The sequence below is a fragment of the Pimephales promelas genome, chromosome 16 (genome assembly GCF_988280905.1).
Source record: "Pimephales promelas chromosome 16, fPimPro1.hap1.1, whole genome shotgun sequence".
NCBI lineage: Eukaryota > Metazoa > Chordata > Actinopteri > Cypriniformes > Leuciscidae > Pimephales > Pimephales promelas.
The window spans coordinates 2,473,717-2,602,900 of NC_142784.1; the positions used below are offsets into that span (position 1 = coordinate 2,473,717).

The 129,184-nt window shown below is 39.5% G+C and overlaps 4 protein-coding genes and 2 pseudogenes across 10 annotated transcripts; 1 reads left to right on the top strand and 5 right to left on the bottom strand.

The window, feature by feature from the left end:
- Positions 1 to 13,570: 13,570 nt before the first annotated feature.
- LOC148971928 (uncharacterized) lies at positions 13,571 to 14,830 on the bottom strand (annotated as a pseudogene).
- A 5,099-nt stretch (positions 14,831 to 19,929) lies between these two features.
- Positions 19,930 to 26,736, bottom strand: LOC120464601 (toll-like receptor 2). Of its 2 annotated transcripts, none has more exons than XM_089120866.1 (2): positions 26,592 to 26,736; positions 19,930 to 23,144 (listed from the first exon to the last, which is right to left on the bottom strand). In XM_089120866.1, exon 2 carries the CDS (start codon positions 23,060 to 23,062, stop codon positions 20,258 to 20,260), a length of 2,805 nt encoding a protein of 934 aa, XP_088976992.1. In that variant the 5' UTR covers positions 23,063 to 23,144; positions 26,592 to 26,736; the 3' UTR covers positions 19,930 to 20,257. The 2 variants fall into 2 exon arrangements, with proteins under 2 accessions (XP_088976992.1, XP_039510090.2); XM_039654156.2 differs by lacking the exon at positions 26,592 to 26,736 and adding an exon at positions 23,897 to 24,015.
- An 11,615-nt stretch (positions 26,737 to 38,351) lies between these two features.
- On the bottom strand, positions 38,352 to 99,359 carry stx1a (syntaxin 1A (brain)). Of its 6 annotated transcripts, none has more exons than XM_039654118.2 (10): positions 99,210 to 99,357; positions 85,127 to 85,201; positions 82,935 to 83,034; positions 77,298 to 77,372; positions 75,048 to 75,124; positions 74,855 to 74,963; positions 59,653 to 59,723; positions 56,894 to 57,031; positions 43,818 to 43,928; positions 38,352 to 39,006 (listed from the first exon to the last, which is right to left on the bottom strand). In XM_039654118.2, exons 1-10 carry the CDS (start codon positions 99,237 to 99,239, stop codon positions 38,929 to 38,931), a joined length of 864 nt encoding a protein of 287 aa, XP_039510052.2. In that variant the 5' UTR covers positions 99,240 to 99,357; the 3' UTR covers positions 38,352 to 38,928. The 6 variants fall into 6 exon arrangements, with proteins under 6 accessions (XP_039510052.2, XP_088977004.1, XP_088977002.1 ...); XM_089120878.1 differs by having other exon boundaries at positions 38,352 to 40,398; XM_089120876.1 differs by lacking the exon at positions 43,818 to 43,928 and adding an exon at positions 44,008 to 44,118 and having other exon boundaries at positions 38,352 to 40,772; positions 99,210 to 99,356.
- Positions 99,360 to 103,368: 4,009 nt separating this feature from the next.
- LOC148971929 (uncharacterized) lies at positions 103,369 to 106,809 on the bottom strand (annotated as a pseudogene).
- Positions 106,810 to 109,282: 2,473 nt separating this feature from the next.
- Positions 109,283 to 120,656, bottom strand: bud23 (BUD23 rRNA methyltransferase and ribosome maturation factor). Its single transcript, XM_039654011.2, has 12 exons — positions 120,497 to 120,656; positions 118,438 to 118,475; positions 118,213 to 118,308; positions 115,693 to 115,775; positions 113,962 to 114,058; positions 113,782 to 113,878; positions 113,663 to 113,713; positions 111,787 to 111,872; positions 111,640 to 111,685; positions 111,500 to 111,561; positions 110,822 to 110,911; positions 109,283 to 109,524 (listed from the first exon to the last, which is right to left on the bottom strand). Exons 1-12 carry the CDS (start codon positions 120,536 to 120,538, stop codon positions 109,470 to 109,472), a joined length of 843 nt encoding a protein of 280 aa, XP_039509945.2. The 5' UTR covers positions 120,539 to 120,656; the 3' UTR covers positions 109,283 to 109,469.
- A 1,325-nt stretch (positions 120,657 to 121,981) lies between these two features.
- On the top strand, positions 121,982 to 122,957 carry dnajc30b (DnaJ heat shock protein family (Hsp40) member C30b). Its single transcript, XM_089120871.1, has one exon. The coding sequence runs from the start codon at positions 122,068 to 122,070 to the stop codon at positions 122,728 to 122,730; it is 663 nt and encodes a 220-aa protein (XP_088976997.1). The 5' UTR covers positions 121,982 to 122,067; the 3' UTR covers positions 122,731 to 122,957.
- The last annotated feature ends 6,227 nt before the right edge of the window (positions 122,958 to 129,184 follow it).

Consider the following 129,184-nt stretch of genomic DNA (forward strand, 5'->3'; position numbering starts at 1 on the left):
CGCCAACTGTTGTTTTACCTGTTGTGGTGCTATCAGGAGCATTATGTTGGCTTTGTGTTATAGCAGCAATTCTGGAGGTTTTGAGAGGTGTCTTCAATTTGAGCTTGCATGGAAGTGAAGAACCTAGTGTTGGATTAGTTCGACATTTTAATGATAGTTCTTGGCTCATGTTACTATCTGTACTCTCCCCATGTCACGATTCTTGTCTTGTGTTTTCCTTGTCTTGTGTGGACTTTATGGTGCGTTCTATCATGCCCAACGAACCGACTCGGACCTCGGATATGACGTCACGTCCACACTTCAAGCGTTCTATTTGTTTTGCACGTCCGAGTCGAACAAACAAAAGAACAAAATGGACGCCACCCGGAAAGCAGTTGTGATTGTAGCACTGGCCGAGTACCAGGCGCTCCAAAATAAGTATGTGCTTCACCTACAGAACACCGAGGAGGAACTCCAGGAAGAGGCCATAAGACGGAGAAGGTATGCTTATATTTCAGTATGTTTGGTAAAGTTTGAGCAACATTATAGTAGATCATTTAAGCTAGCACGCCAGCTAGCAGGCAATTATGAGAGGCCGTATGAAACGAAACTCTGCGATACACATTTTATAAAAATATTTATAGCTTATCGTTCTTTTATCATACTTCTACGTTCAAAACGCTGAAGCAAATAGAAGCAGGACATTCTAACGCTTACTGTGAAAAAAAACATTAACGTGACTAAATGAGACATTATTAAAAATTAAAAGATTGAATTCTGTACACACCTTATTAATAAAGTACATAAAAGCAGATGAGTCCAGAATATGAACGCACCGCATGAATTACACGTTATGTGTTTTCCTAAAATTAAGTCTTTGATTCAGGGAACAGGGAAATATTTTACCACTCCAAACAACATCTTCATTAAAAATATTATTTTGTTATTAAATGCAAAGTTTTTTTAATTTCAAAAGCATTTCCAAATTCAGTTCATATTTCCAACAAACGAAACTCAGAGCCATTCCCCTGTCTATAAGTGGTGATAGGCTAAATTATTAAGTTAATGGTAATTGATAAATTACAGATAAATGCCCAATGCCGGTTTTAGTTTTGCTTTAAATAAATGAATTAGTTTAGGCTTTAAAATAAATATTGTTTGTTGACTAAATAATGCCAGAATAATATTTATTTATTTTAATTTTAATAATGTTTATTTTAAAGGCTATTTAGCCTACATTTTTAAGTTTTGTTTTGCACTGAATGCAAATTTCAATGTGTATTGCAAGTGATTCACATGTCTGTGGAAGTCTGATTTGAACGTGCAAGTGTTTCAAGGGGTTTCGTCTCAAATGGTCTCCAGTGCCGACGTCGCTAAAGGTGATATTGAACTCCTTGCAGTGTTGCTCTTTTACATAACGCTCTATGTTGACAAAAATAGATCCACTTAAAAGCTAAATGTAATGTTTTATGCATGTTTTTTGACAACTTGTGCAAGATGCAAACTTTGCTGTCGAACGCAGCGAAAAGTAGCAACTTAGACGCACTGTTAAACGAGTTAAAATACATATATTAATGGCATTTGTTTTATTCTATTTTTTAAAGGGGTGCTGAACTAAGAAATCAAATTTTCCATGAGCTTTTGACATCTAAGAGGTCATCATATTATAAGAATATCCTGTAAGTTTCAGAACTGAAAACATCCTTGTTAGTCCAATAAAAGCTTTTATTGACACAGCCTCTGAAAACGTCTCGTTTTTAAAAGTGGGGAACTATGACGTCGAAGGGGTTAAAACACCACCCCCCCAGAAGAAGATCAACACCTACTTCAACATGGCCGGTTTAGCCCCGCCCACCGATTCGCGCATTACACGCATAGCTAAGTAGCCTAACATACATGCCTACCTCGTGATGACAAACCGGATCGAGCTACCGAGCAATACAGAATATTGTGCAGTGCCTGGTTGTGGAAGACAGTCACTGCATAAGCTTCCTCTGGATTCCAATAGGACTGCATGGATAAACTTTATTTTTAATGACGTTCCAGCTGATGAGGGTAAAACATCGTCGTCTGTTCGCTTCATTTCACTGAGGATTGTTTGTAAACAAGACTGGATTTGCAGACCGATTAAGAGTAAAGAACGGTGCTGTGCCGTCTATATTGGATCTAACAGGAATTGTGCAACACACGGACTCTGGGTTGAACATGTATGGGCGAATCCAGTTGCCATTTGACAACATTGGACGTTTTCCCCCACGTACACCGACGGGTGAGTGAAACTCATAATATGCAAAACTGTTATCCACTCACAGCAGTGGGCATTTGTTTCCAAGTCAGTGCGACACGCCCATAAAAACCGACCGTTTTTCAGGAAGGCTCACAACTTGGGTACAAAATAGCCTATTACTTATTCATTTTGATGTTTTTGAATGCAAAAACCAAGCGAACGTCATAAATTGACCTCAGACAACAATATAATAACATTTAAAAAGCCAGTTCATGACCCCTTTAACTTTTTTGCCTTTTCTCATTCACGTAGGGCTGTGGTATCAGCTGTACTGATGTCCAGACAGCAGATCATTCTGAAGTCTGGAACCGAGTGGGAGATCATGCTGGAAATGGATGACAATATATTTTCCCGTCATTTCCGGATCAGAAGGTCCAGGTTTGAGCAGCTCCTTGGACTGTTTCAGGAGGGGGGCATGCACAGCGAATACGGCCATGGACTTCCCCCCTTGCCTGTGCCCAAAAAGGTCCTGATGTTTCTCTGGTATATGGCCAACCAGAACAGCTTCAGAGAGATTTCTGATAAATTTAATGCTTCACAATCAGTGACGCACAGAGCCATCCTTCAGGTACTGACCATCATGTCAGAGATCGGCACAAATTTTGTGTCTTGGCCAAGGGGCTGTGAGAAGAGGATATCTTCTGCTGTCTTCCAGCGCATCTCTGGCCTCGCTGGCATCATTGGATGGTTGCCACATCAGGGTCCAGAGGCCACCCATCAGAGGAGGGGATTACATAAATAGAAAGTCCTACTACTCTGTCCTCCTCCAGGGAATTGTCAATGATGAAGGCCGCTTCATTGACATCTTTGCTGGACCACCAGGCAGGGTGCATGATGCCAGGATGCTGCGGGGCTCCACTTTTTACACCGAATGGCAGGGGAAGATGGGGGACTATCGTCTGCTCAGGGACAGTGCCTATATTGAACAGGCCTTTCCCTTCATTGTTACACCCAAGCGTGACAACGGGGCCCTCACCGATGCTGACCACCAGCAAAATTACAAAATCAGTCGGGGGAGGGTCATTGTTGAGCAGGCCTTCGGGAGGATGAAGTGCAAGTGGCGCCGCTTAAGAGATCTGCAGAACACCAGGATGGACATTGTAGTAATGATCATCATGGCTGCATGCTTCTTGCACAACTTTTCCCTTGGATCTGTGAATGGCTGTGATGAACACCCAGAGGGATGTCCAAGAGAGGAGGATGACAACGAGTAGTTGTATCTAATACATTTCCATCGTCTTTTTACACCTTTTAAGGTTTCAGAGTCAATTTTCTCCTCCTCCAGGTGCTCTTCCGTCATTTCTGACTGGAAAAAATTCAGTTTTGAATTCATAAAAATCACAGCTTCATCTGAATGATATGAAACTTGGTGACTTTTATGATATTAGGTATGTGAACACAAAAAAAATGAAGGGTCATGATTCAAGCAGGCTAAGTAGTCGTACAAAAATTAGTCATAATGTAATAAAATGCTTTCTCTGTATACAGGTTTGACTGTAGTAATAATGCAAATGTAAACGTCACATAATTTTTTTTATTTTATTGTTTAAACCTTGGTAAAAAGTATTATTTGAGAATTTCTAAAAATCATTCAAATCCACATTTTAAAACTAAGAGAACTCACAAGCCTCTCCATAGAGACCTATACAGGCATCTAGTGGTAAACCCATGCAATAACATGTTATATTTAATTTTCTATCTGACTGATAGAAATGATCTGACTAAGAAAATGGATTTAAAAGGCATAGCTTTTATATTAATCTGAAATATTGCAATAATTGCTTAACTTAATGCTTCATTGTGCTTCACTGGCCAGTTATTTTGTAGCTGAAAAGACTGGTAACATTCAAACATGACAAGGCTTGGTTATTATTAAAACAATATTTGACAAAAATGTAAACACAGGATAACACTTATATAATAATAATAAAATAATATTGATATTCAATAAAATTAAACTGGATAAAAATAACATAAAAATAATCATTTAAATAAATTAATAAAATTAATTCAATTAAAAATAAACTGTATAACGGCATGTAAACAATTCAACATACATTAACATGTGAATAAAAAACATTTCACATCTTCTTCACCATCTGGGCAAGCAACCTCTGGAATCCCTCCTGGGATTCCTTCATTTGTGCCAGGGTCTCAGCGAGGTGTTTTTGGGAGGCTGCTTCAGCAACATGACATCATGACTTTTGCGTAAACATACACGCCACTTTGGAGTCAAGTGGCGTGTTATTTCTACGCATTTTGAGCTATCCGCGTGTATCCGCGTGTTTGCGTGTGTGTCTACGCCATTAACGTCCGCGTCATTCCGCGTGTCTGTACACGCCGTCAAATCTCCAGTCATAAATGCCATTAACCCCAGTGACGGTTAAGTTTAGGGACGGGGTTGAGGTAAGTCATATCTTTTTCTTTCCTAGGATGGTAAGGGAACAGTCATAAATGCCATTAACCCCAGTGACGGTTAGGTTTAGGGACGGGGTTGAGGTAAGTCATATATTTATATATACAGTAATAACGTTAAGTCAACGGCGTTCATAAACACGCTGAAAAGCGATTATGCGTCTTGATAGCACGCCAAAAATGGAAATACGAATTGGCGTGTCATACACACGCTACTTAATGAGATCAGTCTGGCCTCAGACTCCCTGAGAAATGCCAACAGCTCATTCTCCCTCTGGCGCTTGCGTGGCCTCCTTGGGGTGTCAGGGGGGATGCTGGTAACAGTGGGATGAGGAACAGAGGAGGATGGAGGAGGTGACGGAGGTGGGCTGGATGGAGCTGGACAGAAGGAATTGCTCAGACGCACAGATGAGGGAGCACTAGTGGACTGTGCCGGTGAGATCTGCAGGTGCATCTGTCTGCGCACATCCAGGCCCATTGTTGTTCCCACAACAGGGAAGACAATATGATAGTGACCTCCTAAGAGGGCATCCATCTCATTAAAAAATTGAAATTTACTTGGGGCCCCCTCCCTGTGGATGAATTGTTGTCCTTTATTTTTTTGTAGGCCTCCACCAATGTGTTCCATTTGTGAGCCACCTTTTCTGGCACAAAGGTCTGCTTGAAATGGTGGCTCAGCTTGCCAGCAATATCCTCCCACAGCAGTTTCTTGGACTTCTTGGCCTGCTTCAGGGGCTGGTTCAGGTCTAACCCTCTGCTTCTATTTGCAGCCGCATGAGGTCAATTCTTGAGCTGACCAATAATGGTAGTGTGTGTTGATTGGTGTAGTAGTTAAGCTTGACAACCTTATGTATGCATATATAACTCTTTTTTTTCATATTAATATTTGTTGTCTTTCAGACAGCTGCTATAAGAAAAATTGAAATTAGGAAGAAAAAACGCAATTCTAATGCAGATGTCTGGCCACTTAAGTTAAATTCAACCAGAGGTTTGCGACTTCTTCTGTCCGTTATCTTGTAATACTGGAATGCTGTGACATCGAATTAAAACAATGTTCTATCCTAATATTTTTCATAATGAGTTACTAGAAAGTGTACTTTCTTTTTCAAGTGTGTACAGTTTTATTGTGAAAATTGTTATCAGCATAATGTTAGTATAGTAAACGTGTAATATTTTCACATAGTACAATTCTGTGTAAGTATTGGCAATGTACTATTGAAAATGTGAATATACTGTATTTATTGACCAATAAAGTACTTTTTTCACCTGGAAAGTGTGTTGAGTAGTTGTGAGTAGTAATTCAGCCTTCAGTATACTGGTAGCCTACATGCTAACCAAAAAGTAGCCTAGCAGAGTAATAACAGATATTGATAAGTAGCTAAAAAGTGTACTTTCTTACTAATTTGAATAAACCCAAAATAGAACTGAGCATACTATCATCACAATACTAATATTTTAAAAGTATAATGCTTGTATATTTGTATGACATTCAAAGTGCATTTTAAATATACTTTGAAATGCTAGGGCAATCACTTCAAACCTGTTGACAAAGAAGTTGTTAAAAATTATTTTTTTTGTGCAGTTGAACCATTTAATCTGATGTGACTCACAGAATGACCATCCTCATATCACTCAAATATTTTTCTAAAAACATTTTTTTTGTGCCACCATTTAAAGACCTCTGCAATAATCTGAATCATCCAGGATTGACATTAATGCTTGTCCACTTGTCTGGAACAAGTAAAACAAATACCAAAAAGAAACTAAAACAATTAGAATGGTGTGTGATCCAGAAAGTAACGTCTCCGTTCCCTACTCAGGGAACGAGGGTTACATCCGTAACCGAGACGTTACTTTCTGGATCACACACCATTTTAATTGTTTTAGTTTCTTTTCTGTATTTGTTACGTCAGAAGTGATGGAGATTGGGGGTTTCGCATAGAAAGCCAATCCTCTTCGAGTATTTAATCACGAGCCAATGGCATACAATGCCTTGGGGCTGCGGAAATTTGCATAGCGTACTCCGCCCTACTCCGTGAGCATAAAAGGAGGAAGTGAACGCAACCACAGTATGTCTTCGCTGAGGAGCCAAGACTGAACTCAGCCGTCTACCCAGCGGTACAGCAGAAGTGGCAGGGAGACGTAACGTCTCCGTTCCCTACTCAGGGAACGAGGGTTACATCCGTAACCGAGACGTTCCCTTTCGTAGTCACTTCGAGTTACGTCAGAAGTGACGGAGATTGGGGGTCAATGCCATCACGCCATCTTACAGCTGTCTTCCAGTGCCCTGCGAAAGTCTAGACCCCTGAAGACATATAACCAGAGATCCTACTTTGACACAGGATTACCAAGGTACACTGGGAACATATCCCGGGAGGGATATGCTACCAAATGCCTACCGAAGGGAGGACTTACGAATACACATATGGCCGCATAGGGACGCATATGGAATCACTGGAGTACCAACCGCAGGTGGCTCCTAGAATTTAACTCCAGGAATGGCAGATGGCTTGCCAAGGGAAGACACATGCTCAAAGAGGCTTGCAGTGGATAATACACATGAGACAGTTACCATGGGGAACCGTGCACATGGAGGCACCTAGCCGGCATCCAGAGCAATAGCAGTGGTGCCCGCATCGTCGGTGCTGGAGGACTCAAGGCTTCAACGGAAGACACTGAGGAATATCGCACTTATCCAATCCGAGGAGTGGAATGGCGAGCAAGCGAAGACACCTAAGCGGGTCCAGTACTGGCGGAAGCAAGTACGTGAGTGGACACCGGCTCAATTCTCAGATTATAGAATCTGGCAAAGGTGTTTGGTGTCACCCAGCCTGCAGCTCTGCAGATGTCTGTTAGCAAGGCGCCGTGCGCTAGAGCCTAAGAGGAGGCCACACTCCGAATGGAAGTGGAGGAGATACCGAGAGCCGATGGCCGTCAAAGAAAATAAATGCATGGTCAGAGGAGAATGAATGGAGAGTTGGTGTAGTGTCCTGGTGAGTTGCTACCATTTAGAAACGCAGCAATGACCACTGGAGCTAGTAGTCAATGAACAGCAGTGCATACAATAACATTTTATTTTTTTACTGTCAGTGAACAGCATCGAGTGAAAATCAACGTTTTCGTTTTCTAGTGACAGTGATTATGTCGTTGGCTCAGAAAAGTAACGTTACCCTGAATTTAGTCAGAAGATCTATAAATAGAGGCATATAATGCAAGCTTGACAGTCCCACCTGTGAACCTCTAGTGTTTATTTCTAAACTTTTAGTATTGTTCCTCATGATTGATTGTCATTGACACAGTCAGGCTTACCGGGAGAGGGAGTGAGTAGTAAGCATCTGTGTCGCTGTGTTTGGCAGGTGTCTATGTGGGCGGTGTCGTCCCATGAAAACTGTGGTGGAGAGCTTGTGTTGTAGGGAGGTGAGCGCGTTTTGGTTGCTGGTTGAGGATCTCACCCCAGGGCCAGCAAATGTAACGTGCCTAACGCAGCATCCTGGATTTGAGGCATGCTACCTGAATCCGTTTGTGCTACACATAGCATACTCACACTTCAGGCAGGATCATGGTCCCCTTCAAGCCAGCACGCACAAGTATGTTCATGGTTTGTTTACTTTACCAATCTTTTTACAGGGAGTCCTTTGAACAACAGCTATAGGTGACAAGTGATGTGTTGCATGCACAAACATGCATAAGAGACAGACTTCAAATGACGTTTCCAACCTACTTACAGAGTTTTACACAATACAAATCTTTCCTCCTTATCCCTAGGCAATACCGGTACACTGCGTACAGGCAGGTTATACCCTGGGCTTATGGAGTTTTAGGGAGGAGTATAAGGAAGCCTCTACCCTCTTGTGTGGTTTCAACCATAAGGCAAAATTTCCAAAGTGATGACCAGACCTTTAAGGGCTTTCAATAGCCTCGTTTGAATCATAGCTGTCAACCCTCCCGTTTTTTCCGGGTTTCTCACGTATTTTTGCTCTTTTCCCGCTGTCTTCCCGTTTTAGTATCTTCCCGTAAAATATCCCGGTTTTTTACTATGATTGTGTGAGACGTTCGAGCTCGAGCTGATTCGGCTTTAAGTCGTTTATCCTCGGATGCGGCGCCGCGCGCGCTGGCCGGAGACACACTGGCTGTGTGGCGTGTCCGTTTTTATTTCGGCCCCCATGTTAACAGATTAGAGCTTGCACACTGCCTGCGTGACACGCGCGTCTCCAGAAAACGTGTGCATGCTAGATATAAATAAGAAACGATGTTTATATGTCATTTTGTACTCGAATAGCCTACATTTTACATTTTGATGTTTGAAAGTCAAGGTTTTTACATAAATTCAGATATCAATGTAATTTAAACAAATAATAATTATAATAATCGATTTATATTGCCATTAGTTTTGCCTATAAGGTCATATAACATATGAATAAAATATATTTTCTTTTTTTTTCCATTTGTTTCTTAACACTGTGATTACACGAAGAAGAAGAAAAAACTTTTGGAAAAAAACGTTCTGGGCCTCAGGAGGATATAAAGATACGATAGGCTACAATAACAACAGTGTGTCTTCTGAGTGATGGTCCACCACCAGGCTAAATATAGGCTCTTTAAAACTACACAAAATGTGTAAATGTAATTGAAATAAACAGACCGCCCACTTCCCTATTTTGTGGGTTTTGGAAGATGTGATAACAGTTGAAATTGTTGTCGCAAAGGCAAAAGCAACACACCGCTAATCCAAATGTAGATTTTTTTTCTTTAAATGACACTAGTTTCTAGGCTAGTTATTAACTCTTTAGACTTTTAAGGATTAGTGCTTTATTTTTAAAGTTTGTGGGTAAGAATCGTGTAAAAAAAAAAATCCCTTATTTTGGGGATGGATTCGGGGAAAACTCCCTTATTTTCAGTGTTCAATGTTGACAGCTATGGTTTGAATGAGAATGAATAAAAATAATTCTGTAAATAAATAAATATTCTGTTGTGATCGCCCAATTGCCCTTAAAATGTTATAAAGTACACAGAACACATGAATTTTAATAAGTAAAAACAGATTATTGGCATTGCTTGTAAGGGTTACTAATCATTTACTGAACAAGGACAAAGATTACTGAACAAAGACACAGGTTGCAAGTAAAGAAAACTATATAAAAAAGCCCACTGATGAAGGGCTAGACCCGATACCTTTCATAAATAATAATAATAACAATAAACATTTATTTGTATAGCACTTTTCATACATGGAATGCTTTAATTTCAATAGTACTCTGGCAGAAGCATTATGAATCAATTGTAGCTTCGCTAAAGAACTCTTCGGTAGGCCAGTGTACATAGCATTGCAGTAATCTGTTGAGAGAAAATAAAAGTTGAGAAGTTGAAAGAAAATAAAAATATGTATAAGTTGCTTAGCATCATCCAAAGATAAAAATGGTTGAATCTTGGCTATATTTCTCAGATGCCTGCAAAAGTGTGGTCTTACCTGAGGGTCAACTGATGGTTCTCGTACTCACTCACACTCACACACACACACACACACACACACACACACTCTTTCATGAATGCATATGCAGTGATACATGCAAAAGCACATCAAGCTGACGCACAGTGAGCCCAGACAACACAGCACACAGACGTTGACAAGGCACATGAAAAATGATTGGTAAATTATTTTGAATTACATACAACAAATTTCATGCAAATAACAGACAGAGGAGCAGACATGCAGCATGCAGGACCCCGTGAATGGGGTACAACGACAATTACCGGTATTGCCACTTACAAGGATGAAAAAAATTTAATGATTTAGTGCAAAGTAAAACCAAAGCAACAGTGCACAAAGAAAAAAACAAAACATGCAGAATACAGGAAACCACCACCAAATGAGATGACAGGGACAGTAGGAAAGAAGATAACTAACAACCAGTGTTGGGAGTAATGCATTACAAAAGTAATACATTACAGTAACATATTAGTTTTTGCTGTAACGCAGTAGTGTAAGGCATTACTAATCAATTTTCAGTAATATTTTACTCGTTACATGTTCAGTGAGGCTTGTATTACAGTTGTATTACAGTGTATTGTCTGCTTTTACTTCTTAAAGGTATCAGACTATGTGAACGTTTTAAAGCAGTCTTTTAGTGCCAGTTCAGAGCGGTCACGTCTGTAACATTGTTTTTTCCTCATAAATGCGAACACGAAAACTAAAATAAAATGAATATTTTAAGTTCTATGGAGACTGCAGAGCCAACCCTTCCTCATCCGATTTGCGCAGTGTAATTAACAGAATTACAAAAAATATATTTTGCCTCCTATTTTTTGTCACGCATGAATGTGTGTCTTTTCCCTAATATTAAAAATAAAACATAGACTGATATTTGTCTAATGTCTGGAGTCCTTTAAGGAAGTAGCCTATATATATGTTTCAATACATGTATTTTCTGAGAATTTTTATTTCAAGTTTTGACTGCAAATGTCATGTCCATAATGCTGGACTTCCCCAATTTTAAATAATTTATCCTCAACTAGTTTTGTGGTGTAGGTCTACGTATTTTATAATGTTAACTTCAAATAATACTAATAGCCTAATTAAAAGATAAGGCAGCATTGGATATGGACGGTAAGGAGAATAACGCTGGAGTTGGAAGAGGTGTGTCGCGATTCTGTAGGTTCGTGAATCTGAGTCGTGTGGCGAATCGCGATTTCGGTTTCATATTGCATATCGTTACAGCCCAAAAGTTAAGTTCTACTTCTGTAGTTATTTTGGTGAAAGTAACTCAAAAGTAATACATGAGTAATGTAACGCATTACAATTCTGAGACAGTAATATTGTAAGGTAATGAATTACTTTTAAATAACAGTAACAAGTAATACCTAATGTATTACAGTCAGTGTTGGGAGTAACGCATTACAAAAGTAATACATTACAGTAACATATTACTTTTTGCTGTAACGCAGTAGTGTAAGGCATTACTAATCAATTTTCAGTAATATTTTACTCGTTACATGTTCAGTGAGGCTTGTATTACAGTTGTATTACAGTGTATTGTCTGCTTTTACTTCTTAAAGGCAACAGACTATGTGAAAGTTTTAAAGCAGTCTTTTAGTGCCAGTTCAGAGCGGTCACGTCTGTAACATTGTTTTTTCCTCATAAATGCGAACACGAAAACTAAAATAAAATGAATATTTTAAGTTCTATGGAGACTGCAGAGCCAACCCTTCCTCATCCGATTTGCGCAGTGTAATTAACAGAATTACAAAAAATATATTTTGCCTCCTATTTTTTTGTCACGCATGAATGTGTGTCTTTTCCCTAATATTAAAAATAAAACATAGACTGATATTTGTCTAATGTCTGGAGTCTTTTAAGAAAGTAGCCTATATATATGTTTCAATACATGTATTTTCTGAGAATTTTTATTTCAAGTTTTGACTGCAAATGTCATGTCCATAATGCTGGACTTCCCCAATTTTAAATAATTTATCCTCAACTAGTTTTGTGGTGTAGGTCTACGTATTTTATAATGTTAACTTCAAATAATACTAATAGCCTAATTAAAAGATAAGGTAGCATTGGATCTGGATGGTAAAGAGAATAACGCTGGATTTGGAAGAGGTGTGTCGCGATTCTGTAGGTTCGTGGATCTGAGTCGTGTGGCGAATCGCGATTTCGGTTTCATATTGCATATCGTTACAGCCCAAAAGTTAAGTTCTACTTCTGTAGTTATTTTGGTGAAAGTAACTCAAAAGTAATACATGAGTAATGTAACGCATTACAATTCTGAGACAGTAATATTGTAAGGTAATGAATTACTTTTAAATAACAGTAACAAGTAATACCTAATGTATTACAGTCAGTGTTGGGAGTAACGCATTACAAAAGTAATACATTACAGTAACATATTACTTTTTGCTGTAACGCAGTAGTGTAAGGCATTACTAATCAATTTTCAGTAATATTTTACTCGTTACATGTTCAGTGAGGCTTGTATTACAGTTGTATTACAGTGTATTGTCTGCTTTTACTTCTTAAAGGCAACAGACTATGTGAAAGTTTTAAAGCAGTCTTTTAGTGCCAGTTCAGAGCGGTCACGTCTGTAACATTGTTTTTTCCTCATAAATGCGAACACGAAAACTAAAATAAAATGAATATTTTAAGTTCTATGGAGACTGCAGAGCCAACCCTTCCTCATCCGATTTGCGCAGTGTAATTAACAGAATTACAAAAAATATATTTTGCCTCCTATTTTTTTGTCACGCATGAATGTGTGTCTTTTCCCTAATATTAAAAATAAAACATAGACTGATATTTGTCTAATGTCTGGAGTCTTTTAAGAAAGTAGCCTATATATATGTTTCAATACATGTATTTTCTGAGAATTTTTATTTCAAGTTTTGACTGCAAATGTCATGTCCATAATGCTGGACTTCCCCAATTTTAAATAATTTATCCTCAACTAGTTTTGTGGTGTAGGTCTACGTATTTTATAATGTTAACTTCAAATAATACTAATAGCCTAATTAAAAGATAAGGTAGCATTGGATCTGGATGGTAAAGAGAATAACGCTGGATTTGGAAGAGGTGTGTCGCGATTCTGTAGGTTCGTGGATCTGAGTCGTGTGGCGAATCGCGATTTCGGTTTCATATTGCATATCGTTACAGCCCAAAAGTTAAGTTCTACTTCTGTAGTTATTTTGGTGAAAGTAACTCAAAAGTAATACATGAGTAATGTAACGCATTACAATTCTGAGACAGTAATATTGTACGGTAATGAATTACTTTTAAATAACAGTAACAAGTAATACCTAATGTATTACAGTTTGGAAGTAACTTGCACAACACTGCTAACAACTAAAATAAATACTTGAAAAAATCATTGGAATTGTCTGTGGGAAAAAAAAATAATAATATTGTTAATTTAGGTTCTCTTGTAGCGTGACTGCCGGGCTAGGAAGAGGCTGACGGCCTCCTCCTTAGGAACCTGTTCGAAGGATTTGGCGATGGGGGCGGGTGCATCACAGGACAAATTAGCGCTAACCTCTCGAAGAGCTGCAGGTGAATGGGTGTAGCTTTCCTAAAGGGCCTTCATCAATGATGTTACATAACCTGCAGGCATAATATCATTGCCAGTGATCATAGATGTCTTGTGAGCAATCTCAAAATATGCTAGAACTGCATGACACTGCTTACCATATGAAGCTGCCTCTTTGATGGGACGCACCACATGGGCACCTTTTCTGAAGCGCGGATACCGCACGCAGTACTTCTCCGTCCCTTCACTTCTCCGTGCTGTCTCCCGGTTGGCATTGTGATTATAATGCAGCGCCGCTAAGAGAAGCCTACAAAATAACACATTTGAGAAATTTTTTGAAACTTGGTTTATGTATGACAAAATACTACAATAGGCATGATAATAGGTACTATTATTACTATAAAAGGCATAATAATTGGCTGTATTATTCCATTGGATAGCACTGACCTGCTATACATCCCAAGGTATGAAAACCCTGTGTGCTTGGGCGCGAAGTGCAAGATGAGGGAGTGATAAGCCTCAAGGGAGAAGGTCTGGTGCTGTGGAGACAGCTGTCGAACATCTTTCAGTAAGGCAGTCCTCGTGATTATGTTCTCCAACTTTACTGCTGCCATTGAGCCTGCAAAGACCAAGACAGGGAGGCAGACAGACAGACACACACACACAGATGAAAAACGTATAAATAGATGAATAGAAGAAGATAGATTCAGACAAAAAAACTATTTTTTAATGGAAACACATGAAATGGTCCTGCATATGAATTATAGCAAACAAACAGTACACAGAATGTTATGAGATTGCCAGGGAATGAAAAAATAATTTAATCATCATAGGTCACATGTCAAAGCATTCAGACAGCAAATACAACAAAACTGTAGAGCGTACATAATACCACATGCTGTGTGTGCTGTACCTGAGTCCAGCCACTCTTTGTTGCGCTGATCCCTGTCTAGAGGGCCATGGGCACAACTGGAGAAGGCAGGGGTGTCATGGATCTGATTGACTAAACTTTTCCATTTAGCCTCCATGACTGCTGGGTTGCTGTCTGGGGTTGAGGCTGCAGTCCAATAGATGTGATTCACTATAGCTGGCCTCCACAGCTGTAGTTGGTCACACTCTTTTGAAGCTGCATCCAAGGCCTTCCCCAGAGCTGTTTTAGAACAAATGGTATTAATTGATTAGCCTGGTAATACCAGACTCTACTTCACTTTGCTTCGTAGACAGAGTCTGGAATGGCATAATAGAGAAGTGTTTTCTCTCTCGCAAGGGGGCGCTTCTCTGAAGTTTAATCAGATAAGTTTATTTATGACGTATGTAATGTGCCGACACGGCCGCATCGAGACATTATGCATCGAACTTAAATCTATGATCGAACTTCCACTGTAGACAGGGAGCGGCGCTTTTGTAAGGGCTGCAAAATGTGTGCCAACCGGGAAAGAACAATTCACAAACTAGGTTATTTATATGAATTACTGAGTTGCGGCCGCCCCGCAGCATCGGCTTGCCCTGCTCTCACGAGCCATGACTGATTTAGCTTCCGCCGCCCCGCATCGCCGCGAGGGCGAGACCGAGCCCCTGCTCTCGCGAGTCATGAATAGGAAGTTCATTTTACTGATTTTCTGAGTCATTCGAATCATTTTGTTTATTTAAGTGGCTTAATGTTATAATTTTAACAGCCAAATTAATTTGTCACGTGACATACATAATAAATAAATAAATAAATAATAAATAAAAAGAACAGAAAAAACAAGAAGACAGATTACAGGGTGAATAAATGAGTCTTTAGTTGAGATTTAAAAGTACAGATAGATAGAGCTTGCCTAATTGCAGGAGGAAGGCTATTCCAAGTATGTATTGCCAATACATAATAATAATAATTCATTACATTTATATAGCGCTTTTTTGTATTTATTTGAGTATTGTGATAAAACACAGTCCCTCCAGGATTTCACGATTTTTTTTGTGATTTTTGCGATCAAAATGACATATTTTCTGGTGGTAATTGCCAAAAATTTGTGAAAAAATTTGCGATTTATATTTAACATTTACCATAATAGTATTCAGTCCTTCCAGAAAAACGCAGAGTTTTTTTTGTGATTGTTGCGGGCAAAAATTGATTGATTATGCGGCCAGTTTTCTTTAAAAATGCGATGGAATATGCGGGATATTTATGCAATTTTATGCGATGAAATTGCTGGAATTTACAAAAATTGAGGGAACTTGCAAAAATTGCGGTTTGATGAAAAAGAGAAAAAAAAGTGATTCCCCCAACATCCTGTTAATATAAGAGTCATTTCTTATTACTTCCTTTGATAAACAAGCATACTACATCATAGAAAGTGCTGGGAATATTTAATTTCTCATCTTGTTTTATTTCAGACTGTAACGAGTGTAAATAAGGTGTGGCCCCTTTAAAAGAGCTGCGCGCTCCCTGTTGAACTGTCGAACACCCCATGTGTGCGGGTAATTTCTGTTTGATGCTACTACTTTTATCTTATGTTGTTATGTTTATTAAGTAACGATGTGACCGTAGAACGTGTGACAGACAGTTATACGAGTTCGATTTGTGAGATGTCAATCGCCTCCGTGAGTCTGTCTGGCGTCGCGTAATTGCGTCACTTCATAACGTTCCCATGGAAACAGGGGGAAATGGCTGCTCTTATGTGAAGCAAACGCAACATTTTTCAACTTTCTGCTAAGATACATGTGACTTTTTTTTGCAACGAAAATGCGAGGATTATGAAATTATGCAAACCCCGCATATTTTGCACGGAAATCGGCAATTTATGTGGCGAAAGTGAGGCGTATTTGAAAAAATGCGGCCCCCGCATAAATATGCGGACTTTGGCTGATTTTGCATTGAATTCAGCGATCGCATAATCGCGTTTTTCTGGAGGGACTGTAAAACATGCTTTTTTGCATCTAAGACTTTTACCATATATACACTTTTAACAATTCATTAGTCATGATATTACTTAAGGTGACCCATATTGTGTACAGTGTCACAAAAAATATAATCAATCGTGGTCTAGGAAGGAAGGGAAAAAAGCAGTTAAAGGTACAATATGCAAGATTTCATCTTGGCTTGGATTTGGCTTCATCACTGTCTCCTCTCCACCAGTAAGCTGGTGTGTGGTGGGCGTTCTGGCGCAATATGGCTGCCGCCGCATCATCCAGGTGGAGGCTGCACATTGGTGGTGGTTGAGGAGATTCTATGTAAAGCGCTTTGAGTGTCCAGAAAAGCGATATATAAATGTAATTAATTAATTATTATTACAATAACAAAGGCGTATATTGGTGGCATATATTCTGCATTAAGCGAAATTATGGATCTTGTCGTCAAGCTGATGGATCTTTTATGGATGAGTGAATACAGTGATGTTTTTAACATGACTGTGGTATGAAGCAGGGCGCGATTGCTAGACGTATACCAGCGCCACACACAACGCGAGTCCCGCGGATATAAAGCAATAAGGACATTTCATTCTACCAAACTACACACAAGTGCCGATGCTTAATTACTCACACAGGTCAGTTGTTTTTTACGTTAAAAGAATGAAACTTGAGGTAACGCAGCGCTGCTTCTCTTACTCTAACAGTTAAACTATCACACTGAATGGGATTTTAGTGTGTTGTATGTTGTTAGTTAAGTTAGGTTGTTTGTTGGCTGTATGAGACTAAGCTAGATTAACATTAGAGAATAACATACAGATCATATTCTAACTTTTCATCATGTTGAACTAAATAACATTGATTAGTTTGCTCACTACGCTTAACATTTGCTCACCTGTTTAATAAAGTAACATGCAACACTCGCGTCTCCGTCAAGTCTAAGTTAGTTGTGGACGTTCTGCATTTCGAAATCTTCTTCTTCTTTCGAAGTTCTCTTCTTGTCTCAAAGTCTGCTTGCCATGGTCCATAATGTTCGAACAAAACAACAACAGCGTGAGCGTCCTTCTAGGCATAACCGGCATAACTGACCCAATTGTCAACGTCTGTCACCATGGTTACTATTGCAGTGCGAGGTCAAACCTGGCAGAAACCAGGGGTAACGCGGAAATGACGCCATTGATTGGCGACTCCTCACCCCTGCCCACACGCCCCGTTTCTCCTTGGTTAAAATCGCAATTTTCTCAATAGTAGGAAACATTTTGGATTTTGAAAGTAATCAACTAAACAAAATATTTAACATTGCCCTTGTGGTTTTTGGATATTTTACTGCAAACATCCTGCATATTGCAGATAGGGTGACCACCCGTAGCGCGTGCGCGCACAGCGTTTGAAGCCCAATTCATGAGTCCCACAAATTGAGACCGTGTCACGCATAATCAATGCTTGCTCAAAAAAAAAAAGAAAAGTCGGTCAGTCTATATCCTCGAGACCCAGGCAGCCAAACATTGTGCCTGAACAGGTTCACGTTCATGAACTCGTTCATATTTTGGGTGAACTGAACGTATTGTTTTACTTAGGGATGCACCGAATATTCGGCCGCCGAAAATTTTCGGCCGAAAATGGCCCAAAAGTGCATTTTCGGTTTTCGGCCGAAAGACTTTTATCACCGAAACAATACGGCCGAAATGTTGTGATGACGCAAACAGAAACCGCGACCTGCACGTGCTTGCCTGAAGCAACATGTCTGTGGTGCGGACGCATTTCAGTGTATCTGAGCCCGCGAGGAGACGGAAGCCTTGTTTATCCACCTATATCTGCTCTAAACAACGCGCGCCGCCATGACGACGATTCCGGTTGCGAGCGGGTCAAGGGCGGTGCGCGCGCTGTCTGTGGAGACTCGCGCTGCGGAGACAGGCGAAAGTAAACAAGGCAGCGCGAGTCTCCACAGACAGCGCTTGCACCGCTCCAAACGGCCGAGGCGTTTATACTTGACGCGCTCTCCGTTTTACTATTCCTTGAAACGACAGGGGACGACTCAAGTAACTGTCCTCTAACCATCAGGAATCGGTGAGAAGAAGAAAGATAAACACATGACAGTGCTTATTTTTTAGTAGGCTATTCCACCACCAATACAAAAATAATCATGTAAAACCCAGTAAACCCTGAGATTATTACTTGTGACATTACAAAAAATATGTATATGGGATTGGGAACTATGTTTAGAACTAAATTAATGCTCTCTTAAATATTTAAATACATTCACTGAACATGTTTCATTAAGTTTCATGTACATTTGTATTAAACATGGACTATTGTTCATTTAAAAAGGCTTTTTATGCTATTGTATGCCAAATTTTTAAAATGTTACTAATTTAGACATGCAAACTGGGTCCTGCTTTGATGAGAAGTTTGCGCTCGGCTTTGTTTTTGAGAGAACGTTTCATTTTAAAACCTTTCTGCAGGCCATTAGATTATTATTTAGTGTACACATGAGTGGGGTCAAGTTAAACATTTTAGTTTGAATTTTATACTGTGCATTGTGCTAAATAAATATTTGCATAATTTGTAATTGATTTATTCTTTGAAAATGTGATATTAATATGCAATTGCAATGCCTTGATTTTAGTAAAGTTTGTACACAGTCATAGCCATAAATGCAATAATACTAATAATTCTTTCGGTGTTTCGGTTTTCGGTTTTCGGCCTTGGTTTCCTCTTTTTCGGTTTTCGGTTTCGGCCAAGAATTTTCATTTCGGTGCATCCCTAGTTTTACTGCCTGTCCTGATGGGGTGCCAGATTTCTATAGAGCCTTCCAGGCGAAAACCCGGCTAAAACTCGCCGTAAACAGGGCTTAATATGTGGCGAAAAAAACACCCAATCTGGCAACACAAGCCACCAGTGTCGCACCGCGGCCGCCGTCGACAAAGGCGTCGTATGATAATTTAAACGGATTTTATAACGAGGTCGGTGAAGATGGGGAAAATCTTACATTTCTGTGCAAACTTTGAACTGAACTAGTTCATTTTAAAATGTGTGAACTGAACTTTGAACTAGTTCAGAAAGTGAGAACTTCCCTGGTTGCCACTCCCACGTGACCTGCTGACTAGGTTGTTGTCAACTTTTTCATTGTTGTCATGACAGCACACCTTGTCGTTCCGTGAACCTCTGGAGTTGTGAGTTTAGACTTTTTTTTCGACTTTTTTTAAAACTGTTCCTGTGGTGTTGAGCAACTATAATTCCTGTTAATCCTTTTATTTAAAGTGAATTAATTGTTAATGAAAAATAAATAAAATTAAATAGCTAAAGTAAATCGTAAGTGGAAATGCATCTGTCAATTCATTGAATGTTCAAAATATTCATTTTATTTAGAAAAAAATACACATTGGTTGGCCTATTCATGAGCATATATCAGCAATTACACATGTTTAGGGAATAGGGCATTATTAATGTATGTGCTAAGGTATGTGCTTTTTTTTTTTTGAACAATTATTCATTTACAAACAGTAAGGCAATAGTAACAATTCTAGATATGGGTAAACCACTATCAGAGTCTGCCCGTGGGATGGGGGCACCGCCGCGCCAAGCAGTGTCCCACATTGTCACTCAGAAACATACCCCTTGTAGCAGGTGGTCACCCTAATTGCAGAATATTTTCATTTAGATAGAGTTAGTTGACCCCTAAATCCCAACCAATAGGATGCTCCATTTCTGAAGTGCCTTTGGTTTCCAGAGCTACTCTCAGTTTCTGCCAGAAGACCCTGGTGTCCTCTCCTGGTTTAGGCCAGCTGATGTATGTCTTCTTCTGGATTAGTCTCTTCATTCTGTAATACGGAGACAGTTGGTGACATGGAATATTCTCCAGGAATACCAGGATAAGAACATCTTTTTTCTCATCAAAGAGACGGAAACTAGCAACTTGGATCTCTCTGGAACACCACTCACTTTCCAGGTAGTGACGGCTAATCACACAGATAGTTTTACGACTGTTATAAATGCTATCAACAATATTATCCATGATAGGTTTGCCTGGTTCAAAGTCCCTGTGATGCAGACACAGCTTCCAGCCTTGCTCGCCTTCCAACTGAGGTAACAGCTCCCTCATTACCCACAATTCATCATGCACATTGTAGGAAATAAAAGCATCATATTGCAAACCATTGCGCTTTCTCTGCTGTTTGTTATCTTGAAGAAAAGCAAGTAGAAGGTAGTACGCATAAATAACCTGCCATTTGAGGAAGTGAAAGAGAAAAGAGCCGAGTAGGGTCAGTGACACTAGCGTGGTTGTGGAAATGAAACAGAAAAACCCAACATCTACATTACATGAACCTACATCAAGATCCAGGAGTTTATGTCCTTTGAGTTTGTCTGGGTAATTGCATGTGAGTTCATAAACACCCTCAACTTCTGTATCATTGCTACTTATGGCCCAGTTTACAAACCAGGCATTAGTACAGTCACATGAGAGATAATTTGCTTGTAGATCAAGGTAAATCAGTGTTGGAAGAGACTGGATCAAAGTTTCATTAATGACTGATAATGCATTCTTGCTTACATGCAACAGATGCAGTTTACTGAAATTTGCGTTAATGAGAAAGTCCAAAGATTGCAAGCCAACTTTGGACAGGTGGAGTGTCTTGAGGACCGTAAGTGGCAGAAATACTTTTGTTGTGAGTGAAATAAAATCATTTCTGCTGAGATCGAGTACCCACAGATAAGGAGTGTAAGTAAATGTGTCTGGATGTAAATCATTTATATTAAGATTCTCTGCTTGAAGTTCTTCCAAAGACCACAGACCCTTGAAAAGGTTTGAGGGCAAATAGCGCATTCCTTTATGACCTTGGCTAAAAATATTCAGAGTCTTTAGCTTTTTCAGATGTTGAAAGGGTGGTTGTGCTAGAGCCTCTTGACTGTCATATGAAAAATAGTTATTGTTCAACAGAAGTGTTTTCAGGTTTGGGAGACTGGAGAACACTGAATCTTTTAATGAACTCTGAGAGAGCTTGTTTGATTGCAAATTCAGGAAAATTAAATTTGTCAATCCATTGAAGGACCCTGGTTCAATAAACAATATTTGATTGTCTGATAGAGACAAATTCCTCAGGGATTTTAAGGACTCAAAATCTCCACTATGGACAGAGTCCAACTTGTTATTTGCCATATCCAAACTCTCAAGTTTATGAAGATCTTTTTTAAAATATCCATTGAGCAAGAGTCTGTTAGATCCAATTGTTAGTGTCACTAAGTTTTTCAGATCTTTAAAAGCAAAATTTTCAATAAGAGATATATCATTTCTGATAATCTGAAGGGTCCGTAATTGAGTTAAATTGGAAAAATCAACACAACTTATGTTCTTTATCTGGTTGAAGCTGAGGTCCAAAAGATGAAGACCTGGTAGGCTGCTGACGATAGAAGGAACGCTGTTTAGTCTGTTGTTGGAGAGATCTAGCTCAGTTAACTGTGTGCAGAACTGCATCTCGTCTTTTGATATGGATATAATGTTGTTCCACTGCAGGCCTAGAAATTTCAAAGATGAAATCAGACAGACGTTCCTAATCAAAGCTCTCACTTTTACATCCCCCAGAGAATGTAGCCGAAGGCTGACCAAAGAAGAGTTGAAAGTTTGTAAGAGATCTGTGATCTTCTCCAGGGGCAATTGTAGTCCACTAAGATTTAGATGTTGCACACTTTGTAGATACCTTTTGTCCTGCACATCCCATGTCATGTTTTCAGTAATAAAAGCCAAGACCAAATTATCAAGGTGAGGGAAAATATCTGCAGTGATACTGAACACTTTCAAAGGATTTTTAAATAAATCCAGGACTTTCAGTCTCAAAGAAATGTTGGACACCTCCGAGGTCTGAAAAGAGGTGAAGCCGTTAATCCCAATGTGCAATTCCTGTAATTGTGGTAATAAAAAGAGCGGCTGAACTTTGCTTATTTTATTCAGATGATTTCTGGACAGATTTACTTTTCTCAAACTGACCAGGGGTGAAAATGCAGAGAAGTTTATATTTGTGATAAAGTTCCCATTTAGATCTAACACAGTGAGATTTCCCAGATTCAGAAACATTCCTCCCAAGATTTCTGCCAAGTTGTTGCAGGCCAAATTTAACTCCAGCAGATTCACCAAACTGCTGAACGCACCTTCCTCCACTTCCCGGATCTTGTTATGTTGTGCAATAAGACTTTTCAGATTAGACAGCTGAGAGAAATACTCCTTTTTAATCTTCTGTATGACATTGTCAGAAACGTCCAAATGTGTGGCTTTGTCTGGTATATTCCCTGGCACAAAATGCAGGGACCTCTTGTTACAAAACACATTTATATTTACTGCATATTTCAAAGACCCTCTGATGGTACAGTTCTTCACGGAGTATCCATTTACAAGATTTATGAAAACACAACAGTAAAGTAGCCATGAAGTCCAACTACAGTATTTAATAAAGCACAAACCACGTTCCCTCTTTGACATTTTGAGATTCACTCTGTTGTAATCACTTAAATGGAGTAAATCATCCAGTTGAAATTCTTGACTTTTCTTGGGTTCAGTTCTCCTAAGAAAGATAACACCAGTGTAAGTGCAGTGATAATGGTGTTACGCAGCAGCAGCAACGGTAATACTGAGGCATTGGTTAATAAAACATTGAGTCATTGGGCAAAGAACACGGAATTAAAGGAAGCTAAAATCCCTGTGCATTGAGCAAACACATACTGTATGCACATTGCACAGCACGAAACATTTTTTAAATATATAATTAGGTGAATCTATTCATACCAAAGTGAGGAAAATTGTTGCGAAGTAAATACTTTTTACCCCAAATTAAAAATAAATTGTTGGGCATATATTACATATCTGGGATACACACAGACTTTAAATACAAGTTATCTGAAAAAGAGAAATCTCTTATGCTTAGGTTTTAACTAGTAAACAATACTTATTTACTAAGTATACAACTAAAGAAGCTTATTTACTTAATTTTCCAATGGCAACTGGTTGTCTACTCTAGTAAATTAATATCAGCACCTTAGTTGCACAAACTTAAACTAGAGCCTTTTTTTCTTCCGAAATATCTCTGTCTTGATTGTTAACTTTCTAAAATAGAGCATTCTTATTGTCAGATAATCTCACATCACCAAATTAAAAAAAAAATATTTGCGATGTCTGACGAGTCAGTTGTACATACATACATTAATAACCTCAATCAAAATGGGTAATGTCAAAAAGCAGAATGAATTAAGTCAAATTATTGTTTTTTTTTATAATTATAAAAAAATGTAAATTTTGTTTGATTGTTTGAAAACTTACCTTTGAACAATTACAAGTAAATGCAGACCAAATAATCACAAAGCAGGTCATCTCGATTCACCTTAATGACTACTATAGTGATGTTTCAACACAGTAATGCTGACACTGTTTACTTTACTTTTCATTTTAAAGTTCCTAAGTTTTCAGGAACTGAATCCCATTTGCCAATGTGTCGTTTCACTTCTTATTGCCATAAATAATACTGTGAAAGAAAGTCACAAGTGGTCCAGAAAGAGGAAGGATGTGAAACGAAGGTCAACAGAAGTGTTCTTAAAAAAATATTTAGGAGACGCAAACCCAAACGTTTTGTAATTCATGATTTAGTATGCTTTATGCAGCAATAAATGTTAAGATGTCCTGAATATTCTAGGAAGGGTCATAAAAGTTGATAGACTAACAGATTTGGTACATAAAGTGTACATTAGGACACATACACTGAAGCAAGGTTGGTCTTAAACGGACATGCCACACATGTATTTTTGCACACCATGTAATCATGCAGTCTAGATTTTAGAAAGATTAATCCTGTGAAAGATTGTCACGTGCGGTGAATGTAACCAATCAGAACATTCCTTACTGTTGCATCATTTGCTAAATAAACAGTGTAAAACTTAGTTCAGAGAGTCTCTCTTTGTAAATGACACCAGAGAGTAATAATAAACTAGAAATATAGGAGTATTGTCTGGCATGTGCTGCAGCACATAATAGAAGAGAAGTACTAAAGTTAGAGATAAATAGTGAGTCTATTCGCCATATACCTCTGCATTGCAAAATAAACAGTAGTAGAACCCAGAACCATGCTAGAGACAAATATTTGAACAGGCTCAAAGGAATTGTCCTTGAGATCACGACTCTTTCTTTCTTATTTTGTATGAAAGTTGTTTTTTTTAAAGAAAAAAATATATTTTGGAACCTGTTATGTAAAGCTAGCTGAAAAAAAATGTGTGATCACTAAATGATTAATTTGGCTATTAATGACTAAGATTACTGTTAAATTCAAACAAAGTACTATTCTGAACTAAGAAGAGCTATAGGAAGTGTTTTGATTTGACTCGAGTCCTGAATAAACTTTACAGTTTTTATGAATTGCTAAAACACATTTCTCGAAACCTTAAACACAAAACCAAATCTTCAAAATACATTCAGAGAACCTCTGACTCTTCTGGCAATTCAAACCAATTTCCTTAAATCATTTCACCCGTACTCAAAATCAAACAATGCTTTCAGATCACACACACACCCAGTCAATCTTATAAATAATACAGATTATTCATTAGACACTACATAGAAAAGTGGAGAACAGAATCCAGAGCATGTAGTTACAGCCTTCACTAATGGCAAGTTAATCAAAAAACACTTTTAAAGGGGTGATGAACTGAGAAATCAAATTTTCCTTGAGCTTTTGACATCTAAGAGGTCATCATATTATAAGAATATCCTGTAAGTTTCAGAACTGAAAACGTCCTTGTTAGTCCAATAAAAGCTTTTATTGGCACAGCCTCTAAAAACGACTCGTTTTTAAAAGTGGGGAACTATGACGACAAAGAGGATAAAACACCACCCCCGCAGAAGATGATCAACGCCTGATTCACCACGGCAGGTTTAGCCCCGCCCACCGATTCGCGCATTACACACATAAGTATCATACATGTACATGCTTACCTCGTGATGACAAACTGGATCACTACGGAGCAATACAGAATATTGTCCAGTGCCTGGTTGTGGAAGAAGACAGTCGCTGCATAAGCTTCCTGTGGATTCCAATAGGACTTCATGGATAAACTTGATTTTTAATGACGTTCCAGCTGATGAGGGTAAAACATCGTCGTCTGTTCGCTTCATTTCACTGAGGATTGTTTTGTCAACAAGACTGGATTTGCAGACCGATTAAGAGTAAAGAGAGTAAAGAACGGTGCTGTGCCGTCTATATTAGATCTGACAGGAATATTGTGCAACACACGGACTCTGGGTTGAACATGTATGGGCGAATCCGGTTGCCATTTGACAACAATTTGACGTTTTCCCCCACGTACACCAACGGGTGAGTGAAACTCATTATAATATGCAAAACTGTTCTCCACTCGCAGCAGTGGGTGTTTACTTCCAAGTCTTCAGTGCGACACGCCCATAAAAACCGACTGTTTTTTAGGTAGGCTCACAACCAGGGTACAAAATAGCCTATTACTTATTCATTTTGATGTTTTTGAATGCAAAAACCAAGCGAACGTCATAAATTGACCTCAGACAACAATATAATAACATTTAAAAAGCCAGTTCATGACCCCTTTAACGAAAAGTGTTCGCATGACAGAACACTTCTACTTGTAGCCTAATGATGATTGTAAAGAGAACCCAAACGCAAAGGCATATATAGTCTCTTTAATAACTCAGGAGCCGCTTGGCAAAAACACTCAACTCAATAGCCGACAGGCAAACTCAGTTTAACACAGATCACAGGTAGATACGGGAAACAGAAAACAGTCTGCACATCTTTAAGAGATGGGTCGAGCTGCTCACAGCGAGGAGAACGGGCAACAGGGCAACTCGGCTCTTTAGATCTCTTCAACCTCATGGAAAATAGTTACAACAGGATGCCAAAATTAACACTATGGTATGTATTACTTTGTGATAATATGCAAACCGACAATAAAATATACTGCTGGTAACCATTAGGGAGCATGCAGAGTGGAGTTACCTTTGAAATCAACAGGGAGTATCATCCTTGCAATTCTGTGGACATCAGTTTCCCCATTGGTGAGATAGAAATAGGACCACTTTTTCAGGAAACATGGGGCTGGGGCTCCTTGCGCTAAACTGACTCTCCAGTTAATCTCTCCAGCAGTCCTATTATTCCAAATGTGAGGAAGATTTTAAAAAGCACTCATTTTTACATTTCACAAGTGAAACATCACAAACCTGAAGAAACCATCGTCAAGGTCACTGTTGGAATACTGTGGACTCTTTGCTCTCTGACCCAGGAAGAGGTGTTTTTCAATGCCATTGATCATTTCTTTGAATAATATATGGAGAAAAAACTGTGAATTACACATATTAATTTTAGTTATATTTTCATTTTATTTTATACTAGACTTGCCTGTAAGAAACTCTTTCCGTAAAGCCGAGTCGAGTCCAGGTTCGCCAATGAAGGTTACCTTTGTTCCTCTCTTTCGTCTTTGCCATTGCTCGGGCCCCCTCTCTAGAAGATTGTCCCGTGAAACACAAATGCGAAACTGGTTTTCTGAATTTACTCGGCTAGTCAGCCGCTTCAGAAGATCATCTAAACTGTGTCAGGAGATACTGAGATGGTAACCAACATCAGTGAAACTTTTTTGAGTCTGTCCTAAATGAAAAGTTTACTATAATACTTGTTGAGAGCCTGTATTTTTCTGTGTTGTTTTTAGTGTAATAATGTGTTCCGTAGTACATAAACAGTGCGATCCACGCTGTTGTTTACATCTGAGTGCCTCCATAATGGCTGCTCATCCGGGTTACCGCCCAGAATGTGACGTCGGTGAAACCCTCTATTGTGGTACGCTTTTGCGGTCATGTTTCCATGGTGACACGTCATTGCTTGTCACGTGACACAGCGCAACCACACAGCACTCTCTCTATGTGCTCAGCTCCCACTCGCTCCCACGTAATTTGAACCGACATACCGCGGGCCTTGAGTTTGACACATATGCACTAAACGATGAGGCAACGATATGCGGTTTATCACGTTTACAATGTGACCTGTACATTTTTGCCTGGAGATTTTCATCGACCTTCTCAAATATAAAATTATTAATGTAACCCTCCAATGCATAGTTAAGGCCCTTTAGGTGACTTTGAGATGATGTGTAATCTTTCTGTCTCCAAAAATCACCAATTGCCTCCGGTGAAATGTCTCCTACGGTGACCGCTGCCAATAGCGCCTGTCCCCGAATGTTGACTGTGTGTCTGAGTGAGTGGAGGGGGCGTGGCTTAGCCATAGGTCAATTGTCGGATAGAACCGTCCGTAGCTTTTCGCAAGAGTTAAATTTTTTGATCATATCCGGATGACCAATGGACACGATTTTCTTCGCACCGCACTCAGTCGGACCCGTTTCAGACCCATTTGCATGCGGTCTGCGAATCTCCATAGGAAATGAGTGACTTCTGGTCGTTTCGGTGCCGTATCGGAGCTCAACTGCCAGTGTGAAGGCGGCGTCAGCCTATTCCTCTTTTTCTCATATAACTAGCTGACCTCACTGAATACCCTCTCTGGAAACAGAGTAGGGCTTTGGACTGAGAAACTTTCTGGTGAGTGGTGCCAGAAGGTGCAAGCGGGATTCATTTTGCTTCCACAATGCAAGTGGTTGGCCCGTCTGTCTGTCGATCAATGGCTCACGCAGGTATTGATCCAGCTACTGAGTAAAAAGTTGCTCCTCCTCATCATCAGTCTCCTCAGAGGTTGGTCCATGTGCCCCCAGAAGGTTTGCATCTGTTCAAGCATGTCAGACGGACTAGCGTCTTCTGTTTTGGATCTGGGCCTTAATCTTCAGAGGAAGCCCTTTTCCGTGTCTTAGCCTCAGACAGAGTGGCATGCTCATCCAGTCTTTTGCATTGCTCAGTGTGCCTGGTGCCAAGGCATGACCCCTGTAACGAGGATCTAGCAGTATTGAGAGGACCAAGCATTTGGTCTTGTCTGCTTTTTCAAACTTGCCTTTAAACTGTCCAGCATATTGTCACGGAGTGTGTTGATGCCTCTTGCTTTTGCACCCTCAACTTCAAGTAGCATTTTTAGTACGGTGATGCTGGGAAGTATGCACGATATTGATGAGTCTGATGATCTGCTCATTTGCAGTGTTACTTTTTCAAGTGGGCTCAGTGTGTCAATCAAATTGCCCACAAGAGTCCACCTTCTCTCGGAAGGACGTGCGTGCAGCTGTAGAGCGATAGCCGTAACCTATACCCATCAAAGCGCTGTGCATCAGCTGTGCTGCAATGTGTCACCAAAGAAGCATGTTTTTGGTTGCCAAGGAAAGACGGTACTGCACAGATTCCCAAAGAATCAAGCATGAAGGGACCAGTGGATGGAGAACATCAACACAGTTGTGCAAGTGGTCTTGTTTGTTCCATGCATTTCGAGGATGATTTTTTTATAAACAAGGCCCAGTTCGAAGCCTGATTTGATAATCGTTTAGTTCTCAAGGATGGAGCAGTCCCAACACTAAAGGTTAACAGTCTTGCAGGTGGTGAGTAGAACTGCTTCAAATGTCTGTGTCTATTGGCGTGTAACTTAAGCACAGCAAGTAGGCTGAACAACATGATAACGTATAGTTAATGTATCTATGGAGCTTGCGATGTATGGTGTGTGTTTGTTTAATTACATTTGTTTAGGTGGCTACTGTAGGTGTCTGTTCGTTTCTTGCAAAACCAAATCATGTCTTCATAAACCACGAGTAGACACACACAATTGTTCTAAAACTCACGCATGACATGGTGTTCTAAAAACACAACACTCAAATTCAAATCATTTATAATTTTAAAAAACACTCGAGACCTTGTGTTTTCCTCTCATTTCACTGCTCATCTCACGTTTTTTGAGCAAAAACACGTTCTGTATGAACGCGCCTTTAGTATTGTTTAGATCCTTATTCTGCAGGGATTAACGTTACTATTTGATTGTAGTCTAGCAAGCTGATTATTATGAAATTCTTGTTTAGCCTCAGGATCTGATTCTGGATCAAAAATGGATCAAAAAATGGATCAAAAACTCAACTCTGGATCCGAAGACAACAAATGCCTATTTTTTTTAAAAAAAAAAAAGATTTTATCATATGAGACTTAGTTGAATGTGTCGTAATACAAGTGAAATAATATTTTCTTGCTTTTTTAGTCTTTTTTTCAACAATTCCAACCGCGTCTTTAGAGATGTATTAAATGCTTCATCGACCATTTTAAAGGGTAACCCCTAAGGGTAAACAAAGGTAACTTAATTACAACTTTGTTTACAAAAGAAACTGATCGTAACACTCACTTACTTGCTACTAGTTTTCATCCGACATTTTTAAAAAAGGGTTTGCCAAAGAGCCAGTTTCAGATGCCGATTTTATTGAAATTGCGACCAACTCCCGACCATAGTTGGCTAACGATGCTTTCGGGAAACGCACTCCTGCTCATTTGCAGTGTTACCTTTTCAAGTGGGCTCAGTGTGTCAATCAAATTGCCCACAAGAGTCCACTGATCTGCTGATCTCAGTTTTATAGACTGAGAAGACTTTGTCATTCAGATGCCGATTTTATTGAAAAGTCTAATATTATGAAAACTAAATTCTTGAATAGGGTTTACCCTTTAAAATGGGTTGATGAAGCATTTAATACATCTCTAAAAAAAAAAGACGCGGTCGGAATTGTTGATAAAAAAGACTAAAAAAGCAAGAAAATATTGTTAAAAAAATATTTTAAAACATTGGCATTTGTTGTCTTCGGATCCAGGGTTGAGTGGCATTTATCGTTATCCTCCATTGATTGTGCATAAACACGCTAGAAATTTAAAGGACTGTTTGGTACATGCTCGCTTTCAAAGTGTCAGCCCTCGTTTACTTAGTCCTATAAAAAATGGGAATTATCGTTGTGGGAATTGTGCTCAACGTAACAATACTTTTAAAACACATGTTTTCTGTATGTCTGATATGCAATGTGTGAAAAACACAAGCTTTCAGCTTCACTTCAGGTTACACTAACTTATGAAATATTAACACTTTTACTTACTGCAATATGGGCAGAATCAATTATACGCCCAGCATTTCTGCTTTTAAGGACAGATTCCCCATATCCAGTGACACCACTTTTTCTTGAATTTTTATTTTTTTTGGTGGACAGGCTTGCAAAACAAACATTACAAGTTTTCCTGTTTGCCTGATTGGGAGTTTGGCAAGAAGGGCAGGGCCTGAATTTGGGCCTTGTCATGACTAGACAACAAATATACACAAAAACAAACAACACAGAAAAAGAGAGAGACAAAGAGACAGACAGACGTGGCTCTTAAAAGTGCCTTTATTGTGTGTGTTTCTGTCTCATGTGGGATTATAATAAAGAGCAGGCAAAATTGAAGGACCTGATGAGAGAGAAAAAAGCAAATCAGAATTGAACACCTTATATTTTACAACAGTATTCTTCTATTTGCCAGATTGAATAGTTTTCCAGCCAATTGGTTGGTTTTAGGTCGCACTAAGTGTGATAAAAAGGGCACAAAAATTCATTTGTATTATTTATTATACATTTGTTTGGGTGTTAATTATATAATTTTTTGCGTGGATTTTAAACAAATAGGCTGTAAAACAAACCAATCTGGCAACACCGTTCTTTATCTGAACATTTATAATGTTGAATAACAGTTGTGTGCTAATGTAATACTGAAAACCTTAAAATCTCCACTAGTATTGCCTTACATGATTATTTCATAGGATTATATGCAACAAAATTTGACAAAAACTTGAATTCAATTAACTAACTTTGCTGGCCTGCATATTTGGTGCAGCATCAAGCTATATTTTTATATTGTCTCTTTCCATCATTTACTGTCAAAATAAATTGCCACCTTACACATCTAAAGGTTCTAAACACAACTTCTTGTCCTAATTCAAGAGTTTTTGATGTGTACATTTAAGAATAGTATCCATCTCTATAAATTAACTCTTCTAGTTACCGAGTGGAAAATCGCAATGGACCTCGGGATCGCCCCATACAGTGACGTCAGCGTTATTAATTTAGATGATTTAAAAAAAATACAAATTGAAATTAAAAAACATTATAAATTTTATATAAACATTATATATATATATATATTTATTAACATAAACAAAACTCAGATAAAAATACGCTATCCTGCATGCTCTAAAGCACGAGCACGTGTACATCATGGATGCCAGTAACGTTAACCTTCGACAAGACAACGCTTAAACTGCTTACTTGCACACGCCGTGGAGCGTTGTTAAACTCACCGTTGAATGCCGTTCTACATGCAGTTTAGCGTTGATTTGGTTAAACTCCCCTCTGAATGCCGCTTTACCTGCAGTTGAGTGTTGTTAAACTCACCGATGAATGCGGTTGCCTATGAACCCGCTAAACCTTTGCGGAGAGGGCACTTTGAAATCAGATTGTGAGGGTTTTTAAACATGTAGAAACAGTTGGATCACCACCACTATACTAGCCCTGGCTTTATTGTAGCCTATTCATTTTTATTGCAGTCTCGACTCGCGACCCATTCGCAGCAGACCATTGCGGTGAGCTTACCCAAGACGTCAAATTTCAAAAGTCTATCGGACTACCCTGCACGTTGAAAAATGACGACAAAGGTATACCAAGTGCGTCAATAAATGATGCCAAGGGGTCCTGACCAAGCGTCCATATGTGACGAGTTGGGGTGTGAGAATGTGTTGGCTTTGTTTATATCATTATATTCTGTTTTGGTCATATTTTTCAACCTGTTCAGATTTTTCTGTTCTCTATGACGTTTTTTGAACAATTACGTCACCGTATTTGCAGCGGAACTGGCAAATAAAGACATTGACTACCGGCCCAACACTTCGAGCAATCCGCCATTATTATTTCTCGCTCCGATTTTGTAGTCCGAGATCAATGATGCAGAAGTTACGAGAGGGCAAGTCAAAATGTTCGGTTGTTGGATGTACGTTAGTGACCTGAAGCACTTCAAGGATTCCCACTTCAACAACCTCCGCGAGTATAAAGAAGGGTTTGCCGATTGACTTCGTCTGAATGAGAGGTCAATTCCTTCTATCTTTGGAGACGACGAACAGAGCATTTCGATAAGCTGTAAATATCGTTAATAAAAATAAAGTACTTTACTTTCTTAAAACACATGGTGGTCGTGGTTTAGCAGTACCTTTGTCTTTCTTTGTTTTTGTTTTGAAGTAACGTTACACATCTGCTGTATTGTTCTTGAGTTTCATCAATGCTCATTTAGCTGCTTTTCTGATGCTTTTCTAAACGTATCATATTATCAATACAGATTGTTTGTGGAAATATTAGACCGTAGTCATTTATCTTGTCAGTGTGCTTGTTTTAACAAGAGAAATAAGTTAGTCGACTTTCACTAATAACACAAAACAGTTAACTTACATATCAATACATCCATATGATGAAGAGGTTGTTCTGCAGGTTCGTCGTCGTCTTCATCAACTCGCTCGCTCTGGCTCGAATATGTAAGGGTTGATGGACAAGTCTTCTGTTGTTGACATTTTATTAACGTGTGAATAAAAATGTTCTTTGAAGGTATCGTATATAATCGTATCTCTAATAAATAAAAAAATTGCATTTTAAACAACCTAAATCATTTAGAATGGATAAAAATTGTGTTTTGTTTAAATAGATTGTATTGAAGGCCACTATGGTGAAATTTTCTCAATTTATGTTTTTATTAACAAACAAAACATTTTATTATCATAACAAATGCCATCTGACACCCTCTTCAGCAAACTGGAAGCATTCAGGTTGAGTGGGACACTTAGCTAGGGAAAGTGGGACACTATTTAATGCTTAAAATGAACATGAGAATTACAACCCCAATTCCAATGAAGTTGGGATAAAACGTAAACAAAACCAGAATATATGCATTGAAAATGTGTGGCGCATTATGAAGCGCAAAATACAACAATGAACGTCGCCAACTAATCAATACTTTTAATTAGATTTTTTAAAAATGCATTTCTGGAACTAATGCAAAAATTGTAACATTGTAAACTTGACTCTACATTCAATGAATGGAACTTTCATTTAGCCTACATCTTTTTACCACCTTTTAACAACTTCAGTGAACACATCCAAGACAGATGAAGTCATCATCATCCATAAGTCCGTTGAGCTCTCCGCAGGACTCACGATACCACCGTTGGCCAAGTCGCCACCTGCTCATATTCCTCATTAGCCCCTGCCATTTGGTTTAGCTTTCTTCCTTTCCTATTTTGCGGTCTTTTCCTTTTCTATATATTTCACTTTCTGTATGGGTACCATCTTGTGTATGAAGTTACCAACCTAAAATTGTTCAGACACATTATTATTACTTATAACTTTAAAATGCCAGACACAGACAAGACACAGACAGTATAAATGAATGTAAAAGCAATAAAAAAGTTTTATTGTTACATCATACTGTAAGTGACAGAATTATCAACCTTATTGTTCTAAAATAGATTTACACTTGCCGACTGGCATACTGTGAGGTCCCAGGAGTCAAGAAATGCGAAAAATAACAACTGGACCACATCTGTGATGTTTTCATTTCATTTTAGTAGAGGATAACCCCTTGAGATGGAACATCTCGTTTTCGAAGGGGTCCACACCAATGTTAAAGGATGTCGCAACCATCAATCACAACCTTTATATCATATCTAATAGACATTCAGCTATAACACAGTAACAATTGCTGTGATTGGCTTACAAAATGAACCCTTTACAGTACCCAAAAGCTTAAGCTGATGTCCCACTCTAGCTGAATTCACCCTACAATATTGGCAGCACTAAACTGCTGAAAACTCGTTTCGAAGAATTACTTTAAACAAGACTACAAGTTTAAAGTTTTAAAATGAATAATATTTCTATAATTGTTTAACCATTATTCATCATGTACTTGTATTGTACATTAAAGGACACACAGAACCGGGAAGCTTCTTTCTGTGAGGCGACAGTGCCGACTCTTTCGCCTCGTATCCAGGGGCGAAAATTTCATCAAAATGTTGGGGGGGACAATAAACATAACAATTCTCAAGAGCAAATTTTGAAGGGGACACCAATAATACAGGCAAAAAAATACAGAAGAAAGCCTTACTACTATTATTAGTGTAGCATGGAGATCATTTCATTATACTTCTTAAAATTTCTTTCTGGTTTAAGCCAGCGGCGAATCTGTTTACATACTCTCCTCACGCAGCGGCAGCGCAGCGATTTCATTTCATTCATTGACTCATTCTTTAACTATATTAAATGATATAAACCAACTAAATCACAGTGAAAGCGTTACAATCTAAATGCACAGCGCACCCGGACTTTCTCACCAGTGTATGGCCAGCAATATTGTAATGTTTATGACATGAAGATAATACAATCGTTCCGGAGTCTGCAGTCTGAAAACTTTACCTCAGATCATCCGTTTACTGAATGAATTGAGAATCTCACCTGAAAAATCCAATAACACCAGCAAGTCATTCAAGCAGCTGATTTCTGTAAATAAATGCAAAACTAAATGCATATTGCAGCATAGGGCGAAGTCAGGATCCGTCAGCACCGATTTGAGACAAAAATAATTTAAATTGTATATAAAACTATGTAAATGGCGCTCTGTGGCGCAGCAGGATTTGGAACACGGTCCTGAGCCGTTGCGCTGGGCGCCGTGGATGTGTGTACACTCATAGAGAATAATGTGTTCGAATTTTAAAGACGTGGCGCTGCGCGACGCTTCTCGTCCGGTGTGCGACCCCTTTACTCAGGGGTTCTGCAGGTATCTTCAAATGAAATTTAATGCCTTTTTAATGCCATTTAAAAAAAAAATAATGCCATACACGACCCATGACTAACCACGGATATACACTCACCGGCCACTTTATTAGGTACCCCATGCTAGTAACGGGTTGGACCCCCTTTTGCCTTCAGAACTGCCTCAATTCTTCGTGGCATAGATTCAACAAGGTGCTGGAAGCATTCCTCAGGGAGTTTGGTCCATATTGACATGATGGCATCACACAGTTGCCGCAGATTTGTCGGCTGCACATCCATGATGCGAATCTCCCGTTCCACCACATCCCAAAGATGCTCTATTGGATTGAGATCTGGTGACTGTGGAGGCCATTTGAGTACAGCGAACTCATTGTCATGTTCAAGAAACCAGTCTGAGATGATTCCAGCTTTATGACATGGCGCATTATCCTGCTGAAAGTAGCCATCAGAAGTTGGGTACATTGTGGTCATAAAGGGATGGACATGGTCAGCAACAATACTCAGGTAGGCTGTGGCGTTGCAACGATGCTCAATTGGTACCAAGGGGCCCAAAGAGTGCCAAGAAAATATTCCCCACACCATGACACCACCACCACCAGCCTGAACCGTTGATACAAGGCAGGATGGATCCATGCTTTCATGTTGTAGACGCCAAATTCTGACCCTACCATCCGAATGTCGCAGCCGAAATCGAGACTCATCAGACCAGGCAACGTTTTTCCAATCTTCTATTGTCCAATTTCGATGAGCTTGTGCAAATTGTAGCCTCAGTTTCCTGTTCTTAGCTGAAAGGAGTGGCACCCGGTGTGGTCTTCTGCTGCTGTAGCCCATCTGCCTCAAAGTTCGACGTACTGTGCGTTCAGAGATGCTCTTCTGCCCACCTTGGTTGTAACGGGTGGTTATTTGAGTCACTGTTGCCCTTCTATCAGCTCGAACCAGTCTGGCCATTCTCCTCTGACCTCTGGCATCAACAAGGCATTTCCGCCCACAGAACTGCCGCTCACTGGATGTTTTTTCTTTTTTGGACCATTCTATATATATATATTAGGGGTGTAACGGTACACAAAAATCACGGTTCGGTACGTACCTCGGTTTTAAAGTCACGGTTCGGTACATTTTCGATACAGCAAAAAGAAAGAAATGCCAGAGAAATTTCCTATTTGTTTAAAGAAAAAATATTTTTAAATAAGTGTGAGTTTTCCTAGATCTTGAAACTTTCAGGTTTATAAATGGGGGTCATCTTTGAAGGATGAACAAATAATGTTTTAGTCATCACGTTAAAAATAACATTTAAATATATATTTATTTATATAATATTTGAATTTTGAAGTGCTGGAAAAAGATGTGTGAAGTACTTGAAAGCATTTCACCATTCCAGCCAAACTGGTTACAGTTAGTGTTACTATATTAAATCCATGGTGAATGTTGCTGGTCTGTGGACGAAAGTATAACTAGTTCATTCACGGCACAATGTTTCTCCTGGTTTCCATGACAGCGCTGTTTGATCTAATAGAGATCTACGGTTAATAACGGAGAAATGTGAATGCATCTCACTAGATCTCGCAGCGATGTTATTACCTCAGTGGCGAATTCAAATGTTTTCTTTACCGGATCTCTTAGCGCGGTGTGTTAACAGTGTTGCTTGGTCGAGATCGGCTCGCGCTGCACAGATGTTGCTGGTCCGAACTGATAAACGATCCATGAAGCACATAACGAGTAGCGCAGTTTCGTTCTGCTTTCATTACGCTTGCCATTTGATGTTGCGCAACGTTGTGTTGGCTGCGTCAGCACGAATTTTGCCGGCAGGAAAAATGGTCCAAGCAATCGTTCGGTTTGTATGCGTACCGAACCGGAAGCATCGAACCGAAACGGTTCAATACGAATACATGTACCGTTACACCCCTAATATATATATATATATATATATATATATATACACACACACACACACAATTGTTTTTTAGTTTTTTGTTTTTTGGCCGTCACACTGCATGTGTGATTTTACGGCGCCGACGCCCATTGTCCCCAACTTAAATCCTTTTTTTGCAAACGCGGCAAAATCCTTCATAATGTTTACCAGCAACGGGCTGCAACCATGTCTTGAAATCTTCATTTTCCAGCCACTTCTGCTGAAATTTGCACTTTCCCATTTTTCAGTAGTTTCAGACCTGTCCAGTGCTGTGCAAAATGCCCACCTCTGAATCACGGCAATTTTGCTCCGGCCGGAAGCAATTACCAAAATGGTTCCGCGTGTTTATCATACTAACCTATTTTTTACATTTGATACTAACGTACATATTTTGCGAGCGCAAATACAAATTATTAATTATGAAGGCTATATTCAAATAAATTTGTATAAAATTCTCTTCAAAACTATAAAAAAAAATTAATGCCTGTAAGAATCAAATTTAATGCTTTTTAATGCCTTTTAAGGCCTTAATTTTCGCAAAATCCATTTAATGACTTTTAATGCTTTTTAATGCCCCGCGGAAACCCTGTTACTGGAGTTCCACAACTACTCAAAAACTGTTTTTCAGTTTTTCAGACTGTTTTTCTCTCCCGCCACCGGAATGTGTGTGTCTGAGGTAAAAGGGACGGATGCAGTGGACCAACGCACTGTGAGGCAAGGGAGGGGGGTCTCAAAATGTTTAGAACGCTTTTTTCGATATTGCCCCGTTTGCATTTGTGTTATTTTATTTCTTAATTATTTTAAAAACATATCATTACATTATTTACAATACACATATTTTAATGTTTTTTTTGGGGGGGACAACCCTCAGATAGGGGGGGTCCTGAAAAGCCCCAACCCTCCCCTCCCCCCCCCCCCCGCGCGATTTCCGCCTATGCTCGTATCTGCCTTTCTGAAGTAGCAGAGGTCTTTGAGACTCCCAAATACATCGACACAATGACGAAGACAGGGAAATGGAATTATACTTTTTTTGAATTAAAATGCAACAATCACACACAAAAAAACACAAATCTTTATTTGCAATTTAAACAAGACTAGTGCTTTATTAATTATAACATCTGTCATCTTATGGACAGACATCTTAAGTGACAGTGACAGACATTGTGTACATTGTGTTTTGTTCAGGGGCGCCTGTGCGTTACAAGTCTTATAAAAATAAGATAAAATCAATTATTTTTTTTATATGACCAACAATATCCAGAGTAAATGGCTGGAAAACATTTTGCCTAGATTCGACAAGTCAGCCTGCCGATTTTGGGCAGTCAGAGTTCACAGATTTCACAAAACATCCGGTAATGGTAATGTATGATGGGCATTTTGAACAGATTTAAGAACACGTATAGTTTTCATCTGTCATTTGTCTCCTAGCAAAGAGGTGTGTGTTTCTGCAAGAGATTGTGTCTGGAATGACTGTCTGCCAGTGTATGATGCCCAGTTTTCCCTCACATTAATCTTCTGTAAGTATATGATGCCAAGTGTTTTCAGATCCGTTCAGATTATAAAAGTCCTGTAGTGTGTTCCAGCCTTAACACATAGCAGAACCAGTCTCTTTATTATCCGGTCCAAACACATCATGCTCTGTGTGTCATTCAGGCCAACACACCACCAATGATGACAGCAACTACGACTCCAAGCAGCACACAACAGATAATAATCACGCTTTTCTTCTATATTTGGAAGAGTTCAAGAAAAAAAAAAATACAAACATGGGGAAAACAGTCCAGGCAGCATGAAGAGTAGAAAAGAAGAGTTACGGTAATGACCAGGCAGAAAGTTCAGTGCATATTTAAAGATTTGAGGAGAGCAGTGGGGGTTTTCCAATCATTTATGACATGTTGTAGATGAATTTACAGATAATGGGACATGCCACAACATTTATACTGATGTAATCTGTTGAAAAACAGCGCAGTTATAACACGCAATGACTAATGTTAGAGATTAAGGTCTAAGAGAAAGCAGCGATTAGCTCAACGCTGCTATCCTCAATGGCTTCATTTTTAATGTAAGGAGTGTAGAGTGTGTAACACTGTTGATCCATCATCCCAACTCTCTCCACATGGATAACAAACATGCCACAACACAGACATGTAACACACATCAATGCAAAAAAACAACACAAACAGAAGTTGGGACATAAATAGTGCCTATTAAAAGTATTCACCCCCAGTAGTGTGTATGAAGGACCAAAAATCATTGGGACAAGCAAGCGGTTGATTTCTTACCAGTCACATAAACAGCTTGGAGATAATGGAAATAATTTGTGTGTAATAAACTGATCACTGTGTACTATATTGTGATATATATCGTTATCGGGATATGAGATTTTGGTCTTATTGCCCAGCCCTATTTCATTAATTCCAACAAAGTCACCAACCATACAGATGCTGCATATATTGCACTTACCATATTTTCTCATTGGCACTTTATGGAAGACTGTGACCACTGCTAAACATGTCGGATACAGCGAGACCAAGACTGAGCTTTGTGACCATCAAACTAATTGCCATGTTTGATGTCCTGTACGCATATAAACCTGGTGGAGTCATTATCTTGCTGGACTACAAATGTGTCCAAGCATAAAGACAAAGCTAAACAGGAATAGTTGATACAGCAATGGCAATGTTCTGGAGAGCCCAAGTCAGAGTCCAGATCTCAAATTCATTGTGCTTGAGCTCGACAAACAATGAGCTACAGTATCCACACGGAAACACTGCAAATGATTGATATGGGTAGAATTACTGAAACAAATAATGACAAACTTCTGTAATAGAACATTTTTCTTGATCTGAGTCAAAAAAGTTGTAAAAAAAAATAAATTACACACTCAATCTGTATATAATTTCCCAGCATGTCTGTGTCTTTGTTCTACTGAATTTATTGGCTATATCACAAATAAGAGAAGATATGAAAACCGATGGTCCTGAGCTCCAGGTCTACTCCCTTTGTAAAGTCCGAGCACCACTACAGGTGAAGACTCTTGGTTAGCTCAATCCAATGGCTAGAGAGATGATGAGGATGAGAAGACAGACGGACACACAGCTCCCTATCAGGATCAACTTCTGTGGAGGACATTGACAGAAAGCAGAGATCTTCACTTCAATTCATGATATCTTAGTTCTGACAGGACTACAAACCTTATCAACCATTTGCCATTGAGGTTTAGTTCACCCAGAAATGAAAGTGATCATGAATTACTCCCCATTATGTCTCCTTTAGATTATAAGTACTGGGACTGGTAAACCACTGGAACTAGTTTCAGTAGGGTGTCGCTCTTTCCTTAAGTGTGAAGATCTTCTTCCTAGCAGGAAACCTCATGCCAGATTCAATACTCGCATGTCTTCGAGGATATCCCAGATTGTTTCTCGCTGACAGTTAAGGATGTTGGATTACCCAGCGCAAGGCTGCACCAGTCCTGAATAAGTTCTTGCTGGAACTGGAATGTAAATCCACAATAGAGGCTTAGTAACTAGTTGCACCATTAGTTCTCAATGCGGAAGGTAGCTAGTAGGTCATAGCTAGTAGCTCTCTGTAAAGTAATGTGCAGTCGCATATGACGTTTTCAAAGATCCAAATATGTGAGCGGTAGTGGTGCAACGGATCATCACTGATCCGTGATCCGTTTGGATCAATGTCTTCGGTTCGGCACACACGTGATCCGCGGATTGATTATGAAAAAAAAATAAATAAAATAAAACGTGCGCATGTTGTTCAGTCAACGCACAGCTTCGTCATAGCGAGCGGAGGAACGGAGAAGCTTGAACGCCCCGCGTCATTTCAGGGCTCCAAACCAGACTGCGACCAAAATTTGAGAGTGTGCGACTGAATTTTACATCCAATCCGTGACAAGAATAGCGCGCGTAAACATCTGTGGGAGGGAGACGGAGACAAATATCACAACCTGATGTGCGTCTGAGTAATCAGCGATCTATCGACTCGTTAGTCGTTACCTAGCAGCGAATGCAAACAAAATGAAAGTGGAACGAAAATACGCCACTCATGTATGATTAGGACCGTGGAGCTGCAGCAGCGACTTGAACCATTGACATAAAATAAAGCCCCGAACTTGCCAGTCGCAGGCCGATCTCGCTCACGCAACACTGTTACTAGGAGATCCAGTGAAGAAATCCATTGAATTCGCCTCAGAATTAATAACATCAACACCACGAGATCCAGTGAGAAACACTCCGATTCGGCGCAGAGTTCTGTTATAAACCATATCAGATCAAACAGCGCTGACGTGGAAACCAGAAGAAACACTTATAGAAGGCTTTTAGTCCACAAATCAGCCTATATATGATAATGTGTAAGAAATAGTCAAATGCTTACAAGTAGCCTACTACACATCTTTTCCCAGCACTTCAATAATATCATAAATAAATGTTTTATTTTTTTGAATTTTTTATGTGATTACCAACACATTTTTTGTTTATCCTTTAAAGATTGTCCTAAAATGAAAAAAAAAGTACGATGATATTTTCACTACTTTTATTAATTGATATTAAGACATTATAAATGATAATAACTAAGTTAATTTCATCTACACCCTAAATTAAGCTTAGTGATTTATTGTTAGCCCCAGTGCTACCAGAATTTTTTTTTTTTTTTTTTTTGTAGAACTCGCTGTGAGTTCTCATTTGAGGTGATGCTGCCCTGAACTTTCAGTCTGGAACCCTGTGAAGTTAAAATAAAACAGAATATCATAATGTTAAGTCTATTTATTATTAAAAAAATTGTCAGTAGGCTATTACAGTTATTTTGGGGGAAATTTGAATAATTGCGTTGCAAGCTGATTTAAGGTGTGCCCCTAAATTTTCTGCTTGCGCTCCTAAAATTTTCAGTCAGGGGCAACAGCGCTCCTAGTAAAGTTAGTCTGGAGCCCTGCATTTAAATCACCTGTATGGGACCATTTTGGATTTTCCATCAAATATAACATGAAGGAAAGAGTTGCATAATCAGACCGGGCTAAAGCCATCACAAATGCTATCGGTGTGTTTATAGCTGCAGACATGAGGCCACATTCGGTTGTGCAAAACGAGGGCTTTAAACACATACTGAAAGTACTTGAGCCACGTTACGACATGAACTGTGTTGGATGAACTATCCCGAGCATCTGTTGCGCTCACGACAGGTGGACTTCTAGGGGAACGGAGCTATGTGACGATAACCGTTATCGTCACATAGCTCTCACCGCTCACAATTTAAAAGTGTTAATAATCAAAAAGACAAAACTTATGTTTATTTGTCTTGTCTTTTTTTTTTTTTTTGCTGATCCGAGAAACGATCCGATCCGTGAGTTTTTTGATCCGTCGCACCCCTAGTGAGCGGAAGTTGAGCCGAACGATGTGAATTTATTAGTGAGCTAGACTGTAACTGGTTAACGCTCACAAATTACAGCTAGCCATCAAATTATTATATTAACTTTTTGCAAATATACAAAGGGAAAACAAATGCCATTCATGCATGATAAACACACTATTTGTGAAACACCTCATCACTCGTCTTGCCGCAGCAGTTTCCATTCTCGAATCACTATCTCGTGTGATGCTGCAGCAGGTTGGGCCACGGGTGATCTGACAATTGATATGATGTCAGGTGCAGGGGGCGTGGCCTCTGCCAGTGTTGAGCCCACCCACAAGGAGGGACCTACTTTAAATGTTGTTTACAGTCAGTAACTGAAAATCCTATATAGTGCACCTTTAAACTCTTTCAGCATGTTCAGACATGATAGATCTGCTTGTTCATTTTTGAACATAATCTGTCCATCTTGCTGTATGTCTTGCAAGCTTGCAAGAATTAACATTGAAGTCATCTGTCATTGTCCAACTGGACCGGTCCTCTACTTCTGACATGGTGAATTGTCAGTTCCTCTTGTCCAACAACCTCACTGATCTGGTCAGCATGGGAATAGCCCTTTGCTACCTTGACTTGCTCCAGCTCTTGATGTGTTCAAGCCTGATGATCCTCAGCTCATTGCTCATGTCTTTGGATGAAGTTCAGCTCAACCTTGCAGATTCATTTTCCCCTGCATGTCATGGGAAACTGTGGCTGGTTGATTTTCATTGTCTTTTTGTGTATGAGAGGTGGCCAGAGAAGTTCAAGTTCAATACCTTTATTTGTCCCCTCAGTGGGGCAATTGATTTCACAGCATAGGAGCACAGACATAAATACACATAGTATAATAAATAAAAAACACATAGTATAATAAAATAACATAATGCACATTCTAATCAATTCTAATCAAAGATGTGTAAGCTACCTTACCCTCCTTGCATTTAGAACGTTTATTATAGTGGATTTAGAAAGATTTTACGAATGAGAAAACAAATCGACCCATCTGCATTAGAATAATGTTGACAGCACACAGACAAAGCTTCACATAACAGTATAAGGAATGGGAATGAAAAAAGGCGGGAAGCGAGACGGATGTGCAAATGCTCATGCAGGACGGATGGCAAGCACAGACGTATCTTTCACTCACCCTTCGTGTATTACTCTGGTACTTTACAGCCTTTGTGGTCTCTTGCACTGCGTCCCTAATGAAATCCACTGAAAGCTCCACGTTATACTCTATACAGTCTATCATCTCTCCCTGACCAGAACGGCAGCAGAGAGGAAGGAAAGAAAAAGAGAAAGGTGATTTCACAGGAGTATAGTTTGCTATATCTCACCTTCCTGCTAGTCTTCCGGACTTTGACAGCTGCTTTGGTTTGCTCTTTGGCCTTTTCCACATATTCCTGAGCACTGCAGACATTCTTCTCTATATTGTTTATTAACTCACCCTAAAAGAAGACAGGAAAATACAGCTCACTAAACCATTAATCTGGCAAACATTAAACACTAAATAAAACTTTTGATTTTAATAATGTATTAGTAAATGTTAAAATTAACTAAGATTATAAATTCTGCAGAAATATTGTTCATTCTTAGTTCTTGTTATCTAAAGTAGTTAACTAATGAAACCTTATTGTAAAGTGTTACCAAGCCGCTTATACCAGCCTCCTACACTTCTGCTGCTGCCTCAGAAGACACAGTGTCATGATGGAAATAAGACAACATCTCTATTGCAAACCCCTCTATGTTGCAGTTGTTGTTGTTGTTTTTGCCATATACCTACTTCATTGCCATATAAACCAATGCAACCACAAACCAGATATTCTGGAAATACGGATCTGAACGGTTGCGAACAGACAATAATTTAGATCAGATTCCAATCGGATACACAAATAATCGGATTGAGACCGTGTGAATGTAATCTTAGTAACTTTAAAGCAGTGTTGCAGTTAATGAGATAATTAAGTGATTAATTAAAGGGGTCATGAAACTGAGAAATCAAAATTTCCGTGAGCTTTTGACATATAAGTGGTCATATACTATAAGAATATCCTGTAAGTTTAAAAACTGAAAACTTCTTGTTGGTACATATACAGCTTTTATTTTAACCAAGCCCAGTGAACGACTCATTGTGGAATGTGTCTATATCCACATAGAAATGTTTTTCTGGGCCAGATCCGGTCTACACAGCCCTTTTTCCATGGCACAGATGCCATAAAGAATGACAGTCCTGGAGTGTCATAGACCTGGATTAAAGATAAGGGCCACACATAGGCCATAACTGGACAGAGTCTCAGCCAATTATTGACCCATAACTGGACCTGCACTGGGCCTGAATAGGTTTTAGTGTTGGTACTGATTATCATAATAAAGTTATAAATCAAAAAAATATATAGAAATATGAAATAATAAAGTTTGATACTCAAGTTACCATTGTGGTGATCAGTGTTTGCTTTAGTTAGGCCCTTGACATTTTAACATGAGTTTTTCTCTGGTTGCTTTAACTGTGTGTTTCTAATGCATGTTGCAAAAAAAATGCAAAAACTCTTAGCAGATATTTTTGGTCATCATTTAGTGGCTTGATTTATTACTACCAGAGTCTCTGATTAAATTGTTTAATAATAATTGTTAATTTCATAAGCGAATACTACTGCAGAAATTCCTGAAGTGTGGTGATACTCTGAAAATGTTTTATTATGAATACATTTTTACAGGACCATTTAGACTCACACAGACATCAATAATCATTGTATGAATCTCAACAATGAAGACAAATATTAAGATCAACTCTGAACGTCACAAAAAAAGCTTTGTTTATTATCACCATTGTTGAGAGTCATATATTAATAATTGATGTATCTGTGCGCCTAAATAACACAGCTCAAAATATTTTCTGTATGACTTAAAACAAATTAGAATACCAGATTGTCATAATACTGATGCCACGATATCAAGTAAATCTGTACTGCTACTGTAAATCATGTGAAATGAACTGCTGATGTATTCAGATTTGACATTAAATAATGTCAGTGAACCAGGCCACTACATGATGAGAATATCATCACCAATACGTGGCCCACTTCATCTGAGGAGATTTTCTCCTGGACTTTTTTGCCATAACAAATGTGTTTCAGAAACAGAGAGTTTAGGGGTTAGTTCTGTCATTAATTACTCACCTTCATGTCGCTTCAAACCCTTAGGAACTTCGTTTAATTTCGGAACATATTTTTGATGAAATCAGAGAGCTCTCTGACCCCTCCATAGACAGCAATATAGTTACCACTTTCAAGGCCCAAAAAGGTAGTAAATTTTACATTGTTAAATAATCCATGTCACAAAAGTGGTTCAACCTTCATTTTATGAAGCAACGTGAATACTTTTTGTGCCCAAAAATAATGACTAGGATCATCTAGGGTAGGATGTTTGAAAATATGTGCTGATGTTGCCAACTCCTTGTGCAATTATTACAGACTGGTGGTATCACTGAATTCATAGTATGAAATATCCCAAAACATTGCTTTTGGTACCATCTAATAGTCCTGTATTGCTCAGTCAAAACTAAAACAAAACCAAAGTGCACAATGTGGTACAGAATAGAATTAAAACAACATAACAGTGCATGGTATTTTATCAAGGCAATGTATTTTCAAATAGCATCACTTAGTTTAGGTGAGCCATATCAATTGTTTAGAATTTCATTAATTTAATTAACAAACAACTTCTATTCCAAGCAAACCAACAAAAAATAAAACCAAAGTGCATAGTATGGTACAGAATAGAATTATTAACAACATAACAGTGCATGGCACTTTATCTAGACACATTTCAAACTGCATTCAACAATAATACCACATCAAAATGGCAAATTGACGAAATGGCATTTTTTGACTTGGCAAAAGCAGTGAAGTCAGGTGTATATGTTGTCAGGGCAATGCGCAAGCAGTGTTAACAGATGCTGGTCAGTGAGGGACAGAGACTGAAACTTGCCAGCTTTTTTCCAATTTTGAAGACCGGATAAACAACAGAATCTCCCCTCTTTGTTCTCAAACGTTTCAAAGCGTTTCTAATGTCATGAATGAGCAAATCTTTATATTCAGCAGACATGTCAGTCAACAGCTTGTGGAAAAGGCAACGGATGAAGATTACAATTGCCATGACAGAGTCCATGGCCTCTTTTAACTGACCACTGAGCTTGGCACACAGGAGGCTTTGGTGGATGAGGCAATGCAGAGATCTCACCTGCGGAGCCACAGCTGCCATCCTCCCGGCGAGCCCCTGATCCCTGCCCACCATCGAGGGCGCTCCATCCGTCAAATCTCTTCAAAGAATGAAGCAATTTTGGTGAAGAGAATCTCACCAGTAGTGTGCCCCTCCATGGGAATTAGTCCAAGCAAATCCTCACGAAAACCTTCCCCATCAAAAATCGCAAAAAGCTGTGCAACATCACTGTTATTAGTCGACTTATCAAAAGCATCTTGAAAACGTCCGATACAAAGGACTTGACTCTCCTCGTATTTGACGGGTCAGAAATTGGAATTAGTTTGATCGAATCAGTATGTTTTTTTCGGGTTTTCTCCTCTGTCAGCACCTCCTCAATGGATGCCAGCATATGGCGCTTTTCCACTCCTGGTACGGCTCGGTACGGCTCAGTACGACTCGGCACAGCACAGCTCGGTTCACTTTAGCTCGGTTTGCATTTCCACTGCAGTTAGTACCGCTTCAAAGTGGGTGGGATTATAGTCTGACCATTATAGTTTATCCGCTCCTCGGCAACCAAAGAGTGGAACTTCGTTCACTGACCACGATTCAGCTACTTATTTTTTTTGGAAGTTTTCTTTCTTTCTTTTTTCTTCAAGCAAGTAGTTTTAAAACAGGTGCTGCAGTGGTGGCTGTTACTGGCAATTTAAATCTAGCAGGTTTGATGTCTCACAAATACAATGACGCTGGTAGTGACGATTCTGTCTGACTCTGACCAATCAGTGATCTACAGTGTGTTCACGTCACATTTTAGTATCGGTATGTTACGCTTGGAACCTCAACAGAGGTGTTACCATTGTGAGCCATACCGTACCATGCAATGAAAAAGCAACACATGTGAGCCGTACCGAGCCGAGCTGTACCATACCATGCAGTGGAAAAGCTCCAAAGCGTGCCGTACAGAATCGAATCGTACCGTACCATGCAGTGGAAAAGCGCCAATAGACTCCTTGACTGTCTCTGAGTCTGTAAACGGCTTTTTCTCTTTATCCATGCCACTCGTAATTATGCCAAAGTTGCTCTCTCTTGATCCGTACAGGCCCAAAACATAATCCGACGTCTTTGCTCATAACAAGATGTAAGCCCTGTTATCTTTTACCTCCGAGCAGCAGAGCCCGGTGCGAAAGTAGCATCAAAGTTAGCATGCACCGTTTGAAAGGCCTTCTCAAATTATACTCCTTGCACACGGCGACGCACTCGTTGCAGATTAAGCACACAGGATTCGCATCAACGGCAATAAACACGTATTTCTCTGTCCATTCATTGTTGAGCTGTCAACTGTCATTTAATGAGTTCTAATATTTGTTGTTAGTGGCAAGTATTTTCACGTGAATAAATACATAGATCCGACTATTTTAAGAGTGTATTTAAATGGTCCTGTGGCAGAACTTTTGTCAATGTGTCTGAGTTTCTGGGTTACAATCCGCACTCGAATAGGTTTTTTTTTCCTCATCAAAATCGATTATGTTTATCAGTGGTTGAATATCAGGCAGGGAAACGTTTGTGTGCATTTTGTTTCGTAATTTCACCGGAACGTACAGTATATAGTGTCGGTACACGATCTGTTCCACCTGCACGATCCGTTCTACGCATGCGCAGTAGACGCAGTAGAAAACACGCATGCGCAAATGATAATTCTGTTTTGCGACGCTACTTTTGATTTACGACACTGCACGATCTGATCCACGCATGCGCTGTCACATGCCTGTCCTGTCTTGTGTTGCACATGGGTGTTTTGTTATTTTGGGCCATGTGCTCGTGTCATTGTCTGATCCCTCCCCCTCGTTACCTGATTAGTGTTTGAGTTGTTCCACCTGTTCCCTCTTGATTTGTTCCCTTTATAAGCCTCCTTTTGTTTGCAGTCTTTGTCGGTTCATTGTCAGATGTTTCCTGGTGTGGTCTGTGTGTTCCTAGTTGGTGGTGTTTTGAGTATTCAGTGTTGTTTATGTTTCTTTAATTATGTTTTTCCCCCCTTGTGGGTTTTTACTTTGTGTTTTGTTTTCTTTCGTTAAATAAATCCTTATACTGCATTTGAGTTCTCCCTCTCCTTTTGAATCGTGACATGCGCATGTTTGTCCAACGGAAGAAATGAGCGAAATGAGAAGTTTGCCCTTTACGCTGCCGTTAGACAATATTTGGTTGACGGTTTGGTGGAGGCGGCGTTGAAGAAGAAGGTTTCACGAATGGCTGCAAATTTCGTTATAAGAGGTATGTGAGTGCATAGACAACATCATATAGAGACACGGCCTATCGACAGCCACTGCCTGTTGGCGCGGTCGTCTATGGGCGCGGTCGAGCCGTGGGGCTGCCATCTTAGACCAGTCACCCGCTGTAATCTGTATGGCAGGTGCAATGAGCTGTCAGCGCATTGAATTAATCATACCTCCCTGAAAACCGAACTGATTTTCAAGCGGGTTTTTTTTTTGTTGCTGCAAAGGTCATTTAAGTTATGTAGCTATGATGCAGGACACATAGTTCGGCTAATTTTAATATTTTTAGTAGGCTTAACAGTAATATAATATTCTGGTATAAGATATAAAGTGACCAGGCACAATATATGATGTATGTGATGTAAGTTATGATATAATGTATTTTATAAATGACTATGATAAAGCAGAAAGAGATAGTTGCTGTAAAGTAAGATGTTTTAATAAGTTGAAGAAACAATTTATGATTTGTGACACACACTCTCACACACAAACTCACTCACTATCAGAAAACACAAACATACACAAACAAACTCTCTCTCTCTCTCTCTCTCTCTCACACACACACACACACACACACACACACGCACGCACACACACACGCGACCATGGACAGGGTTGTTGTAGGGTACTACTGGGATAACATAAAGGCAGAAGTGGCAGATTGGGTACTTTTTTGGAACTTTCATGGAATTTAACACTATGGCTCTCAGGCAAAGAATTGATTTAGTGGCTTTGTTTGACTTCAGATAATTATTTGGTCTAAATAATAAATGTATCCATCAGGTCAAAAGCTGTCACAGATGCCAAAAGAACGACCCCATAAAGACTGTGTCTCCTTTAAGGTAGAGCTTACTTTGGTTTACAACTTAAAGGAACAAGTTAGGTGATGTGGTAATTTTACATTATCTCCACAGGTGAAAGAGCCGTGGGAGGTGGTCGGTATGGACCTCATTGGTCCACTGAAAAAAACAATGAAAGACCATCAATATGTCCTCACGGTGACAGACCTGTTCACCAAGTGGGTTATCGCTGAGCCTTTGAAGTGTGGCTCCAGCCCTGAGGTGGCTGAGGCACTTGTGTCAAAGCTCTACACATTTGGTATGGTCCGGAAAATCATCACTGACAGGGGCCGTGCGTTTGTTAATGAGCTATGTGTCCTTATTACCCTCTCCCTTCACACAGGACATATGGCATCATCACAATTCATGCTCTTTTAAGTGGTCATTGGTCATTTCTGAGACCAATAAATATTGAAAATAACCATGTGTATCTGAATTATGTACAGCTTAATACACACATATTTGCGGCGTTGAACATCAAGCATGCCATCAACAAGTGCATACCATCTCCAGTCAAACGGCCAAGTAAGTGTGCCATAATGGCATCCCGCAAAACAGTAAAGTCAACTTTAGCCAATGTACACTAAAGTGCATGTAGTAATTCCTTTCTATTTTGAAGGATGAGAGAACTAATCAAAACATTAAGAGGACTCTCAGAAAATATGTTAATCAGCACCATGATGATTGGGACATCCACTTGCAGGCCATAGTTTATGGAATAAACACTGCAAAACAGGTTATTATTCATGACCAGTGTTACAGTTACTTTGAAAAAGTAATTCAGTTATTTTACAAGTTACTTGATTTTTAGAGTAACTAAGTTACTTTACAAGTTACTTAATTTTAAAAGTAACTAAGTTACTTTACAAGTTACTTTTATTAATTACATTCAGCAGTTGCCGAGAACACACCCTCAACATAACGACCTCAACATAAAAATGATAACCGGTTTTGCCAACATTCACTTTATTGGAAGTCTTTCTTGACTTAACTTAATATAAATACTCGTTTAAATAAAAAAAAAGAATAGTCTTTCTTCACGTCACTTAACATAAATACTTGTTTTTTTTATAAAAAAATAAAATAAAGACAGCCTTTCTTGACTTCACTTAACATAAATACTTGTCTTTATAAAAATGTAAAATATAGACTATAAATTTCTTGACCTGACATATTTAACAGTTAACACTATGACAAAACTTACTATTTATAATCTACATTTTTATTTTTTTATCTTATGTTTAATCCCATGTTATGAGGTAAACAGTGGAGAGAGGCGAGTAAACCAGTGGTTGTATATCATTAACAGAAGCTTCTCAAACCTCTCGGGTTGAAACGAAGGCGAATCAACCGTGTTTAATCGCAGCATTTCCTCCACAACAAACTGCCCGACCAACTTCTTCAACTCCCCCCACTTACTGGTTTTGCAACGAAGTCCAGCTTTTGCTTTTGTGGTGGGGGACCTGCTCGCTGCTTCGCATCAGCTGGCGTGACTTGCTCTGTACGTTAAGTTTGACTGTGCGGTGCTGCGAATCCAAATGTTTTTTTCAAATTTGACGAAGTGTTTCTGTAGGTAGATAACACTTTGTCACCGCCAGCAGTTTACAACCGACCTTAATGTTGCCATCTTTAGCTGAGACAAACTCAAAATAGCGACTGCGACTGTATTTCCAGCTAGAAAAAGCGCATCTCTCTCCTCCCTCCATTGTTGTTTACATTTGTTTTGCTGCGTGTGTGGTACGTACACGTGACGTGAACCTCATGCTAAAAACGTGACTTGTCGCGCACACTCCCCGAGATGCAAGAAGAAATAAATATATATATATTTACTAAGGAAAATTACAAAAATAGTAACGCACAGTGACTTGGATAAGTAAATTTAATCTGATTACTGGTTTCGAAATAGTAACGCTTTATATTACTCGTTACTGAAAAAGGGGTCAAATTAGAATAACCGGCATCACTGTTCATGACTAGATAATGTATATTTCATACATGTTTTAAGTTTTATTTTGTGATTTGATGCAAAACATTTTGTTTCAAATTAGAGATCCACCAAGTACAGCCCGTACTTTTTTAATGTACAACAGGCACCCCCGTCTACCACAGGCATTAAATGTCTGTGAGACAGACGCTGCCTTTGAATTGGCGGACCCTGAGGAGGAGCTGGAGCTAAAACTAGCTGGAGTCAAGGCCCTCAATGAAACGGTTTGTTCAGAGTTGTGTGGATGGCATGTTCAATTTGAATAAGAACAACCGCATAGTAATATATTCTTATCTTTAAGGTACGGAAAAACATTGAAACATTGAAAAGGCACAGGGGAAACAAAAAAGGCTTTTTGAGGCAAAGAAAAGGAAAGGGGTTCGCCAGTGCTCAGTTAAGGCAGGGGACGAGGTCCTAATTGGGGAGCCCAAAAAGAAGGTGAAGAAGGGAAATTGCTTACAGGATCTCCACCAAGGGCCATTCACCCTCACATCCCTGACAGAGAAGGGTGTGGCGAGTGTGGCTATGTTAGGGAAGATACAGAAAGTTGATGTTGCCCAGCTAAGGCCCTACTTTCGGTCACAAGGTATTGTGGTAATCTAAAACTTGGTGATATTGCAAATATAAACATGACACTTGACAATGATGATTACTATTTACTTTCCTGTTGTGTAGATCATAGCCATGAATCTGAGGGCAGCCAAAATAATACAGAAGACATTGGACTGGTGGACCACCAGTATGCCAATAAAGGTCCACTGTGGTACAAGAGGTTGTGTCCTCAGCAAGAACAAGTTGTGAGTGCCAAACTAAGCTGGATAGTTCACATGCACAGCTTGTTGGTGTGCTTTAAATATAAAATGCATGATTGCTTATTTCTAACAGGGATATTTTTTATTTTATTATGAACTGTTGTTCTGGATGGCCCAGTTTGTCTTCAAAGTGAAGACTTTTGGAGCCTGGGACTAGATGAACAGGTGGAGATCAATGTAAGTGGATATTGCAGTAAAGAGTTTGGATGGTTCTAATGCCTTTATTGTAATTGTGCAAAACATTCTGCGCTTGTGTGCTTCAGGCTGATTGAGGAGGCAGGCAGGAGACATGTATGTATTTGTATTTATCTTGATGACTTGCATATAAGTTTGTGCAAAAATGAGAGTACACCTCTCACATTTTTCCATAATACTTTGTCTTTTCGTGGGACAACACTATAGAAATGAAACAATGATGCATCTTAAAGGGATACTCCACTAATTTTTCATATTAAACTAGTTTATTACCTTAACTAAGACAAGTTGATGCATACCTCTCTCGTCTCAATCGCTCTGGCACACGAGACATTTTGATAGCACTCAACTAGCCCAGTTCATTCAATAAGGGCCAAGCAGAGAAGCAACCAAACACCTCCACGTTTTCCCTAATTAAATACAGTTACACAAGTAAAGTAACTCAACCAAGAATAGTGACACAAAATAAAACTTTTTTTAAGCGTGTAAAGTGGAAACTGTAAATGTACAGCAAGTGCTTGGGAGCACTTCGACTCGGTGCAGTAATATCATCACTCGTGAAAAGTCCTCTCCCCCTCCCTCTCTGGAGTGATGATATTTCTTACAGGATATTCTTATAATATGATGACCTCTTAGATGTCAAAAGCTCAAGGAAAATTGGATTTCTCAGTTCATTACCCCTTTAAGATGCATCATCAAACTTTAATTTCTATAGTGCTGTCCCTTGAAAAGATATAACAGAATATTAGCTAAAATGTGAGGAGGGTACTCACTTTTGTGAGATGTACGTATATGAAATGCAGACATACAATTTTATTCAGGGAATGGATGTCCACATTGCTGACCTATTTGAAGTCCCTAAATGGAAAGTAAGGGAGCTAGTTTGCTGGTAAGTTGCATAATGTGTTGACAAGTCCAGCAGATACACCTCTTTAAGTACAGATATGTCCAAGGAGATCTGAACATATATATATTTTTTGTTTCATAGGAATATCATTTTGCCAGCATGGTCACAAACAGCAAGCCACTACATGCTTTGTGTACAGTTACATTGGTTTTTTTTTCGTTTTTCCTCTTTTTCGACATTTAATAACCTAATAATAAATAAATAATTTCAGGTATTTATTTCAGTCACCTTGGTTGAATTTTTGGCTAAAAAGTTACTGAATCGATTTCAAGTCACTGAATCGTTTCGGATCGGATCGTTCTAAATTAACCAATATCGTCCTTGAATCGCATCGACAACCACGCATCGTGATACGAATCGAATCGTTGTTAAAACGAATCGTTACACCCCTAGTATATAGAGTCTCCACAATAGACAAGAGAAAACTATATCCGCGCCACTGATCGCAGCGGCAACGGGCACTTGAACACATTTCAGCGCTAGACCACCTCTTATTTAACAAACCAACTAAATGAATGCTCTGCTAGTTAATGGAGATTTTTTTATTCATTTGTATTGGTACATTCATGCTGCGAGATGTTTCAAAAGTGGTGGTAATAATATTGACCTTAGCAAAAAGGGGTGGGGACATGTCCCATCCGTCCTACCCGCAAATTACACCTAAAGGGCCGGTACAAAATGGGCCGGCCCTAGGGCTGCCAATGGAATAGCCCGTTAGCTTGGTCATCTGCATTTCCGACTCAAATTGATAGCTGTAGTACCGATATTATCACCTGTCATTATTGCTCTGGGAGCTGATGTTCCAAATATGGTAAGGGGCGAGATATTTACGTCACACGCTTAAGGTTTTTAGGCCAATCACAATGCACTGGATCGATGGCCAATCAGAGCTTTGAGCTTTGTAAAAATCGAAGCGTTTCAGAAAAAGGGGTATAGAGGAGCAACAACAATGTTCAGTATGTGTAAAATAATGACTTTTTTAAACCTAAAACCCATGTAAACACACTGCATTAAACTAAATACACAAAATAATGTTCTTTTCAGAACCATCATATGACCCCTATAAACAAAAAGCATCCAAAAATAAGGAGAAAATATAAAAAGAAGGAAAAATAATTCCCAGGGCAATGTCTGAACACTCCAAATATGAAGGAAAATACTGTCAAAATAATTCAAAGAGTTTGCAGTGCCGCTTGCGTCCACAGAGCGGGGCTAACGTGTCACAAATGGTAAGCAAGGATTTTCCTAAAAACCACAGTAGCAAAAACAACTCGTTCTGAATCAGCTTTATTATAAAGCAACAACAAAAACAATGTCTGTGTTTTTCTTCTGGATCTCAATTGGTTAAACAGCAATGAAGAAAACTCACAGTACCTCAGCTGCTTTAAATTGGAGACAAACACTCGGGGGTCACACAGCAGACACTCTTCGTGTGACAACTATTTGGCGATCACGCTTGAAACTCATGACAGCACAAGCTCGGTCCAGCTTCTCTCAGCTCACCTCGACACTTGTCAACCACTGTCCACTTAAAAGCAGATAAATCACTTGAACACTGTTTTTCACTCACGCTTCATTCGCACTCTCTCACTTCCCTTGACGTCGCAGTATTCTTTTCAAAATAAAAGTCCTTGAATACCTCCACACAAGCATCTAGTGGAGACTGTGAATGTGGTTTCAGTCTGATGAATGGTGGTTTAGACTGAGAAAAGCCAGAAAATTTATTTTTGGCTTATGTGGATGAAAGACAACAACTCCCAGAATGCACTTGCTTCACTGCCCTAGGAGGCCACGCCTACCGGTAACAGAGCGCAGTAGTTAAACAAAAACTCTAGGCTACTAGTGAGTCTCCATGATGAGTCTGCCCGGGATTTCGAGATCGCACAAAATGTCCGTGATTCGGCTTTTGCGTTTTACAGTCGTCATTCATTATGCTTACTGTGGCGAGCAGGACGAGTGAGGGGCTCAGGAGAACGGCGCGAGGCCGATGGCGTGATTACCGATGAGCGACACCTGTGAGATGCACCGGTCTCGTATCTCTCACGGAGGAGCGGGAATTTTCTTAGCAATGTTAAAACGCACATCAACCGATCACTTGTTTAGCGTTCATATAAACACTACATTCAGATTCAACAATCGGAATGAATTCAGTTAGTTTAAACAAAAGCTGTGCATGTAAACAATGAATGACGACTGCAGAAAGCAAAAGCTGAATCTCGGACATCGACAACCGGACATGTCTGGGAAAAAGAGGATGGCAAGATCCTGCTAGCTTAGCTTCCAAAACAAGATGGCTGACACTATGTGTTCATTCTGTGAGTGAGATCACCCTCTATGGGTGGGTTGAGGACATGCGGGACAGACCCGACTACTGACTGTAGTCTTTAGCCTCTGGACAAATCCTCCGATGACGCAAAATGGCAAAATTGTTTCCAGACAAAAAATACATAAATCTCTCGTATCAGGGGGATATGAGGGTGGAAAGCACTGTAATTCGAAAATGCTACAGGTTTTCTACTAATACAAAGCTTAATGCTAAATCCTGAAGTAACCCTTTAATATTTTTAAATGGTCCGTTGTTTAACTGGTGCTTTCCTGATTCTAAAATTTGTTTAGAGCTTTTTGGGTTCAACCCGCCATATTTGTTGCTCACAGTTTTAAAGTTTGCGCTCAGATAAATATTTATCTGTTTCGGTGTTACTTGGGTGACATTAAACATATAATAGTTTATCTACATAGATAAACTATTATGGATAGGTTTTATTTAATTAAACTATGTAGATAAATAGTTTAACTACATAGTTTAAGTAAATGTACTGCATGTATTCTACTGCAAAGAATTGTCTAGATTACTCAGGATAATCATAAAAAATAGTTTTTTTACAATTCAAAATAAGTGAGCTACTCAAATTATGTTTGTAAAAAAAAAAAAATAAATAAAAAAAATAATTTCTTTAAAAAATAATTACAGTCAGCCTCAATGACTAATTGGTATTAGTTTGATCTGCTCTACTCTCACCTGACTTTCTACCAGCATGGCCATATCCATGAACATATCGTGCAGCTCACGGATGTTGTTCTCCAGTTTGATGATTTCATTGTGTTGCGTCTCAATCTCGTTCATGGCCTGTTCAGTAATGTTGCAGTCCATGATGATCTGTGGGGGGGGGGGGGGGGGGGCCAAAATAATAAAAAGATATTAGAAAGTGGCGATGCTGAAGTTTTCCAACATAAGTATGTTTCAATCACAAGCTGGTTTACTGTGTGCAAAAACAACAGAAAACTGCAGTATGCTCTGGGAAGGTGATCTCACAAAATATTTATTTATTTACTGTTTATTTGAATAGGAACATAGATTATTACATAAAGAACAATCCAATGCCTGTATCATAGTGTTTATACCCAAGGCTAATATGAACTTAAATATGAACTTTTGCAGCTCTAAAGACCCAGCAAATGTGTTTGGACCAATTGTGTGGCCCTTACAGGACACAATGACTGAATGCTAAATTAACGAATCCAGGTTATTTCCTGCGCGTTCTGTCTTTTCAGAGAGCAAAGTATTTCATTCTAGTTGACATTCAACATTCTGACACCTTAGAATTTAAGATAGAATGGCAATTGATTATTGGTCATTTTAATTATTATTTACCTAGACATTTGATAATGCAATTTAACTCTTTATTTTACATTGTACTTCATTCACATTCCAATGTCACTCAGAGTCTTGCGGCCATGTACACGGATCTCACGGTCACAAACTCAGTAGTCTGGGTCATTCGACAGAGGTAATTGACTGATACCATTTAGATGGGTACCCATACTTGCTCTTCCGTAAAAGTACTTAAGTTAGTCTCAACAGATCTGTACTCATTTGAAGCAAGAATATCTCTGGCCAGCGGTCATGACCACTACCATACAGTAGACTCGTGCCACTAAAGGGTATCGGCTAATATCTATGGTAGTGGTCATGACTCATGACCGCTGGCCACGACTCCTATCAAGAACTGCAGGGTTCTCAAGTCTCACGCATTAGCCGTGAGACACACGCAACTCAACCAGTTCAGACGCCACATTGTGTATTTCTCAAGCTGAAAAGGCAATGTCAACCAAGTTGTCCTGTAAGCTTTATATATTACGTTGTATATGAATACCCCTTTTCCACCTAAAAAAGAACTGGTTTGGAACTGGTGCTGGTTCAACTTGCGAACCAGTTCAGAACCCGTTTGTTTTTCCACTGACTAGAGCGCCCAGGGAACGATGTTGTTACGTCACTGTGTACGTCACGATATGTCTTAATACATGGCTCTGGTCTTAGCTAGAAACGCTTGCAAGTACAACATTGCTTTGGGATTATCTCTAACTCGTGTACCAAGAAAGCTTTAAAAAACAATTGAAATATGTAAGTCTTTTAATCTTTTCGTTTGATATGTAATCTTTTTTGTTAAGTTATGTACCCCTGTCTTGTGTTTTTTTTTTTCTTTCCATTTATTTGTTCTATATTGTGACAGTTTTCTTCTTTGCTTATAATGTTAAATCGGTCAGAAAATATGTTTAGAACACAACTAAACCCGCCCCAGCCCCCGACGTAAGCATGACGTGGTAAAAGAACGGTTCTAGTCCAGCAAAGAGTTGGTGCCACTTTGGAACCAGTTCTCCTGGCCGAGAACCGGTTCTTTGGCTGACGAAACACAAAGAACTGGTTCACACGCAGGCACCGGCTCTGAACCGGCTCTCAAAATGCTTTGGTGGAAAAGGGGCTAAAGCGAAGTTTCCTGCCGCTAGCACGTAACTCTCGGCCAGATTGAGTTTGTTAGGCAACAACATAGACGCGCGAACGCACGGAAGTTGACGGAACATTCTCGGTCACCGTACGTTCGTTACTAGGTAACCAACAACATCGCGCAAACACACGTCATGATAGAGAAGGGAAGAAAGCTCGTCTAACATTTTTAAGCTAGAACATTTATTAAATAGCCCATCGTGTACATTTTTATTGATGCAGTCAAAAACTCTACAACTACTTTTCAACCAGGCCAGCTTTGGCTCAGTTTGGCTAGCTTACATTACTTCAAACTATAAGGGAAATGTTATGGTATGGGACGGAATGAAGATGTATTTCTTTATTTAATTTAATTTTAAATTATATAATTTATAATATATTATTTAGTGCTCGGCTCTGGGTAATATTTTATATCCTGTCAAAACATACATTAATAATTGCCATTGCATTTGTATTTTTCAAAGATGTCAGGGAAAAAGCAAAAATATATTTGTGTACACACACACACACACACACACACACCTTAATACTCCAAAATGTCCATTTGTTCACGATGTCCCAGACCACACAGTAAATCATTGTACAATTTCGACTAGACATATTCAAAATGCAAAAAGATTTGTTTTTCCAAACTGTTTGGCGCAATCTGTTAGATTTAAATAGATTTGTGATTTTGAAATAACATTAAAGAGTAGAATATTTGATGTGATGAATTGCTCTGTCATTTATCAGAATTACCAATTGTTAATATTTCAATTTGTGCTGGTTAATTATGAACAATGGGTAAAATTAGGGGGCGGGGCTCCATTGGGGCTCCTCCCCTAACCGCACATGATCTCACTCCAAACTTTTGATAAAACTTGAGAACCATGAAACTGGACCGTGGCTCACCTTCAGTGAGCTCATAAAAGTTAAGCTATCCATTTCAGCCATTATTCAAACTGACTAGCATGGTATCTTTGTAATGACCAGTTAATGATGCTGTATCCACTCACCCCTGAAGTGAAGATGGGGTTGTCACTTTCCAACACGCTCTCCAACTCCTCATTTGTTGTATTTCTTCCGGCTACACAGAAAACACATAATATTACTAGCTTGTTTGTGCTATAGCACATAAAGCAGCATAAATGTAAATGTTTGTCTTTATACTAGTTGATGTAAAATAATACAATAACACACATAGAATGTATATTGGATGATTTTTGTAAAGATACTATCTATAGCTGCTCTTCCACTGTCGGGCCAGTGAGAGCCAGGGCTAATAGCGAGTCGTGTGGGGCCAATAGCCTCGGATCTCAAGCACCAAGCCCAAAATCAAGTTGCGTTTCAACTGTCGGGCCAATGAGAGCAAGGGCTAACAGCGCGCCGTGCGGGGGCCAATAGCCTCGGATCTGTCAACTTCCGTGTGTTTGCGCGTCTATGTTGTTGCCTGACGAACGCAAGTCGCAATAGCCTCGGATCTCAAGCACCAAGCCCAAAATTAAGTTGTGTCTCCACTGTCGGGTCAGTGAGAGCAAGGGCTAATAGTGAGTCGTGTGGGGCTAATAGTGAGTCGTGTGTAGGGATGGGTACCGAAACCCGGTATTAAACGGGCCCCGGTACTGAATTTTGAAAGACCGCTGTATCGATAAGCTCGGACGTTATCGGTTCTGCTGTCGGTACTGGAGAAATTATTTATCATTCCTATAAAGACGTTATCTTGAACATGTTTATATCGCCAGCCTTTTCTATATATAAACTATATTTTAATTAAACTATTTGTCTGTGATGCAAATTTGAAATTCGCAGTTCAGAAGAGAGAGAGAGCGATCTCTCACGCAAAGCCACAGCACGCGCAACACGACAGCCCTGCTTAACAATGAGGACAGAACTAAACATTTAACGTGGTTACACTTTAGATGTGGGATATTATTCTAATATATTTTGTATTTCGGCTTCCAAAGATTATAAAAAGAAGATATTTGAGATAAAACCGTTAAAAATCAAGACGCATGATCTGTCCAGCTTAACGTCCTTTAGCCTACTTCACAGCACTGTGGAGCGCTGTCAGTTCTTCCTAAAACCCAAACGTACCGTCAGGATCAGCACGATCGGCGATTGTTGCAAAATGCTGTCTTCTACTGTTGCAAGATCAAAAAATGGCTATTAAAAACACAAAAGCCTGCGCAAGAGACGCTGTTCACAAGGCGGTGCGCGCTCCGAAACGGACTGCAACGAGACAAGAAAAGTAGCCTATACTTTGGGCTTCGTGTGTCCTTAACTATCAAATATACATACAAATGTCAAAATGACCAGCTCTGAGATTCACTTAAACACAGTTTATTCACTTAAACACGTAAATAATAGGGAGAAAATGATGGTGCATCAGTTACCGATTAGATTTGCTCTCGGTCTTAAAGGGGCAGCAGTCTAATAGCCTAAACCTGCTGCTTTAGATTTAATAAGCATTAATCTATCTATGATAAACTATACAGTGCTATTTTATATTACTAAATTAGGTTTCTTTTCAGACAGAAACAATTACCTGAAAAGATATGTTAGTACACCTTCCTGAAATTAAAGCACTTTTGTATATAATTTGTATCTTTGATTGATTTTATTCTTGTGTTTGTACTTGTTTTTTTTTCTTATGTGTCCTTTTTGTATATAAAACAAAAAAAGCCTGCACATTGCTGCATAACAAAAATATATTTTTCTTCGTTTTGCTTTTTCTATTTTACATTTCAAAATATAGAGTTTAATTATGTTCTTAATTCTTAAAAGAAAAAAAAAACACCAAAAAGAACCGATAATAATACCGTTAAAGTACCGGATCGATAAGCGGTATCGGTAAGAGTAGTAATACCGATAAAACCTTAACGATACCCATCCCTAGTCGTGTGGGGCTAATAGCGAGCTGTGCGAGGGCTAATAGCCTCGGATCTGAAGCACCAAGCCCAAAATCAAGTTGCGTTTCCACTGTCGGGCCAATGAGAGCAAGGGCTAACAGCGAGCCGTGCGGGGGCCAATAGCCTCGGATCTGTCAACTTCCGTGTGTTCGCGCGTCTATGTTGTTGCCTGACGAACGCAAGTCCCAATAGCCTCGGATCTCAAGCACCAAGCCCAAAATCAAGTTGCGTTTACACTGTCGGGCTAGTGAGAGCCAGGGCTAATAGCAAAATCAAGTTGCGTTTTCACTGTCAGGCCAGTAGCCCCACGGTGCAACCCTAAAACCCACCCTTAACACACCTCCATTCAACAACGTCACACAACCATTTCACCAGTTGACTGAAAAAATTATGTTACTGTAGGTTTTGATTGTTGATTGTAGGTTTTGATTATAATTACTGTAGGTTTTGATTGTTAAACTTTGTGACTAACCTAGTTACCAACATTATTATTTATAATTGGTATAATTTTTATTTGTATTATTGCTACTGTAGTCCCTTTATCTATTTATTTCTTTTTTTCTGAATATGGTTATACATGTATCTTATCATTTATGCGCCATTTATGGTTTGATTTGGAGTTGTTTTTTATTTCATTTGAAACCAAACCCATGTCACAATTCTTTTTGGAGATTTTCTGTTAAGGTGTTTCTATTTCCCTCAGGAAGACACATTTTATATTGTACATGCTAATATACAAAGTTTAGTCTGCATTTCTCACCATCAAAAGGCAGCAGATGCATAAATACACTTACTTTGTTTTTGTTTACTCCATGTAGTTTTGAGAGCTGAAGTGTATATTTTTATTTTCTCAGACGCATCAAGGTGAGTTCTCACACTCGCACACACACACATACTACTGTAATATGCTATTATACTCCATATAACTCCATGTAAAAGCCAGAAACTAAGCTTTTTTTTTGCACAGGCCTGTCTAAAGGGTTAAATGGTTCCACCTGGTTATCAACAGTAAAAATGACAAATTTTACCTCTTCCCAACAGGGAAAACCATCAACAATCAAAAATGCATGATTTTATGGTGTCATGGCTTTGCAATCAGAAAATGTGGTTATAATGGAAGTCAATGGGGCAAAAACAGCCACGAACAGTAAATGAGGAAGAAAAAATTCAAATCTGATGCTACACAAAAACTAACAATGCATCAAAACCAATGTTGTTTCTAATCGTTGACATGTCCAAGACTGTGATAAAAGGTAAAAAAAAAATCCAGTATACAATCATATTTTATATTGAAAATAAGTCATTTTGTGTTTTTTTCCCCCAAATCAGTGACATCATTTATGAATTTGGCAATTAAAGAGTTAAAATCCTGATTTTTTTTTTTTTAAAAAAATAGTAGTTTTGATCAGGACTGAGGTCGGTTAATAGATTTATGCAAAAAAATTTGAAAAAAATATTTATCTGATAAATTTTTACAGCAGTTTAAAGTAGTGGCTTTTTTCAGCCACGAACATAACGAAAGGGTAGTGAATTTGCCCAGAGTGTACTGTTGAGTTTTTGAAATATTTCAAAGCATTTTCCCAAAATATGTGTCAAAATAAGATTTGTCACCAAAAATCATTCCATTTGCTGAAACAAGGGAAAAGTTATGGCCAAATTAAGACTAAAAAATACCCCTTAGTGGCTGAAAAAAGCCACAACAGCACATAAGGGTTAAGACTCCAGCGTCGATATTTGACCAATGTTTTACAATAAATGATAAAGTGACAGTAAATTTAGTTACAGCCAGACAGGGGAAACACGGCTAATGAGTGGCCTGGGCCTGCTATGCCAAATGGCTTAATATCTAGTGGATTGACTAGACTTATGTGTATCTGTGCTTGCTTCATTAATACATTGATAAATACAGAGCATACAAGATTGTTGAATGATTTGGAATAAGAAAAGCTAAAGCTGTAATGAAATTGTAGTAGCAAAAGATTTTATCTTCCTTGATTGTGCCATCCGAGTGTATGGTGGGGACTTGGTTTTATGGATCAGTTAATGATTGGATTTTGGGCAGGCCGATAAACGTGAGCTTGCCCACTAAACGATTGAAGAATATTGCACTCATCACTTGAACTGTGTTGTTTTCACCAGAAGGTTCAGTTATGACAGTTTGATTGAACATCACCAGATTAAACTTAAAAAAAATCAAGAATTAATTGTTAACAATATGAACTATAGATTTAGAAAATAGCGTACATTTCAATCTCATGTCAACTTTGGGTTATATTATTAGGATTTTATTACAAACACCTGTTATTTCACTCAAAGGTACTCTGTGTGAGATTTACTCCCATGTAGGGGGGAAATTGTATTTTGCATTCAAACAAATTGTGCTCTCCAGCGCCTCGCATCTACGGTAGCCCTTATATAGCCAAAAGCAATGCGTTACGAAGCTGGAGACGAGAAATTACAGGCAGTGGCAATGTAATACTTCGCACTGAGTTCATGTTAGAGTGTGGCTTATATGGAGAGTCTGATGAGGTGCAGGTGTGTGTGTAATCAGTCACAGGGATGAGGCATTATGGGAAACGGAGTTCTGGTGGGAGTGATCAGTTCTGATGTGGAGTGCCCTCTGGTGGTTCTCTGGGGCACTCCAACTGGTGATCGTCACACTATGACAGGATGTTTTCTAAATAACACTTCATCGAGTTTTCAGGTTTGTAATTTCAAACAAACTGCAACTTGACACAGTGAACAAACAAATGTTACAGTATGAATTACTGACTGTGAAAAACATGAACTATTGTAATTATTATTTATGCCTTCTTTATTCGTCACATTAGTCAAACAGAAATAAATTACCGTTAGGTTTCACAAAACAAAGAGGACACACTTCTTCAGTCGCATCTGTTTCTGTTTGTTCGGTAACTTAGTTACAGGACTTCTTTCTAAATGTGATATAAACTAAGTTACAGGACATATCGGGAGCTTTACCACTCTCTCGACTCCCTGTAGGCTACAAATATTTTCAGTCAGAGAAAAAGAGGAAGCTCCCGAAAAGAAATTTGCTTTATTTTATGGTAGTCAGGTATAAAGAGACGAGACGTAGGCTATCTGACAGATAATATAAAAACAGGATTGTGATTTGCCTTTATGATTGGTCTGATTTCTTCAAACGCTCATCATGTATTTTTTTATTATGCACAAACAATGCAAAATTTAAAATATAATGTTATCGAATTTCTAGGTTACAGAAAGTAAAACAACAAACCTTGTTTTTAGCACCTTCTCTACTTGTACTTTACTCAATAGCAGCTAACTTTATTCATAAATATAACTAATATAACTTTTATATAACTATAAAATAAAGGCATAAACCCTTTATTGTGACCTAACCACACCCAGATAGCAAACTGACATTGAATCAACGTGGAAATATGACATCGAAACAACGTTGATCTGACATTGTTTTGCTCATCGAATTAACGTTGAACCAACGTCAGACGCGTCATTCTTTCAAAACTAACGGAAAATCAACTTGAAATCAACGCGTTGTTTCAACGTTATGAAAGCAAACCAATTTTCGATTTTCATTTAGCTTTGAAGAATGCCGCGTCTGACGTTGGTTCAACGTTAATTCGATGAGCAAAATCAACGTTGTTTCAATGTCATGAGAGACGTCGTTTCCACGTTGATTCAATGTCAGTTTGCTATCTGGGCAATCTCTAACGGCACGATCTCACCACAACCCAACCATGCGCGCCAACCCGTTTGACTAATGCTGTCGAAGCCCCACTATCGTCGTTAAAGCAGGTTATAAAGAGCAAATAAATAAAATTTTATAAACCAAAAACACAACCCCACCACAAGGGAATAAAAGAACACAAACTAAAACATACAACTAGACAGCAAACAAGTCAAATCTAACAAGACAACACAATAAAAAAAGAAAACACCACAAAATTTCTCTGTGTATATGAATCGTTTCATATGGCGTCTCAAACATTGTCGTTTTCAGGCCGAAGAGAGACCTTAGAGTGTAATGGTTGTCCGGAGATGCTGGATGCTGGGTTTAAATATGGCGTGAGTGAAGTGCATGCACAGAGTTGTGAGTGATAGAAAGACAATTGACCCTTCGCCACGGCCAAAAACTGCCACTGGCCAATCATGTCTTAGCAACCGTAACCTGGCAAGCTTTCGAACGAGGGAGACATGCTGAGGCATTGTGCATATGGAGGGATAATCTGACACTCTCACATTCACCGTAAGTGATGGTGACCAAAACTCAAAACATACTTTGGTGCCTTGTGAAAAAATCACTAAAATGGGAACATCCAACCCGATCTCACGACCAAGTCGTACGAATTCGACGAATGATTAAAAAGTGGCTAATTCGTAACAATTCATACGACCTCACTCGTACGAATTAATACGATTTTGCTAAATCGTAGGCCTACATATTTTACGAATTGGCCAATTCGTATGAATTCGTACGAATGACCTACCCCTTACCCCGCCCCTAAACTTAACCATCACGTGGGTTAAGACAAATCGTACGAATTAGTACAAGTGAGGTCGTACGAATTAGTACGAATTAGCCATTTTTTAATCATGCGTCGAATTCGTACGAATTGGTCGTGAGATAGTGTTGGAACATCAAGCTATCAATACTATGAGGTCAAGATCAGAGTTTATATGCAAAGGTCAAATGACAAAAAACAATAAATGAGGCAAATATTTGTCTAAGACTGCAATTATGGATAATTAAACAAATAAAACATCTACTGATGAAGCTGCTGCCCTTTTTGAATTAAGAATAGAGAATCACTCGCGTGAAACAATGAGGTGACATACACCATTGTTAATCCTCGACAATCTCTAATTTAGTAGCTCACTGAGTTAATAATGAACAGTCTGACGTGATCACAGATCTCCTATCTGTATGTACCATGACTCAGATTTGATTAAACACTGAATACACTAAATACAGACCTTCACTGCAGACGTTGTCATGGCATGTGTGCGACCCAGATGGCCAGCTTTACCACATTATTCTGGTAGGCAGTAACAGATTGAAAACACAAGCGGTCTTTCACCCAAACTGGCAGGATGATTATGGTTCCAGCTAGAAGCCAATGACACAGAAAGGCCCATGGGGTCAGCTGTTTCCAAACTGGGGGACACAGTTGGGGAGTTGGGGTGGAGGAGGGATGCTGGAAAACTGTTGTGAACAGTCAGTCAGCTATAATATATATAGTGACGCTCTAAAGCACTATTGTATCACACTTTTACCGATGCTTGACAACACCACGTGATTGATAACATTGGAAGCTTCTAATGTCATTCAGTATTGGAAGATGGCGGCAGCTGGTTTGGAAAAATTGGCACTTCACAACATCACCAGATGCATAAAAGAGTGTTCACTTCCAGATTAAGACACGGAAATGACTGTATTTTGCAAGAGAGAGATCAATGGAGAATGGTGGTACACAAGGAGGAAAGAGAGGTCGATCCATAGTTTTGGAGAATTTCGACATGAATACGCTACTAAGGTAGGCTAATGACTATATTAATTCTTCTTCAATTATTGTATTGATGGTTTATATTTTTCCAGGTTTGATGCTAGCTTTGTACTCACCAATTGGCGCACAACATCAATATCAATATTGATGCACCTTAGGGCTAAGCATGGAGATATGCCCTACACCCCCACCCTATGGTGCAGGTGCTGCAGCAAGGCCTACTCAACATTACATATTTAAGTATAATGACCCTAAACATTATTTTAACTATTTCCGGAACTATCTGCAATGGAGGAATCAGCTGGAACATTGAAAATGATCGACTGGCCCCATCAAAGTCCGGACCTCAACCCCATTGAGCAAGTTGGAAAATAAAACTGGACAGATCTATTGTGTATTCAAAGCAAAGCATTTGGCTTCATTTCCAGAAGGAATGAGATAACATGAGTGTTAATGTGTTCAGGAAATATATAGACACTATGCCAGAGATATGTGCTTTTGGACACCAAATATTAAAGTTAAGAGTGGATAAAAACAGTTCGACTCTCTTCATCTGATATTTGTTGTGCTCAGAGCAACCATCTGTATTTTTCATGAACATTATGAAATGATATAGGCAAAAAAGGTCAATATATAATATATATTATTATTTAAAAAAATTAGGGATGTCCGGATCAGGTTTTTTTGCCCTCGAGTCCGAGTCATTTGATTTTGAGTATCTGCCGATACCGAGTCCCGATCCGATACTTCTATAATATATACAAAAAAGAATAAAGAAGAGTGAAAAAACAGACCCAGATTCCAAGATGTTCCTTATTTTAATTTAATTCGCCTTATTTTAACATTTGACAACTCTGTGAGGTAGCTTGAACAATCAGGTAATAAACATAAATTCTTCACTTTTGGACTTTAGTGCAAAAGTATAAAAAAAAGTCTAATAATAAAAACAAATAGCACTCATTGCGATCATTTGTGCTATCTTGGCTGTGATGTCCTGCGGCCCATCTCACAATCAAGGGGCATTTTTCTCTCTCTCTTAAACTCTTAAAACCGTTTCAGGTTTGTTGTGTTAAATGTAGCCTTTTTCTTTCCACCTCTTGAGATCCCAAGTTTACATATCTCAATACCCAGATAGCAAACTGACATTGAATCAACGTGGAAATATGACATCGAAACAACGTTGATCTGACATTGTTTTGCTCATCGAATTAACGTTGAACCAACGTCAGACGCGTCATTCTTTCAAAACTAACGGAAAATCAACTTGAAATCAACGCGTTGTTTCAACGTTATGAAAGCAAACCAATTTTCGATTTTCATTTAGCTTTGAAGAATGCCGCGTCTGACGTTGGTTCAACGTTAATTCGATGAGCAAAATTAACGTTGTTTCAATGTCATGAGAGACGTCGTTTCCACGTTGATTCAATGTCAGTTTGCTATCTGGGTAGCCATGTTTCCATCGACACGTTTTTATCCGAATTAAGTGATATCGAATGAAAAAAGCCTTATGGAAAAAGTAAAATTCGATGAAATTTCATGAAAATCGACTCAAATGAAATACGTTCGGTCTCATCGAATTTTCTCTTGATGGATATACGGCTAATGCGATAAAAGCTGATGGAAACGTTATTTGCCAAATAAATAATGAATTGCGATTAAGTTTTATGCCCTTTCATGGTTGCAACACGTCAGAAGACGAGTTCATTTCTGGCCTGTCTGTTTGCGCACAATGGCGGATGTCAACAAAGACAGATGTAAGTGGACAAAGCAAAAAGATGCTTCAACCAAAGGGTTTCCGTGAACCACGATCTCCCAGAACTGATGGAGCGCTCGTTCCCAAACCACAGTCACCTCCGCTGTCGTCGGGCATACGTGCATCGCATCATCATAGCAATGTTTATAGCTAATGTTAGTTTTGCTTGTTTTTACGTGGCTTGGTTGAATTGTAATGTAGAATGTGGTCTGTTATTTCTTGTTAACAGACTGCGGCGTTGCTATAACACACCGCTGCCATGGACGCAGTTCAGAGACGGGACAGACTATTTTCTTTAGCAGAAGCAATACTCGTTTTTAAAATCAATAAACTCGTTTTTAAGTCAATATTTTGTGTCAAATGATTTATTTATTTATTTATTTGGTTGATTTATATGTAATAAGCAGGATAATACATAGCAAGGCGGTTGTGAGGCGAATACAACAACCGCCTCGCATACATTATCCCATTCATATGTCGCTATCAGCTGGCACATAAGCATTATTAGCCTTTAACTTGTGAAATATTGATCATTCTTTGGTAGATGGCACAATCCGTTTTGTCTAACAAAACTTTGTTCGCAAAAGTTTGCGTGAATGTTTTTCGATTCAGTGCGAAAATGAATGGAAACACCTTAAAATGTCTCAAATCAATTCGATATACCAATTTGATCGCAAAACAGCATGTGACGTCATTGCGTACAGGTTTGTATTCGCTTTAAAGCCGTTGGATGGAAACACACTTTCACCAGCTTTATCCGCATGAGTTTTTTAACCGAATTTCAGATAATTCGATTGACAAGTGGATGGAAACATGGCTACAGTTTGCTATATCCCAGATAGCAAACTGACATTGAATCAACGTAGAAACATGACATCGAAACAACGTTGATCTGACATTGTTTTGCTCATGGAATTAACGTTGAACCAACGTCAGACACGTCATTCTTTCAAAACTAACGGAAAATCAACTTGAAATCAACGCGTTGTTTCAACGTTATGAAAGCAAACCAATTTTCGATTTTCATTTAGCTTTGAAGAATGCCGCGTCTGACGTTGGTTCAACGTTAATTCTATGAGCAAAATCAACGTTGTTTCAATGTCATGAGAGACGTCGTTTCCACGTTGATTCAATGTCAGTTTGCTATCTGGGTATGGCAATGTTGTTGTCATCAACTTTAAAATGTTAAGCATAGATATACTGATAAAGACACTGTCAGCAGTATTGACAGCAAAATAGACCACAGAATATTTCGTTCTGTATCGACAGATACTGAAAGGTATAGATCTGTATTGCAATAATTGAAAATTGATATTTATTTATTTTTAAACTATATTTATATCAGAATTTGTCAACCTAGACTTCAACCATCAACATTTAATTTATCAATATGTATTCGTGTACAAAATAACATATAAACATATTTTCCTATTTACTTCCAACACGTGAAAAATAGGCATCGGTTCTATTTCTGGCATGCACGCGTTTTCCGCGCTGCTCATGTGCGCCTGATATGCGCGTGTCACTCAGGCAGTGTGCAAGCTCTGACCTGTTAACATGGCAGCCGAAATAAAAAAGGACACGCCGGACAGCAACAGCTGGCTGTTTTGAATGAGACCATCCGGTTACTGTGAACGGGGAGCGCTTGATGAACATTCTGTGAGCAGCGACGGGGACAGTGTGTCTGTTAAGAGTGAGCGCTCGTGAGCGGGAGACACGCACATAACCTGATTTGTACGAGGCCGTGTGACAAAGCGGGCATAAGATGGACACGAACGCGATCGCGGGCGAATTAAATAACGTGGAGCGTTGTTAACTAATTGATCCATATATAAGGCGCTCCGGATTATAAGGCGCACTGTCATTTTTTGGAGAAAATTAAAGGCTTTTAAGTGCGCCTTATAATATAGTGCGGAAAATACGCATATATCCGAGTCCTGATCGAGAGGTAACATCCGATTCCGATCGAGTCTGAAACCACGTGATCGGGCCCGATTTTCGATCAAAAATTAAATTTGGATAGGGTCCAGACAACAAAAGCTGGATGAGGCCCTTGTCCAGATGGTTGTGAAAGACACTCAGCCATTTTCTATGGTTGAGGATGAAGGCGACAGGGCTTTGCTTATCCTCCTCATTAGCAAAGCTCTGAAGGCAATGGTAGCCGAAAAGCACATAGAGTAACATGTCACTATGTGACCTCTCATCCATCGTTCTGTGCGAGGCCAAGTTCCCCAAGACCCACGCAACAGCTCACATTGCAGAAGCAAAAGCCACTCTAATGAGGAATGGGGTATGGGGTATCTCTGGAAAAGGGAGCTCCATGGTCAATGGTTACCAACATGGTGGCTTGTGTTGAAACTTTAAAAATACTCCTTGCACACTGCTTCGCCCATGGTCTCAATTTGGTGGTGAAGAAGGCTATTGATTCAGCTCCTGAGATAGAAGACTTCTGTACCCTAGGGCTCAAGATCATGGGTCCCTTCAGACCCAGCACCATGGCCGAGGACAGACTGTCACCGTTTCAAGTGCCTTGGGATTCTTGGGCCTTTCAACCAAGCCTCGGTAGAAATCCAAAGTGATCCCAATGATCTGAATGTTGAAAACACCTATTTGAGAGATGAGTACCAAAATGACATCAGATATGGGCTCACGACTGGCTGCAAACTTGCTCAAACAACTGAATGAGAGGTTTGTCACACAAAAGAGCTGCCTTCCTCAAGTCTGGCAACACTTTAAGATCCACGTTTTAAAATGGTTGTTTTATTAATGGCACCCATGCCCACAATGCGATGAAAACCTTTGCCAACATTGCAGACGCTACAGTGGACGTCAGAGTTTCCGCTAGAAAAAAATGGTCCGGCAGAGGTTTAGTTTAACGGACATTTTGATGATATGCCGGTCAAATATCGCCTCTTAATTAGTCAAGTTGAGGAAAACTGGAGGCAGGCTATGTAACTTAAAAAATGACATAATCATGCCGTATAGAATGCAACATGTTTATTAGCATAACTTTCAAATAGGCGGAAACCATGAAAACATGAACGTCCGATTGGCGTCAATCAACGCCAATTGTTTTTACTATGGTTTCACATTAATTTAACAAACCAATCCCCACATACAATATCTGAATAGTAGTTTTTACTCAAGCGAACTTAATTATATACACTCTCAGCGTCTCATTTAGCTGGTAACATTTAAATTGGCCACCGTGAAATGACTCCTTGTCAAATTAATTGGAACAAACAAATGACTAGGCCTATAACACTGTCTCGCGTAATTTTAGGCTACTTTTTACGCTGTTTTGCAGTGCTGAAATGTGCAGCTGCAGACTTAAAATCAAAACTTCGCAGCGTCTCTCCACAACTTGCAATACGCATAAGCCGCGTAACCGTAATTGTTCTCTGCAAGGCAACCTCGCTGCTTCGTCTTGATCCGATTCTGCAGTGAAAACCCCCTCTCTGCAGGAACACTCGAGACAGGGAGGCTATCTTGGCAAGCTTGGTCCAATCTGGATAAATTTCGTTGAAATCGTGCCGTCTGAACTTGGCATAACTTACATTCGCAGCAGAGCATGTGAGCGGAGTGGAGCGTCTCCACGTCTTTTCCCCGCCTGACTAAAGTTGCTTGCATTGTATTCAGCATCCCCCGCTGCTGGCCTGCTTTCAAGAAACCACCGCATGTGTCTGAAGCCTCAGACATTGTCCAAACTCGTGTTCTTGAAGGTGAACTCAAAAGAACTGTAGGCTAGATAAGGAAAGCAATTCTTTTTTTTTCTTCTTCTTCTTTTTTTTTTTTTTAAGTTTGAGACAATTTAAATTGTCGTCCACGTGCTCTCTGCGCAATAAGGTCAGTTAGATATATAGGCGTCTGGTGGCCTAATAGTTCATTTACCAAAATGTATTTAATATAACACGTTGATGTTGATGTAGATGATTTTTATTTATATAATTAGGCCCATTGATTCGTTTAATTTAACTTTTTTTTTTTTGAACAGATGATATAGGCCTAAGCCAATTTAAATTTTAATAGTGCGCTTTGCGCAAAAATCAGTTAGGCTTATCAAAATCTGGCCTAAAAATTAATTAGCCTACTTTTAAACATTTATGTAGGCCTATATATATATATATATATATATATATATTTTTTACATTTTTGTTCATATTTTTATTTTAGTTATATTATTAGGCCCATTTATTCGTTTAATTTTACAGCAGTTTGTGTGTACAATGGTTATTAACCCATTTACATTTTTTATCGTGTGCGTTGGGCAAAAGTTCAATTATCAAAATTCTGGCCTATAGTTAATTTACTTTTAAAACTTTTATGTATATTTTTGTTTATACATTTTTTATTAATATTATTAGGCCCATTTATTCGTTTGATTTTACAGGACTTTTTGTGTATGCTACATTCCTGTTCTTGCTAGTCCTAATTTGTAATTTGAAATTGTAAATTGAAATTTGTTTGGAAAATGTTGTTGTTGGTCTTTAGTTTTTGTAAGGTAACGCGGAGCGTTATTAACCAATTGATCCATATATAAGGCGCTCCGGATTATAGCGCACTGTCGTTTTTTGAGAAAATGTAAGGCTTTTAAGTGCGCCTTATTTAGTGCGGAAAATACGAATACATGCCGTCTTTAAATAAATGCACAAAAATATACATTTTTATTTAGCCTATATTTTAAATTTGAATAATGTCGTGTAAGTTTAAATGTTAGAAAAATAAATAATGAAATCTTGCCATACTAAAAGGGCACCGACGTTTCTGTAGAATGACCGTATAATAAATCAACAGATCACTTACCACTATGTGTCTGCGGATATCTAGGGATTCAGAAGGGTATCGAGGCAGTGAAGTAGATGCATGCAATCCTCGGGGAACCGATCTTGCAAGGCATCTATCAGATGTTGAACCTAGCGTTCCCTGGCTTTTTTGAAAGCTTGAATGTAGCGGTCGCTTGAATTGGTCACTTTGACATCCTTGTATGTGCCGTCTTTAATAACATTCAAACGGTAGAGCCTGTTCCTTTATAACATAGCCAAAGGTCGGTGTATTTTTGCTTTATATATTTTAGGCTTATTCTCTAATTCAGATTGTGTTAGGGGGGCTGGATTATTAGGCAATTTTAATCGGACAATTTGACCGGAGAGATTTAATTTTGTCGGACATTTCATTTTTTTCCCGGACAAAGTCCGGTAATTACCGGACAACGGAAACCCTGGTGGACGTACAGAAATACCTTAGGGACCCAATTCTGCCACGTTGTGTTGAACCACTTGAATACTGGTCAAGACAGAAGATGGCCTATCTACACATGTATGACCTGGCTAAACCACACTTGTGTACACCAAGGCTGGATAAGTAATCAGCAAAAACTGAACCGGTGTACTCACATTTGCTGTCCTACGGCAATACAGACGTGTTTTAGACCAAACATATGGTGACTGAGTGCGACCTGGACGCATCGGTGATGGTGAGATATTTTGCTAAATAAAATTATCCTGTTAGAAGAATTGCACGATAACTTTATTATTCATTTTTCCATCTGTTTCGTCCCGGTGAGTTTCCACACATAGGCAGTATGGTGAATTTAGAAGTTTCTCATCCGCACTGAAACCGCTAGTGTGGACGGAGAGCGTTTTTAAACAAAAATGCCATTTTCAAGTGTGTCCAGATTAATGTGGACGTAGCCTTACAAGACAGACATGGAAACAAGGGAAATAGGAACTAAACCACAATAAAAAAAAAATAAAATAAATAAAACTCTTAATCTGTTCATCATATAAAGCAATCATGTCTCAATTCAGTATTCATGTACAAGAAACATGAAAGAAGCACAGATTATTAGCTATATTAGCGGAATGTCTGAATCAAGCATTTCTGAGTGCTAATAAATCTCATGTTGAATTATTCATTTTGTTTTATTTTTTATACCGTTGATTATTTTTCCCAACCTTTTTGAGAACTCCCTTGCGTTCTCAGAGAAAACACACCTGGCTCACGTGTGTGTGTGCGCGTGTGTGTGTGTGTGTGTGTGTGTACTCACTAATCTCCAGCTGTCTCTGTATCCGTCTTTTACAACGTTCCCTGTAATCTGATTGTGTTGCATTATATTCAGACATCACCTCCACAAATTTACGTGACAAGGTGGAGTGCTGAAAAACAGAGACCAATTATAATAATGTACACAAACCCTATGTATCAGCCAGTCATCAGTGAGTAGCAGACTGACGTCTCACCTGTGTTTTCCGTATCCTCAGATCAGCTGATGGGCATTCACTGTTTACTGCCTCCTGGTCTATGGTCAGCTGGATACCTTAAAAAAAATGGGAGACATCCCTGTGGTTATTCATTTACATGCTCTAAATGATCAATATCCCTCAGGTGCTCTTCGGTCATTTCTGACCGAAAAATGTTCTGTTTTGAAATTTAAAAAATCACAGCTTCATCCGAATGTTACGAAACTTGGTGACTTTTATGGCATTGGGTATGTGAACACAAAAAAAAATTGAGGTCATGATCCGAGCATGCTAAGTGTTCATAAAAAAATAGTCACACTTGTGCTCTTCGGTCAAAAATGACCACTATAGGAAATGAATGGGAAATTGACAAAAACACAAAAACTTTGAGAATTTTTGTGTGTACAATCTACAAATCGGCCACGATGCAGAAAAAAAGTGCTCAGCATTGAAGGGGTGACACTGTAAAACATCAAGAGTGCAAAACAGACATACCCACCCCTACGCACACACACACACACTTTTATACACAAAAACACCAATAAATTGTGATTAAAGAAATCTGTTTTGAATATTTAAAAATCACAGCTTCTTCAGAAAATTACGAAACTTGGTGACTTTTATGGCATTGGGTATGTGAACACACAAAAAAATTGAGGTCATGATTCGAGCAATTTAAGTGGTCGTAAAAAAATGAGTCACACTTTTGCTCTTCTGTCAAAAATGACCGACCCATAGGAAATGAATGGGAAATTGATAAAAAAAAAAAAAAATTCTCTAAATTTTTGTATGTACAATCTACAAATCGGCCACAATTCTAAAAAAAAAAGTACACCGCAAGAAAGGGGTGACACTCTACAACATCTAGAGTGCAAAACAGACACACCCACCAACACACACACACATACAAACACACTTTTATACACATACACACGAAAAAATTTTGATTACAAAAAGTATGTTTTGAATTTTTAAAAATCACAGCTTCATCGCGATGTTACGAAACTTGGTGACTTTTATGGCATTGTGTATGTGAACACACACAAAAATTGAGGTCATGATCTGAGCATGCTAAGTGGCCTTAAAAAAAATAGTCACACTTGTGGTCTTTGGTCAAAAATGACCCCATAGGAAATGAATGGGAAATTGTAAAAAAAAAAAAAGAAAAAAATTGTGAATATTTGTTTTTTGTCATTTTTTTTATAAGAAATAGTTTTTGATATTGTTTCAACTATATATACAAATCCACCAACAACAACAAAAAAAATGTGTTGATAAACAGCTGGGGAATTCACATGCCTCTCCATAGAGAGCTGTACATGCCATCAAGTGGTTACACCATGATTCTACGCTTTTTCTCTATACTGTAACCAGATGGTGCTAATTTTCTTCAAAAAACATTTTTTTTCTGAAGGCCTAGACTCTATATTAAACTAAAATACTGCATTAATATTTTTTTGAAGAAAATAATATATATATATATAGAAAATAATATATATTTTTCTATGGCAAAAATAAACCATAAATATTGCATAAATATTAATAAATTCATTTAAATTGTCTCAAAATACTAAATTAAAAAGAATAAATATTATAGAACAAAAATAAATTGCATTGGTTTTACTGGGATGGAGAAAGTTTCATTTTTAGGCGTCCGGTCACTTTTGACCGGGAAGATAACAAGTGTGACTCCGAAACGAAGAGCACCTGAGGGATATATAAGAACCAGACTTGTTCCAAATCCCTCTGGAATGAGTTATTGTGTATATTGCTATCAGTACCATGATGTTGATACAATGATACCACAATCGTTGAATCCTAATTATATGAACGGCTCTATTTCTAATGCCAGAAAGCCATTCATGTGTTCATGACTCAAAATTAGATTATTGTAATGCACTACTTGGAGAATTTCCTTCAGGGTTATTGAATTAGCTTCTGAACCAGCTGAAGCTTCACTAAATTTGCTGTCTATAATTACTTACAAAGCTTTAAGTTCTTATCACACTACAGTCCATCAAATTCCTTGCTATCGCAAAACTATGGCCAGTTAATAATACCCAGAATATCAGTTCAGGATTCAGACAGTTTAACTTAAAACCAAAGACGCATCACTTGAGTAAGTCAGCTCACAAGTTTTAATAAAGCCAGTGCTGTTGAAGAGAGAGTGCACCGAAGACACGTGGTAATTGTTTCTCTGATGCCTCTGTCTGTAACATGACTATAGTTGCAGGAGGGTGAAGGACTCACTCTTTAACTTGGAGCGCACTTTATTAGCCAACTTCTTGATATCTGTCATCAACTCCTCCAACTCTGCTTTTGCTTCTGTTAAAAAATAAAAGAGAGAGACACAGTATGTATATGCACATCAACTACACAAATATTCCAATATTACTGTATGTAATCTAGGCTATTCAGCATATTTGAATAAAGTAACACATTATTTTCCAACTAGAAACACTTAAGATGTCCTTTATTTAAAGGGGTGATTTACTGATTTTTTCTTTGCATGATTGTGTTTATGGTCCTCTGAAACGAGCGTGAGACTGAAGTGCTATGCTATCCATCAATACTTCCTGAGTCAGAACGGAGTACAGTCATTTACAGAGTAGCCCTGCTGTGATTGTAGGAGAACATTGGCATTTATTGTGTCAGTCACAAGAGCACACAGTCTACAGTTGGACCACGTGTGCTTGCACAGAGAGTGTTTTGGTGCAGTTGTGGCTATAGAGCAGTGGTTCCCAACCCTGGTCCTGGAGCAATGCACATTTAGGTGTGTGAACATGCTATATTTAGGTAAATTAGATTTTTATGTTTAAGGGGTTAAGGCCAGTGACCAGTGTTGGGTGTAACTAATTACTAAGTAATTAGTAATTAAATAAGTAATTAGTTACTGTAATTTCATTACTTTTCCCTTGAAAATGTAAAGTAAGGGATTACTCTTAATTTATCTGTAATTTAATTACAGTTACTTCTGATGTAATTGAGGTAAATACTGTGTATAGATCAATCCGATCTCACAGCGATTCGTATGCAGTTTATGAGGTGTCTAAATATTACGACCGCACTCGTACAAATTCAAATGAATTATTGTAAAATATGTATGAAAAAAGTGTGAAATGTCATGAGATCAGACATAAAACAATAGTGGGTTTAACATCAAAATGTATTGTCTGATGCTAAAAAGTATGTTTTTATAATGTAACCTTCTCCTCCTTGGTCAGTTTAAGGATAATTCATGTAATTTTATAGTATTTATTTGAAAGAATTAAAAGAGATTCATGTCTATCCTTGTATTATTCAGCTGGTTGAGATTGATATGGGATTTTGAAAGTAATTAAAAGTAATTAAATACTTTTTAGACAGAGTAATTAGTACAGTAATCAAATTACACTGTTGAAGAGGTTATTAGTAACTAGTAATTAATTACTTTTTTAGAGTAACTTACCCAACACTGGTCATGACATTGACTTTTTTTTATTATTCTTATTATTTTAATATTATTTATGTTCCCGTAGTAGTTTTTGCACATAATGTTAATAGTTTTTGCACACAAAAAAACGAGGTTTATATATGGTGAAAACCAAAATTTATAGACAAAGCATTATAAAATCACAACAAACATTTCTTTGCTAACTGTCCATTATATTGTTCCTCGTTTACAAAACAACATGAACAAACATATAATCATTTGACGCGATCTGGGACTCCATTAAAATATACCATCCACTTGTTTCAGGCGCTGGTATCATGTACAAAAACACAGACCAGTTGTTTAAATTGGATGGTCAAAGCCAACGTTTTTTCACTCTTCCATTTATACTTTTGTCAACTCACTCAAGCACGGTGAGGGTGTCAGAAACTGAATGCACACCTGTATACATTGTAGACAATGCTGTCTACAGTATATATATTCACATTCAGTGATTATAATGGCTTCTATTTGCTTTTGAAACAAAGCTCACATCCAGTGTAGGCGTTAAGAGACTGAACGCCAGTGGGCGGGGTCTATGGTGTGAAGACGTATAACTATTGGTCGATGTCTTGCTCTGGAGGCAGGAATATGCAAATGTGACCCGCTCTGGCAAAATGAGTCGGAAGTCGTAATGTTCCATTTTAAAGGTATAGCGGAGGATTTTCTTTTTCCGGGTGGGTAGTCTATACTATTGGTCGATCTAAGTGTCAATCATTCTGGTGATATGTTTACGTAAGGCCGTCGTACGTGCTCGTCCCTATAGTTTTCGCTTTCAGGTGTATTATGTCGGAGTTGCGGTTTCAGCCATTTTCTTTGAAAATGGCTGAGGGTCGAAAGAGAAAAAATGTTTACGAAGTGAATGATAAGAAGAGAAAGGCCGCAGAATGTAGAAACAAGACCAGAGTGATTTTGGGTGAATATCACACGCTGGCGTGCGCTAAAAGCACAGGTTGGGCTTCTGATGCCGCAGTCGCGAAGATTCTACCAGACAGGTAAAGTTTGTCACGCTATTTGGAGAAATCCATTTAAAATCACTAGTAAAAGTTAATGCAAGCTACTTAGCAATGCTAGCCCTGGCACGAGTCATGCACCGCATAGACACGGTAAACATCTCAATTTATCTAAAGTAGCCTTTTGACCAAAATGGTATCACGCTGAAATATTCTAAAACCTTGTGTGTTTATTATTACACAAATGCAACAAGCTACTTCTCCATACGCAACTATGTATAAAAATAACTTATTAATACCTACGTATTAACAATGAGACATATTAGGTTAAGGACCAACGTAATAGCACTGCTTATATGTTGCTATGTAACGTAATTGCGATTTGAGATCGTATTTTGTGTGATACAGGGTTGGACATATCATGTCTTGAGTCCTCGGTCACTCAATCGATCAGTATAATAAGTAAATAAAACACGGAAGGGCATTTGACATGTTGTCTTTTTTATGAATATTTTTGAGTTAGTTTACAATTTGCAACATAATTGTGCAAGGCGTAATAGTAGGCGTTCCCTCTCGGGAGTGTTGTGTTTGTGCATGTGCGTTTTTTTTTTTTTTAAATTGGAGAGGGCGGGTCTTATCTAAAAATCGGAAAGATCCTCCGCTATACCTTTAAGATATGGGCCAATTATGTGGAAAAACAATTAAATAACAAAATTTTTTATTTTTTTGCTAATTTCAAAGAACAGACATTCAAAAATAATCTCCCAAAGTTTCGTAGTCCAGATAATTGAGTAAAGGTATTTAAATGACGATTAAAGTTGTCAAAGCTTTAAATTCGCTGAAATTCCCCTCGTCAGCTCTGAGCATTTCCCGGGTAGCCTATCCGCTGAAACGTTGAACTCACTGGAGGCTTCTAACCTGCTTTGTGAGTATATTTATCTGCAAGAAGAATACATGTAAGGTGTAATGATCGCAACGCTCAGATCCACTAACCTGTGTCGCGGTGTGAGAAGACAGAATCACGACACGTCCCTTCAAATCCCGGAGTTATCCTCCACATCTTTAAATTAGGCTACTATTAGTATTATTTGAAGTTAACGTTATAAAATATGTAGACCTACACCACAAAACTAGTTAAATTATTACTAAATTGTTTAAAATGTGGTAATTTCAGCGTTATGGAGGAGATCCATAATTCCCAGATAATTAAATCTTTTAATAAATAGGCCTATGTGAAACACACCGCACAAACCAAAAGTAATACCCACCGGATGAAGAAGGGTTGACTCTCCCCAGAACAGAAAATGTTTTATTTTATTTTCCGTGTTCGCATTTATGAAGAAAAAACAACGATACGGACATGAACCTGCGTGAAGTTGGCCCCCCCACCCAACGCAAAACGTCGTCAAAATATGCTCAATCGTTTGTGCTGTAAAAAGTTTCGTTTGTGCTGCTTCGGTTTTTTAGATATTAAAATATTTTTAGGTCATTCTCAGGTCACTCACCCCCCCACATGATCAAAATTCACCCAAAATAGTCTCGTTCGTTTGTGCTTTGTTTGTGCCGGTAAAATTTTCGTTTGTGCTGCGTCGGGTTTTAAAATAACAGACTTTGAATTATAGGCGATGACGTCATCAGCCCCCGCATGCTCCAAATTCATCCAAAATAGTCTCGTTCGTTTGTGCTGTAAAAAGTTTCGTTTGAGCTGCTTTGGATTTTTAAATATTAATCATTGAAGGTTAGGTCGATGACGTCACTCAGCCCCCCACATGCTTCGAATTCATCCAAAGTAGTCTCGTTCGTTTGTGCTCCGTTTGTGCTGGTTTGTGCTGTAAAACGTTTCGTTTCAGCTGCTTCGGTTTTTTAGATATTTCACCCAAAATTCACCCAAAATAGCCTCGTTCATTTGTGCTGGATTGTGCCGGTAAAATTTTACGTCGGGCGTCGGGTTTTAAAATATTAGACATGAAATCAATAAGAAATGTTGATAGGCCTATTTAAGCTGAGTTTTAAAGTTTTTAAAGGTCAACATTTTTTGTTATGATCATAATGTTCGATATGATTAAATTTCAAAAGTTAAATAATTTTGACTTAATTCATTGTCATGAGTTTCCACATACATAATAATAATAGTTATTAAACGAATTAGGCCTATATAAAGCCTACACATACAACACACACAATGCAGTCAAAAGTTTGAAAATATTTGAAAAGTCCCTTCTGCTCACCAAGGCTGTATTTATTTGATCCACTTATTTCAAAATACAATTATTTCACTGCTGTTTTCTGTGAATGTATTGTGAAGTGTAATTTATTCCTGTGATCAAAGCTGAATGTTCAGCATCATTACTCCAGTCTTCAGTGTCACATGATCCTTCAGAAATCCGGATAATATGCTGATGTTATTAATTTGATGCTCAAGAAACATTTCTGATCATTATCAATGTTGAAAACAGTTGTGCTGCTTAATATTGTTCTTTCTTCTTCTGGAAACCAAGATACAACCATTAAAAGTTTTTTGGTTGAGTAATATAAAAGAATAATAAAAGAAAGTTGATTGATTGAAAAGAATACTACTTTTATTTAGCAAGGATGCATTCAATTAATCAGAAAAAATGTTTTTTTTATGGTTTCCACAAAAATATTAAGCATCTAAAACCCACGCAATGGGTAAGCTATTCAACATTGATAAAAAATAAAAACCTTTCTTAACTGAGCACCAATAATAATTGATCAATCAACATTTTACTATGATTTCTGAAGAATAATGTGGCATTAAAAAACTGGAGTAATGACAATAATTTCAGCTTTGACATCACAGGAATGATGTCAAAAAAATGGGCAAAAAAACTTTAAAAGCGATTTTCTCAGGTTTTCAATTGGAAAAAAAGGGCAGACGACCTGAATTCAAATGTGTATATCTTTACAACCATTCAAGGTATGACTTTGACTAAGATATCATTTGAAAGAAAGCTTATGGTGTCCTCTTTCAATTAATACCAAAATCACAATTTTGAAATTTGGGTCACTGCGACTCATTTTGCTGGATCAGGTCACAAATATGTTTCTCTAACGTGACATCACAGATCCCACAATATCAAACAATCAGTTTTGGGAGCTTTATTTAAAAAATGCGATGTTTATAACAAGGAGGACGTTTTAAGCTATGAAACTTGCAGGATATTTCAATAGTACAAAGACCTCTTATATGTCAAAAGATCAAGGCAAGTTTTATTTCTCATGCTGTGACCCCTTTAAATACAGCTGCCTTGCAAACACGCCACAATATTAGAAAGACAAAAGAATGATATAGGAAATGATGTCACCATACAAGTTCTTACTGAGACACATAGATGTTTTGTAACAGTGAAAGCTGAATGACAGGACTATGATCTTTTCCATGTGCATTTCGGACTTTATGGACTAATGAAAGACTTTTGTGAGTGTGTAACAAGGTCTTACTCTCATCTGGGTTTGTAGAGGCCAGGATGGTGCTGTGGTTTCTTTTCACTTCTTCTACTTTCTCTGTCAGAGAGTCAATGAACCCTCGAATCTCCTCTACCTGTGAGAGAAGAGGGAAATCAGAACTGATCAAACTCATGTTGACATTAACATCCACGTCTATACAACCAATCACATAATAATAACAACGTGGTGCTGAACAATCGTAGCACATTATAGCTTCAACCAATTTCCAAGGATTTAAACTTCTACCTCAGCCTTAATGTCCATTATGGTGAAGGATTAAGACCAAGAGAAAGATCTCATTTCACAGAAACTCAAACACAGAATGAAACACAGTAATCATATGTGAAACCAGACTTGGCTAAACTATCCATTCAATTAAATCATAGTATGCAAATGTATGCATGTGCATCTAAATAGGCTGTAACATGCAGTGTTGTAGTACTCGGGACTCGGACTCGTCTCGGACTCGGTCTCGAGACCATATTTTAATGGTCTTGGTCTTGTCATGGACTCGTGTGCATTTGGACTCGGAATTGACTCGTACTCGAACATTTTTTTTTTTAGGACTCGGACTTATTCCCGAGTCCACTCGAGTTAAATTCAAAAATATTTTTCATGATTATTAATGTATGTTAATAAAATATTTCTTTAAATTGATTGACACGCCCAGTGATTGGTGATTTTCTAGTGCGCAACTGCGCATGACAAATTGTAATAAAATTACTTTTAACACCACCTACTATGTGGCCGTTTTACCCTAAACTGATCATATTTTTTAAACTCTAAGTAAATTCAGTATAAAAAAAAGGATTTCTCTAAGTAAATAAAAGTAAATTAGGTAATCAACCCTCACTGGTCTCGGTCTCGACTCGGACTCGACTGTCTCTGGTCTCGGACTCGACTCTCTATGGACTTGGTCTTGACTCGGACTCGACTGTCTCTGGTCTCGGACTCGACTCTCTATGGACTCGGTCTTGACTCGGACTCGACTGTCTCTGGTCTCGGACTCGACTCTCTATGGACTCGGTCTTGACTCGGACTCGACTGTCTCTGGTCTCGGACTCGACTCTCTATGGACTCGGTCTTGACTCGGACTCGACTGTCTCTGGTCTCGGACTCGACTCTCTATGGACTCGGTCTTGACTCGGACTCGACTCTCTATGGACTCGGTCTTGACTCGGACTCGACTCTCTATGGACTCGGTCTTGACTCGGACTCGACTGTCTCTGGTCTCGGACTCGACTCTCTATGGACTCGGTCTTGACTCGGACTCGACTGTCTCTGGTCTCGGACTCGACTCTCTATGGACTCGGCCTCGACTCGGACTCGACTCTCTATGGACTCGGTCTTGACTCGGACTCGACTGTCTCTGGTCTCGGACTCGACTCTCTATGGACTCGGTCTTGACACGGACTCGACTCTCTCTGGTCTCGGTGTCGACTCGGACTCGAGTGAGGTGGTCTCGACTACAACACTGGTAACATGTATAAAAATAATAATTAAAAAAAAAACAGTATATCGAAGCTGCCAGCAAACCCACAGAACTGATATTCATGGCACAAGCGAAGTGGTTAAAAGCAGAAATCAGTGTTAATTCATAAACAGAACACAACTGCAGACTTTATTAACCTCTTATCTTCAGTCTTGATGTGTCTGATGTGATGTATGGTCTTCATCTTGCATTATTATTATAGTCTTTCCATGTGTGGCTGATTAGGAAACAGAACCCAGTAGAACTCAGGACATCTGTCATGTATTGTCTGTGTAGTTTTGGTTCTTTAAGATCGGTTTCAATCTCTGTATTTAGTTCTGGATTTTTTTGGTCCCATAGTTACTCATTGGTTGATTGATTGGTCCCACTTTATTGTATTTCTCATTTAGCCTGTTGTTTGGTTCAGTTCTTTGCATGTTCTCGTTGTGTATTATACTGGTTTGTGTTCCTGTTCGTCTTTCCAGGGGTGTGTTAGCTAATTATGGTTAGCTTACCCAGGTAAGTCACATAGCCTGCTTTCTGGATACCCCTCGTTTCTCCTGAGTGCCTTTATTTAGTTAGTTAGTTAGTTAGTAAATGCAAAAGACCAAGGCCGTTTGTGAATGGTGCCTCACCTCAACTCTCTTTCTTTCAAACCTAGCCCTGATAGTCTGGATACGTTTGAGGATTTTCAGTGTATTTCAAATATACAAACCTGCTCAAAGAACTCGTCCATGAAACCCTTTTCAATAACAACGACCACCTCATCCGCCTCTTCCGGGTCCTTTCCCTGAGGAACAGAAAACAGGGAGTAAGTGAAGTAGTTCAGGAAAATGATGAGAAGAGTGTTGAAGAAAAGTCATTTGCACTTTTGAAACAGCAAGTATTGGTGATAAAGGTGATAATGGCCTTTTCTTTCACAGACAGAGGAAGAGGGAATTGGTCATGGGATTGAGGAAGGAGGTGAAGATGATGATATGTGAGATATATTCTTAGTGTAAAGGTGAACAGCTGTACGCTGCAAAAGAAATCAATGATTTTCTGGATGAAACTTTTAGCAGAAGATTTTAAGTGAGAGAGATTTTCCCAGATGTTAACAAGTTCTTAATTTTAGAAATGAAAATACAGAAATAGGTAGGTTTTGATGAACTTTGCAGAAGAAAAAGGATTAGAGTTAAGTAACAAAATTAAGGAGAGGAAAATGTCCAACTAAATGACTAGTAATAGCCCAATGTTTAATGTCACAAAGCGTGGATCTTCTCTTCTATCTTAAATTGGTTTTTACTTCTGTCTTCATATTTTTTTCTTCTTTCTTTTCCCTCTTTACATGGAGAGCTTGACAATAGGGACTAAATGGATGGAGGGAGAAAAATATCCAGACCAATATATATATATATATATATATATATATATATTAGGGCTGTGCAAAAATTAATTGCGATTAATCGCATCTAAAATAAAAGTCTGTGTTTATATAATATATTTGTGTGTGCTGTATGTAATTATTTTGTATATATAAATACACACACACATGCATGTATATATTTAAGAAAATGTGTTATTCATATATAAAATATTTATATTTATATAATATAGTTTATGTATTTATATATCTACAGAATTTAAGCGCAAATAATTCTTAAATATATACATGCATAGGTATTTATTTATACAAAATAATTATATTTCAGCACACGCAAATATATTATGTAAACACAGACTTTTATTTTGGATGCGATTAATCACAATTAATTTTTGCACAGCCCTAATATATATATATATATATATATATATATATATATATATAATAATTATTATTATTAGAATTTTTTTTTTACAAGAAACCCATAGTAATAAAAGATAGTTGAGAAAGACTGGAGAATGTGGTGCGAGGGAAACATTTTCTTTGGTCATGGCTCTATTTAAGTGGGGGTATTGCTATTGTCACGTTGTGGGTTTTGTTTTGCTTTGTGTATCACGTGTTTCCTTGTTTGTCATGTGATCCTGCCATGTGTCTTGTCTTTTGTTATGATTTTGCTCAGTGTCCACAGGTGTTTCTTATTTACCACACCCCCTTGTTAGCTTGATTAGCTTGTTTGTCTGTGTATTTATACCCCTGTGTTTCAGTTGTTGGGTGTCGGTTGTTGTTTAATGTCACTCGGTTCCTGCCTGTTCGTCTGTCCTGTTCTGAGGTCCCTGGATTATCTGTTAGTGTAATTAATAAGTGCTTGCGATTGGATTCACTCTCTGTTTCGTTCCTGACCGGATGTGACAGAACAACCGACCTCCAAATGAATCCAGCAGCACAGATTATGTGTCTCCGTCAAGGAGATCAGTCCTTAGGGGAGTATATTATGGACTTTATTAAGCTGGCACCTGTCTCATCTTTTGATGAGGTATGCCTGATGGTATTCTTCAGAGGAGGGCTATCCGAGCCACTCTACTCCTTTATGCCACTCCATCACCCTAGCTGTAGTCTGAAGGACTATATCATCCAGGCTGTTTTGCTGAACGATTCTCTGTCCGGCAAGACCGACCTGCCGGAGCTCAGCCCTGCCGAGCCTGCGCTCACCGTCAGCCCTGCCGAGCCTGCGCTCACCGTCAGCCCTGCCGAGCCTGCGCTCACAGTCAGCCCTGCCGAGCCTGCGCTCACCGTCAGCCCTGCCGAGCCCGAGCTTTCAACGCTGGTTTCGTCCAGCTCTCCAGAGATTGAATGCTCTTCGCCGCTGGTTCCGTCCAGCTCTCCAGAGATTGAATGCTCTTCGCCGCTGGTCCCGTCCAGCTCTCCAGAGATTGAATGCTCTTTACTGCTGGTTCCGTCCAGCCCTCCAGAGACCGTCCAGACCGTCCAGCCCGAGACCATCCACTCCCCATCTGCCCTTCACCCGGGGACTCAACCCAAATATTTTTTGGGGGGGGGCCCAGTGTCCCAGCCACGGCCGCCTGAAGGGCTCTCACCGCCGTGGCCGCCCGAAGGGCTCTCACCGCCGTGGCCGCCCGAAGGGCTCTCACCGCCGTGGCCGCCCGAGGAGAATTCACCGCCGTGGCCGCCCGAGGGGAATTCACCGCCGTGGCCGCCCGAGGGGTCTTCACCGCCGTGGCCTTCGCCTGGTCCTGCTCCGCCCTGGCCGTCGCCTGATCCTGCTCCGCCCTGGCCTTCGCCTGGTCCTGCTCCGCCCTGGCCTTCGCCTGGTCCTGCTCCGCCCTGGCCTTCGCCTGGTCCTGCTCCGCCCTGGCCTTCGCCTGGTCCTGCTCCGCCCTGGCCTTCGCCTGGTCCTGCTCTGCCCTGGCCTTCGCCTGGTCGTCTGCTCCAAGTCTGGTCCTGTTCCCCTGCACAGACTTGGCCCTCCTTCCCTCCCCCAGGACCACCTCTGCGTCACCACCCTCCTGAACTTGTGTTTTGGGTTTTGTTTTGGGTGTTACACTAGGGGCGTCGGGAGCCGCCCATAGGGGGGAGGCTATGTCACGTTGTGGGTTTTGTTTTGCTTTGTGTATCACGTGTTTCCTTGTTTGTCATGTGATCCTGCCATGTGTCTTGTCTTTTGTTATGATTTTGCTCAGTGTCCACAGGTGTTTCTTATTTACCACACCCCCTTGTTAGCTTGATTAGCTTGTTTGTCTGTGTATTTATACCCCTGTGTTTCAGTTGTTGGGTGTCGGTTGTTGTTTAATGTCACTCGGTTCCTGCCTGTTCGTCTGTCCTGTTCTGAGGTCCCTGGATTATCTGTTAGTGTAATTAATAAATGCTTGCGATTGGATTCACTCTCTGTTTCGTTCCTGACCGGATGTGACAGCTATTCTTTTTGGAAAAGCTGAAACAGCTGTTTTTGGTTTCGGGCTGAGATGGTTTTGGAGGGCCGAAATCAGTGAGTGAAAATTACATTTAATTAGCGCTTCTCTGACTGTTCAGTGACTATTTCGTGCACACTGCGTTGATAAGCTACAACAGTGAAACATGTCAGCTGTGTGGACACTAGATCTAGATTTACATGTTCATTTCTCCATTTTAAAAAGAATGGCATGATATCTAAAATCCTTTAGTCCGTGCTGTTTTTTTGTTGATGCATGCGAAATATGAAGCAAAGTCACAACTTTTAAATTCTGTCGATTTTATAAGGAAATTCAAACAAGCGGCAGCACGGATCAATCATCTCTACTAGTAGTTACAGCAGTAAATAAACACGAATTACCATCAGAAGGAATGTTGAAAGATATAGAATAACTTAATGAAATGACTCCTGTCTCATGTAATCGCACAATCAGTGTCAATAAAACAGCTTGTAGGCTATACAATGTCACCTAAAGTTACATTTATCTCAAGAAAACGATTCAATGTTCATAAACTCGTTAGTTAGCAAGAAAAAATGACTCTAGAGAAGAACATTTAGTTCAATACTGCATATGCCCTGTATTACTTTTTGTATTTTGTATTGTATTAATTATATTTTTATAACATAATTGTATGATTTTATAATAGTTCCAATATTCAATCTAACGACTACTTTGCTTTGAAATACATATAATGTATACTTTATACAAAGAAAGATTACAATTGAAATATTGTTAAAATTGTAATTGTTGTTGATTTACATGAAAAATCCTTTAAATAAAATAGCAAAAAAATATATATTTACAAGGTAGACGTAAGCAACATCTTAATAGGAAAATATAAGCCTTCTCACTATATTCTCACAATATAACACCTGCTCTTCCTTTCTCATCTTCATTACTGTCTTTAAACCTGTTCAGACGGGACTAGTTTAACAATGGAGAGGTGGGGTAAAATAATAATTACCAGAGATTCTCTGTGATTTTAGTCCCTTCTGAATGTGTCATCTCAGTAATCAGTATTTTTTCAGTGAATTTACTCAAGCTTAGCTGGAACTCTTGGAAACTAAATGTATTAAATTCATTCACATTATGTGCATTCATTGTTAACTGCATGCCAAATATCCATTAGAGTACGGTGGCTCATATATTTATATCCAGGGCGCTTTCAATAGGCTTCACAGTGGGTGTGTTACTGAAACCCTAACAATAATGCAGGGCCTGAATAACACAAATATTTATTCAACATAACATGTTGGTTAAATGAATAAAATAATCCACTCAGATGTAAAGATTAAAGGGGTGATGAACTAAGAAATCAAATTTTCCTCGAGCTTTTGACATCTAAGAGGTCATCATATTATAAGAATATCCTGTAAGTTTCAGAACTGAAAACATCCTTGTTAGTCCAATAAAAGCTTTTATTGACACCAGCCTCTGAAAACGTCTCGTTTTTAAAAGTGGGGAACTATGACGTCAAAGAGGATAAAACACCACCCCCGCAGAAGAAGATCAACGCCTACTTCAACACGGCCGGTTTAGCCCCGCCCACCGATTCGCGCATTACACGCATAGCTAAGTAGCCTAACATACATGCCTACCTCGTGATGACAAACCGGATCGAGCTACCGAGCAATACAGAATATTGTCCAGTGCCTGGTTGTGGAAGACAGTCACTCGCTGCATAGGCTTCCTCTATTTTCGGCAGGGCAGAGGTCGACCTCTTAGCCTCTGTAGACAACTCTCACTGCCCAATATTCTTTTCGGAGAGCACGGATGCACTGGCCCAGCCTTCCCCAATACACTTTTCCCTCAGTCACGCTCCTCCCTCAGGTCATTAAAGGTTCTCTAAGCGATGTGGGGCCAAAACAATTTTTGTCACATACATCAAACGTCTCCTCACTATCGGCTAGCTGCCTGTCCCCTAAACACGCTGTAAAAAAACGCGGTCTCTGTAGACACCACAGGCTCCACAAACGGCAACAAAAACAATCATGTCTCACCCGGACCACGAAACCTAACAAACAGTGTTCCAGCCAATCACTGGCAAGAAGTATTTGAGGGTGGGTCTGGGGGGTTAGTGCGCGTGCACATGAAGGGGGTGTGTGTGTGAAGGAGAGCAGCGAAGCATCAGAGGGAAGTTTGAAAAATGGCCGACACACGACCAAAGAGACGTCGTTCTGAAGAACAAATTAAAAAGAAGAAGGAGTCGGATAAAGAACGTGCGAAGTTCCGAATTTACATCGGTAGCAAAGCTTTTGAACGATGGCGAGAACTCTGCTCTGTTTTTGATGGACAGGTGGGTAACGTTAAATTGTTTTTTTTCTTCTAAATTGACGCTTATGTTCGCCAAACCCACACAAGGATATAATTAGCTAGAACTATGCACGTTCACAATTATTTCAGGAAGCACGGAAGGGAGGGGGAGGAGATGAGATGCGGCGGAGGGAGGGTTTAGCTAGCCTCCGATTTGTTTGAAAATATTCCGAACGTCAACACCCAGGATCGCTCAGAGAACCTTTAATAGGATCAGAGAGGACAGACGCACAGCCTTGGTTACATGAGTTGATTCAGCTGCTAGCAACAGCCACATGGCCAATACCCCTGAGGAAAGACCTTCCTTCCCATCTAAAGATCAAGCATCCCCAGCTCGAGTAGTGAGCCCTGCATGTGTGGCCCATCTTACAGATCTCCCAGCGAGAGTCCTAAGCACTTTACCTAAGGCTAGAGCTCCGTCGACAAAATGCCTCTATGACCTTGATCATTCAACATCAAACCACGATAACAGTATCAAACAGATGAGTCAGAGGTAAAAATAAGCAGGTAAGAAAGCGCATGTTATCACTTAGAAGATATCTTACTAAGATTTACAAAATGCTTCAGATCTCTCAGTCCCATACGGTTTCCGCTGAGCTCGGGATTCCAATCGCCCAGGATAAAATCATTGGTCCAGCCATGTCCATTGAATTTCCGATATTAACTTGGGTACAGTTCATTTCCAGGCCTCATTGTCCAAGGAAAAATCGACAGGATAATTCTGGTCGTGTCCACCCTCCTAGACAGTCCAAACTGTTCTAAGCACAAACTGCTATCTTTGCCTGGCTGCTTAAACTTCGGGATGTGCATGATTCTGCAAGGACACTTTTTCATCTCTCCTCTTCCTTGCATCTTTAGTTCATGCATTAGAACCAAGCGTGCCGCACAAGCCCTCAAAAGTGAAGCCAAAACGTCTCGATCGCCCCCCTGTGACCGGTCCTAGTATAGCTCATAACCCCCGCCTCCCCATGTTATTCAATGGGACGCGAGACCAACTAAACAATTAAATTACACTTCACATATCCTTTTTCCAAAGATAGTTTCTGTCATTTACTGTAGTTTCTATCACGTTGATGTAATTTCAAGTGTTCGTTTTTTAAAATAAGTTTGTTTTTAGTTAGTTATGTGATGATAATAACGGCGCTCTGACATCATGATTGACAGCTGTGATTGACAGGTTCTCTGTGCGAGGTAGTCACTGAAGCACCAGCGGACTTTTTTTTAATAATGTTGATTATGTGGTTAGTAGTTGTATTTACCTTATTTTAACGAGGTTCTGCAATCAGCAGACATCATTGGAGAAGAACGAAGCAGACAGAGGACACTTAAAGGGTTAGTTCACCCAAAAATGAAAATTAAGTCATTAATTACTCACCCCCATGCTGTACCAACCCCGTAAGACCTTCGTTCATCTTCGGAACACAAATGAAGATATTTTTGATTAAATTTGAGAGCTGTATAACTACCACATTGGCTCCTAAAGGACTGCCACTTGACGGCCCAGAAAGTCAATGAAGAAAATGTTTAAATATCCCAAGTGACTACCGTGGCTCAACTATATGTTTATCAAGCGACGCGAATACTTTTTGTGCGAAAAAACAAACAAAAATAACGAGTTTATTCGACTATTTCTTTTCTTCCTTGTAGGCCAGAACGAGACTTCCTTATAGATTTCCACGACGCATGCGCGAGAATTGCGATCTGAAGTAGTGTAAGCTGGTGTGAGCAGATCGCAAATCTCGCGCATGCGTCGTGGAAATCTAAGGAAGTCTCGTTCTGGCCTACAAGGAAGAAAAGAAATAGTCGAATAAACTCGTTATTTTTGTTTGTTTTTTCGCACAAAAAGTATTCGCGTCGCTTGATAAACATATAGTTGAGCCACGGTAGTCACTTGGGATATTTAAACATTTTCTTCATTGACTTTCTGGGCCGTCCTTTAGGAGCCAATGTGGTAGTTATACAGCTCTCAAATTCAATCAAAAATATCTTCATTTGTGTTCCGAAGACGAACGAAGGTCTTACGGGGTTGGTACAGCATGGGGGTGAGTAATTAATGACTTAATTTTCATTTTTGGGTGAACTAACCCTTTAATGAAAGTGCGGGGCGTGTGCTTGCGTTTGATTCAGCGAGAATGAGGGCGCGGCCTTGATTTCGCGGCTTTACTTCCTGCTCACGACTGCGCATGACTGGTCCCGAAACACGTAAGTGCGCAGACTCAAGTCCCAAGATGTCAGCGTCATATCGAGACACTGGCGGCTTCAGTTGTCTCTGATGGAAAAGAGCGAAGGGGCGTCGTCCATCTTTTTTTACAGTCTATGATTAGAACACCCAATCTCCCCAACTAGTTCATGCTGCAACGAGCTTAGTTTTATAGAGAACCTTCCTTAAACAAAAAAAGTGGAACAGTCTTTCCTTTTTCTATAATAACTTGGTTTCTCTCCCCATCGATGATCAACTCTGACTACGTTTACATGCAGCCAATTTTCGGGTTATGGTCGGCTAACGGTCACTATTTGGGTTTCTGAAACATTAGGAATAACCCGTTTACATGCGAAAGCAGACAGAGTTTCTCCTGTATACATGGAATTGCAATATCCCGATGTAAATGGCGACACGCGGTTAGCGTCTGGACGTACAGACAACCTTAAGACGAAATATCCGTCATTTGCGATTCTTCTTCCTGTATCCAAAGACAACAACAACAGCAGCACGCGGATAATGAATAGTTCGGGGCAGATGGCGATCGCCTTTGTTTGCGCTTTCATGCTGGTAACGTTACTGACCTCGCTCCAAAAGTATGCTGTACTGTGTCTCGCCATGTTTACTTCCGGTATACTGCACGCGGGTTTTTGTATGCGCCGAGAAGTTTCTCTACTAAAAAGACCAAGACTGCTTGAACACAAATCACTATGGGGATATGCCGATACGCGTTTACATGACCAAAAATTCGGGTTAGAAAAGGGGTACCCCAGGTATAATATGTGAATATTATGAGCATATTCGGGTTTTTGCTGGTGTTAACATGGCCGTTCGCGACCGGGTTATTGCTAATATCCCGGTTTTGAACGGGTTATTGGCTGCGTAGTCAGTTTACCGAAGCAGCCCCCTCCATCAGATTCAGGGGATTTTACCAAGGTCGCTGCTTCCCGCAGTCCTAATCGTCCTCAGTGCTGTTTGAGCTTTCTCCTCATGTCGAAGCAGTGCTCCTATATGAGAAAGAATGGTCCACCAACAGCAGAGTAGGTCATTGTGAGAACGAAAGCAACCGCTTATTGCATTAATAAAGGCTGTTCGCACTCCTCCACACTGATGCTCCCCTTAGATGCCTCATTTGGATTTTAGCATGCGATCAATTCATTATAATTGTGAACTCGTGAAATCATATTTTATTAACAAAGTTTGTGAGGAACACATTCAAATGATCTCTCCAATCAGCATGACAGGAGGCCTATATACATAGCCGACTCACCAATGTTCTTCGACAGTTTTCTGCATCCCTCCACTACCCTGACTCCTCACTTGTGGCTGTTTTCCTATCCAAGCCAGGGATATGGGGGAAGTACACTGGGTTTGGGCCAAAATACCCAGTTCAGAGCCCTCTCCTCGGACAACATGCCAAATACACATAATCTTTACTTTTGAGTGATTGTTTGGAAGTGTTAACTACTAGTGAACACCATCTAGTGTCCAAGCTGTATGCTTGTATTTGTTTGTTTCTGTGAACATCTCAAAACAACAATACGATTCAGCAAATGATTGGATTGAGAGAAGAAAAAATAAAATTGATGCATGCCGTGAAAGTAAAAATTAAAAGTTAAAAGTGTTTTAGTAGAGAAATGAAACGACAAACTACATGCCCATATGTACCTTTCATTTATGAATAAACTAATCCTTCAAGTGTGTAAATTAATAACGATATCTTGTGCGTGTAGTTTGTGTCTGCCTTTCCTTTTTCTGCTCTTTTGCAGTTTTGATCCTCATTCTGGGCCTCTGTCTGATCTGTTACAGAAGACTTCACTCCAACAGGAGTCATCTTAGGTAAATGAACTTCGAGTTACTATAGCTTTTCAGACTTAAGTACTTAATGGACACTGACAACAGTAGCAATTCCACATTAAAAATAAAGAACGACTAATGCACATGCAATCTCAACCAAATCCTTCCCTCCGGTAATCTTGCTCCATCCCATACAATGTTACTCTCAGAGAAGTCTGATGGTAGTCCAGATATTCCTGCAAGTCAGTGTGAAAGATGCTCGGGACAGCTGACAGAACTGTTGTCACTTGGGTCACCACAAAACTTTGTCATTTGCGCATCTTTTGAACTCTTGCCAATTTAAACATTCAAGTGACTAGCACAAGACTAGTGACTAGTTGGAGAACTCAATTCGTTACTCATGCAATGTGTGACAATTCAGCTGTGCTGTTTCGAATATTCAACACCATGAATATTGGTGGCCACAACCAAAAAGTGAAATGTTGTAATTGAAGTACCAAACAGCAGTGTATGTGCCAGTTACCCATCTGCTATTTCATATAATTGTATTATAAAGAGACACTGACCACCATTCTGAAATGCATTATGGGAACTGGCTGCAAGCATACAGAAGTGTGCTGGACTTTGACTATGGCTCTTCACAGTGCAGACTAGAGTAATGTAGGTTTGTAGATTCTATATTAAACTGGATTTCTATTATAATGTGGCTACAGCTAAGTTAAAAACTTTAACAATACATCCAGGCTACTCCATGTTTAACAATTGTTTTATCATATCTTATTAAATAATTCCACCAAATTATTATTCAAATGTTATTGGTAATGAATGCGCTTCAGACACCGTGAAGAGGACGGCAATTAATATTCAGCCCAAAAATATTTTGCTGAAATATCTGTTGTTGGACGTTAAATTTAGGTTTAAAAGTCGACATGGTAACTGTAAAGGGATAATAGTGTGTATTTGAATATACATTTTCTTACAGGATTAGGTAATGACATTAACAGGTTCCTGTGTCCAGAGTGAATATGTTTGATCCTGCAGAACATTCCTCTTATCTGTTAAAACTTGAGTTTTTCTTTTCCTTTATTATCTTCATTTTTAGTTTGTGAGATGGGCATTTAAGTAGAGACACTCTAAAATGTGCTGAATAAGGAGTATCAACTCCTGCCCTCTGGGAGGCGCTATAGGGTCCCAGAGTGCAGGAAGAACAAATACAAACACTCATTTGTTCCTCTGTCAATATCGATGCTGAATCAACGCATGAGGGGAAAGAAGCGATAGTTTTCCCCCCACCTGTAGCTGAAGAACACTCTTGCAGGGCAGAGTGCCCATAATATTATTGAAGTACTTTGGTATACTTTTTATTGATGACTGTATGTTTTGTTTTTAGTTTGTGTGTGTTATAATTGTTGGAGTTTTGGTTGCAAGACAAATTTCCGTGTACACGGACAATAAAGTACTATCTTATCTTATCTTATCTTATCTTAAATGGGTTTGCTATTAAAAATCAATGTCTAAACTGATGGAAAAGATAAATTTCAATTTATCTGTGTTATATTTTAACTGCAACAACATTGAGAAACTTAAAAAGAGTTTAAGTATGTGAATTGGGACACAGCAAAAGACAGTCACTTGCGTCGTTCCTGAATGATCCAGCCTTTGAAGGAACGGGTTGTATAGATTAATGACTCGCTCACTAAGGCTATGTTTACGCGGAAACAATCTGAAGAGGAAACGCAAAAGTGGCGTTGCGTTATCACTTTTTGTTCTGCTTTTAGACGAGAGTTTTGGGTGGGAAATCTGCGTGCATATGGAGACGCAAAAGTGTGTGAAATTCAATGTAGTATGCACTCCAGGCGGCTAGATGGCGATGTGGAGAACTGCCACACAACAACTCCAAGTCCGCGCGCCTGCGTACAACCTTCACTGTCAAGTGGACTTTTGCGTTTTTTCTCTTTACACGGGAACGCGTTTTTAAGATTTCCACTTTGGAGGGTGGTTTCACTTTTTTTTGCGTTTTTAAGCCCCAAAAACGCTGTCGCCATGTAAACGAAAGGCACATCTGATAATTTTTTTTTTACGTTTTCACCCACGTGCGTTCTCATGTAAACAGGGCCTAAAACAGCCAGCAGGTGCCGGCAAATCACTTTCTGTGGCCCCGTTTACACGAGAACGCTCGGGTGTGAAAACGCAAAAATATTTTATCGGATGTGCCTTTCGTTTACACTAGGGCTGGGTAATATATATCGATTTCTCGATATTAATCGATTCTCATTTTAACGAACCGACATCGATTCTTAAATCTCAAGAATCGATTAGTCATCCTGTTTCATTTGAATGAATGGATCAAAGTCTCAATTTTCAAATTACGTCCATTTTTTTTAGAAATTCAAAAACATAAATAGTGTTTTGTCGCTGTGGCGTGAGATCGCTCTGGCGCAGCTCAAGAGAAGCAGCAGCGCTGATCTCTCTTCCGGGATAATAATACCAGTCACAGCGCGAAATAAACATGAATGAGCATCTGAAAGTGTGTTAAAGATAGAGTACAACTTATCCAAATCCAGATCATGTGACATTGATTCGCTCAATCAGCGTTTCAACCGTGGAAAGACGTCAGTTAAACAGCTTGCAATCAATGTCATGTATCTTCATATTTACCTCAGAAAACAGACATAAACTCGTTAGTCAGCTAGAAAGAAATAACTCTAGAGAGGAGCATTTTGCTAAATATATACACCATATTACATATAATCTTAATGTTCTTCAATATTTAATGCATATTTAAATAAATCTGGCAAGTTTTTATGACAGCCACCGTTTATATTTCATATAATCTTATTATAAAAATGAATAAAAGTGTAATTTAAGTGTTTGTATAGCTATAAAACAGTTAATTATTACCTTCATATTAGGCTAATGAAGTCTATAGGCTACAACTAGACTCCCATAGTTTACAGCATTAGTTAAGAGATTTGATTTGCTTGAGACAATTTGCCATTTATTGTAACTGATATCCAAAATAATCAATATTGAATCGAATCGGAATCGAAATCGAATCGAATTGCAAGATTGTGAAGCGAAATCGAATTGAATTGTGAAATTTGTGTTAATACCCAGCCCTAGTTTACACGGCGACGGCGTTTTTGGGGCTTAAAAACACAAAAAAATGAAACCACCCTCCAGAGTGAAAATCTTAAAAACGTTCCACCGTCGCGTTCCCGTGTAAAGAGAAAAAACGCAAAAGTCTGCTTGACAGTGAAGGTTGTACGCAGGCACGCGGACTTGGAGTTGTTGTGTCGCAGTGCTCCACATCGCCACCTTGCTTCCTGGAGTGCATACTACATTGAATTTCACACACTTTTGCGTCACCATATGCACGAGGATTTCCCACCCAAAACGCTCGTCTAAACGCAGAATAAAAAGTAATAACGCAACGCCACTTTTGCGTTTTCTCTTCAGAATCGTTTCAGTGTAAACATAGCCTTAGTTTCATATTTATCATTTAATATTTTATTTTAATTATTTCAAATTACAATATTCAAAATATAAGTTTTAAAACATTAATCTCATAGCCTTATTTATGCAATTGTAATTGCAGTGTAAATACATCTACATGCCTCAGATGCAACTTCTGAATTTGGCATAACAGATGATGAATAAGGTTAGAAAAAAATGCCCCTTATTAAATGTACAAATAAAACTGGAAATCAGTTTAATGTGGCAAATACTGCCCCTTAATGAAAAAGTTCATTTCTGTCACTTCTGTGAACTGACCGATGCACAGAAACTTTGGGAGTCATTTGACCACGACAGGCCTAAACCAGCATGATCCATGAATAGGTCACATAAAGACACTCCACGGGATGAAGTGTTCGTTTATACAATGTGTGTGTGTGTGTGTGTGTGTGTGTCATATGTAATGACACTAGCAGTGCGCTGCTGTTTTGAAACTGACATGAACTACAGAAGTAAAGCCAGTGTGTCAATACATGAGACACAACCAATCACAACAGGACAGAATCACTCTCTCGTCCTCTGTTTGCTCAGTGATAGTGAGGAAAGACTGGTTAATGATTAATATGCTCTACTCAGATCAATCCATACAGAAAAACACACAGATGAAGATTCATTTATCATATAAAGATCCAGCAAGTCACATCTGCTCAGTGCACATTATGATGTTACATCAGTTTTCAGCTTTGACTGCTGATGTCGTGATTTAGCTACAGTGTGTAAATGAGATAGTATTTTTGTACACCTATACGTACAGAAAAAACAATTTATTTTAACATTAACATTCAATTTAAGTCTCAAATAACGTGGTAAATAGCTCTTTCCACGTGCAGACAAACTCAGGAATTAACATTTTCTGAACTTTCATCAGTCTTTCTATTCCGGTCAACGCTATGAACTTCATCAGTCATTGTGAAAGTAGGCTATAATAAAACAAATATATGTTCATATAGTGCTCATTCTCAAATTTAACAACTTCAAACACAACGACAACGCCTTAATTACAACTATTACACGAGAAACATTAAACATATAAACGATTCTGAAATATGAAACGCTGTCGACATAATGAGCTGTGCGTGTCTGTCCATCATAGCAATGATGTAAAGTTCAGTCTGACTGATTAAACTCATTGCCTACTTACATGTCTGAGCTCTTGTGTGCGGTCCCTCATGTTTCATTCAGTCAGTCTGAACGCGTTTATCGCTCGCAGAGAAGAGCGTCGTTTTTAAGTGCGGCGAGGCGCGCCCCCAAACAACTACAGCGCGCGACGCGTCACGCCACATCCACAATCCAGTCTTTTAATGCTCGATAACAATTACTGAATTAGATCATTATCAAGGACAAATACATAAAATGGAAATTTCAACAACTACACGATTAACACCTTACAACAAATTGAGAAGTAACATTAACATAAAATGAATAAGAATTATTTAAAAAAAAAAAAAAAAGGTGAAATAAAAACAAGGCATTATGATGTGGTAAATGGCAAAACGACATGACAGGAAAACTGGATTCGTATAATAGCCTAATAACATACAGACATTGATACACTAGCAAAAGCATCTAAATTCATGGATTTTTTATTTCTTCATAACATTTTAGAGAATATATATACAGTGAGGAAAATAAGTATTTGAACACCCTGCTATTTTGCAAGTTCTTTGAAATCATGGATGGGCCTGAAATTGTCATCATAGGTGCATGTCCACTGTGAGAGACATAATCTAAAAAAAAAATAAAAAAAAATTCCAGAAATCACAATGTATGATTTTTTAACTATTTATTTGTATGATTCTTTATAAAATAAAGAGATTTAAGAAGTCAGTTTTAAAGTGGGGATGAGATGGTAGGCTACCATTTGCACATTTCTTATGAAGAATTTGCCATATAAACGATTAAAGGAAAAATGAGCAATATACTCCAGGGATTTATTTTTTATCATTCTGATAAAAAAAGTGTTTAAAAATAAAAGAGTGTGTAACATTTACAGAATCAAATACATGAGAACCCCTATGGGTCAGACCAAAACTGTTTGGATACAAGGCAACCAAAAAAACAGATCTCCTCCGCTTGTTTACAAAAACAACATGAGCTATCAGTGTCCAAATATTTAGAAATATCAGAATTGACACAGTTAAAATTTTTAAATGTATTCTCCTTGATTTGTTGGAAATACAATATTTTACAGGTAAAAGCCAGACCATTTTCTAGTCTATATCTCATACCAAGGACCTCCAATAAAATTTTCCTTTTGGAGAAATGTTCCCTTTAAATTGAAGATTTTGGTCAGGACCCATCTGTCATTTGCACAGGGAACCATCATTTAAAGGTCCCCTGACATGGGGTTATTTTATTATTTTATAATGTTTCCTGGGGTGCCCTTATAATGTTAGTATGTTTTTTAGATCAAAAATAGTCATAATATAGAAATAAAAGTCATTTTTTCTACCCTGACTTTATCCTCTGATTTGAACACTCTGTTTGAAGGGGCGTGTCTGCTGTGTGTAACCGCCCACTGCTGTGATTGGCTGACAGGCTTGCATATGAAATAGCTATGTATTACATGTGAAACTCTCTCTTACTACAGCTATTTATACATTTTTACTATTACAGATATCGAGATTTCTGAATCGTGAGAAGTTTTTGAAGTATTTAGATTCCCATCACATAAAATGTTGCTGTGATGTGCATTGAGCAAGCAGAGGACAGTCTGTCGATCACGAGAATGAAGATCTTATTGCAACGCAGTTTCTGCTCTCTCTAATGCTTTCACCAATTCAGACACGATCATGTAAATACAGTAAGAGCTTCGTTGTGCAGTGTAACATGCGTCATTGATTTCATAACGAGTTGTCCGGATAAACTCAGGCTGTGTGGAAAGATTGTTCTTTGATCGCTTTCTGTATAATTTGTTCAGAATTTAAATAAGATTAATATTACTACTACTAAAAGAAACAATGTGAAGTTGATATTTTAGTTACTGGCTTGACTTATTGATGCATAAACAGTATTGAAAGATATTGAGAGAAAGATTAACTTACCTGTTTGAGAGTTGAGTCGGCACATTTCCAGAGAAAATAACGTTAACCCATTGTTTTTTCCAGAGGCTCGGATGAAGGAACTAAAAAAAAACTTTTGTGTTCATTTGTACATCCGAACACTGATCAACTGCCATGCTTCGCTCGTTTGCAAGCCATGATGAGCCATTTCTTTCAGTTGTTTGCCTTATGCATCAGATAACTGACGCCGAGGAGACCTGGCCAAGCAAGCGTCAATTTGTAACTGTCAGGAAGTTCAATGAAGGCCAGTTGTACTGGACCCAGGTGCAGTTGAATCACAAACTTGATCAGATACAAAATAAACAAAGACTTGGCTTGACATTACAACATAAACCTGGACTAACATGAGCATAAACATGAACATAAACATTGACATAAACCTGGACATAAACCTTAAAGGGTTAGTTCACCCAAAAATGAAAATTCTGTCAGTATTTACTCACCCTCCTGTTGTTCCAACCCCGTAAGACCTTCGTTCATCTTCGCAACACAAATTAAGATATTTAAGATATTAAGATCGCTCCTGCATACAGTCCATAGGCTTCTTGAGGGACTGGCTCTTGCTGTCCTCGAAAAGTCATTAAAGACATCGTTAAAATAGTCCAAGTGACTACAGGGGCTCAATCTTAAGTTTATCAAACGACGAGAACACTTTTGTGCGCAAAAAAACAACAAAAATAACGACTTTATTTCAACTATTCACTTCCTTCTCCATGAGCCTGTAGTCAGTTAACGTAGTGTGATTGCGTAGAGCTACGTCACACATAGGCTCACTATTGGCCGACGCTGGTCATGTGTGTGTGATGCGTGTGACGTACAATAACAGAAGCTTACGCTATTAAACTAGTAACCTGACTCGCGCAGAGGGAGAAATAAACGAATAGTTGAAATAAAGTCGTTATTTTTGTTGTTGTTTTTGCGCACAAAAGTGTTCTCGTCGTTTGATAAACTTAAGATTGAGCCCCTGTAGTCACTTGGACTATTTTAACGATGTCTTTAATGACTTTTCGAGGACAGCAAGAGCCAGTCCCTCAAGAAGCCTATGGACTGTATGCAGGAGCGATCTTAATATCTTAAATATCTTAATTTGTGTACCGAAGATGAACGAAGGTCTTACGGGGTTGGAACAACATGAGGGTGAGTAAATACTGACAGAATTTTCATTTTTGGGTGAACTAACCCTTTAACATAATTTTGGACATAAATTTGGACATAAACCCTGGACATAAACCCTGGTCTGGACATAAACCTAGACATAAACCTGGACATAAACCTGGACTAGGCAGTTGCAAAAACTTGCGTCTAATAAAAAAAAACGATTAGATTTTGGGGAAAAATAAAATCCGTTTTTAAACTTTTGGCTTCCCGTACATTCAGTTGTGCTTCTTGCTCGTATTCAAATCTGATGGTATGTATGGTAACTGGCCAACTACGCATTATTTGTAGTATGATAAAGGGAAATAAAGCATAAAAGGAACAGGAATTCCAGTAGGGAACAGAATTGACTGCTACACCGGTCGCGTGCAGCGCTGCAGCCACGTATACAGAGTTTACCTGGACATAACGGATGATAGTTGGCATTTACGTGTTCCGTCACCCCAGACGAATGCCTGAGCACATAGGTATCACTAGGCCCTTTATAGGGGGGCTTCAGCCCAGCCCCCTAAAAGAAATTGTGATTAACTCCGTAAACAGCAGCAGCTTGCTGTACATGTCAAAAAGTGCCTTGCTTGATGACTTCCTCTGTCTGTAAATCAGTGTTGTAGTGGTGTGCTAGTTCTGCTAAATGTGGCTCAGACAGATACTGGACTACATGTGTGTTTGTACAGGAAACGTGTGTGTGTGTGTTTGTAAAGTGAAGAATGAATCAGGTAGTCTTGTATATGGCTCAGTCAGTACACCTACTCCCATATATGAAACACAGGGAATACAATGGAAGAGTGTTTTGTATTGTATTGACTGGACTCCACACACAGACTGCCATTCTCAAGAGTGCTTTATTGCTCAACATCCTTTTACAAGCAACATAAAGCAACACCACTAAACAGCGTCCTCTATTGGTTAACTGTTACAATAGTCAGTTCAGTACAGTGGATTGCAATAAGGTTAGTATATAACAGTCCATTTTCATCCCAAGGCATCACCTAACTGACGCCTTGGGAAGCATTTTGACCATGCATCAATATCTGACGCTTTAGGGGCCCTTTAGCGTCAGTTAGATGACGCCCTAGGATCACGTGTAAACCTACCCCTACCCCAGACCTAAACCTACCCACGTCATCTAACTGACGCTTTTCCTTTAGCGTCAGTTAGATGACGCCGTAGGATCGCGTCATATAACTGACGCTAAAGGGCGCCTAAAGCGTCGAATATTGAAGCATGGTCAAAAGGTGACGCCTTGGGGTAAGAATGCGTTGTATATAACCCTACCCTAATACTCAAACAATATTTTTTTAATCATATCCTAATTGGGGTAAAATGAAAACCCTAGAATCGCCTCTGCCTGCGCGGCCAACTTGACTCAAAATGATTCATGTTTTTAGCCTGCTCTAGCTGGCATCAGTCTAACAGCGCTCTTCAATATCAGAATAGCTAGTGGCGGTTGAGGAGATTTCCCACTTCCATGTGTAATGTGATTTGAGTACCCAGAAAAGCACTGTATAAATGTAAGGAAATTATTATTAAGATAGTGACTTGTTGATAAAGACCATTGACTAATACTGATTAAGATAATCAAATATGGTTTTAATGATGATTAGAATATTAACCCTCAACTACTAACCGTCAGAAGTCAAATCGTGGTTTAGTTAAACTGGTAACCATTTCACCCCTAACCCTCAAACTAGAGTGAAGTTGTCACAACTCCCAGGTTGGGAAACGCTGACTTAGAAGACTTAGGTCTGGACGGAACCAATGGAGACTTTAGACCAGCAAGTATTTCCTCTTCTAGATACTAATTTCATTCTTCGGCTAACCATCAAACCAGCACCTCAGCGCTAGGAGTGTGTGAGGAGCTCCAATCCATTCAAATTAACGAACGGCTGATATTCCCTGGACGACAGACGCTGATGCCGGCTCACACACCAGGACCGGCTCCACAGTGGGCTCGGGATCCAGGATGAACATGGCCTCTGCCAATCGCTCTAGCTGTGTTCATGTCGGGCCTGTGCTCAGAGTCGACGGTGGGGTTTTACGATACAGTACGATACAGCTCTTCTGGGGTTTGGGGACGTCTCCCAGTACCAGCAGAAAAACCACCTGGTCCGGACACTGCATTGTCTGTGGCATGGTGAAGCTCACCGGAGACAGCAACAAGATCGTCAGTTGGGACTGGGTTTGGCCGGTCTGTAACATAAGATGGGGCAAAGGCCTCTTCTGGAAAAACATCCCTGTTATAGGGAAAAAATTCCAGTCACCTTGAATCCTGATTGGATGCGATTTGGCGTTGAAGCCAATGGGTATGCTGTGGCAACAAATCCAGGCATATGGTTGTTCAGCATCCTTGAATCACAGCCTCTTCTGAGGCCCATACACAGTGTGGTCAAGGGGCTGTAGCCGATGGGAGCAGTGTTGGGGTTATGATAGCATGACTGTTTACACTGATACACTGAAACATACACTGTTTTCTTTGGCATAGTTCAAGCCATTGAGAGATCGGACTCATGGTTGTCAAGCAAAACGAGACATGGCTTCTCTTTTGAGCATTCTGTTCTCTCCACAAAATGCTTCGGGAAATCAACAAAGTGTTCTTCCTTCATCCATCCTGATGGGTTTGCTCCTCCTTTGCAACCTGTAGGTCCATTCAGAATGAAGTGGTCCCTGAAATTTACTCTGGGGAAGATATAATAAGGAGGACTGCTGTTCCCTTTGGCTGAAACGGCGCAAGCAAGGGTAATGAGCATCCCTCGTTCTGCAGAGGTTATTGACCCCTGGTTATTTGCTTAAATCCCCGCCTGGCAATGACCCTGTTGGGTTTCTGGACTGTAGTGACACCTGTCTCATCCATGTTCCAGATATCACCTGGAGGAAACCGGTGCCTATGCATGACTGTATCTAGGTTGTTGAAGAAGGCTTTAATGTTTTCTTTATTAAAACTCGTAGCACGAGCAAGGCTTGTGGCTTCCTGACGGAAAGGGAAGGATGCTGTTAGATTTTGGTGTTGCCGATGTTGGCTCGCCAATGTATTGGATTTCTCCAATACATAAAATAAGTAAACTTGACCAGTTCTTGTAGGGAGAAGAATTTATCGAAGCAGTCCTTCAGCAGCGGTGTTAGCATGTGCCCTTCAACAATCTTATCCCAAAGTTCTGTCTGTGAGAAATATCAAAATCTATCATTTCCTATTGTCAATTTCCTATCAAAATATAGCTGATCCTATATCAACTGACATCCTTACATTTTATATAACTCTATCTAGCATTGTTCTAAAATGTATTTAGTGGGGAGAACGTTTTTTTGTTTTAACACAGTAAAATAAGTTATCCTCACCTCAAAAGTTCGATGACTTTAGTAAATGGGTGTGTTCAGGTCAAGAGGGCAGTCATTTTAATGTCATATTTTTGTGATAGCGCCCTCTACTGTACTGGAATTGAACTGTGTGCCAACCAACCCTTGACCCAACCAGCCCCACTCTCCCTACAGAAGTAATCAATGAATTATCAGGGAGGGTCATGCCTTTTTTCACAATCATTTTGGAGGGTCATAGAAAAAATATTGCTGGCGATAATAAAGTCTTTTTTTATTACAGATCTCAAAAACTTTTTTCGTGTACCCCCTGAAATCAGCCCACGTACCACAGTTTGACAACCGTGGGAGTAGACTATTCACCATGCGCCATCATGCAACCAGGGGCAGTTCTAGAACCTTTTTAGCTGTGTTTCAGCCCTGTCTCATTAAAACCAAAGATGTTCATTAGTGATTGTATATCAAGAGCAGGGACACGTTTGTGAGCATTTTGTTTCGATTAGTCTCTGCAACAGTGTTAAGGTGTGCAAGTAAACACTGCATAACAGCGGCAACAAACAGCTGATTTAAAAGAGAAAAACACATTCCTGATAGGCTCTTGTTCAACAAACAAACAAAATGAATATTCAGGTAGTCAACTAGTGATGTTTCATTACTATTTAAGTATACAAGATGTTTCAATAAGTGGTAGGGACAATATCGGCAAAAAATGTCCCATGCACCTGCAAATTACACATGATCGCGAGAAAACCTTGAGCCTTGAGTAAGTGCACGTTGATCATAAATGTACCAATTCCCAAGATGGACTTTATTTGAGAGAGAGGGGTGTACCAGAGGAGAACCTGACAAAAATGGAAGAAGACAAGAAATGTCACTTGCCGGATGCGCACGAGGTTTACTGTTGCAGTTTTGTGGTGAAAGGGTTTCACCAATAAGTGGACAAACACACAACTCAACCAGTAGGCTAATGTCCGATTTGCGAATCAATTAGCCCCAAATTGATTCGCAAAGTCCCTTCCTGCTTCAAACGCTCCACCATCATCCCCATCCTAAAGAAACAAATCACAGGACTAAATGACTTCACACCAGCTCCCTTACTCCTGTGGTTGGGAATTCATTCGAGGGACTGGTGCTGGCCCGCCTGAGGGACATCCCTGGACCCCTCATCGAGCAAACATGCAACAGCTCGACCGGCGTGGGACTTACAGCATCCATCATGCCAGATATCCTCCTGACTAAAGGGCAAAATTTATACTTCTGCGTCGAGAGTACGCCGTAGTGAACATTTATACTTCTGCGTTCAGGTCTTGGTTGCTCTGCAGTACTGCTCCAAAACGCTAGTTGGCGGCGGAGGGTTTTAATGTTCCACTGTATTTAGATTACTCTCGACTAGGTTACTACAAGCAATAGCAACTGAAAGAGAGCAGATCATGTTGGAGTTGGAGCTAATTGAGGTGGGAAAACAGTTCATTTTAGTGAAATTACTAAAACTAAAAGGCAGAAACGAGAGAAGGCGTCGGAGGAGAAGGTACGTGCGGAAATGCGTAGGAGGAAATACGATGCTACCAAGCCGACCAATCACAGATCTTGCGGTCCGCATCGTCGCGACATGTAGTTACATTTTTAAGGAGGTGCGCGTCAGGCTACGGCGAAGGGTACGCGGTATAATATGGGTCTGTGCGTATGCTACGCTGTACCTACTGCGCGCACCCTACGCAGAAGTATAAATTGGCCTTAAAGGGTTAGTTCACCCAAAAATTCTGTCAGTATTTACTCACCCTCATGTTATTCCAACCCCGTAAGACCTTCGTTCATCTTCGGAACACAAATTAAGATATTTAAGATAGCTCCTGCATACTAGTCCATAGGCTTCTTGAGGGACTGGCTCTTGCTGTCCTCGAAAAGTCATTAAAGACATCGTTAAAATAGTCCAAGTGACTACAGGGGCTCAATCTTAACTTTATCAAGCGACGAGAACACTTTTGTGCGCAAAAACAACAAAAATAACGACTTTATTTCAACTATTCACTTCCTTCTCCATGCGGCAGTAGTCAGTTAACGTAGTGTGATTGCGTAGAGCTACGTCACACGTAGGCTCACTATTGGCCGACGCTGGTCATGTGTGTGTGATGCGTGTGACGTACAATAACAGAAGCTTACGCTATTAAACTAGTAAACTGACTCGCGCAGAGGGAGAAATAAACCAATAGTTGAAATAAAGTCCTTATTTTTGTTGTTTTTTTGCGCACAAAAGTGTTCTCGTCGTTTGATAAACTTAAGATTGAGCCCCTGTAGTCACTTGGACTATTTTAACGATGTCTTTAATGACTTTTCGGGGACGGCAAGAGCCAGTCCCTCAAGAAGCCTATGGACTGTATGCAGGAGCGATCTTAATATCTTAAATATCTTAATTTGTGTTGCGAAGATGAACGAAGGTCTTACGGGGTTGGAACAACATGAGGGTGAGTAAATACTGACAGAAGTTTCATTTTTGGGTGAACTAACCCTTTAAACTAACCCAGCTCTCTGTTCCTGCTACAATAACATGTCAAACTGTTGCAGTTTTATGGTGAATGGGTCTCACCAAAGATGCATGTTTCATAGCACCTGTTTTAAAAACTTATATAAGTAATATAATGGCGCTTTTCCACTGCATAGTACGGTACGGTACGGCTCAGTACGCTTCGACTCGGCGCGGAACAGTTCGGATCGCTTTTCGTTTCCACTGCAGTAGTACCCCTCTTTAAAAGTGTGTGGGACTGATCGTTATTTGCGCGCGCCTCTACTGCCATGACATCATCTTAAAAGCGCCACATTTTCAAACCCACAACACAGGAACAATGGAGACTATCGAGGGGATGGTGTTCCTGATTCTCGGTATGTGGTTGTTTTTAACTGCTAGATGTGTTTAAAATGAGGCTGATGGCAGCAAAACAAAAAAGTGTCTCGTGTCGCAAATCCAATGACGCTAGTAGTGACGCAGGGAATGACGATTCTGTCTGACCAATCAGTGATCTGCAGTGTTTCACGTCACATTTTAGTACCGGTACGGTACGCTTGGAACCTCAACAGACCAGGTACCATTTAAGGCGACCTGAAGCGAACCGTACTGTACCGTACCATGCAGTGGAAAAGCACCACAAGTGAGACGTACCGAACCGTACCGTACTATGCGGTGGAAAAGCGCCTAAAGTGGACAAACACACAACACAACCAGTAGGCTAATGTCCGATTTGCGAATCAATTAGCCCCAAAATGATTTGCGAAGTCCCTTCCTGCTTCAAACGCTCCACCATCATCCCCATCCTAAAGAAACAACAAATCACAGGACTAAATGACTTCAGACCAGCTCCCTTACTCCTGTGGTTGTGAAGTCATTCGAGGGACTGGTGCTGGCCCGTCTGAGGGACATCCCTGGACCCCTCATCGAGCAAACATGGGACTGGACTCATCCTGCAACAGCTCGACTGGCGTGGGACTTACAGCATCGATCACGCAAGACATCCTCCTGACTAAACTAACCCAGCTCTCTGTTCCTGCTACAATATCATGTCAACGAGGTCCCACATGTACAAAGCATCAAATCAGTGACAGTGTTTGTTAGTGAACTGTGAGCTGTTTATGCTAGAGATAACGCACAGCTCCAGGTTCATGCTCAATGCACATCTATGAAGGAATCGACAACTGACACGATGAAATCTGGTTTATTAAAGCTTCTGTAAACGCAGACATATAATCCACATAGTGATCTTATGAGACAAGGAGTCCAAGAATTGATGAGTCTCCACGTTGTGATATGTTTCCTGAAAGCACATAGTTCTGGTTTCCTCTGATTGGTCAGAGTGTGTGAGAGGACCATATGAAGCCGTTGAGGGTCAGAAGTGAGGTCTCCTGTGACGCCCGGTGTATTTGGTGTCGGCTCTTACGTCCCTGAGAGAGGAAGAGCAGCACTCAGCACAGCTGAACATCCAACTAAAGCCAAGTTCACACTACTTGATTTTAAGCCCGATTTGCAAATCGTTGAGCTCACGACAGGTCAGGGTGTTAACACATGCAAATCGCGGGCGATGAACGCTTGCCAATCTCTTAGTATGAAAGAGCCAACAACGCATCAAAGACGATCGCCGAGCCCAGAAAAATATCTAGCATGCTAGATATCCAGAGCCGTCGCGTGACTCAACCTCAGTGATGTCATGAGCTATAGCCAATCAGAGCAAGGCATGGGTTGAGGTCACCGAATAAATCTTATTTTTTTCTTTTTTTTGCATTTTTTTTTTTCTCAGAGCAGATCGTCGCGCAAACAGTGTTCAGCACTAGTTTCTGTCTGACGTCCATATTCGCGTGTCGTGTTCTTCGTCTTCTTCGCTAGGGTTGGGTATCGAGAATCGAGTATCGATTGGAACCGAGACTAACTTTTCGTTTTTCCCGGAATCGTTCAAAAGTTAGAGTTTCGATTCCTAGTTTCGATATTCACAGTCCGCCGAGCGGAAGAAGAAACCGCTGAACAACACCAACGAAGAAGCGTCTACCGGAAGTGTTGGCATAACCACGCGAGTCGAACATGAGTAGCTTACGTCGGCGATCCAAAGTGTGGCTTCACTTTTCTAAAAATAACGAAATCTCGGCAAAATGCAAAATTTGTGACAAAAGGAGTATTTTTACAGAAGGAGTATTTCCTTCAGAAAGGCCGTTGGTTAGCAAGGTTAGCTAAACTTTTTTGACCCTGCCTCTTAAAAGAATCGGAATCGAGAATCGTTAGGAACCGGAATCGAAACAAGGAATCGGAATCGGAATCGTTCAAATTCAAACGATACCCAACCCTATTCTTCGCTGGACGTGCTGTTTCGCGTAATTTCCGGTTCGTCTTATCGCGCGATTTTCCGTGACAAAACGTGGTTTGTAGACAAGATAGAATTGTTGGGTGACAGAGTTGTTGTCCACTCGTGTAGAGCGTTACCTCCTGTTGTGGATCAATCACGTTCTGTCGTGAACAGCTCAACAACTTGAACAATCCTGATTTCACTGAGAGCAAGTCATGTAGTGTGAACTTGGCTTAACCAGACGAGCAACTAAATCAATCTAATGACTCATTCTCATTTAGTGCCGCCATTTTCTCAAAGGATTCGCAGCGTTTCAGTCTTTCATTAAAGACTTGACAGGCACTGAAGATGAGAGTTGATAAATAAGGGTTTTTATCATATTTAGCATAACAAGAGCTGAAACACACCTCCCCTGCCGGCGCCGTCTCTCCTTCTTCTCCACGATCCAGTCCTTGCTCTTCTTCACTGACTTTCCTTTCATATTTTTGAACCGGGACCTTTCACGGGAAGAGCAGTACAGTGAGTGTGTGCTGGAGGACCGAGTGAAACTGTGTTTACACGCATGGGAACTGGGATTTAAAGCTCTGATGGAAATGTGTGATGCAATACACACACAATATTTCATCTCTTCGAGTTCTGCTGCGAATTATTCAATGTGTGTGTGGCTCGGCTGGCGCTCCAGAAATCAAGCGTATTGTTCAGAGGCCACTGCTCTTTCATACTGATTAAAATTAAAGATTATAGTATAACTAATATATATTTCCACTATATCTTTCTGATTTAATAGTGCAGTATCCGATCAGTTTGGGGCCGATACCCAGAATCGGATTCAGGAACATTTTTGGATGGAAGAAAAAACGATAAATTGATGAAAAAATTATAATTACGATAATAAAGAGCACACAAAATGAATATAATGTTAAAATCACACACATTATGTATTTCATAATTAGTAATTTCATTATAATTGTAAGTTTGAGATAGTTTTGCATCATGTTACAGAAGGAAAGCGTTTGAGAACCTCTGATGCGAGTGAAATATTGCCTCATAAATCATCGTGTATATTCAGAGATGTGCGTTTTTACCTCTGTGCTGTAAACTGAGCCTGACTCGACACACCTCTGTCAGTCGCCTCTGACTCTAAACCCTGGAAAACAAGACAAGCTCATAAACACCCTCTGTGTGTGTGTGTGTGTGTGTGTGTTCATACTGAGGCTGTACACACCTTGGGTAAAACTCCTGATACACCAGCAAATAGACACAGGAAAAATCTAAAGACAAAAAGGTTTGCAGCGTCACTCAATATGAACACTTAACCCGATAAATATGTCTTCTGATCAATGATGATGGGAATATCGAGCTGAAAAGGTACTTTTTGGCTTTGCTGCTGTTGGGATAGTCCACGACCAAACCGCCTGTGAAACCGGCTTTCATGGCCTGAGCTGTTATCAGCTCCAGCTGAGAGCAAAAACACACAACACTATTACAAATACAAATCATAATCATAACAAATCAATATTTCCATTAAGTTTTTTTTTTCCAAAGAAGAAAAAAAGAAGGGGTGAAAGAAAAGATAGCAGACTAGAATAAGAGTTAAGGCTTTTTTTTGAAATCCCCCTGTGGTGAAAATCCAGCTTTTAATGTTGTTTATGTGTGTTGTTAATACGTGTAAATTCCTATTTGGGTGATTCTTTAACTATTCTTGTCCCTGGATGAAATAATAAAATCTAAAAAACATTTCTTCTTTTTTGTTTTTGTCAGACTTACTTCACCCTAAGGGGAACTTATAAAAAATTTATCATGGCTCAATCATTCTTTTTATTATATAATATGAGGCCTTTTATGCATGATCTTTACTGTTTTCCCCCGGTCCCTAAGCCAAAATTACAATTATATGTAATTTTTAGGGCTGTGCAAAAATTAATTGCGATTAATCGCATCCAAAATAAAAGTCTGTGTTTACATAATATATTTGTGTGTGCTGTATATAATTATTTTGTATATAAAATTACACACACATGCATGTATATATTTAAGAAAATGTGTTATTCATATATGAAATATTTATATTTATATAATATGGATTATGTATTTATTAATATATACAGAATTTAAGCGCAAATAATTCTTAAATATATACATGCATGCATAGGTATTTATATATACAAAATAATTATATACAGCACACAAAAATATATTATGTAAACACAGACTTTTATTTTGGATGCGATTAATCGCAATTAACTTTTGCACAGCCCTAGTAATTTTATAAAAAACTTTTTTCCAAATTTGTTTAAACTTTCTATATATCAATGCATAATTAAAATGTAAGTACTCTGATAAAAAAAAAAAAAGAGTATAAAAATCGAGTGACTCTGCACTAAACGCAGCTCATTAGCTTTAAGAAACACCATGTGTAAATTCATATTTTCGGTATTTCCTCCTTAAAACTGCAGTGAACCAAAGACAGTCTCAAAAACACGGTGTTTCTGACGTCACAAACGACCTTGTAACCAATCAGATCAACGTGTGATCGTCAACCAGTGGATCTCTTTGAGTGAGTGAGTGGGGGCGGGGCTCATTAGCATATTCATAGAGCCACGTATACTAAATGAGGCAAGGGTGTCGAGTTACACGACATTTTTTTCAAGGAAAAAACAGTGTAATTTTGGTGATCGGAGGTGAGTTTAAGGGATAAAATCACTACAGGGGGACTTTTAACGGTTTTCCTAAACTCAAGCAAGCGGTGCAACAGTCCAGATCTGCAGTTAGGCCGTGTGTCCACCAAAGCGTTTTTCCACGCGCCTGGCGTATGTTTTCAATTGTTTTCAATGGGAACGCCGCGTTTTTTAAACGCCATGAGCGTAACGAGGCGCTGAGCGTTTTTTTCACGCTGAAGCGCCCGGCGTTTTTTACTGGTCGCTGGGAGTTGAAAAATGTTCAACTTTGGATAAAACGCAGCGCTCATCATTGTCACTTTTTACCCAGCCGTCCAATCACAGTGGAGGAGGGGCGGGACTAATACCACACCGACCAACTGTCACAACATTTAAACTGCTGCGGATATTCTGTATCATAGCAACGAAACGTCTCAACGGAAAAAAACGCTCTCAAGCGCCCAAAGCACGGCGTCTTCAGCAGAGCGGCTAACGGCTTTGGTGGACACACGGCCTTATTGATAGTAAATCCAGCAGGCTTTGTACAAAGAGAGAAAGTAGGGATAATATCATGAGCGCTGAGATCCCGACCTGCTCCGAGTTCTCAGGGTAAATCTGGAAGACGGCGCGCGCTCCTCTCACCTACAACAACATCATCATCATCATCTGTCTGTGAGTTCCTGCCGTGTGAAAGTGATGATTAAACTCACCAGTGTGGAGTACAGCGAGCTGAAGAAGCGGTACAGTCTCTTCGGGGGACTGTGTGTTTTCTTATCCGCGTTACACAGCCACTGCAGCGCTGAAATACTGACGCAACAACACAAAGCTGCTCACACACACCTCATCCATCACATCTCATAGCTCACACACACCTCTCCACGAGCTCATACCTCACACAGCCGTCGAACGTGCCCGGTCTGAAGGGCATCCCCTGACCCATGTCTGCCAGCACCAGATCTCCCTCCACCTCCCGCCGCAGCGCCACGTCTGCACGCACACAATATATATATCATATCCATCTGATGCTATAATCAGAAAGTGTGTGTGTTGTAGCACCTCTACATATTAATATATAATTAATGACAGTAATATATGTAAAGTGAAAAGAAGTGTTTATCTCTTGACTGATAAAACGATGATCTTATATTAACTCCATTTCCCATAATGCTGTGCTGTGTCAGTGGCTGACCCTGTTAAGCCAATTCTCCAAGGTTTAGAGAAAAACGAGGATAAGCGGGAATGTCTTTACTGTCTCCACCCAGGGCATCTCTTTTCAAATTGCAAAGCCTGGAAACAGAATAAGTCCAGTCCATTTGTAATGAGAAGTTTAGTAGCGCTCTCCGAGGATTCTGACTTCAAGCCAATCCTGATGCTTAGAGACACGGACTCTACTTTGGGACAGTGGTGCTTTCGTTCCCTGCAGTGGCTCTAGCGTTTCAGTCCGCGGGATCGAACTGGGCTGCGTCTCAACTCGCCTGCACAGAACTCATCTACAGTCCGATCTGGTTTCAGGTCTCATATTATTTAGTTACCGTTTGAGTTTTTGATAAATCATTTTCTTGCTGTTGCAGATGACTTAAGCAATCTAGAATAGTTTTAGCTAAATAACAGGTCTGGATCTCCATTTATTTAACACATTACGACAACAAAAGCACTTGAACGCAACACACTGGTAAATGCGTTCAAAAGTGGAAAATCTCCAAGTTTGCTGCGATGCCTCGCTGGCTGGATCTACCTGTGCTTTTCGGAGTGTTTCAGGACTGTTTGGATATACAATTGGACCCATCACTGTGGGCGTTGGAATATCTTTTTGGGACCGACTTTTTACTCAGTAAGAGATATTTGCTCCAGCTGACAGTGTTGTAGTACTCGAGACTCGGACTCGTCTCGGACTCGGTCTCGAGACCATATTTTAATGGTCTCGGTCTTGTCATGGACTCGTGTGCATTTGGACTCGGAATTGACTCGTACTCGAACATTTTTTTTTTTTAGGACTCGGGATTATTCCAGAGTCCACTCGAGTTCAATTCAAAATATTTTTCATGATTATTAATGTATGTTAATAAAATATTTCTTTAAATTGATTGACACGCCCAGTGATTGGTGATTTTCTAGTGCGCAACTGCGCATGACAAATTGTAATAAAATTACTTTTAACACCACCTACTATGTGGCCTTTTTACCCTAAACTGATCATATTTTTTAAACTCTAAGTAAATTCAGTAAAAAAAAAAAAAAAAAAAAGGATTTCTCTAAGTAAATTAGGTAATCAACCCTCACTGGTCTCGGTCTCGACTCGGACTCGACCGTCTCTGGTCTCGGACTCGACTCTCTATGGACTCGGTCTTGACTCGGACTCGAGTGAGGTGGTCTCGACTACAACACTGCCAGCTGATATTAGAGAGATTATAGATCAGTCATATAGACTGCGACATCTATCCTTGTTGTGTGGAGAGGTTGGGACTTGTATATATGTTATGATTGATACAAAACACTAAATTTGCACATGAAGGTGGAACCGTATTTATTTGTGTTTGTGTAAACTCGCTAATATTGAGAGTTGTGTGATTGTGTGTGAGAGAGAGAGTGTGTGTGTGTATAATATATATATATATATTCACCCAGCATGGCTGTGCTGATGTCCACCCCGACCCAGTAGTGTCCGACCTCCGATAAATGATCTCCACTGATTCCAGATCCACAGCTGACGGGTTCAAGCAGGAGAAACCAGGTCAACATGCTGTTACCAGTGTAATGACAGTGTATGACAATCGGTTTTGATGAGGAAAATAAACTGTACAACTAGTGCGGATTAGAACCCAGAACCTCTGACAAACCTGGCAAAAGTTCTGCTTCTGGACCATTAAAGTTCATGGGGATAATTGTCGGATCTGTGTATATAATCACGCGAAAATTCTCACCACCAACAACATATATTAGATCTGATTAAACGACAAATTAAACACAATGTACTATTGTATACTAACACGCTCTGAGCGAGTAACGTTAAATACAAGTACTCCACATCGACTCTAGGGGTCGCTGTTCGACAAAAACGTGATTCCTGCATAGTGCCCTCTGACGGCTTCAGTGAGTTAAAGGTGGAATACCTAAGATTTTTGCATTAAAATATCCCAAAATCACAAGGCCAGTGTTATATATTTAGTTAAGATGATAACATTCAAACAATGTTTAAATCGCGAGAAAATTGAGATTTTAATCAAGGAAACGGGGCGTGTGAGCAGGGGTGAGCTGGGAGTCGCCAGTCAATCGCGTCATTACCCTTGGTTTCCGCTCGTACTGCGTGTAGTCCTGGACAAATGCGGTAGTTGTAGTTGTGCGTTAGCGTCTATCAAGCAACAAACGTTAGCTTGTTTCGCGCATTTGTTATGGAATGGATCACAATTATTCTTTAGCGATTGCACCTGGTTCTGTCGACAAAGACAAGTCTCATAAACGCAAACGTCAACGAACGGGTCAACCAAACGACCCAAGAAGAATTTGGGACAAGAGAAATAAAACCAGCTCAACATCGGTGTGGCATTTCCTAAGTGGCGAGAACTTCGTGAAAAACTCTTAACTAGAAAGAGACGCCGATCTTGCATGTGTTTTACTTGACAGGTGAGTAACACCGTGTTCTGTATTCAAATTTCGTGTCAGTAAACGATGCAAAACAATTATTACTATTGTTAGAATGTCTTGTTGTCTATACATATGATGTGAAAAATCGTAAGGTCATGTTCACCGCGAATACTGTTGGCTGTATCTTAGAAAACGACGTTTATCTGAAAAGCGTTTCAACCGTCCCGACTCTCCCTTAACATCTGTGATAACTAATTTACCTTTAAACCTGACTTTTCTTGCGGTTATTTCAGTTTAATGAAAAACAAGCATGTCATTAAATGCTACAGTTATAGAAATCGATAATTACATTACAATTTTCGATTCCCGTCTGACTGATTTATCCACGGTGGAGTTGAAAACAACAGTTCCCATCATTCCGCGTTCCTCCACGTCGTCATCAAGCAAAGCCGTTGTTGTTGTTTTGAATGTAGCGCCCTCTAGTGGCATAAAATCTTAGGTATTGTAACTTTAAGTCTAGTTCACACTACAGGATTTTATGCCCGATTTGCGAATCGTTGAGCTCGCCGACAGGTCAGGGTGTTAACACGTGCAAATCGCGGGGGATTAGCGGACGATGAACGCTTGGCAATCTGTTAGTATGAAAGAGCCAACAACGCATCAAAGACGCTCGTAAACGCGTCGCAGAGCCCAGAAAAACATCTAGCCTGCTAGATATCCAGAGCCGTCGCGCGACTCAACCTCAGTGATGTCATGAGTACAGCCAATCATAGCAACGCATGGGTTGAGGACACCAGGTAAATCTTAGCTTTTCTTTTTTTGCAGAGCAAATCATCGCGCAAACAGTTTGCAGCGATAGTTTCTGTCTGACGTCCATATTCGCGTGTCGTGTTCTTCGTCTTCTTCGCTGGGTATTGGCGCACGTGCTGTTTCGCGTCATTTCGGGTTCGTCTTATCGCGTGATTTTTTTGTGACAAAACCTGGTTTGTAGATTCAGATTCAGATTATTTTATTTCATGCCATGTCAGCAGTCAGAGCTATTTTCATGGCAAAAATTCATTTACAAAAATCATATAAATACAACAAAAACAAAACAAATATAAACAAGAAGTCATATTATACAATATATTTTTTAAAATTAACGTATGATAAAAAAATCCAGAACCTTTTCAGGCATAATCTCATTAAACATGTCCTTCAAAGTAGTAACTTCATAAAAGAGCCTTCTGCTTGCATTAAGTCCAGGACAATCTAATAAAACATGATGTTTAAAATATGTGAGATCACCTTGATCCATCTCATGTGGGATATCTGTTGTCTCTGAAGGTTTCATGGACTAAGATGGGCTGGACTGCTGTCTCTCATAAGTACACGCGCTGATTATCATTTATACTGATCATTAATGTTGTTTTGTCTTTCACGGATAGATAAACTCATGAACTATTTGACAGTGGTGCGTGTGGTGACTCCCTTATTTTGTTGCGATTCAGAAGAGATCTTAGCGTGCCCCTTTAAATAAATACATATGCTTTTCTTTATGAAATGTGTGTTTGCATTACCCCACATCCAGCAGATAACAGGCCTGATCCTCCGGCAGACTGAGCAGCTCCACCGCTCGCTCCGACATCTGAGTCTGGATCTGCATTATCCGGGAGCTGCCCACACACACACACACACAGAAAGCAATTAATTACTTAAATATGGACACAAAAATAAAATGTATCATGTGCGAACAATGCTTTTATCTGTCGATGTCAGACAGCAACAGCCGCTTCTCCACTCACTTCTGGGAGTACTTCTTGGCCTCCTCTTCATTATAGTACTGTACAACAGAAAACAACGACACACACTTGTGTAAATGATACACACCAGCACATACAGTACAGACACACACACTACCTTGTGCATCAATTACAAAAAGTTACACATAGGTAAAAACAGGACAAAAACATCCATGTCAAAAAACTGTCATAAAAATGTGACGCTTTGGAGCACAGACTTAAGTTTGGTATCATTTTAAAGAAGACTCTTTGCAGATTATTGCTGAAGTAAAAAAATAATAATAAGTTATATAGGTATAAGTTTATGAAAATTATTTATAAAAAATATATTTTCTAAAAAAATTATATTTTATAAATCAGGTTCAACTCAAAACTGCCATAAATCTAAATAGGTTGTGTTCCAAATTTGAGGACGATATCTCAAAAAATGAGCTTTCGGTAACAGTTTGTTTGGGCGTAGTAACATATTTTCCCCATTGGGTGGCAGCAAAACCCCACTGGAGCTCACAGTGATTGGATTTGAATTTGCAGTTTTTCTCTCTCAGTATTACAAACACACACATGTGCACACACACACACACACACACATACTAACCACACTCTGACATCCATACCAACACACCCACACAAATATCGTTGCATAATTTATCCAGTTGGCTCTATAATATGCCGAACCAGAAAACAGGAATAAAGCGACATTTGTTTTATTGCCCAAACTTAAAAAAAAATGACACCATCTGATAAAAAAAAATAGTAAAAAATAAAATTTTGAAGCCTTGCCATCAGAATGAAAGCCTCTTAACAAAGATTGCATAATTTTATAGTTAACTGAACCGGGGATTAAAAATGGCAGTTTTAATGGGTTTCAATGGGGACATTTTTGTCCAAAAGGTGCTGAGAGGGAGTATTTTTTGTACCTAATGCAAAAAAATTTTTTTTTTAAGAAAATTACAGTAAAATTCCAATAAAAATACACAACAGTGCCAAGTTTTTTGCAGTTAGCTTTTACACAGGCAAAGTGATCAAAAAAAACAAAATTGAAAAGGACAAAAATGTCCATAAGGATGCACAAGGGTTAATGTTCGACTAATGTTATTTTCTTTCAGCATGCCTACATATATGATTGGTGGTTGTTTTGTAAAATAAGACCCGATCACGTGCTGTTTAGGTAACTACACTAGTGAGGGTCGATCCTCGGGCTACTGAAGCGCTTCGGGTCGAGGTCAGTGTCTAGCAGACGCTCAGCTATCGGATTGGGTTAAACCCAGAAAATGAGTTGATTTAAAAAAGAAATACGTGATCTGGATCAAACCTCTGTTCAAAACGCTTCAGTAAGATTCGGATACTTTTGATCCAAATAATCCTAAAGTTATCCCGATCCCAGGATACTTTTGATCCAAATTAGGGTGGATTCAGGAACAAAACTACTAACAAATATTAATATGTGTTCTTGATGTGGTTTAGATGATGTGTAGAGCACTTCAGATCTGGATTGCTCATCTGATCCACATTAACCAGTGGATGTTTTACCTTTTTTAACACCTTATGTTATAAAAAAAAAATGATATGCATGTTTTGAGTCTGTTTTCTGCATCTTTTTGACAAATCCCTACATTTAATAGAATAACGTACGTGACACTGTCTGTTACCAATCAAATAAAAGCAACATCAATAAAACCCATCATTGAAAGGCTTATCCTGAATGAACTTTAAAATTGGACAAGTTTAAAAGAGAAAATGTCTTATTCTGTCTTAACTGTTCAAATGATTGCTGTCTTCTTCAAATATGAATGCCACGATCATTCGCTTAATTAAAAACACAAACTGAATCCTGTTTCTTTACAGACTCAATCATTGACCATTGTTATGATGAATCATTTAGCAGTTAAACTCATGGAGAAGAAAATAGAGAATAATAATAACAACTCATAACTAGTGTGTCAGTGAGTGTCGCGGACTGATCGTCAGGCTCGTCTGTGTGTTTTGTATGTTGTTTGTTGTGTACATGTTCAATGACAACAGCCCATCTCAGCAGCACTGAAGAGTAAGTTAGTTCACTCACCACCTCTGGAGGAGCCATGTGCTCAGGTCTGCGGCAAGACATGATGATACTGACGGAGAATAAACCTGTAACCAGCAACTTCAGATCACAACACACAACTGTAACAACCACAACACATGTGGAGAACAGCGGGGTCTGGCGAGCGCTGATGACGTCACCTCCCGGCGACAGACACGAGACCGCAGCCACAGGCAGCAAAATATAATATTTTACTTTGAACGAATAAAAATAATTAACTTGTAATCGCAGTCGACTGTGACATGTCCGATCTGAAAAGCGCTGAGAAAAGTGACAGTTGCGGACATGGTGTGACATTTGTGATTTTATCAAATGTTATGTGAATCCTAACTTATAGGATTAATTTATATGAATCTACACATAGAACTGTAATTATTAGTTTTCATTAATGTGAAAATAAAATTTAATAGGCCAATTTCACATTCACAAATGTACATTTTCTAAATGCAATCCTCTTTTTTTTTATTTAAACATGAAAATGTATTTTGAATCTTCTCAAAAAACGTAAATGTTATAAGAACAATGGCTGTGTTTAAGGGTTTGCACTTAATCTGGATTAAAAAGACTGAAGGAACTTAATCTGGATTGAAGGAACTTAATCTGGATTGAAGGACTCTGCTGTATTATGTTATGACAATGACAATAATTGATTACGAGCGTGTAATAAACAAGTGACATCGGACAACAATTATGACAACAATATAGTTATTAAGACCCAATTTTACTGAAAAATTGGAGACAACGAGCCCCGTGCTTTTGATAATTTATTTTACTTTCTTTTTTCTTGCAAAACATACAAAATGGCATGTTTATGATATACAACTTTGTATACGCAAAATGCATAATAATAAACAATGTTATCAGAAATACTTATGAGAAAATTAGAGTTAAAGAGCCAAATACTAAAAAAAATTATAAAAAAAACAATGAAAGAACATGAGGGTAACATATTAATCTATACATCATTGTTCAAATTAAAGTCCTCACAAATGGAAGACGTTCTACTTGCTTTCTTATTTACTGAAGAGAAGATGTAATTATATTAACATACATTTTAAATTCTTTCAAAAACACACACACAAATGTACATTTATGGATATAAAATTTGCAAAGAAAAAAAAAAAACCTGTAGAGCACATTATAATGATGTCTAAAATATAATGAAAGGAAATTACTGATTTCCAACTTTAAAACAACAAACAAGTTCCAAAAGGATTCACATGATGAATGAATATCTGAAAATTATTTTTATTGCACATTTTAACAAACAGGAGATACACAACAGACAAACTCTCTGAAAATAAACACTTTATAGCTCAATAGTCGACAAGAAAAAATATATAATTAACCATTATAATATAATTAAAATTATAAAATTGAAATAAGTTGCTAAACCTTGACCATCAGGGGGCGACAATGCACCTACAACCTCTGCATTAAACAAAGAAGAAGAGCTCTTTAGCCAATAGTACGCCGTTTTGAGTGTATCCTGTCTCTGATTGGTGGATATTTTCATTGTTTTGCCGGAAGTGAGGTCTGGTGAGACTGCGGTGATGGCGGAGGTCAGCGGCAGTGTGAGGAGTGGCGTTCACAAACTCTACGTTATTAAAACACTGCGATCGCATTACTACCCTCCTCCTCCTACGCCACCGGGAGCTCGCGCACACAGCAGCCGCAGCACAGCCGCTGACTCGGACCCCTCCGCGTCGCTCCACCGCAGCCGCACCGCGTACTACGACATTCTGAAGGTTTCCCTGAACGCCACGCAAGCGCAGATCAAGAGCGCCTATTACAAGCAGTCGTTCCTGCATCACCCGGACCGGAACCTCGGGCGCAGCGAGGAGGCGGCGCGGAGCTTCGCGCTGGTCGCGGAGGCCTACAGTGTGCTCGGCAGCATTGGCCTCCGGAGGCGTTACGACCGCGGCGCTCTCGAGCAGAGCGACGTGCAGAGCGCCGGGAGACCGGGCTCCTCGAACGCGCCCAGACAGCGGCCTCGACGCGCCGCCAACGTGCGCTTCGACTTCGACGCGTTCTATCAGGCGCATTACGGCGAGCAGCTGCAGAGAGAGAAGGATACGCGACGCCGGGAAGAGCTCCTCCGGAAGCTGCAGGAGGAGAACTTCCGGAAGTGGAAACAGGGGAAACTGACGGAAGTGACGGTGACGTTCCTGCTGATCTGTGGAGTTGCTCTTCTCATCAGCCTGAGGTCCTCCTGAGGAAGAGAGTGTGTGAACAAACGAGAATTACTGACTGACTGACTGACTGTTTCACAGATGGAGAACTCTTTAATCAGTGAAAGTGTTTCTGTTCTGACGGAATGTAGGTTATTTATTTACAGGAATGGCTGTAATGTTGTTCGTTGAACATTGGTCCTGTGAATGTGCGATTTGTTAGCCTAATTAAGCTAAAAACAAGAATAATAAACCTCAAGCCTGTTTATGGTTATGATAATGTCCAGTATGCTGGACTGGAAGCACTTGACAAGTTAAAGTCTCCATGAAAGCAAAATGTAGCATTCTTGTGTGGGTTTTTGTTGACAGAACTCAACGCAGGTGTCAAACTAATATGTTAACTGTCTCAATTTCAAATCTGCTGGTTCAACAGATTACTTAAATAAGTTCAATAAGCTACCAATCAAATAAAATCAATACAAGCTTCATCTCTGCACTGTAGAAGAACCAAAAGGTGGCATTAGGTCTATTTACTTTATATTATATATTTAATGAGGCTTAGGAGTGGCATGAATGTATTTAAATTCATGGCAACAACAACGTTATGAGATTAATGTTTCAAACAGAAGGATTTGAATATACAAATATTAAATTATTTAAAGTAAAGCCAGTAGGGGGCGAAGCGTCTCTGTCACTGAATCATTCATTCAAGAGATTTGTTCAAACGGCTGATTCAAATCAAGCGACTGTGTTTATGAATGGGTTTTATTGAATCGTTGACTCAGCAGATTCGTTTGAAAGCGCAGATTGATTCGCAAGGGAAACGCCAGTTTGATCAGAGATGTTTTGAACTTTTTTAGCTGACGAAACAGCAAAATTATTTCTAAAATATAAGTCACTTAACATTAACTTTTTGTATAAAAACATTACATTTGCTCCCTTTATAACCATTAAACGCTGCCACTAGTCTCCGTTCATCACGATCTCACACACTTCCCTTATAATCAATGAAGAAGTGGTCTAGATGCATGTTCCTGTCCTTCGCTATGATGAGAGAGCTTGATGAAACTCCAGCGTTGTGAGCGGGTTTGAACTGAAGCGCCTCTGATTGGTCATTGTGTGTCAAGATGTCAACAGATCTCACTGTGATTGGCTACATTTCTCAACGCTGTAAAACACATTCTCATCACTCTCTCCCGAGTGCGAACACATACGCACTGGCACTTTTCATAATTTGTGTGACCTATATATGCTGTCAATAATAATAATATTATTGCAATAATATCGTTTTACTGAATAATTAAGTAAACCTAAGTTCTTAAAGTATCTTTGTAAAGAAACTTGGTTGTTTGACTGGCTCCTCTCTACCGTCTCAGACGACGACATCACTTCCTGTCGGCCACCGTAACTTCTGTTGGGTTTAATTCACAAGCTCACCACTAGATGCCGTTAAACATTACACACTGCAGCTTTAAGGTAAATGGACTGTATTTATATAGCGCTTTCACAGACCCAATTTTGGTGATCAAAGAAGAGTTTTAAGGGATAAAGCTATTGACTACAGGAGGGTTTTAAAAACCTTTTGTCAAAAGTCATGATGTCATGTTGGAAATATAAAGTTTAATGTGAAGGTCATCACTTCATACAAAAGCTCAGAATGATCAAAACTCATTCCACCACTAGCATAAAAACTTAATATTAAAATAAAACTCAGCAGTAGACAAGAAATAGTGACTAAATAAAACGAGGGAAATGTATGTGAACTACAATACAGCAATCATGTTCAGTTATTAAAATGATGATGATGATTGGCGCATGTACCAGCCTGTAATGTTGAATAAGACATCGAGCACAACATACTCTCTCCCCAAGTGTGTGATTCAAAGACACATAAATGTGAAATATTGATGCTCTCTTCCTGAGGCTGCGGTGAAGCTGACGGACACACACTCTCTGTCCTCAGAGAAATGACAAACCCGTCAAATAGAAGTGGGTTTCCACTAGTGTTCATGAAGATCTGCCTCAAGAGAACAAGTCCTCAAAACCACATCCATTCTTCGTCATCTAAATAAAGCATATGCCAGCTCTGAAGCAGACTGTGTTGTGTTTAGGGGTCACTCAAGAACACACACCTGTGCTGCAAACAAGGCGTATCGTGACTGAACAGCCACCCATGAGGAGTCACGTGAGCGCCTCAGAAACAAAGTAATCCCAGCATGACCGGTCATGAAACCAGCAGGCCTACTTTACTCATCTGACAGTATATCTAGCAAATCACAATGATTTTTTTTTTTTTCAAATGTAGTCAATTGAAAATTATACAAAAACTCTTGATGCTTGAGCGACCCCTAAATATTCACCAAAACGAAGTTGTGGACGTCTTTGGACTGCCCTAGAAAAACCCTTTGACATTTATAAATTGAGCACATTGCAGCCGCGGCTCCACAGGAACAGCCCACATCGGTTCACCAGAGGCTATTGTTGGGCTGACACTGTGGACACCTAAACCATCTGTACTGAAATAGCGCTTAGAGGTCGACCAATGGATTGTTTTTACTGATTAATCTGCACAGTATAGTCATTTATCGTTTAGTCATTTAGACATCCATCCATCCACCCACCCATCCACATATCGATCCACCCACCCACCAATCCATCCATTCACCCACACACCCACCCACATATTCATACATCCACCCACCAATCCATCCATTCACCCACATATCCATCCATCCACCCACCAATCCATCCATTCACCCACCCACATATCCATACATCCACCCACCAATCCATCATTCACCCATCTACATATCCATACATCCACCCACCAATCCATCCATTCACCCACCCACCCACATATCCATACATCCATCCACCCACCCACCCAACAATCCATCCATCCACACACCAATCCATCCATTCACCCACTCATATATCCATCCATCCATCCACCCACCCACATATCCATCCATCCACCCACTCATATATCCATCCATCCACCCACCCACATATCCATCCACACACCCACCAATCCATCCATTCACCCATATATCCATCCATCCACCCACCATATATCCATCCATCCACCCACCAATCCATCCATTCACCCACCCACATTTCCATCCCCCCACCCACCAATCCATCCATTCACCCACCAACCCACATATCCATCCATCCACCCACCCACCAATCCATCCATTCACCCACCCACCCACCCACATATCCATCCATCCACCCACCAATCCATCCATTCACCCACCCACGTATCCATCCATCCATCCACACACCAATCCATCCATACACCCACACACCAATCTATCATTCACCCACTCATATATCCATCCATCCACACACCCACCAATCCATCCATTTACCCATATATCCACCCACCATATATCCATCCATACACCCACCAATCCATCCACCCACCAATCCATCCATTCATCCACCCATCCACCCACCAATCCATCCATTCACCCATATATCCATCCATCCACCCACCATATATCCATCCATCCACCCACCAATCCATCCATTTATTTCGCGGGCCTTTTTTGTGATTGTTGCGGCCTAAAATGCCTGATGTTGCGGACGCTTTTTTAAAAAGTTGCGATAAAAGTTGCGATGTTCTTCTGCATGTTTTTATAGGTTAAAACGGCAAAGATAGATAGATTTTTACTTAAAATGCCCATATTATGCTTTTTGGCTTTTCCCCTTTCCTTTATTGTGTTGTTATATTTTTTGTGCATGTTATAGGTTTACTAAGAGAGAAAAGTCCAAAGTCCACCCCAAAGGGACTTATTATGTCCCACAGAAAACACTGTTCATCATCTGCATCTGCTCTATTGTAGTCCAGAATTGACTTAAGAGACAAAGTCACACACTTTGTAACACACGAACAAACTAACTAACCATTAGTAACCATAAAAGGCAAAACAAACGATTTAAAGACACAGCAAAACCTAACAAACTAAGCTTCTTTTTTTTTTAAACAAGATCTGCACCTGCAAAAAAAGTCAATGTGCAGAACCTCACAAACATTAAGCAGCATTTATGTTGAAAGATGCCAATACTAATAAAGTGCAAAATACAGTTTTAGGAATAGCCACTAAAGTTAAATGGTGGAAAAACCAAATGTTTGATAATGTATTTTAATATAGCTAATATAATATAATATAGCCGCATATCCAATAAAGCTGTTCTCATTTGCTTAATTTTTTTTTGTCAGACAATAGATCGAGTCGGCTAGCTATTTTTTATGTGTAAAATTTTCTGAATTGAGAGAGTTCGGGAACTGGGTGAACTAATGCACTGTGATAGTGAGTTGCCTATTACAAGTGATAAACACAAGAAACGAAAGTAAAATAAAATGGTCAAACTCAATTCTTTAAATATAAAACAAAAGAGAAGCAGATAAGTGATAAGTCCGTGGAAACAACACTGCTCATTCGCGTCTGTCAGCTGCCGTGCCGTTCACTGAACAGGGACGCAGAGAGAGGTGTGACGGCAGGGAGAAAGCAAACCTCGCGCTCGCTGGCAACATTTGGTTACTGAGGTTTGTCCAAAAAGCCGCTAGATTTGTCTCTAGTCGCTTTTTTATATCACTAAATATAGCGACAAAGACTAAGTTGGCAATGTCGTGTCTTTAAATTAAATAAAGACTCTGGATTCGAACTGTTCAACTGTATGAACGTGTTTGCTTTACTTACTTTTTGCAACGTTAAACATACATGACATTCACTGGTGCTTCTCGTCCACTTCCCGTGACATCATCTCTATTGCGCCAACCTAGAACACCATAGCAACAACACCACAGGCAACATTGGTCTTTTCTGTTATTTTTGTAGGTAGCCTAAATGTGAGACGTTGGCAGTCCACATCTGCTGCGTCTTCTGAACAAAACAAGTGAGTTTGCTGACGTATGACGACGCTTTGCAGGAGACCGCGGCGCGATGATTCGTCAAAGTTGCAGAAAAGTTGCGGTGATTTTTCAAAATTGCAAGGCGCACTGAATTCACGTGGATTTGTTGAAGTTGCGTTAATAGTTGCGATCGCGACATCGCGAAATCCTGGAGGGACTGATTTGCCCATATATCCATCCATCCACCCACCCATATATCCATAAATCCACCCACCAATCCATCCACCCACCCACCCACCAATCCATCCATTCACCCACCCACCCATATATCCATCCATCCACCCATCCATCATCCACCCACCCATATATCCATCATCCATACTGTATATCCACCCACCCACCAATGCATCCATTCACCCACCCAACCATATATCCATCCATCCATCCACCAATCCATCCATCCATTTACCCATCAATCCATACATTCACCCACCTAAATATCCATCCACCCACCCACCAATCCATCATCCACCCACCCATATATCCATCATCCATACTGTATCATCCACCCACCAATGCATCCATTCACCCACCCATATATCCATCCATCCACCCACAAATCCATCCATTCACCCACCCATATATCCATCCATCCACACACCAATCCATCCATCCATTCACCCACCAAACCATCCATTCACCCATATATCCATCCATCCACCCACCCATATATCCATAAATCCACCCACCAATCCATCCACCCACCCACCCACGAATCCATCCATTCACCCACCCACCCACCAATCCATCATCCACCCACCCATATATCCATCATTCATACTGTATATCCATCCACCCACCAATCCATCCATCCATTCACCCACCCATATATCCATCCATCCACACACCAATCCATCCATCCATTTACCCACCCATATATCCATCCATTTACCCACCAATCCATCCATTCACCCACCTATATATCAATCCATCCATCCATCCATCCATCATCTATCCATTTCCTTCACCCATTTCTCCACCCATTCTCCAAACCGTGGAGGATTTTAAACATCGACAGAGGAAAAAAAGCCAAGATATGAATACAAGACACGTTATCATTTGCCGTGTTCAGGTTGGCTTTCATTTATAATGTTAAAATCTGCCAATTAATCGGTTTTTTTCCCGTTTTCCCTCTCATTATGCAACAATTATCATGTTGACCTCTATAGCCACATTGATATGTTTTGTTTAGCCCAATTTTTCTTCAAAACTTCCATTTATGAGTTTAGGTTTGGTGACACTGACCTGCGGAAACACAACTAGTTCACATTTAACAACAAATGATCTGGTTAAGGAGGATGTGTATGCCATTGTGCTTCTGTCATTATCCACAGATCAGAACATGGAGGATCATGAAGCATGACGACTGCTAAAACCACACGAGTGAAAGAGCTCCGACAGCACACAAACCAAACACATGAGAAACAAAACCACTCGTCTTTAACGGGTTACGCAGTTCATGAGAGCAATGACTCATGGGAACATGTACTCAAACAGATGCGCAAATACTGACAATATTGTGAAGGTCTATCGATTTCATTTACTTTACGGATGATGGGAAGAATGTCGTAGAGTGGG

Excerpts from the sequence above, each read along its gene's own strand:
- LOC120464601 (XM_089120866.1), bottom strand. The coding sequence starts at position 23,062 with ATGTCAAAGAGGGAACGTGGTTTGTGCTTTATTAAATACTGTAGTTGG.
- stx1a (XM_089120875.1), bottom strand. The coding sequence starts at position 99,239 with ATGAGGGACCGCACACAAGAGCTCAGACAT. Across the intron at positions 85,202-99,209 it reads GCACACAAGAGCTCAGACAT|GGAAAGGACCCGGAAGAGGC; the intron begins GTAAGTAGGCAA and ends TCTGTTCCTCAG. Across the intron at positions 77,373-82,934 it reads CTCTACAAACCCAGATGAGA|AAGCAAAAGCAGAGTTGGAG; the intron begins GTAAGACCTTGT and ends ATTTTTTAACAG.
- bud23 (XM_039654011.2), bottom strand. The coding sequence starts at position 120,538 with ATGTCTTGCCGCAGACCTGAGCACATGGCTCCTCCAGAGGTG. Across the intron at positions 115,776-118,212 it reads TGTTATCTGCTGGATGTGGG|CTGTGGATCTGGAATCAGTG; the intron begins GTAATGCAAACA and ends TGAACCCGTCAG. Across the intron at positions 109,525-110,821 it reads AGACGGCGCCGGCAGGGGAG|GGACGTAAGAGCCGACACCA; the intron begins GTGTGTTTCAGC and ends TTCCTCTCTCAG.
- dnajc30b (XM_089120871.1), top strand. The coding sequence starts at position 122,068 with ATGGCGGAGGTCAGCGGCAGTGTGAGGAGTGGCGTTCACAAACTCTAC.